The following is a 121896-nucleotide window of genomic DNA, read 5'->3' as shown; positions in this document are numbered from 1 at the left end:
AGAGTCTATATATAGTCTTAATTTTCATCATCTAATAATTATAAATTGTATATAAAAATTGAGAAGTTAATTAAATAATTAAAATTGTGTCTTTCTTAAAAATATCATGAGTTAAAAAAAATTATTTATTTAAAGACCTAATTCCACTTGAGAAATTTTATTTTATTTGTGATAGTAAAGTTAGCAAACAATCTTAATCGCCACTCCCTACGTCATGTCATACGTATAAAAAGAGTTCTTGCTCCGGATTTGGTGGTTTAGATTAAAAAGTCAACAAATCTCATTAATTAAGAGACTAATCAAACAGTAAGTACAATGGAACCGGCGAAGTCCAACAAGGAAAATTATAATAATAATAATAATAATAATAATATTTTTTTAATGATGGAACTCCAGGGGCACAACGGTCAATTCGAGAAAGAGAGACGGGGGCATAAGAAAGGAATCGCGGCTTCGTCGGGGTGAGGACTTTGACAGAATGACCAAACTGCCCCTTGGATCCGTGGAATTAAATTAAGTGTTGATAATATTATTTTTAATTTAAAAAAAAAATTTCTCACATGGTCCGCACTGCGCTCCCGGGATCTCGTGTCGGGAGGTTAATATCGCGATAAGATATATTGGAAGAGAGTCGAGTGAGGGTTGTTTTTAAAGTGGATAGAGATAGGGAGAGAACTCTCTGTCGGTCAAAGTCTCCGCGCGAAAGAAAAAGATAAAATATGCGATATCTCGAGTTAGGAGATGTCTCTGTCCGAGTACTTCCATATATATATATATATATATATATACAATCAGTTTGACGAAGATCTCATGGTTAAGATCTTTAAGTATATAATAGGAATAAAAAATATTACTATTTGGTAGGTAATGTATATAATATTGCACATTATTTTTTAATAATTATATTATCTTAATATTTTATTAAATAAAAGACATATATATTATTAACTAAGAGTAATATATATATATATATTAAAATAAGGGTATTTATGTCTTTTATAATTAATTTGATGAAAATTTATTTATATTTTATCTTTTTGTTTATCTTTTATTATTTACATATATCTCCCATTAGTTTAAGATTGATTTAAATTAAATTATAATAGATAGAGATAGAGAATTATATTTAAATTGAAGTTTATTTTCAAATAATCAAATTTAAATTAAGGCATAATTATATTTAAAAGATAAATCTTAACGGAAGAAAAAAAATACACGTAATTAAATCTTCTAAGTTAATATACTATTTTTCTTACGTAACGTAGTTTTGAAATCGTTACCGAGAAACCGTGCTGGGTATGAAAAATAGCTATTATAGCCGTTGGATTAAGATTATAAATTATTAACAACCTCTCAAATCCTTCTCAAGCTATATATTTTTGTCCATAGCTTAGAAATAAATTTAAAAAAAAAGAAGTATTAATATAAAAAATATATTTTTTATTTTTTTTCGTGAAATTATTATTTTTTTATCGTATAAAAATTTTAGACAAAAAAAAAATACTCATACAATATGATATCATTTTGACGGTGACTTTTAGACAAAAAAATAATAAATTATTATTTATAAATAAGATTAAAAAAATTTTAAGTCGCTCGACTAAATGAACCCTAATTAAGGTTTAAATCATTGTTTTCGTGTCACCATTCAATCAGTGCTGCTCTGTTGCTAATTAAACTCATTCATATTTATTTTAATGTTGTTCTCTCTTCTCAGTCTTCTGGCATGGCATTGATGATTGATAGCAGTAGGTGATAAAATTAATTGGGAAAAGCTTCAAAGATAATGTAATTAATTTGCTCTCCTTTTCTTACCCTTTCTCTGTTGTTCTCTCACTTTACCTAAATGAAATATAAATTGGTATGGCCCACTCTAATTAGATTAGTTGTTTAAATATTTTTAAAATAAAATAGTATGTGACTAATTTTAGGTGATCCCAAGATAGTTTTATTCTTAAAAAATTAGTCCTAGGGAAATTTTTTTTGACAAAATTATATTTTATATTAGAAATAAGAGTATTCCAGTCATTTTAGAAATAAAAATATTTTAGTCATTTTATAAATAAAATATCTATACTTAACGAAATATTCTCACGGCTTTAATTTAAACCCAGAGTATTTTCTACACATATTCACTAAATTATATGGTTTGATTTGTAAATAGCAAGGTGTTGTATGCAAAATTTCCTAAAAAAAGTAAGATCGATCATTTGAAGTATTCTCTATCAAAAGCTCTGCCACTCGCGGAGCCACCGATATTTGTCCCCGTTAAAGAGTTCTATAATCTCATATTCCTAATGTTCTCTCTTATTTTGTTAAAAGCTCATTAAGAATTTAATTAGATTATTGAGATTTAATTTAAAAAGTAATTAGATAAGTATTTTTACAAATAAAATATATTTTGAAAGATATACATACGAGTGTCAATTTTACAAGAGCATACAAGTAAATAAAAAAATTTATACACCCAAAGAAAAAACTTTGTTTCTAATTATTATGATAAATGTTTGCTATAGATGTAGAAGACCTCAAACATCTCCTTCAAAGCATCACTATATGTCTCCACTTATCATTGTCATTAGATGGGTCCACTTGATTAATTTTTTAATATATACTAGAAAATCATTTTATGGGTCATTTACATGAAAAACCTAATTGGTTTTCAATTTTATATCATTACTCATTGTTTATATAAATAGCAACATTAATTAAAACAAATAATAGGATGACTATTTTTATATTATTTTATACTCATTAAATTTAGAATTTTTTACAAATCACACACACTATATATTTTACCTATTTTGTGATTCATATCCTATTTTTGAGGATTTTGTAATCCAACTTCTCATTTTTTTTATCATTTAATAACTCGAGTTAACTTAGACTATACTAAAAGAATAATACTTTGTAATAATATACATAATAATTTGTAAATATATAAATTATCCCTATTTTCTTCGTTCTCTGTTTCTCGAAGGGGGGAAGATGAAGAAAGTTGGTAGTGATAACGCCAACGACGATAGCAACGATGACAGTGGAGACGGGTAAGTGGAGAAAATGAGAATAATGATAGTATTTTAATAATTTGATCGACGTTAGTTAGTCAAAATAATATCAAGGGTATTAAATAAGAATTATACGAGAAAATAAGGGGTCGGTCACAAAATTCTCAAAAACGGGCAATAGTTACAAAATAGGTAAAATATACGGTGTGATTTATAAAAAATATTTAAATTTAAGAGAAAAAAATATATGGTAGAATGATAATATCTATATTATAAATAATAATAATAAGCAAAATATATAGTGTTTTTTATTTGAAAGACTTATATAAATTTGACCACAAAAAGTAAATGAGATTGTTAATATATATATATATATTAAAAGAAAAAAAAAGTTAAAAAGAAAGAATATATCAACACGTTTTCTCGCGCCAAATATCGTACCGTGGTTGTGCGGAAAAACTCCTGCTGGAAATTATCGGGAGAAATTTATTAGGGAAAAAACGGGGGAAAGAAGCACGAGTTAATGGTGGTTGATGGAGACCGTTGCTTTGTCTGCACTCTATTTTTAGAGGAGTCTACACAGGCTTTCTTAAATGACTGTTACCAACAAGACAAGAGTGATGGCATCTTTGGGACAATAGCTTGGATTTTTTTTTTTTAATTTAAAAAAATAATATAAGAGCTTTGATTTATAATTTTTTAAATTAAATATATTTTACCTCGTGCACTTATCTCTAAAATCATCTATCGTTCTATACACTTCAAATAGCTCATTTATTTATGACTAAATTACTTTTCTGTTAAATTTAATCGACTACTATGGCTATTTGAGTAATTTAGCTGCATTATTAAAAAATATGTATGTTTTTTTTTATACTTTAAAAAGATTTTAAACCAATACCTATACTTATTACTAAAGTAAGACCGTTAGTTTTCTGTTAAATTTAACTCAGTACTGTGGCTATTTGGATAATTTAGCTGCATTATCTAAAAATTTGTATGTTTTTTATTCTTCTATGCTTTAAAATTATTTTATACTTAAAAAAAATCTCAAACCAATTCATGTATCTATTAGTAAGGTGAGACCGTTAGATAAATTTAAGTGCGTACTATAGCTATTTGGATAATTTGGCTGCAATATCTAAAAATGTGTATGCTTTTTATTCTTCTATACTTTAAAATTATTTTATTATTTTATACTTTTAAAAAAAATTTCAAACTAATCCCTGTACTTAATACTAAAGTGAGATCATTAGTTTTTCTGTTAAAATTAACTAAGTATTGTGACTATTTGGGTAATTTAGCTCTATTATCTGAAAATTTGTATGCTTTTTTTTAACAAACATGATAAGGGTATTTTAGTATTTTAATATTATCTAATTAAATTTAATAAAAAAACTAACGATTTCACTTTATTCATAAAAAATCTTATACATTCTTTGAACACCTAATTATCCACAACATGGGTTAAAATTAATTTTAAAAATTCCCTAAAATATGTTTAAAAATGCTTTAAAATTGGACCTGTGACAGTCACATTATATTTTAATAGAAAAATCTAAGGGATATTTACCAAAAAGAGATTTTCGAGTTTTTATAGTTAAAAAGTCAAATGTTTTATAAAAATAAAAATAAGAAAATGTGTATAAAAATGAGCAATAGTTTAAAGGTTCTAGGTTTAATTACCCTAGGAATAAATTCAAGCAACTTAAATTTTCTTTTTTTATGAATCAAAAGGGCCAGGTAGGGCAAAATTAAGCACATTTAAGCCCAAGTTCAACATAATGATTTGGCCCAAACTAACCCCAAAAATGTTATTCCATCCTCATTTTGTTCAAATTACTATTCCACTCACCTCAATCATTATTTTATCCTAATAATTTTAATCATATTATTAACTTTCATTATCCGCGTCCATTCTGCTATTCCTTGACATACATTTGGCTGGTATATCTGCTATAACTTTTGATCTACTAATTAGATTGACAAGAATCTAGTTGTATTAAAGTCAGGAATAGTGCATCTAAATCTTAAATTATTCCAACGGTTAGATCAATCGTTATTATCTTCAAAAGTTCCATATCAACTTTGTCAAGAATAGCAACTTAGAATCGAAAATTATTTTTCTCGAGGGAGATTGCAACACCTGTCCACAATAATTTCACCGTATTTTGTAACTAATAGTGAGAAAATAGCAATTAGAATATCTTTTTTTATAATTTAAATTGAATTTTATCTAGAAATAATTATATTGAATTAGAGTTTAATGATAATTATGATATTTTTTTAAAAAAATTTAAGGATAATATAACTTAGCCTTCTAAATTATGTATACTATATTAGAGTTTTATATAATAATAATAATATTTTTTAATTCAAGGATTTATATCTCAATATTTTTCTAAGCTCATCGTGAGTAGTACAACTATGTGAAAGTTTCTCGAGAAGACGAGGGTTTTTGAAGAGGAGCTCTCGACAATGGCGGGCGGAGCACCGCCATCCTCCTCCACCTCCTCCTCTGGCCTTCCTCCACCTCCACCGCCACCCAAGATACTCCTCGCCAAGCCCTCGCCGGCCGGCGCCGGCGGACATCGTCTAGGCCGAGAGGATGACCCCTCCGTCGTCCTCGTCCGTCCCCGCAACGCGACCCAGCCGGGTTCCCTCAACCTCCTATCCGAATCGTGGGAAATCCAATCCGATCGCGTCCTCCCGGTTCGCTCTCTCACTCAAACGGTTAAACCCTAGTGGAAAGCAAAGAGATTTCAGCCATTTGATTCTGTTTTACTAGTTTTTACAAAATCTTACAGAATGAGAATGGAAACCGTCCAAGATAGATCTCAGTTGATTTCATTTGAGAAGAGTGTAGTTGACTTCACTCATATTGAATATATTCCATTTGAGGGAGAAGAGAGGTAAAAAAAAAAAAAATCACGTCATTTGTTGCATTTTAGCACATAGTCAAACATAGTCATGTACTCGGCTTCAATAACATAATGAATTTGTCCTCTTTGGGCTGAACAATAAAACTTGATCTCATGGTTCAGTTCACTAGGAGGACCATCCACACCTAAGATAATCGATTAGTTACATTTAAAGTTGTGATCATCGGAAGTAGGAATAACCTTTTTCTTCTTTTGATTGTGCGTAGCACTTTGAGAAAGCCACTGTAATATGAAAGAACCAATCTTTTCCTGCATGATTTGCTTCTCATCAGTGCAATGCTATAATGGCCCTCTTTAGGTCATATGGAATTCTGAGATCGTAAGGCAGTGCAAAGTGAATGATTTGTTTTATCCTTATTTTTTGCTGTTTTATATTTTGTGCAGTTTCTGACTGAGAACAGTGATTTCGTTGTGGTTGGAATAATTGGTCCTCCTGGTGTCGGCAAGTCGACAATCATGAATGAGCTCTATGGCTTTGATGGAAGCTCGCCTGGTACGTTTGCATTTCTGCTCTTGCCTAGGTTTACATTGCCATTTTGAAAATTAGATGGATAATAGTACTTTTCTTTCATTGAATGTTCATAATTTTGAAAACCAATCTTTCCCGAAAGGTCCAATCAAGTAGACTATACGCTTAGAATTGAGGTTTAAACATTAATCAAATCTTCTCTATTAACTTATGGTGTCACTTTTATTCTTAAGGTCGTCTTGCCTCACAGTTTGAGTGAAATAGTTGAAACTAGACTTAAGGTGAAAAGGGTCTGAAAATTTGATCCTTGGTTGTATGCCATTTAAACATTTAACCACGGCATCTCATGGTACTTAGCAGGACAAGGTGCTATGCCGTGTGCATTCAGCACTAGAGAGAACTTAAACCATAGTAGCAATTTCCATTATCAATTATCATGTTTTATTGACTTTCATTTATTCACTTTTGGTAATTAACACGATACCCTTCAAATCGTCATATATTCGCTAATCAACAGGAATGAGTTCTGCAACTAACAACATCATAGTTTTTCTATTGGCATCACTATATTTTTGTTGATTCTTTGATGCGGTAAGCCTATGAGAGCTAATCTAAGCCAAACCAACTTGCAGGAATGCTGCCGCCCTTTGCGACTCAATCTGATGAAACCAAAGCAATGGCAAAGCACTGTACTGTAGGTGTTGAATTGAGGGTTTCTTCTGAGCGACTTATACTCCTCGATACACAGGTTAGCCAATGTAGTTGTTCAATATTGTAGGGTAATTAGATTACTGTGCAAATTGTTGTGTTCAGCTTGTTCCCCAGCTATCTACTTCTTTACTAGGACGAATTTGTTTGGAGGATTCTTTAATTTAAATGCAAAAAAGCTATTCCTTTTTCAACATGATTAGAATTTAGACATCATGTATACATGTATGTTCCCTTTTTTTATCCTTCAATTTATTTTAGGCATATTCAAATATCAGACCTATTTATATATTATTCATGATAGACACTATTTTATAAAAGTATGCCATCTACCTTTGGAGTTACGGTTTTTCACCATCTTGACATTCTTTCTTGCTCAGGATGTTATCATGTTTAAAATGTCATTCTGATCTTTTGGTGTAGCATTCATACTTCTTTCTACTCTTTCCTTATCTGCATTAATACAAAAACTCAGCATCATTTTTGGTGCATGATTTCTGTTTTGATGGACAATTAATGCTCAATTGCATGCCTTTTTTTTTCCTCAATTTTGACAGTGGTTTGTAACTTTGTATTATACCTGCAGCCTGTCTTCAGCCCCTCTGTTTTAATTGATATGATGCGACCCGATGGTTCATCGACAATTCCTGTTTTGAATGGGGAGAACTTGTCAGCAGATTTGGCTCATGAGCTAATGGGAATTCAGGTGATTAGTGAGGAATATATTAATTTTCTTCCTTTGACATTTCCTATGTTCTTGATAGGTTTAGTACTTGCTGATACCTGATCCAGCATTATGTTCTTCTGTTCTGCTGCAAGGAACCATTCTAGCTAGGTGTTTTTCTGGCATCCATCTGTAATATCTTGTTGGTCGTGTCAGAGGGTATTCATGATTTTACTGTGTGGCAGCTGATGCTTACGGTACGTTATCTTCTATATTTTTGTGATTCATGCAATTTTGTATTTTTCATTTAGTTTTCAAAAACTATTACATGGCTATGAGCAAGCCACCTATAAATTAACATGGAAAAAAGAACTTGTCTATTAGATTGAGGATATGAATTCCTTATTTGGCATGTCTGCAGGTTGACTTACTGAAACACAACATACCAGACCCATCTCTATTGACCTCTCATCCCCAGGGTTCTAGCACTGTATCAGATAAGGAAAATAGAGGCAACATCCATGCCTGTAATGAAGAGTATTTGGCTGACCTTGTTTTCATTCATACCAAGTGAGGATTAACTTTCCTTAATCTACTTTGATACTATCTGCACTGATGAGTAAATATCATGCTTTATACCATAACTGAGAAGTTACTTTGAATATGGTTATTTCGATAGTCATTTTCTACCTGCATCTTTTTTGCGTTGACAGGTTCATCTAATAAACTTGAAGAGTATCTACCCATTTCAGCATCTTTTCATTAATTCTAATTCATACAGATTGCGGGAGCAAGACTTATCTCCTTCAAATGTGGCACTGCTAAGGAAGGATTTTTTGCAATTTTTCAAGTGCTCCTCTTTCAGTGTAACTAAATGTGAGCCCATATCACAAGTTGAATCTTCTAGTTCTCCAAATACACAGGTCCAGGATTCAGAGTCTATTCAACCAGACTTGTTTTTCCTGCCCCTACGAGTACAAGACAACTCAATGGCCTTCGAGGTTGAGAGTTATTCATCCATGTTAGGGAAGCTTCGTGATCAGGTACCTTTCTTTCTTCTTCTATCTTTGGTGTATATATTCTCGAGTTAATTGATAGTTGATATGTAGGATGATTTAGATCAGACAACCACTATGGCAACACGTAGAAAATATACGAGCTTGCTTCTCTTTCTTTTTCTCAGATTTCTGGATAACTAAACTACTTGCTGGTTATTTTTCTTCGTTCAGATACTATCCATGAATCCCCGGCCCTTTTCAAGGAATATTTCAGAGCGTGATTGGTTGCGAAGCTCAGCTAAGATTTGGGAATCAGTGAAGAAATCTCCAGTTATTGCCGATTATTGTAGGACACTTAGAAGTTCAGGATTGTTTAGGAAGTAACTAGTTGATGACCTTTTAGCAACTAAAATGGCTATCTATACAGATGGTATTTCTTTCAATTTGTTGTTGAGATATTACTTGGATAACATTGAATGATCATGCAGCAATTTTGAGTTGAATTCTTTACCAGTTTTTACTAACCTTGAGGCTTTTACATCTTTAATATTAGGAGAATCGATTAAACACTCTGTATTTTTCTTTTATTATTATTTACACCTATCTTATCGATATTTATCATTTTACTCCTACGTTATGAATTTAATTCTTAAATACACTTAAAGAGTTAAATTTAAAAAGTTTAAATATTAAATTACAGTTGTACCCTATTTTTATTCTATATCTCTACAGTTAAATTAACTAATATATAAAAAACTAATATGAGAGTGTTTTTGATGATTAAACCCAAAATGCAAGAATTAAATGATAACTACTCATCAGGCAGGAGTATTTATTTTTTTATCAGCATCCCTCAATCTAAATATCATTCTTTCCCCACAAGAAGCAAAAGAAGCACACGCAGCTCAGTAATTCTTTGCACAGCTGTCCAAGATTTAGCATAAAAATCATATTAATTGATTACCTCACAGAAACCATATTCATCTTTATAACTCCAAAATAAATAAATAAATAAATCATTTCACATGACCAGGAGATTCCTCACCATCAGAATGCCAGATGTGCTTTCCTCTAAAACTAATAGAAGCATCAAGATAGTAATTTAATGTATGAACTATAAAAGATAGAACCAGTTTTTTGAGCTACAGAAAAGAAAGATAAGGGGTAGGCAGATAGGTCACTCATGATCAGAAGAAGATTCAGATCATACATGATTAAGGGAAGTATTCAATCCCTCAGCACCAAAATTTGGTAATATATGTCTTGTCACAAAGATGAGCAAATGGTTTTCTTTCTTGTTACAGATACAAATGAATCCACTTACTCTGACCTAGAACTAGTGTAGATCTACTCGCACTTGATTGAACGGTATATGTGCCGCACAAACAGTAAAGAGGCACGGAAACCAACGGTGCCCAACATGAGGAAGAACCCATAGCAGATGCAAGTCATGTAACCGAAGAAGAATGATGTTTGCATGAAGCCCGACATGTCCGATCTCGCATGATAGTAGTAGATGCAGTAGAAGAAGACGAATATGCCAGTGGAACCTCCACAAAGAACAGATCTGCATAAAGTACAATTTATTTATTTTCCTTAATTTTGAAGGCGGGAAAAAGAAAAGACTTCGAAGAAAATCAAAACAGTATTGAAAGAAAAAAATCTACAGCACTCCTGCATTACTATCTCCAGATAATAAATTATTTTGATGATTCAGATAACTGGAAAAGAATGATGCCAAAGATGCACTTCTAGACAGTCGATCATTTAATGTCATCAAATAAGGAAAAACAAAAATTTCAGTGACAGCTAATCATGCATAATAGAGAAGAACAAGCTGACAAAATTCTTCTCCTTGAGCAAAGAGGCTAGCACAATTTTATAATCTGCTACTCGTAGTACAATAACTCCCGAACCACCTTTTTCTTTGAAAGTTTCAGATCTTTGGCATGCCTAAACAAGAACTATTAATCCTGATTTAGCTAGTTTAGGACTATTCGAGTTTGTTCTGCCAAACTAACAAGTTCACCTATGGACTGATATTCTGTAGATCTATGTAAGCCTTTACAACATTTCAAAGAGTGAAATGTTAGGGAAAGCATTAACCCTAATCTCTTCTATTATATGGAGAACATCTGATGAGAAAAGTAGCTAAATGTAATGAACTCTATACCCTTAATATTAAAGAACATCTCTACATCAATTTGCAACCATTTCCAATCAAACTTTCATCAATGCATTGGTTTGCAATGATAATATTTTTGATGCAGCATCAGAAGTTACTGTCAACAAGAAAAGATAGTGCATAATGACCCTATTATATTGGATATTTAAACTCTGGACTACAAAAGTATCTAATCAACTGTATATGTGGAGAACTACACAGACACTAGAATCAACATAAAATACTCACACGATACATATGTGGCGATTCACATAAAGGAATGCTGTGTAGTAAAAGTGGGGGTAGGACACCTTATCAGATGACACGGGCAATAACACAAGCTAATCTATTCTGGGCATTCATTTCTCTGGTGTTTCCTTCTCAAATGCATAGGTAAATGAGTGACATGAGGAATGCATGTGTATCACTTTGTTCTCAAATATATTCCTACATTTCAAAGTTTTTGTTCAATGGATTGTGTTGTTAACATGTTCTGGTTTTACACTTCACTGAGCTTGAGGCAGATGAGGCTCGTGGCAACAAAGTAAAATGGAAAGGACGAGAGCATCTAAAGTTGAAAGCACAAGGATTATAAGAATTCGCTAACAATGATATGATTAACCAGAATAGCAGGAAGATTTACCTCCACCACCACTCATGATCCTCAACAGCGAGCTGGAAGTATGTCAATGCCACAGTGATGAATGCCGTGACAATAATGAGGATGATGAAGACGATAAAGAGGATACTGTAGATTGTGTATATTTTGTGACCCCAGACACTGGCGAATATGTAGTACAGCTCAATGTAGATGGCACTGAAGGGAAGAAAACCTGCCATTGCCATTTGAGGAATAGTGCTTCGGTACCATGGCAATTGAGGGATCTCTCTTGGATACTTTGTTGTGCGGCATGGGGCTTGGAATTCTATCTTGCTATTTTTACCCGCTATCCCACCCAATACAAGTAGAGGAGAAGTCACAAGTGCCCATATGAGGATAATCACAAGGATAGTACCAAATGGTAAGGCAGCAGTAGCACTGTATACTATTGCGACAGTGTTAAGGAAGCTGAATGTCAAGAACAGGGGTCCGCAAAATAATGACCCAGTTAACAACAAATTCTTCACCTGCCACTCAAAAGAAAAAAAACATTAACACATGGAGAAGTCCTAATAGCAAAAAAGAATGAAATTTAGACAAGAAATACTATACCCAATTTGTCCCCTCTAGCTGCAGATAGAAGGAGGTTGCTGTATAGCCAGCAATACCAGATGTAAGAGCATAGATAACAACAAGAGCAGTGAAAAGTGCCCCCCTATTGTACGGATAGAACACCCCAACCAGTGCTAGAAGGAAGATGAAGATCGCACTAGTAGACAAACAAGCTGATATTAGAGTGGCAAAAGTAATCAATATTCAAGGCAAAATTCAGACGACTTACAGAGCTAGGAGCTGAGTTCCTGATCCAATAATAGCTGCAAACAAAGATTTGTGGTTAGGGAATCAGAAGACATCACCATGAATATACTTCCACCCAGTCTCTTCTTGGTCTTCAAGAGCCTCTTCATCGTGAGAGTATCTTTTAAGGAAATGAGTAATCACAAACTCAGTAATAATAACAAGGAACCATGAGACCAAAAAGGAAAAATCCAATATGTAATGCTTACTTGATAAAGTCATTCTTGAGAACACGCATCAGAATCGTGGCAAGAAAACCAGTTAAAAGAAGTACGGTGACACATGAGTTTATTATAGAGAACCAGTGAATCTCTAAATGCTGGGGCATAGAAGAGGACTTGGAGTATTTCTCCATTCTCTTCTCAAAAGGAATTTCAGTCTTTTTCCATGCAACTGAGTATGAGAATTCCACATCTACTTTCTTATCCTCAGTGATATCCATAGACAGATTCGGATCAGTTTGTACGTTAATTTCTATCACGCGGTCCTCATTGTATAGAATGTCGAAGTGAATGTGCTTAAATATCAAATACTTGGACTCACTTTGATCAAGCTTGTCCCTCTCAACTTTGCCCAAGAACCCCCAAAACGGTAAGTCATCGTAGTACATTTGGAAGTAATAGTCTTTCGAGACTGCATCCCTGAGCTTTGAAACTTCCTCCTTTGACAAGGTTTTCTTACAGAGAGATCTAGACTGTTTTTCTTCCTTGAAATTCAACTCATATGGCGCATCAACCAAGCGATCACCGTTTAGAACTTCTCCTAAAGCTTCCCTTTTCTCAGTTACATGCTCTGTTATCATTTCAACGATTACATAAGAACTTAACAACAAATAAACCAGAGGAGTATCTTTTAAACGAAGAGATAGAAAGAAAGCCGCAAGGTATTGGCTTCTATAGAATGCAAGGGTGGGATAGTGAACCTGGGGAGCAGAATGGCAGATCATAGTAACGATATGTCTCACTGCATATGCCGAAAAGAACTTGTTAAAATTGATGATCTTGGAGAGTAAAAGGAAATGGCACCTACAATTCTAAGATATAAATTTACAGAGGAAATTATCTTTTTTAATCTCAACTTGCACAGAAAAAAAAAATCAGAACGCTGAAGAATTCTAGCAGCCCACTTTAGAGTCATTGGATAACTACCATCAAAGTCAAAAAGTGCCGCACTGCCCTCATTTGGCACTTAGTAGACAGGTAGGCAGGCTTTTACAGAAAAGAAATATTAGAAAAATCATGAGAGCAAATAAAAAATGCCGCAACGAAAGATTACAGTGTTGAACCGAACTCAGATATCATCTGTAAGACCACGATCCAGATCCCTAGCTTAAACCTTCTATCTAAATAAGTAAAGCATTCAATTAGGGTGCGTTTTGAGCCCCAAAGGTCCAACATTAAAAAAGACGGAAGACAATGGAATTCCAAAGATGCCTGAAAGATGAATGCCCAAATCTCATTTCTGAGAAATACTAAATGCTACATTGAGGAATGAACTTATTTCTGAAAGACGAACACCCAAAACCTCATAAATTACCTTGGATTGTGAAAAGGTCCCACTTTGTTAGCATACAGAGGGACACGGTCTCCCTCCTTGTACCTGTGATTAGATCCATCACCTTCAACGCTCAATCCACAAGCCAGAAACAGAAACAGGACAACAGCTATCTTTATCTTCACCATGATCACACGCAAGGTCCTCCCAACAAAAAAGAAGACCCAGATCTCGCCTGCTTCCAAGGAGATCTCCGAGAAGCGAAAACGTTATCAAGCTAAGGCCTTTACCACAACGAACGCATCCTGTTCCTGCAATGTGATAGCCTAACAGTTTCTGGATCGAAAGGGGAAATGGGTCTCAGGATCTACGGCGAAAGGTGGGATCTTTACGACGAAAAGATGGAGTTTTGACTGAGGAAAACGTGGGATTCGGGGGAAATGATCTCGAGATCTGAGAGGTGCAGGTGGGGGATGAAACTAGCTCTGGTTCCGTAACCCAGAGCTCGAGAGAGCAAAAGAAGGGGAGGTCGGTTGGTTCGTGGGCTCCTCCTTTCTCGGTGAGATGAGATGGGACAAGCAAGTGGTTGGAAAAAACCAAGATCGATTCATGTCGTTCACTTAGCACCCAAATTTACCCAGCAATGGTGTCCACTGAGGGTAATTTGCAATTGCCTTAATTACGCTCTGCTCGTGTAAATCTCAGACGAAAAATCTATGAAAATTGATCCAGATACACTCTGCCAATTACTTTTATTATCATTTAATATTTATACCCTATCTTAATCGGTATGTATCATATTCATTCGACCACTGTATTATGGATTTAACCATCAAAAATATCCTGAGTTAGAATTAACCTCAGCCGATGAAATAAAGAGTATTGCGCTAACTTCAAAAATTATAAAAAACCTAAATTACCCCTCGTTTAGTCCTCTCCTCTTTGCCTTAACCTAGCGTGCCAAGAGGGGAAGATGTAGACTAAGGCGGTGGGGTGGTCTAGATGAGCGCGCGCATGGACACCATGGCTGGCTTCGTGTCCAAGAGGAGTCTGCATAGAAGGATTGTGAGCTTGTACCGCCGCCAACAACGAAGGTATTTTCTACGCGTATTCGTTAAATTATAGTGCTTGATTTGTAAATAGTAAAAATATTGAGCGTAAACTATAATTTGGTTAAAAGCCAGGTATCATATGCAAAAATTTCTATTTTCTATTTATATTTACTCTTAAACTTTACAATCTATACTTCCTAGGTTGTGTGCTCAACACCTTTTTGGTGAAACATTCACATATTTAGGAAACAACGATATTAATATCGGGGAGTAGTTTTTTTTTTTTACTTTTTTTAGTTGTTTTATTTTTTGAACTAGTTGGATTGTAGCCCGTATGTAGGCGTTGCACTTTAGTGACTACTTATGGACTAGTATCTTCCATGTCACACCCAATGATACTATATATTTCGTTTGGATTATTTATAGTATTTAGACTTTTTCTTTGGATATATTATGAAAAAGTATTAACTAACAGATAACGTGAGAAACATACGATGGGATCAGCATACCACTCACTCATCAATATATTTGAAACCCGATCCATTTGATTATCCATTATTTGTATCTATATTTAAGACAATATATTCAATTCATTTCCAATTTAACTATCCTCTGTGTAGCAAATTCTTGTACCCATAGTTGCAGATGATTCTCCATCAAGATCGAAATTCTAATAATTCTTCGATCCCGGTTTCCTCAACTTCGATTTACCAACCAACTCTAATAGAGTTGGTAGGTACTTTTTCCTATGACTAAGGTGGTCACGGGATCGACTATTATTTATAATCTAAAATAATTATTGTAGAAAAAATTTATTTGGTAGTTTAATAAGTTAGTCACTTAGCTTAACGACTCAACTCGATAGATAACTTGACGGTGCGATTGGCTTGAATGATAAGAGAACAAGTCTTTGTGTTTTAATTTAGAGTAATAGTTTGGCTACACATACTATTCGAAGCTTAGACTATGCACCTTATTATATTGGCTAACGCAGTGTACATCTTGTATCTAAGAAGACTTGACTCATTGTAGAGCTCATATTTACCCTTCGAGCTCTTGAATAATAAATTTTTTTTTCGTAACATTGGTTTTATTTTCTATTTCTTCTATTTAGGAAATTTAGAAGAACTCCAATTCATTGTGTTTATTATCCGCTCTATTTGTTACACTCAGGAATCCTCTTTTTTGTTTTTATTAGCTAATAACCTCTTGAACTATCCTTTTGTCAAATTAACAAGAAATTTTTACACAATTACCACCTAAAAATTTCAAAATATTATGACTGCTGCTAAAACCATTTAAAACCTTTCAAAAATCCTATCTTGTTAAATCTAATTAATCAAAGTTAAAATTAAGTTTAGATTGATAAAGACTTTTATGGCCTTATATAAATTATTTGGAATTGTTCTATATATAATGTTATTAGATATCATAGTCGAAGAAGAATAAAACCTTATTTATTTTATAAAAAAATATTAATAAATATTTTACACTCTAAATAATAAGTATGTATTTAATAAATATATTTTACTCCCACTATTTATGCCCAAATTTAATTTAACCCCATGTACTTTAAAAATTCTCAAACCACTCTCTATATTTACGACTAAAGTGAGACCGTTATTTTTTCTGTCTAAATTAATGGAAAACACACAAAAAATTTCTAAAATTGGATGACACGCTGAATTTCCTCTATTTTAAAAATTTTATGGATAAAATTATCCTTCTCAATTCTCATATTATATAAGCATTTATTTCTCTTTAATAGGGTTGTCAAAATAATTGAGTTCGCTCGAACTCTACTTGATAAAGCTGAAATATATATATATATATATATATATATATATATATATATATATATATATAGCTTGTAGTTTTCTCACAATTATCTTTATTACTTGTAATTTATATTTTAGTTGCTTATAATTTTCTAACACAATTATCTTTGTTTATAATATTTTAATAATATTTATATCTTTATAGTATAATTATATTTTATTTTAAGCTTGATTCAAGCCTAAATCAATTCAAGCTTGCTTAGGCTAAAAAATGGCTTAAATAGATAAGATTTAAAATTACTAATTGAGCAGCTCACTTAAGCTCGAACTTCGCTAGAGTTAAAAATAAGCTTGAAATTTGCTCGAATTCAAAATAAGCTTGAAATTGGCTTGGAATTATTTTAATTTAAGCTTGATCAGAGAGTCATGCTTGAAATTAATTTCAATCCGAGCTTGATCAGAGCCTACTCTTAAGAGAATACCCACATATTTTCGTCTCTTATTTTATAGATTGTGTCAAATATTATTAAATATGGATTTATATAAAATTTAATAGTTAGATCATATCTATTTTGCCTAATAAACACGATAAGGTATTTTGGTCATTTAGACGTGCTCTATTAACTTTAACAGAAAAAAAAACTGATGATATATTTTAGTCGCGGTAAGTATATAAACCGAACAACTTTTAAAGTATAGATTGTAAAATAATTTTGGGGTAAGTACATGCATATAAAATGCATTTAATCCACAAACACACACACACACATATATATTTGTTTACTTTGACAACTATATGTTAATATTTTATAATATCTCAGTAGTGTTTACACAAATAAAACTAATAAAAGAAAGAAAAGATGAAGATCTCTAGAAAATGTGGTGAAACCTAATGGGTGTGTTTGTGTTTGAGTTTTGTTTTTTTAAATCCCTTATCATGCCTCAATATGTTATCATTATTTTTCCTTCTGTGAATCATAAAGTCTAAGAGTAATAATTCGATACTAACCAATTAATTATTAAAAATAATTTTTATCCGTCGATAAATTAAAGGGTATATAAGATATTTAATTAATCGATAAAAAATTAAAATTTAAGTATTTTCTTATTGTTTATCCTTGAAATCAGTTTCTTAATAATAGGAGCTTTAACTTCTATTAATTTATTATTATTATTTTTTATCTTTTATAAAAAAAATAGATAGCTAAATGAGAGAAATAAAATAGGACTAATTTATCTTTATAATTTAGAAAAGTGACGAGTATTTTCTGTTCATATGACCAATATTTTTAATTAATTTTATTTAATATTATTTAATCATAACCGTTCCATTAGTACAGAGGAATTAATAGTTCTTATTGAATCATTTGCTAAAGTCTAATATATATTTTACTTCCTTTTTTTTTCTTTTTGAATGCAACATAAAAGATAAGTAGTCGAGTGAGTGAAATCTTGTTAACAGTTGAAGTAAAACTTGGATGAGAAAAGGAGACCAAAATTATATTCCCAGAAAAGGGCGACGAGCATCCAGCTGACTAAATCGTTGATTAACTCAATGATTTATATAATAATTTTTTTATTATATTTAGTAATATTTTTTTAGCAAAATTTAAAAATTTATATAAAAATTTAGAAATCGCTATTTTAAGTCAGCAGAGTTTTTTTTAATTGACACCTAATATCGCATTTAAATATTAAGGTAAATTAAACACGCGATAAAAGAACCTTTGGGTCACGTGAATTTCACGTGGTTTCACACTTTAAAATCCCACCCTTTTCGTGTCCACTTCTCTTCGCTTCGCGTTTCCCTCTCTCTCTCCGGTGAGGCTAGCCGCCAATACCCGATGAGCTTCGAGGGCATCGACGAATGGGACGAGAACTTCCTGGACGAGGCCATTCGCATCGAGCTCGACGCCATCTCATCCCGAAATCCCCTCGCCTCCACCAATCCACCATCCTCTTCTCTAGCCGAGCCGTCAGAAGCCGTCCCTCCGAGGAACCCCTCATGGTTTACCCCCATTCCACCTTCTGGGCTCGAACCCGGCTTCTTCGAGGACGCCGGTTTTGGCTTTTCCCCTCCCCGGGAGCTCTCCCAGAGGTTTTCGGAGAAAGCCAGTTTGGTTGCTGATCGCGAGATCGCAGGATCTTGGGTCTCGAAGAACGGTGGGTTGGGTGGCGCACTGAGCGGTGATGGAGGCGGGAGGAAAGATAAGGAAGTCGAAAGATTGAAGGTGAGGTTCCCAAACTGGGTAAAAATCGGATCTTTTCTTTTTCTTTTGCGTGTTCGGTAATCCTTGATGGTCGTCGATTTTGGTATCTTAATTTTGGAACTTTCTCGGATAAGTATCGAAAGAGATTTTCTATGAGGTATCTGCTACTCCGAGATTCTTGGTGGCATTTAGTGTTGCACGCTCTCTGGATTATGTTATGCTGCAGTGGGAATTTTGAAGTGCAAGCGCCATTGCAGTACTGCTTCGAATTGTTTTTATTGCATTAATGGAAGAGGGAGCAGGAGTGTTTTGTCGTGGAAGTGTTCAATTTGTTATTCCAGTGCTTAACTAGGATTTCCATGCCGGATAGCACAGGTGTGCCGCCAACACTAAAGATGCTCCATGTCGGCATCTATGCTGATTGATTGTTGGTGTGGCACATGTTTTGATCTGCGATGTGCCCGATGGCTAAGTGGCACACTATGCTACAGACATGAGAATTCTTGCTGCATTTCATATTAAAAGAGAGAGACCTTCGAAGAGTTCTTCAATGTTACTTAAGTTACAAATATTAGTAATATAGTCACGATACTGACTATTTACTGCAGTAAGAAAGTTAATATGATATGAAAAACAAGAAAAAGAAAAGAAAGTTAATATGAAGGCCAAAAGGATAAAGAATAACTAGTAATAGTATACAGACTCACGGACATACAAACACATAGGTTGATGAGACTACTTGAGCGATCACTTGATCATGCTCATCTTGGATTCAATTTTGAGTCTATCATTTTAGATCAAGCTCATGTTAACATAGTTGAGACTGTTGAACTTAATATCGAGCCAATCTCACATGGCACTGAAGATCAACCTACCTATGAAAATTTGGGAAAAACAGCACTGAAGATCCAACTTGTTTTCAGGACAAGTTTGGTTAGAGTTTTATCCCATTTTTCTGCTAAACAACTTACTTTTGTTGGGTGTAACCTCCTTATATATGCGAATCATGATTTATAGATTTCAAAATTTTCATTGCTTTGGAACTCTTAATTATTATTCCACTTTATATATAAGAAGTCGCTAATTCTATCTATGTATGCTGCAGAGGGAGCTGGGCCGTGTCTCTAAGCAACTTAGTCACTTGGTATGCAATTGCAATCCTTTTGCAATATCATTGGTTAAGTTATTTTTAGAATGTCATAGCTTGTGCTTTTTTAAACAAAAAACTATATGTTAATCAGTAATTGAACTAAAATCAGATCATCTTCCTTGGAATTTGTTTTAACATTCTTACTTCATTCTCCTCCCTTTTTTATTCTTTGTGGAAGGATACTGGTTTTATGTGCTGTAAAATATTGTATGGTCAAATGCTGATGAAACATATAGAGTGCGAAAAGTTTTATTGTCTCATGCATTAGTTAGATGTTACTTCATATGAAGCTTGACAAATATTATTAAATATATGTTTAGTTTTTGTGAATTTGGAGTACAATATACACATGAAAACATCACTAAGAAGTGAATTAGACCAGTGAAATTATGTTGGAGATATCATTTAACCAAATTTCATTAGTCATCATGCTTTTGCATGAACTTACAGCTTTGCTCAATTCATCTTTTTGCATGCATTAGATGCTTATCTGCTACCTTAATTCTTAAATAGCTATCTTATTCTTTGATGCCACCATCTTCTATCCTAAACCTAAACCTAACCCTAGCTGATCCTTCTTAAAACCATGTTTGATTATATCTGATAACAGAACTTCTACGGTGGCAAACTTTTATTGCCCTAAACTGTTGAATTTTATTCCCTACTGCAGGCAGTCTGCAGCTAGGGCAGTAACAATCCAGTCTAGCCCCAAAAGCTGACCTTTTTGCCTCCAACTTAAAACTTAAATTCTGATCTTAGATTCTCCATTGCATGACACATTTGAATTTAGAACCAACATTCTTAAGGTCTTAATATCTATGTTTTAATTGCGTTTTCCGTCTCTGTATGCTGTATTAAACCTTTCTTTTTTTGATTTGATCCCTTCCGTACAACTATTCTACATTAGTTGGTATTAGAACCCTATTTCCCGACACTCCTACATCAACTCAGAAATATTTAGCCACTTAACTGGCTGGTTCCAGAGTATGTTTTAGACACATTGATAGGTTGCCATTCAAATGAATCTCCATTCCTAGCAAATATCATTCACTTACTATGAATCTGGTAAAAATAATAATTATCTTCGCTAATAATGTTGTTCGAGAGTTGAAGCGTACTTAGCATTTATTGTTAGTTCATTTATGTGGGCCAATTAGTTGAAACTTTGATGTCCAGGAACACGAATGTGTGGAACTAAAAAAGGAGAGGACAAAGAAAGACGAGCAACTCAAATGTGCATTTATGCAGATTGAAGTTAAAGATGAGGAAATCAGAAATTTGAGAAAGGCAAAGTGAGTAGTTTCCATTCTTGTGAGCCTCTCTCTTTCTCGTAATTCTTTGTTTAGATGGAGTTGTCGAACTAAAACAGCTACTTGTCTAATTAAATTGTACATCCTGACCTCTAGTGCATCAGACATATGTTCAAAAAGACAAAATTTACATGCATGCGGCATGCCTTGCCTTCATCTATGCAAATAAGTCATCAATAAGGCTTATATGGATGTGTTCTTTGCTGGATATTGATAATGCCAAAATTATATTGGGAAGTGAGTGTAGGTTGTTTGGTAATTCTCGCCTCTGCTTATCTTTGTGCTTCCTAATTCCTGATTTACTTTAGGAGGCATTACATGTTCTGTCAGATTGAAAGCTCATCTACACTGTCTGTTTGTCTTCCCTCTTGCCTTTTCATGCTTTCTTCTTATTGCTTGCACCCATGCTTGAGATGGAGTGACTAACAATTGATTTATCTCTTGCAGGGAACCTTTTAAGCCAGATCAGCATGACATTGGATTTGACCAGGTTGTTAATCGGTGTGTTAATGGACAAAATTGTACTGGTTCTTTAGGTCAAGCATCTGTGAGGACATCAAAAAAGTGTTGTGAAAAATCTAATGAAGCTAATGATCCTTATGCTTTAAAGAAAAAGGATGGCCAAGCTGCTGAACTATCTTCAGTATCTGAATTGAAGCGTCGAGTCATTATTGATAATAGTAAGAGACATGTGTTCCTTTGCCAAACTAAAGCTTTCTTCTTTTGGCCTAAATATTTTTAATAATTATATCTCCATGATTATATTTTTCAGGTTTGAGTAACTCTAGTGGAGGCACTGTAAAGGTAATTAAATTGCTATCACACACATACAAACTTACCTGTTCTACTTTTTCTTTTTCTGCTCAGTTACCAAGGAGTGCTAGATTTTTGTTGTGATGTTTATGTAGGAAACCTACTCTTTCAAGAATAACAATGACCGATCAAAGTATGGGAAGGCTGTTGGCATTCAAACAGATTTTTCTTGGGACTGTTGCAATACTCCATTAAGAAATTCATCTTTAGCACACATTTCAAACAAGCTTCTTTCCATCTGGGATTCCCAGAACAACGGAAGTACGAGAATTTCAATCTCAAAGTTCCTAGTGTCTTGCTCAGAAGATGTTTTTGCGCTCTTTAGATGCATGAGACAACCTGAAACCAGTGTGAACTCTTGCAAAGATGAAAGCTGTTTTGACACATCTCTGTATGATGCCCTATCTCGATTCAGTGCAATACTAGTGAAGGTAAGTACATATTGAAGCACAAACTCTTTCACTATAATACAAAATTTTAGTTACGCTACTTTAGAATGATCATTTTTTAATGTGCTTTATTCTTTTTATTTTATTTTATTTCTGTTCAACATGGAATAAGGTTGTAAATGTTATTTTTTATATAGGAGGCAAGAAAAGTTTATTAATCTCCCAAGAGTACTGATTTGTTAGCTGAAAATTTGAGAATGGATAAAGTAGTAACATGAGCAGAAAAAGAACCGAAGAACTCTTAAATCTTAATTATGGGCTTCCAGCAAGCAGTTACTAAGATAAATTAGAGATTGGGTGGAGGGTTGATGTGGTGCTGTTGAAGTATTTTGGTGGCAAAGAAGCTGCTTTAGTGATTTAGGGATAGGTTCTTGCTTAGAGGTGCTGTTGGATGATGCTGGAGGCACTGAAGTCCTTGGTGCTTCAGTGATCGGTCTCTTTGTGCATTTGGATAAAGATGAAAGATTAGCACCTAGTAGAAATTATTTTATGGATTGAATTTTTTTTAATATATATTAAAGAGCTCAAATTCAGCTATCTATTACTACACGGGCACAACCGTTGCCCAATCTACCCAACATAAGAAGGGAGTTTAACTCTAAAGGTATAGAAGAAGCATTGCTCGAGTTTTTACTATTTTAAGTCTGCCCCTAATTTTGTGTATACGTCTAATTCATGTTAAAACTTATATATAAAACTAGGCGCATTTTGAAATTGATGTCCCAGTTAGTTTTCCAAATGTAAAATTGACTTATTTGACTTATATGAAAATTTTAAAACCACTCAGAATATTGGAAGTCCGAGGAATTTTTTTTCATATAAATTGCTTTCCAATTTGCCTAGGAAGTGAGTGCAAGTTATTTGGCGTTCGAATGCCTGTCCCATTTGCTTGATAAAATTTCCGATGCGTTCGAACGGGCTAAGACGGACAATTCTTTAGTTAAATTAATATATTTCAGAGCTGGAATAAGTTTTGTCTTGTTTCTTTTATGGACCCAATCTTGGAGATAGATCTAAGTTCGTTGCAAAAATCCCAATCTATGCAGTGCTGGAAGAATATTTATGAAATATTCTTTCGTTGCTGAAAAATTACGAAACTAATATATTGACTTTGTAGCTTCTCGATCTGCATTTTTAGTATTTTGACCCTTTTCAAATTCATACTCTATTTGATGTCTAATCGGGATCTAAATTGGGATTGTTATGGGAGTATAGGATGGAGGCCATGGTGGTGATGGTAGGAGGTGTCGTTTGGGGCTGTGGATGGTGCTATTGTGTTGGTAGCAAAGGGTGGACGTGATTAGGGGTTGTATTTGAGATTTAAGATAGTAAAGGAGTGGTCGAAATGTGTAGAGCAACGGTGGTAGTGGTGAGATGGTTGTTGCGTGGAGAAGAAAATGCAGGCGTGGCTGAGTGGAACAGCAGTTTGTTGGTGGAGGGAGAGGTGCTGGTGGGGCGTGGTAGAGGAGGTAGCTGGTCGGAACAGAGAGAGAAGGTGGAAAAGATGGTCGACCCTAAAATAGGAGAGAAATCGACGAATGAGGGGGGAAGAGCTAGCTAGCTAGCGGCTAGAGTTTGAGAAAGAGGGGAGGAGGCACAAGCGAGGAGAGAGAGATAGAGAGACTAAATCAATCAATTCATGCATACCCTAATTTGGCTGCACTCCACATATTTAAAGGAGGCTAATCGACTTGACCTAACTAGTTAATTAAACAAGACCGAACGAATTAATTAAACAACTTAGGTCATAACAAGCTGAATAGAAATTGACTCCATTGAAATAAAAATTTAACTGAACTCGCTAACCGACTCAACCTAGTGAGTCCAATGTTCCGCGAGGTGACCCGACTTGATTCGATCACATTATTTTCCTTTCCTTAAGTGACTAGTCCGATTGGCATACTATTTATAAGCTGTTTTACTTGATTTTGTTGGGCAAGAAAGTACTCTTTTCTCTGAAGTCTAGTGATGGGGCTAGGGTTTGTGATTTTTTTTTCACCATTATTCTGCTGTGGTATTGCTTGATAAGGTTCCATTGGTCAGCACCTATCACTATAGATTAAGGTAGGCATAAGCAAATGTGCTCCTATGAAAACACACCCTACATGCCATGTTGTATCATTATCTGAACTTAGGTTGGAACAGATTTTATTTGTGAATAGAAGAATTCATGCCAGATAACACCTAGGGAGTCCTAGGCAACATTTCCCTAGGCCGTGAATATAAAGTGATCATCCTGATGGGCCTCTCGTGCAGCAAGTATGACAACCCTGGGACAAGAAAAATAGGCTGCCATATAATTTTCTTTTAAACTTCTATTTTACTTCTCTGATGTGCTTTTGCATTTGCAATATTGCTAATAGATAATTCCCCTATATATATTAGTTTATAATCAATGTACTATGTTCATATGCGCATAGATGTCTGTCCAGGTAAGCAGTCACATATATCTATATACATTTATGAAACTTGATTTGCTGGCGTCTGCGCCAGTATAGAAAAAGTGAATTCTTTCCTTTTTCAGTTTTTCTCTTTAATTCTTATTGTCAAATTGCCAAAGCCTCTTCCAGCTGAAGTATGCTCTGAAATCCTCAAAACCTTGTGCGATTCAAATTAGTTCACTTTAGAACATTACTAACTTTTATACCCTCTGTAAACTGTAGATGCATAATGGGACTGCGGAGCTGCATGCATTGCTCGAAGCACTACTCAGTCTCTGCAGTGTTGAAAATGTGAGAAATGCTTTTTTTTTGTTAAAATTTTTGATGTTCATAATGAAGATCAACAAAGCAATTCTAACTTATGGTGCAGCACTGCCGCATGTGTAACATTACACTATGTTTTGTCAAGACTTTGGTCATATCACATTATCACTGTCTATTGCACACAGTGTGCATGTTTCTAGAATAGCAATATAAAATTAACTGTATGTTTCATCTATCACTAATGCATTTCATATAAACATAAGCATGATAAAAAATCTTATGTTAAGATTTATACTCAGTTCTCAACGGAAATAGGTCGAAAACATTGTTTTTAGATAAACACTCAGATATCTCATTTCATGGTACTTACATTTTAAGCACTCTGCTCCACCATCTGTTGTCAGTTTTATCAACTAGGGAGAACGGTAGTATAGGTGCCTTGTTTTTTGTGGCACATATGTGGGTTGAGAGGTGGTTGTCAGTTTGGCAAGGGTCTCAGAGGATGTCTTAGAAAGAAGTCGCAGTTTGTCTTCTCAGGGGAGAGAGAGGGAGGCGTGGTAAAGAGAATTTACCAGTCCTTTTTAGCTCTCCGATCTCTACAATTGTCAGGGTTTTATTCATATATCGCATAACCTGTATGCCTCTCGTCACATCTCTGGCAGGATATTATAAGGATATTTTGGGGTTCCATATGGTTTGTTTATGCATGAATTTTTAAGATATACATGTCCAATCTGCATATGTTGCTGATTCATCTATTTAGACACTAGCCACCATATTTGTTTAGTTGGCTGCTAGGCTGCACCTAGTATGTGGCTGGAAGCATATATTTGGCTACGTTATCTGTCAAAGACGTGACAAGAGGCTACATTATCTGTCAAAGATGTGACAAGAGGCTACATTATCTGTCAAGGACGTGACATAGCCCCTATAGCAACTACATATGGCTCATGTTTTAAAAATGCCCAGTTGTATGAAAATCCGCAAAGTTAATAATACCACCAATACAACATTGCCTTATGATATCTAGAATGCCGTTGGAACTAATGGCTAAAATGGTAATTCTTGCTTTCGTTCTCAGTAGGGAAATTGCTATTAGTGAAAGAACTTGGCATTGATCTGTTGGCCTAACAGGTGAATAATTTTTTGCTTGTTCTGGGATAACTTATTTAATTATATATATACTATGGTTGGTTGTTTCTTAATCTTTTTCATAATTTTTGCTTTCTTGCTTTTCTTGAAGAAAGAATAAGATGAAGTAGAATTAAGTTGATAGTCTTTGCTATTAGAATAGGAGTTAGTGAATTAAGTGGATAGAATATGGTTAAAGATGTCCATATTGTAGCTGCTCCATTATGGCCTGCTCATGATTTTCATTGGAATTGAGCGGGTCATATTTCTTTCTGTTATTATGGAGAATTCCTCCATAGTATTACTTGTTTGTATGCATATCATTTCTTATATGTATTTTGTGATCTTGCGAAACAACATTTTCCAGCAGAAATTCACCACATATCAAGCCAATATATGTGTATGATGCTAAGTTTATATTTCAGTTGTAAGCATATAAATGCAGCAACAGAAATTTACTTTTGACATGTGAGATCCAGTATTAGGATTTTTCATTTTGATTGACTTGTTATTTGTGGTCTCAGTTGGATGAGTTGTACAAGTTTGATTGAAAAATGATGTGCTTTCTGATTCTGATCTTAAATGGTTATCTAACTATGCTTTAAGGACCTGGATGGATCCATGTAGATCTATTGGAGCACTCAACATTACTCATGTCATGCAGAGAGCCTAAATTTGACTTCTTTCTGTCAACCTTAGTCCCAAATGCTACAGTATCTTGAACAAACCAAGCTAATCTAGCCAGGAAAACCTTGAAGGCTATTGGGACTATTTGTTAGGCATTTTCTTGGAAGTTTTCTGAATTATATATTGTTAATTTTTAACTATGGTTAGTTAGTTTAAACTTGACAGGATGACGATTTTGAAAGTCCTGTGATTTCAATGACAATTATTTTATCTTGAAGTACCTAATCGTAGCTGTGATGTTTGAATAGTTCTCAGTGGCAATTATGTAAAAAAAACCCTGGAATATTTATGTATGCACCCACTTATGAATCATTTTGTTGTGTTTCAATGAATCTAGGACTTGATTTCTTCTTTTATGCACTGCATATCAATTATCAAGTTCTCCATTAAAATTTGCTTGTGATTGTTAACCATGATGCTTAATCTTAATCTTATTTAATGTCGACAAAACACAAGTTTAACCTTATATTGAGAATGTTCCGACAAACTTTCTTTTCGAAATAATGGAGCATTGATTTTAGGGATTAGCTTATTTTATTTATGTTTAACCATGTCTTTTCAGGTGTTAGTTGTTGATAAATCTTTGCGGATATTGCACAACATCTTGCACCACCTGCTAAGTTGCAAAATTATATCTAATACAAGGTATGACCTTTTCTTTTTAAAAGCTTTAGTTGATCATTTAACATATTTAAGCTTCTAGTGACACTTCATAACTATTCATATATGACTTTGTGGTACATCGGAAAAGCTTATGACTTGATTCCCACACAAGCCTTAAGTCCCAACTATTTGGATTTGACTGTATCAATCCAATTATGGCACCTGTCTCTTTCTTGCTCAAGGTTTATGTCCTTTTCACTGTTTTCTTTGTCATTTTTAGTCTTTTTATACTTTTTCTTTGAGAGGGACTTCGATCATAAACTTCATGTTAAAATGCAAAAGTTTGGAAGAAATTTTGACTCCTTTGTAGCTATTGAGTATTCCTGGAAAGTTCATCGCAAGGCCATTAAGATTCCATCTCCCACATCTGTAAAAGAAGGGGAGGGGAGAGAAATTAAAATCCCATCAAATAAAGAGGGAGGGAGAGAAGTCAGAGAGTGGCAGTTTTCAATGATGACATAGTAGATTCCGGTGACAACGAGGAGCAATGGTGGTAGCACGTTGGTGTCGAAATCCTAGTTGCATCAGAGAAGATGGAAGAAGAAGGGAGTAAAATAGGAGAGAAATAGAAAAGTAAGTAGAAAAGGAAAAATTAAATTAAATTAAAAAAAGAGCTTTCCTCGGGCACTGTAGCAAACTTCTACATGTAGCAGTACTTATTAAATTACCAAAGAAAAATAAAATTCAGAGAAAAAGAAGAAAAAAGAAGGAAGAGAGAAGAAATACTAAGAGAGTAAGAGGAATAGTGGAATACAAACCTATTGCTACAGTAGAGAAAGTTTGGGTCTACGAATAGAAGTGAAGAAAAGAAAAGAAGGAAAGAAAGAATTATTATGAAGCACATATATAGATATATGATATGGATATGTTAGGATAGGAATATAGGGATACGACAAATCCATAGAAAACAAGATATTGATACGGCAAGGATATATCAATAAATTAATTAATAAAAAAAAATATTTGCAATCTATTTCAACCGACATAATATATGGTAAAAAATGTGTATCATTCCATCCACAATAAGCAATTCATAGCACCAAAAGTTTATTGAAAAACCCTTTGACCATGGTCCATCATTAGATAGTACAGATAATAAATGAGGGTTAAGGACTTTCTAATTCAATTCTATGTAACCACTAATTGGTAGTTCCATGGATTTATAGGTGGAGATTCATTTTAAGCTTCATATTCGATCTCTGCTTGACTCAAAATTAACTTAAAAATGCATCCTAACTAAATCCCGGCACATTGGTGCCGTATTGAGACATATTGTAGCCATATCGAAAAATTAAATTAATTAATTTTAGTACCTCCTTTAGTCGTATCTGATACATATCGGATACGTGTGCGACACCCCCAACTGAAGTATCCGAATTTCATAGGGAAGAAACAATAAAAGAAAGAGGAGACAAAAAAAGGAAAAGAAGAAAAAAGAGGAAAATAAGAGAAAAGGAAAGAAGGGAAATAGTGAAATGGGAGAATAGTGGAAAGTCGAATGCCCTCCCTCTGGGCGCTTCCTCTCGTATTTCTAATTGCAAGTCTGTATACTTCCTTTTTTTCCTTTCTCTCTCACTTCTTTCTTTCTTTTTATTATAGTCTTGTATCGGTTAAAAAATATCACATGATGGGGGGGGGGGGGGAGGTGGTCATTTGACGTTTTTCGTTAACATGGTCATAAGGGTGAGAAATATTAGATAGTTGAGCGGTTGATAGGTCAAAATAAGTAAGGGTGTCAATGTGAAAATGAACTATTTAACCCTTGATTTTTTTTCAATAAAACTTGCCATATATCTAAATGCAGACTCACCCCTTCAAATATTCCATTTTTCTAATGTTCACTCTTTTCTAAGCTTGATCTGCAAGACAAATGTTTATTATAGGTGTCAACTATTGTCCGGAGAATACAGATCCATTTTTGTTGTGCTTTTTTTAAATTCCTGCATAGTGGTTTTGAGTAAGGTTTGCAGAATTAGAATGAATTGATGTGGCATATGATGACAACAAGACAAGGTTAGCACCACTTTTTATGTTTTCCTATAAATTCAAAGAAAAACTGGGATGCTGGTTTTTATGCTAAAAGGCTATGAATATTGATGTCATATAAACTCTGATCTATTATGATATTCTGTTGTAAAGCATTATCATTTATCATGAATTATTTGTTACGGGTGGTATCCGTTATTTCTTTCTCATAGCAAACTTCAATATGATTTTTCTCAGTGTGCCCTCAGGAACAATGTCCTGGTAGAGCAGTCTCTAACCAATGATGTCCGTGAAGAGAACATTAGAGAAAAGAATCACTCAGTAGAGATCCTTAATTTTGAGGAGGCATCCAATGAAGGTGAAATTTCAGACTTGATGAATATAAGATTTTTTCATCCAGAGAGCGCATCCAATGACCAAGATGGATGGCACAATGACACTATGCCTTTCAAAAGTTGGATGTCGATCTTTCAGTTAATGCGGCAAGTTGCTTTAAAAAAGTTGAAGGAAAGTATATGTGCTGAAGCATTATCTATAATGATTCTCATTTTGTTGAGAAGCAATCCCAATTCAGAACGAGAAAAGTAAGTTACATTATCTAGAAATGATGTTTTTTTCCTTTTCTTTTCTCTATAGTTGTCAGCCACTGAATTCTGATGAGATCACACTTCTCGCAGATTTGGGTTGATGTCAGTACTAGAATGCGTACATCAGTTTCTGCAGAAGGAAGTTGGCTTGGTTTTACAAAAGCAAGCTATCCATCTACTTTTCCTTCTCTTGAATTGTAGGTCCTAATGCTTCACTATTTTGGTGCTGCATATTTGGGTCGTTGTGTATTTTTGACTATTTCCACCTTATTTCTACATAACTGCTCTACCAGATTGATGACATATACTTCATATGACTTCCAATTTGTTTATGTAAATTTTCCTGTAAGGTCTCTTTAGTTCAATTTACATCCATTTTGGATTCTTTTGCATGTAAAGAATCCTTAAGAAGGAAGACTATCTCTGTTCACCTATTTCCCAGTTTCTGCATCATTCTCTATGTCTATTTTTTTGCTACCTAACACTTTGATATACTGATTTGTCAAGATTATAGTAAACTATGTTACTAATGCATGACAAGAATCAATCTTTCCATGCTTAGTGGTGCTTATTGGTATTGGTAGTGGTTTAATTTCATAGCCATATTAGGAAACAGTCTTTTAGTTTATTTGCTTAGTAAAAAATACAATGAGATATAATTGAAAAGAAAATAAAAAATTTCAGATTAAAATTTTGTACAGTGTAAATTCTATACTATGTTTATCCAAACCTTATTTAACTGCTATTGAAGGAATACAGGCATGAGATAATTATGAAGTCATGATACCAAGCTCCATTACAGTAAACTATTCATCTAGCCGCCTGCAAATTCTTAAGTTGTTTATTGCAACCAAATCTCCTTGATGCTTTTCTGGGTAGAAAATAACTCCAATTGGCTGGGTTATAAATGTTTAGAATGTCTTGGATGTTGTACAGTGACATGGGTGCCCTGGTGGAGGTATGCATTGAGTTGCCTCCTGGAAAAGTCTATTAAATCTTTTGAAAGACTGATCATGCACTTGAGTTTATCGTTGGCACAACCATTAACTATAATATAACCATTAATTGTAATATATTTTCGTAAACAAAAAATTATCTGCTACCAGGAAACAACTCAAACAATATTTGTAGTCAATGATGTCTTGAACATCATAACTCACATGAATAAATCTCATAGTTCTGTTTTTGGTGAATGATGTTCTGATTCCTAACTAAGATATAAATGCAGGTTATATCATCCCCATGTTGCATATGATCTGAGTAATTTTGTCTGTGCATTCTTTTACTCAATACTGATCTTTCCTCTTGCCTTTTGAGCTTGGTCAAGAAAGAAGCCCATTAGTTTGTGCTTCTGTTTGCCAAGCATGTTTTACGAAATGTAATGCTTATTGATTTTGACTGTAGGCCCGAAGATGCTGACAATGTTCTGCAGTGGAGGTAAAGATAGCACTGACCATACAGGCACAGGTGGGGATCAAAATGATGGATTACAAGGAGCAATTGGCTCAGTTCTTGAGGATTTATCAGAATGTTTAGCTCGTGGGGGAACTGGTATTCTGGTATGTCTTATACTTTTTGAATTTTTTCCAGTATGTTGATCAATATAGGATATTATGATGTTTTAAATATTTGGGTCATACTTTTAACTGTAGGTTTAGTGCTTAAATCTTTTTTGACACACCAGCTTAGCAACCCAAACTTAATTGGGTAGATTAGAGTTGTGCTTAATCGGCCAATTTACTGTTCACAATTAGTCAATTTGGCCAATAAGAAGGATTGGGTTCACTGTTCACGGTTTGCATAATTACACAATTCAGCCAATCAAGGAAGATTCAAATTGAGCGATTTAAAAAATTATCTTTAATTCGGCCATTTAAGAAAAGTGGTTTCAATTGGCCAATTTTAAACTTTCTCTCCAAGTCAGCTTTCTCAAATCAGGTTGATTAAAGAACTTAACTAAGCCAAGTTCTATTTTGATTAGCTTTTGAACTTTAATTTTGGCTCTTTTGGAAGTGCTCCAATTTAGAATAATTAAGGAAAGATGGCAGCATTCTAAAAGAATTTGAAATCATGAGAACGGGGTCTTTATAGAGGTATGCACAAGGTGAGGTGGCAAGATACAAAATTACAAATTGTCATCCAATTGACAGCACAAGTATAGCTTAGGTGGAAAATTGACAGCTTAATTGTACCACGACCAGGATAAAAAAATAATACATATCAACCAACGGTTTTATACCTTAATTAATGATTAAGGTAATTTAATGATGCTTAATAAAATATGTAATTAAAACTATATGTTGGATTAAATATTTATCAAGTACGGTTAGCTATATTTTAGCATACACCCATAAAACACAGTAGGAAAAATTGGAGATTATTAGTGACATGGCAAGTTACCCATGTCCTTAACATACCCATAGCTCTTGCACCAATATTTTAGCCAAAGCGGATGGCAAGATCACCCATGTGAGGATTATACATGCAAAAACGAATGAATTTTTTCCTTCAAAAATGAACAATTAAAAGTCAGATTAAAATGACCTATATTTTGAGACACTTCTAAACCATGTATAAGACCAACAATTAGTCATCCTGACATGTCAAGCTGCTAAAGAAACCAAGTTCCCTAAATTCACCAAGGACATTAGATATAAAGAAATAAATATGAAAAAGGTTGTTCAACCAGTCCCATTTTAGACCTAAATCATATTATTGTGCTCTGTATACACAATATAATCTCATATAATTGTAGATGAAAAAGAAAGATTCAAAATAAATTAGTCCAAATATTAAATAGTAAAATAAAATTAGCTCAAATAAATTGGATATATAATTGGAGATACCAAGCCTAAGTACATCCGTACCCAGACATCACATGCGAGGGCTAGTATTCATATGGTCGTATCCAAATTAGGCGGATATCCAAATAGTAGACCTATGGGGAGTTTGTACCAATATTTGGATTTAGTCTGAGAGACTCGGACTAATATTGAAAAATTATGTTTGGGAAAAAACCCAATCTTGTGAATCTACATAAAAAATAATTTTGAAAAAGTACAGCCATCATGTGTCTATTGTTCTTAATAGTCTTGTGAAAGTTGTCTAGCATGGCTCTTAAGTGAATTTCAGTGTATGCACATTTAGGCCTTGTTCACTTTAGGAATAAGGGTAATTCTAAAATATGTATTCTTATTTGTTACTCCCAAAATGAGACTTTTATTCTAAAAATAATTATTGCTATGTTCACTAGTATTTTTAGAATAAGGGTGCAATAATTACCTTTAACATGATATGAAATGCATTAATAGATAAAAAAAATATTGTCTTTTACAAAATTACGATAAATACTATTTGATTTGGTATAAAGTAGATTGATGTAATATATCAATTAAGGGTAAATTGATAATTTGATTAATGTGTGGTATAAGATGTAATTTTGATGAAAGTGTTTGTATTATAAAATATGACTGTTATGATATTTAGTTGTTCATAAATAAAAGATTGTATTTTAGAATAAAAAAAAAGTTATTCCTGAAGTAAACGAGGGCTTAGGATTTGGGTTGTAGTATCCTAGAGGCAGTATTTGCTTCAACCTTTGCACGTAGGGGACAAATAATTGTTTTAGAGAGCATGTTGGTTTGCCACACACTGTAAGAAAGATTGTAACTAGGATAGTTTAAATATTGTATATTATTATATATTTTTGGACTAATAAGTTTTGTGCAAGCTAGTTGAATCAACAGAACTTGTTAGCATCACATTCTACGTACACCGCCAGCTTTAGACTATAACTATCTAACGGACCTAAACACTAATAAGATGTGATATTAAATACAAAATACTTGTTTACGTGAAATTTTTATTCTTTGGCAAGTTAGACTAAATCGCCATTTCATTTAGTCTTGCATTTTGCAAGTAATAATGGGGATCCCCTTACATAAGCCCATACCAACCCGATGACCAAACAATAACTATAAGAAATTTCTAAATGAGTTGGCATTTTATTCACGGTAAACCACTATCCATGTCAGCAATTTTCTTTGAATATCATTCATTGTCTTGGTAAGTGACTTTTGGGTAACCTACCATCTGGATGTCTTGTGTCAAAAAAACTTACCCAGACGGATATTTTGTTTGGGACTCAAAATGGAATAGCATCTTAACTGCTAATTGGATATTATGTTTTGGTGGGAAGCTTGGTTTGGTTCAAAAAGTCGGAGTTCATGGGTAATATAAATTTGATGAAACACACAAGGAAGAGAAAATTTATTACTTGCACCTATCTCAAACTGTTGCTAGTACTACTAAATCAGGTGCAATTTGGACACAAGATTATTGTCAGATTTGCATGTTGTTTTCTGGTAATGGTATCTCAGATTATGGTCCTGTTATTACTGTTGTCATAATATTGTTGCACTTTTGTCTGGTTTAATAACAGAACATTTTTTTTTTCAGGATCTCAAGCTTCGTAGGCGAGTAATCTTATTATTGGCATATATAGCATCTTATGGCAGGTCTTGTTTTGAAGTTCTTTTAGACCCAGTGAGGCCTCATGGAGTCAATTTCTTGGAGTTGATAATGCAAGTACTTGCATCAGAGATGGATGCACAAATAACCAACTATGCCGAAGCTCAGGTGCTCTGCAAAGAAAGGTAGCCTGAAACTCACTATCTCTCATTTCTAGGCTTTTATATATTAATTGCAGCCTGCAGTTGAGCATGGGCTGCATCTATTGGTCCAACGTCATTTAGCTTGCCTATAGTTTGTCATGATATAAAATATTGCTTTTATGGATATTAGTTGAGAAGCACCTATTAAGTGCACAGTTATTTCTTTCAACTTCCTCTTATGGACTATCAAGAATAGTTCAATACCTGTGAGGATTTCTCCATAAAATAAGAAAAAACAAAATAAGTTTTAACTATTTTCTGAAAACAGGCAATGTATTTCTTTGAGATTCCGCCGATTTAAATTTCATTGCAAGTACCTTAGATATATTTTGCTTCCACCTTTTTTCCAAAACTAGTAATACTAATGCTTTTCTTGTAGGAACTTGCTCATAAGAGAAGCATTGATTCTCTTTAACCGATTAGCATCCCATCCTGCGTACTCAAAGACGGCTTTGGATGTGCTAACAAGCAGTAAATCTTGTGGAAGCTTGACTATTGATGTTGCAAACAGGCTACCTCAGAAAAGAAGAGAGCAACGGATTCACACTGGCACAAATAACATGCAACTGGAAGCTGAGATCGTTGACTTAGCTCGGTTATTTAGAGCAAGAGTATTTGCCTTCCTAGGGGAGCGCAATCCAAGTGGTTGACTGTTCCAAAAGCACGACTAATTTGTACATGAAATTTCTTCATCCTGCAAGTGGTTATCATAAGAGTTTATATAGATAGCAGATAGCTGACAATTGAGCCTTGGGGCCAAATTTTGATGTCGGCAACCAGAGCCATTGCTAGTGCAGGAGATTTTGAGAGGCCTGGTCTTTTGGGTGCACTAGAGTTCGAGTAGGAAGTGTGCATATAATTGGCGATCAGCTAAACAAATCCAGACTGTTCACCAAATTTACTTTCATTGTAAATCTCGAAACACCCTGTTAATTCTTTTTTTTTCTTGGTTTATGTCTAATCAGTATATCTGCATTCTCTTTTTGTTGCACCCCTTTATGCTAATAGAAGTATAATTCTTTTTCAGAAGAAATGTTCTGTATGAATTTCTCGAAAAAAAGAGAGTCCATATTAGGGATTATGTCTTTCTTTTTCCAGGGAAATTATGATTACCTCTACTTATGAGTTATTCTATATAAATAGAGTTACAGGAGAGGATATAGGGTAGGAAAAATCTTTCTGCGGAATAATCTGACAAGAGTAAGTTGCTTTGTTGTGATCTCTTGTTGGTATGAGTACTCTCAGATTCCAATCCCAGCAGTACTTAAATGGTACATGATTGCCACGTAAACTCACTTCTCCACAGAACATTGGGTTTAGTGAAAAGTACCTTGCCGAACAACTAACTTCTACTAAATTGTGGTGCAAAGCAGTAGTGATCAACTCAATTGTATCAGTCGAGTAGAATTCGCCTTGCTCAATGGGTTACTATTGCATGGTAAAAATAAAGCAATAATGATCATTTTACATATATATCAGTTAAGTAGGATTATAAGAATGCACCCAGAAATTGTACTCTTGACAGAAAGAAATGAAGCCCATCTTGCTCCTATTACAGAAAAGCAGAAGAAAGACATCAAATTGGTATGCTAAAGGGAACAAGACCTCAATTAACAGTTGATTTTCACACTGCAAGGTTTTTAAAATTATTCATCATACCCAAAACATGTATATCTGCGCAAGGGCGGTCTTTTCATTTATGGCAGAAACATCAACATAATAAGGTTGAGCATCTGAGACTCAACAGGACTACCGAAGAAGCATCATGGGACACTTGCATAAAGGAGATCTGATACAAGAAAGTGGTGCTACTTGCAAGAAATTCAGGTCTTCAAAAGTAAACAACGTCTAATATATTATATTCTCAGTGATGATGATGATCCTGAACATAACGAAGGCCACAGTATTTACAGACAGCAGGTTCAGGCAGGTCAAGGCATATGAACTCAATTGGATGGCCAAGGGCAGGGTCATTATCTGCAATCAAATTATAGATTGGATTAGTGTCACTTAGTGAGCACAATAACGGGAGAAAAAGAGAACTATTTCCTAGATTTCCCTCAGTTGGGCATTACCTCCTTCACAAGCAATGATTCGTCCTTCAGCCTTGATTGGAGGTACTTCATTGATCAATTCCATTGGAGATTTCTTGCTTGTGTCCTACAACATGAAATAAAAGGTGAAGCACTGAACATTGAAAGTAGTTATTCTGTGCCAACTCAGCGTGGAACTATAGAATCATCAGCAAATTTAGTTGCTTCATTGCTGAGCATTGGGGCTGACAGATTAAACGAGCAGATCGGGCTCGATTCAGCTCACAGTTATGGCTTGGCTTGACTTGAGATGAGCTGATCCAAACCAAGAACATGGCTCGTTTATGTAAACAAGCCAAGTCTGACCATAGCCGGCTTGCTTAGACTTAGCTCAATAGAGTCAAAAAAATTATATATATATATATATATATTCATAACCATTAATTCTTTGATCTAATGGCTCGTTCTACGTTGAAATTTTTATGCTTAAATGCTAAATTTCAAGATTTAATGAAACTTTATTTGCTTCCAGCTTAATTCAATTTGTTCAAGGCTTTTGGGCTCATTTCGAAAATAGGCTCAATTAAGGTTCGAGCTCGGTGCAGTTCGGCTTGCTTTGAGCTAAGTCGAGCCTAACAAAAAGGGGCTCGTTTACACCCCTATCGTTGCATGTTCAAAGTCATTATACAATGGATTACTAGACAATAGGCAAGCGTTCCAACCATAATGTTGTAAGAAATAAAATATCAGCAGATATGGAATATGGATCTTAATAATAAATAATAATCCATCTTCCAATCTTGTAAAATTGATTGGCATTAGACTTCCAACACCACTACTATTTCCCAAGTCCACTATGATTATATTCCAACTCCCATTCATACCAGCCATCAAAGCCAAGACAACCCTCATATTGCACCTGTGGATTGATGACTTTTTCCAAGTCTAAGAAACACAAAACTGTTGGTGGGGGGTGTGGATATTGGTCAACTCATATTCAGATCTATATTTTTGTTTTGGATATGGATTCAAATACGATTATTAGAAGGATTAAAAAAATGTAAAGCCATATTCGGATAAAATGGAGACATTTATCATATATATGCACAAACTAGATCTTAAACAGATATAGATACAAACCAGATGTTAAAACGGGTTTGAATATAAATTAAATCTTAAATGGATTTGAATACCAAATGAGACCATAAAAAAAAAAAAAAAAACGAGGATTAAGATAAAGGAATTTCAAATATATTAGAAATTTGAGGATTGTAAGAGCTAGAAAGTTTGAGGATATGCAAGATACTAAAAAATTTATTTATTAAAAATTTACTAGCGAATAAAATTTGAATAATCCATATTTATTAGTAGAATGTGGATTATGGAAGATAAAAAAGCAAATTAAATTATAACTAGATCTAGTTAGGAGAGGTAGAAAGTTTGAAAATTTATTAAATATTAGTGAATTCAAGTTATATATTTATGGATAAACAGATATCCAAAGCTGAATCGAACCCATATATGAATCTATATCCGAATTCATTCCGAATAAAATTCATTCTGCTGAGTTCAAATTTTTTTAGAATTTCTATTTGCATCTGAATCCGAATCAAGGTCAAATAGAAAATTTTCAACACATATCCTGCATTTTCGGATACGGAACTAGGTCGTATTAGATTTGTCCTACTCGTTTTCACCCATACCTCTTTGTGATCACCAACAAGAAATGAAAATATACAATTTCTAAAAAGATAACATACATAAAATTAACCTGCTAGAAGATGTTTTAGAGAATACAATAGAGAATAAGCCCAAACGAATTTATGGGAAACAATTGTCATTGTATTGAATAATTTCTGCTAGTAACTGTGTAAGAAAACATGTCGAAAGGAGTCATATATGTACAGACTAGGTGGCTTTTAATTGTGGAATAACTTTCAAACTAGTTTAGCTATGCTCATTTTTAAAAATTGCATAAGAAAGCTTATATCGGTTTAAGCATATGATGTTTAATTGTAAACCAGTATAGTGGTGTAATAATTATATTTTATGTGACATAAAAAGTAGTAAATTTATGAGATATTTTGGCAAATTATCAAAATACCGTTTATAGTGGATGAATGAGAAAGAGAGAGAGGATAGGAAGGAGAGAATAATTGAAATGATAGCTTGTTGATTGAAGTGATGTCTTTTCAAGGGCAAAACAATAATTAAATTTTGTTAGTAAATATAAAATATTAGATGGTGAAACGATTCGGACTTCACCGATGTCGTCTCGAGCGTGGATATATTGTTATGAGTGTCTTTTATTCTTGTTTTAATGTTCATTTCAAGGAAAAATAAATTTTCTGTATGTCGCGTTCGAACACGAGTGGGGTGCGTTCGAACGCGCTTGCGAACGTTTGCATCAGGTTCACAAAAAACAGAGAACGCAAAATGTGCATTCGAACGCTTGCATCAGGTTCGCATCGATAGAGAACGTTTTTTGTGTGTTCGAACGCGGTCGACGAAAATCCACTGTTTCTAAGATTAATAATTGTCATTTTTGAATTGTTTAGTTAGCCTTTAAAGGTGTGGATGGCAACCAAGGAGTCATTATTGAATGAATTGAGTTTTTGCCTTAATCTTCTTCTTCTCCTCATTCTCTCTCGTTCCCTCGTTCCCCGGGTCTGCCGCTTTTAGTCTCTCTCGACCGGCTACTCACCCTAGTCCCTTAGGGGCGATCCACTCCTCTCCCTTCTTCCAATCTCTTTACCCTTGCCCTAACCCTTTCATCATCCATAACCCCTCCATCACAACCTTACCTACCGGTGCCACCCCATTACCGCCGGCCTACCACCTCCATAATCCACCTACGATCTCGTGCCTCCACCCACGGATCCATAGACGAACTCCCTGACGTTTGTCTACTTATTTGACGATATCTCGAGATCCCACCGACCGATTTTTCTGAAATTAAATTTGATTGAAAAGCTCTTTTCCAGGGCTACAACATATCAAAATTCACGTTGATCCGACGGCTACAACTTCCGGAATCCTTTTCCAAAGTTTTGTGCTAGATTCTGCCTAGATCTGAAAGCGAGCTAGATCAAACCTTAGCCCAAGGGAAGATCGTATCAGATGGAAGAGAAGAGAGAGAAGCAAGTATTAGTAAACTAGTGTTGATATAAACTGCTATTTGAATACTAAACTAGAATGGACCTCATTATACTACAGTAAATTTATGCTTCTTCCATAACCAAACAGAGCCTAATTGTTTCTTTCAAAGCAAAGGAGGAAAGCTAAGGTGTAAATTGAATTGGTTGTGTTGCAAACTACTCAAAGTAATAGAGTAACGGAGATGGTATAGTTATATAAGCCCACTTTCTCTTCAAGATTATATTTTTCCCTATTCTAGATTAGGGAACACAATTCTAGTAAACATCAAATTATCCTTATTCTAGATTAGAAACATTGTTTCAATTATTCCACAAATAAACCCAAGTACAATTTTACCCTTGATTTGACTAAAGTTATTTAAAAAAAAATCTCTCATCTCTTCCGACATCCACCTATCTCATTCTACAAATCAAAAGATCCACCTCAATTTTCCCATCTATCGCGTCTCTCCTACGATCCCTACATCTCATTGCATACTTACAAGTATGCATTGCATACCTACAACAAACAAGAACACTTTAATTTAAATTTATATGTCAAATCAAGGGCATTTTAATCAATTTTCACTTATTCATTATACAAAGACAGAGAGTTAGAAAAAAGAGAATCTTAGCACCTGCACAGTAGAGGGGAAGTAGCTTTCCCTTTCTGCGTGGATGGATATGACTGAGAAAGTGAATTTGAATCATCATTCTCAAGCAAATTCTGCTTTCGTGCTAAACATATTTGTAGCTTACAAGTAACCATTAGAATATCCTACTATAGATTAGAGGTGCAATTTTAGGAACAAGAATCTAGAGTAGCTATTTTCCCTAAATCTCAAAGTGAACGAGGCAAGTATTTTAAGACAGTTTTGCAAGAGATGAGGGCATCATCTGTGTACCAAACTAAGGTTTTTGCAAGATGCTACTCCCAAAACTTCTAAATTAAGCTCAGCAATAGTAAGAATCCTATTTCAGATGTTAGCAACAATAGTGAAGTATGAAGTAAAGGATCCCCTTAACATGATTAGTCTGCACCTGATCCATTGTAGCCGATGATCTTCGGACACAAAGGACATTGTCAAGGGTCAAGTGTACCTTGCAGAAGGTTGATTGGTTCGACTTAATTAATTTTGTAATATGAGGTTGGATGCTCAGAACAGATTTGGGGATTATCTTCAGCATGTCATGAATGTATATATAAATTTTCTGGAGTGAAGGCAGCAAATGCTTGGTTGAGAGTGTCTAGGTCAAGAATGTTAGCCGAGTGGGTATAATTCTATTATATAGCTTCAAAAGTTTCAGTAGAAGACCGAAACGAACTCACTAGCTGGCTTCAGCCTTCTCTCCATTAGGGCTAAGCAATGTTGTCTTATATTCCTCCCTTCATACATACCCAGAAGAAAGGCGAAACCAGGAGAAAATAAAATGTCCAGTCCAAAAATGATCTCATTCTTCTTCACCAGTAAACCTTGACTATAGTTAAACGATCGACACCCTAGGAAATGGGTCCTACAATGGCCAATAACAAATAAAAATTAGCAAGTTAGTGGTCGACCTCCCTGTTCAAATTCAACCTTCTAGCCTGACCACCAAGCAACTGAATCTAACCGGAAATAGAGAGGAATATTCATCGATCAGGATGTAATTGCAATGAAAAATAATTTCTTCCGGCACAGGACGATTCAAGTCAAGGATCCAGCCATTAAACATACAGCTACAACTAGCCACATGTGAGAATAAAAGAGAGACCCCAGCACTCAATAAAACAAACAAAAGAAGCTACCCCGAGCCCTATATCGCCTTACAACTCATAAAATCATCGAAAAGATCCAATCTTTGCATAGACAATCTAAAATTTGAACAGAGTCAGAATAGAATCTACTTGAACCAGTTGAAGAATAGATCAAGAAAACAAGCGTGGAACGCGATTCGAGCAAGAGACGAAAGGGAAGGAGAGTGGGAGGAGAGGGAATCGTGTCACCTGCATCCATTTGGCCGTGTGCTCGCTGACGAGAGCGCTGACGGATCTCTCCGTCGAGAGGTAGCGGAAGGGGCCTAGGGTTAGGGTTCTCGCGAGGTCGGGAAGCCTCCTTGCCGCCATGATCTAGAGATAAAGGGAGGAGGAGAGCTTTCGAGGCCTCTTTGATATAAAAATAGAAGAGAGCGACGGAAAGCGAGAAATAAGCGGATGGCAGAGGTTGTAAATATCTGTCGTGAAAGTCGCCACTCTCTCTTATTCAACAGCCGACTTTATAGAGCTCTCGTAGTCGGCGACGTGAGATAGATTCCTCCGTCTTCGCCTATTTCTGCAATGTTTTTATATGAGCATCTCTCTCTCTCTCTCTTTGTTTTTTGTTTTTATTTTTTATTTTTTATTTTTCATTCAAGCTCAGAATTACACAAGGCTTCTAATAGTGGGCCAGACCAGGCTTTATAGATCAATTACGAAGAGTCTATTTGGCAAGATTATGGGCAGCTATATTATTTTGTCTACTCATAAAACAAATTTGAATGAGAGGTAAAGAATTAATCACAATAGTCTAGTTAGAAGAGTCACCAAAGCTATTAATCATTTTTAACCACTAAGAGTGAGCCACTAATCTAGGAGTTGGCTATACCTATCTTCAATAAGAACCGAGCCTATTTTTATTTGAATTAGACACAATGACCATTATTTTCATAAGTCTTTTTAAAATCCAGTTCAACATAATTCCCTTGGTTTTTTACTTTTTAACTGTAAAATTTATATCATGAGCATTAATCATGCCGTCAAGAATGTATGACTTTAAATGAAGACACTCTGATAGTCTGTAATTAACTCATTAATCACTTGACAAAGTCTGATAGTTAAAATTTTAGTAATCATCTTATAGCTGACCGCATATTTAGACTTTTCATTATTTATGATGGGTTCTTATACCAAAAGGTCGACTACGGAACAATTCCTTAAGATCTAAATTTATTATAGAAAGCAGTCCGCGCAATCATGTAAAAATATTTGTTAAATATTCTCTTGTAGTTAGAAAATTACTAAACCAAGTGGATTAGATTTGTAACTTCCTGAACTACAACTTTTGTAATATTTTTCACAGATTCGAACTGAAATTAGGGCGAAAACATGAAATAACGTGGATGATGGTGGTGGTGACGGGTGGAGTAGATGTTAGGGTTATGGATGGGTATGCAGATGAATGCGGATAGTGGATGAGATTAAGGGATATAGACGAAGGGAATGAAGTGGTCGAGATCCTAAAGAAGATGGGTGACTTGAAAGTCGAAGGAGATTAGGAGTTAGGAGAAACCTTGCCAACGGTGGAGGTGGAAGGATGGTGAAGAGGGAGGAGGGAGATCATGGTAGATAGATGATAGAGAGGCAAGAAATCAATATTCCAATAGCATTATAAATTTGGCTACCATCCACATATATATAGAGGCTAGCCAGCAAATCATAAAATAATAAGTAACCCTAATTCTATAAGATTCTCGCCGATCACGTTCGAACGCGCCCGATCACGTTCGAACGCACAAAAGACGTTTTCTGTATATGCGAACGCGATGCAGGAGTTCGAACAAGCCCGATCGCGTTCGAACACGCATTACACGTTCTTTGTATTTGCAAACCTGATGCAGGCGTTCGCAAGGGCGTTCGACCGTGACCCCTCCTACGTTCGAATGCGACCTATAGGAATTTTATTTTAATAAAAATAAACAACTAATGTAGTAAGAAAGAATCCTAACTAAATGTACCACCGGGGAGGGGCCCCTCGCCGCCGCTGCCCGTTTCCACCACCACCTCTCTCTATCTATCTTTCCCTCTCCTTCTCTCTTTCTCTCTCCATTCTTCTCTCTTAAGCTATTTATATCTCGGTATGCCGACGCCGGCCACTTCGAACCACCGTTGTCGCTTCCACCGCCGTGCTACCGACGCTGGTGAGCCTTCTCCTCCTCCTCCTTCTTCCTCTTCTTCTCTCTCTCTCTTTATCTCTCTCTCACTCTCCTCTCTCTCTCAAACTCTCCTTCTTTCTCTCTCTCACTGTTACCGCTGCTGCTGCCGCCGTCGCCATGGTGGCCAAGGTGAACTTCTTTTCTTCTCTCTCTCTCTCTTTCTCTCTCTCTCTCTCTCTCCTACTCTCGAGTCCACCGGAATTGAGCTGCCGGCGAGAGGCCGGCCGCTGGCTGGCCAGTAGCGACCGAGCCCCTCCCCGTCAGCCCGGTCCCCTCCTCTCTTTCCCCTCTTCTTCTCCTCCTCTTCTTCTTCTTCTTCTTCTTCTTCTTCTTCTTCTTCTTCTTCTTCTTCTTCTTCTTCCTTTCTTCTTCTTCTTCCTTGGCTTCTTCTCCATCTCTTTCTATGTAACAGGCAATGCTGGGCCCAGCACTAGTGGCACTATTTTATTTATTTATTTATTTTATTCTATTTTATTTTATTTATGTTATTTATTTAGGTATTTTCTTCTTAATTAATGCAAATAGATTATTTAGATATTAATTATTTTAATAATAATATATATTCTTCAATATGATTATTATTAATTATAATTTGTATAATTGATGTTTAATTAGGTATAAATATAAGTAATACTTTTATTTATTTATTTATATCTCTATTAGATTAATATATAGATTTGTAAAATATAATTATCAAAATTTATATACTAATATTCTTATGAGATACATTTTAAGTAATTCTAATAATTTATTATACATTATTATTTTGTAACAAATAAAATACTAGGCTTATTTATTTATTATAAAATAATGACTACATAGTCCCTAATTAATCAAGATAGAGTGAGAACCGCAATTTAATTATAATTAGATTTTTATCTATATTTATATTTTTATTTATAATTAAAAATCTAGCTAGTTATAAAGATAAGTAGAAATTCTAAAATCTAATAAATAATCATATGTTACATGAACGAATTTTAATTAGATGAACGGCTAACTTCGTGCTACTTAAATATTTTCAGATCCCGAACCCCTTATGTGAGGCTTCGTGGACCTTGTTAGGACGAGTTGTCGCTCGGTTGCTGGATGTGATTGATACGTGAGTTGTGTCTTCTAATTAGAAGTGAGTAGTCTTATCTCCTAGACGCTTTTCTTAATTTAGGTTATATTATATATTATGTACATGCATGTTTTGACTTTAAGCATGATTATATGATTTTATCTAGAGATGATTAAAATCGGGCATATTTTATCATGCATGTAATTAGGTTGATCTTGGGTATGAGTATAATAATGATAAATATAAATGATTAGATATGACTATACTATTATAATTTTATGTCCAATTGATTTGTAGCATGAGTATGCATGTGAAAGATTAGCATGAGTATGCATGTGTTAACTATATGGTTGGATACTATATTGTATTATTTTTCTCTTAATTTTTGTTCTACCTAAATTTTTATTATGCATTGACTTGTTATCGTACTTGATATATAATCTGTCATTTAGAAGGAAAGTATGAAATCTAATTGATAGGATAGTTAATAGAAAGCGTGAGGATACCTGAGTGGGCACGAGGGTTAGGGCGTGCTTGGAGATAATTGATCGCTCGACATAATCATGATCCTATTGGCCTTATATTCGAGGTCGTTAGTCTATGTGCGAATCAGACATTTAGACACATGCCATTCGCAAGGGCATATGTGGCGAGTTATCCTCACAAGGTTTCTATCAGCTAGGAGGGTGCCCGGTCTGGATGGATGTTGATACCCTGGCGGGTGACGGGGTATGGTTATATTTGAGATACTCTTTGCGGGTGGTAGAGTATGCTCTAAGCCTTTGGACATGATGTTGAGACCGGTACCGGGTGTTGACTGTGCACAGTGATCTAGTATGATGATGATTTTTCAGTGATGACATTGATGACTGAGATGTTGAGAAATGCATATAATTTTATTATCGTCTGATATACCTAATTATCGAGTGGTCATTATGCATCATATGTGGTTGCATTTGATATCATAGCATAGTTATGATCGGCATGCATCATATGTGTTATATAAAGAGAGTTATGATGATAGTATGACATAGAGATTTGTCGAGAATTATATACTTTGATTAGTTATGATATGATATCTACTATACATTTATATATTATTGAGAATACATTCATATACTCATTTATGACATGATATTCCTATGTGATCCATATTATCTAATACATGATTTACTCTCTGTTTGGCATCACTAATTCGGGATAATGCCTATTCACTAAGCCTTTCGCTCATGACTCTCTTTATTTTTTTTCTAACCCATTTAGATATGTGGTACGTGATATCGACTTGAGATATCTTGAAAAGATATTTTAGAGCGATGATGGGGTGAGCTATAAATGCGAGACGATATAGATGATAATTTAGATAGAAATTGAGTTGTACTAGTATTTGATATTTGTACTCTTTTGTATTAGACGATGATTTATATAATACAAGTCGAATCATAGTGTACTATTGTATTAGTTATTTTAGTTGTATCTTGATGGTTTGTCATGGCTTGTATGGGTCCTTCCAGATTATGTAGCGGTCTAATGTATATTATTGTGGACTTGAATATTCATATGTTAAGATGTTTATTTGATTAATAGTATAATTTATTTGGTGATGAATTATGTGATCATGAATATATTAGCATATTTTATTTGATGATACCATGATTATATGTGCACAAGAGTGTATCTGTGCGTGACGGGCACTGCCTGCCCTGTCGCGTGCACTGCGCATACCGTGTGGGCGCCTGGGCGTTACAGTAATCCATTATCTCCTTATCCTTTTGTGTTGATTGCGGATGGTTTAAACATAACCTTGAATAAGGTTAAGCAATATGAGTCGATTAATGGTTTAGGGACTAATGTTTGTGAAAAGGGTATCATTAACTTTCAGCATGCTGAAGATACTTTGTTATTTTTGATGGTTGACAGCAGAGATGTAATGGTTTTGAAGTTCATGCTCTATGATTTTGAGCTATACCTAGTTTAAAAGATAAACTTTGAAAAGAATTCATTAATTTATTTGGGAAATAACAAAGAAAAAGGATATGAACAACAGCTTTGTTATATCGCAAAGTTTAGGAGTTACCGATAAAGTATTTAAGACTCTCTTTTCATTATTGTCGTTGGGTAGTCGTATCATGCTTATCAACTCAGTTTTAAGTGCATACTATTTCTTTATCTTTTTTTACTATGCATGCTTGGGTGTGCAAGAGAATCTATATTCTGTAGTATGACTCTGCTGAGGCTAAGAAAAGATATGCTTTGGTTAATTGGGACAAACTGTGCAAGAGAAAAGATTATAGTGGTATCTTGATTGTTAACCTGCATGATTTAAATACCTAATCATTGGCTAAATGATGGTGAAGATTGTTAAATTCTGATAATTAGATGTGGGCTTCTATTGTTATGCAAAGATAATACATAAAAGTTAAAGTTCACTCTTTTAAATTGACTAATTCTGGCAGAGTTTCTCCTTTCTAGAGGGAGGTTCTTCAAACGGGAATAGCTTTTAAGGCTGTAATTAATTGAGAAGCTCACGATGACAAGGGGATTAAATTATGGAAAGCTACCTGGATTGGAGAATGCTACCTGGCTATCAAATTCCCTTACCTTTTTAATAGAGTTTGGGATGAATATTGTGGAGGATGTGTGGCCTAATATGAGGAGTTGGAATCTATAATAGTAGAGCATATGCTAATGGAGGAATGATAGAGTTGTTTGGAGGTTTGAGAAAAGTGGGATCTTTACAATGAAATGCTTATATCGATTCTTTGGTTAAAAGAAATTGAGAAAAGAGGAAGGATAACAAAGGATTTGATTAAATTCTGACAGAATAACATATGCTAATGGAGGAATAATAGGAGTTGTTTGGAGGTTTGAGAAAAGTGAGATCTTTACAGTGAAATGCTTATATCAATTCTTTGGTTAAAAAAAAAATTAGAAAAGAGGAAGAATTACAAAGGATTTGGTTAAAATCTGACATATCAAAATACCTATAAAAGTTATAGCTTTCTTATGATTAACATGCAATGACAGAGTGTTAACTAGAGATAATTTAATGAAACGAGAGTGGATTGGTTACCCAATTTATGTCTTCTGCTCTCAAGATGAGTCAGTGGATCAACTTTTTAAGTTATAAGTTTGAGAGCTAGTTCGTGAGGTAAATGAAAAGAAACTAGGGTACAAAGAAGTTTATTAAACATATGAAAGATTGGGTTATTACATACGATCTCCCTTCGAAATATCTTGTATGTCAGTATATTTTAGTCAAACTTTATATAAAATAAGACACATTATTACCGGTGATATACAAAATCTTATCACAAGTGGGAGGGTGCCATTAAGATATACATATTTCTAAATAAGATTTTTCTTAGTAAGAAATACTAAAATACCCTCCTCTATAGTTAACCCTTTCCACCTCTTTCTTCTAGCAATGTGCAAAAATTTTATCCTAATTTTTATTAGCATAAAATAATCAAAATACCATCATATGGAGCTAAAGAGATAAAGAGCTAAAGTAATTGTGATATATTAAAAGTGACAAGTAATAAATATTTATCTTTTCCCCGTTTAGCTTCACACTATCTATTACGAGGTCATTATAGTTTTTAACATCTTAAAGGGCTTTATTAATCATATTTATTTATAGTTTAGTAACCAAACATAGATTCTTGCATAATTTTTTTCAAAATAATTATTACAGATTTATTTATATTTTACAATCAAATAATAAAATATGAGTAAAATTATATAGACATATAATTAGCATTTAAAATGTGCACATAAAATTAGTTTTGAAATTTGTTATGAATAAACCAAACGAAATAATTGGTTAGCTATTCACCCTATACTAATGTCTTCTTTTCTATGTGATGGCTTTATGTATGCCTGAGTTTACATCCATTTTGTGTCTTGATGCTGCTGACCTTACATCGACAATGTAGCATGGTGTAATTATTTTAGGGCGCCTTGCCTTTTTTTTATTAATACAATTCTAATTATCTAAGGCTTTGTTCACATCTAGAATAGGGAGGAATAGGAATAACAAATTAAGAGTAAATTGATAATTAGGTTAGTGTGTGGTATAAAATATAATTTTAATAAATAATATTTTATATTCTGATTATGGTGTTCACTCATCAAAATAACTTCACTTTTCTCACTTTCTTACAACCAAATAAGCCCTTATTAGGAAGTGAAATAATTCATGGATTTATTATTTAGGAAAAATCTTTTCACTTATTAATATTTCGTGCTTTGTTTGTGGCTAGGGCTGTCAAGCTCGACGCGCGGCTTGGGCTCGGCTCAAGTTCGGCTCGGCTCGATTAGAGTTGAGCCGAGCCTGAGTCGCTAAAACTGGCTCGAAATTAATATTGAGCCGAGCCTGAGCCGGAGCCGGCTCGCTCAAGCTCGGCTCGATAAGCTCGGTAAGGGTGCCTCCTGCTCCTCTTTCTTCTTTTGCAGCAACGGTGCCGCGATTAGCGCCTCCTTCTCCTTTGGCAGTAACAAGTCGCCGTGGTTGCCGCCTCCTCCTCCTTTGACAGTGGCAAGTCGCTACAGTGCCGCTTCCTCCTTCTTCGACAACAAACAAGCCACCGTGGTGCCCCGCCACCTCCTCCTCCTCCTTTAGCAGTGGCAAACTGTGACTTCCTCATTCGGCGGCGGCAAGCCACCATGGTGCCTCGCCTCCTCATCTTTCACCTTTTCCTTCTTTTTCTTCTTCTGCAGCAGCGGTGTCACGACTGCCACCACCACCTCCTCCTCCTCCTCCTCTCAAGCTCGACTTGAGCTCGGTCTAGCCTGACTCGAGCTCACGGCTCAGTTGAGCTGAGCCGAGCTTGAGCCGAATTCTAAGGTTCGAAATTAATTTGACAGCGAGCCTCAGCCTTACACCCCTATTTGTGGCGTGGTGAATCAACTAAAGTCGGCAACGTAAGGTGCATCGTCACCGATTGCCGACTCGTTTACAAACACGAGTGTTCGTCATAGCTTGTCCTCTTCCTCCTCCGCAGGTTAACCCGGCTCCTCTCTCTCTCTCACCACCCCCATTCCCCCCACCAAAAAAGAGCAATAGAGGACAGCAAGTGAATCTAGGGTTTCGGAGGGAGAATTGAGATCGGAGGAAGGGGCGACAGGAGACTAAGATGCAGGAGGGAACAACGGGCGAGGTGCTCTACGAGATCCGTCGCCACGCGAGGAGATCTCTCTCGATCGACCCGTCTTGTCCGGACCAGGTTCCCATCTTCCTCCAAATTTTCGATATTTTGACTCCGATAAGTTCCCTAGTTCCCCTTCCTAATTCCGCATTGGAACGATTCAGACGGGCGAAGCATCGAATGAACGCGGCTTGCTATCCTATCTCTCGCTCCAAGGTTGTACAAGATCTCGGATTGATTCCTATAGTGGTGTTTTGACTTGTTAAAATGAGGTCAAGGTTTGATTCCTTTTTTTTTTTAAATAAACTTTTTTTTGTTGTGTTCTGCGGAAGGTGTGAGCCGTCTTAAGGAGAGATGGAACGAGTATAATAGGCAGCGGCCATTTAAGAGAAGGATGTCTCTTTTCGTTTCACCAAATGGAGAGCATTTAGCTGTAGCCGCTGGGAACCAGATTGTTATCTTGCACAGGGGTGATGACTACATGGAGCCATGTGGCGTCTTTACCAGTAAGTTTGTTTACATGATTGGTCTATGGATTAAAAAGATAATGTATTTGGCAATAATTGTGATCAAAGCCTCTTCCTTGTATCAGATTAGGCAGTTGTATGTGTTGCTTTATGTGTTCCAGTTCCTTTTGTTAATATGTACTGCTCTTGATTATCTAATTGGCAGAACACTTTCACAATGCTGTCAAATTATTTAGTAATTGCTTAACACTTTACAAGTCAACAAAGGAAGTAATGAAAAATGACATTCTTTTTATATGTTACTCCTTTTTCCCTCTCGAAAAGGATAATGTACATCTGAGGTTTTGCTAGAAACTAATTTATTGCAACTGTAGAGTGTAGACATGCATATGCCTTCTTGAATGTGCCTCTGTGGCTTGAATACCAAAATATCTCTCTCTTAAAAAACAAAAAAATCTTTGTAGCACCTTTTATTTCATTTCCATATGTGCACCTAAAAATACATAACAGAAAAACGACCAGTTGTTAAGATTGCAAGAATCTATCTCAGGGAGGATGTCTAGGTTCTTCTTTGAAACCACAACCAACTTCATTAAGGCAGAGGTACCATCCCTTTGGTTTTCTTGACGAGATTCTCACAATTTTACATTGTCCCAAAATTAACCAGAATTGCTTTCTCACTGAGTAGTCCTTGGTTATTTTTATCAGTAAATTAAAGTTAGCCAATTTACTACCATGGGATTGAGTTGTAACCAGTGGCTTTTATTTTCCTGCCATCCTAAGTTATAATCCAGATGAAGATTTTAGTTTTACACGGAGAAATCAATATTTTGAGCCAGTAATGTTGTGTTCTGAAATAGATTCAATGTGCATTTTACTTCAGGTTGTAAGCATAGATGACTTATTTTGATTATATATATGTTTTTTTGGTCATACAATTTGCAAATATAAATTAATAGCTTAATATTGACTTGGTTGTCATTTGATTTTGAATCAGATAATGATCGACTGCCAATTTTTACAAATGGAGCTTGGTTGGAACCTCAGGGTATCCTTGGTGTTGTTGATGACATGAGTACCATTTACTTTATTAAAGCAAACGGGGAAGAAATAACAAGGAGAACTAGGAAGCAGTTAAAGTTGTCCGCTCCAATCATTGGCATGATTGTGCAGGACAACAACAGTGACACAGATAAATTATCTTTGTAAGTCTTAAAACCTTACAAATTGAACATTGCTTTCGTTCTTATTGCTTTTATGGAGAAATCTCGTTCTATAGTAATAGCTCTTGCACAAATTAGTTTGCTTGATTTTATGTGATGAAACAAGTTAAGATTTTGACAGGTCTGGCTTCTGCATTTTTACCACAGATGGTTCAGCTCATCAAATTGATGCCGCTCAAGAGCTTGATCAATGTATCCATCCAATTCCCACTTCAAGTAACCACATAACAAAGAATGGACAATTCCCTCGTACTGTGTCATGTGTGGACTTCCATCCAGATCTTTCTTTGGTTGTTCTTGTTGGTGATTCTAATGTCTCATTGAGCTCTAAAGACTATTCTGGTAAGTTCCTGCACTGAAACTTTTTCTACTATCCAACCCTTTTGGCAGCATTATTTCACCATATTTTTTACCACATGTGCATACATGCTGTAAGCATGCAGGTCTATATACACAAACTTTTGTAAGCTTCTGATTCTTTTTCGCAGGAGCCTCTTTCGTATATTTGTTTCATATAACCCCAAATTCGGAACTCAATCTTATGTTCTGTGGTCCTGAGCTTAAAGGTTTATTTTTGTCTCCCAAAGGTCACAGAGGTCCCTTTGCATCTCCTAAAGTCACAATCTCACCACAGGGCAAGCATTTAGCTGTGCTGGATTTGATTGGGAATATTGATATTCTTAAGCTTGATGGTGAGCTGTATTCTCTTTCTTTTTATTCTTTTCCTGACAAGCAGTTTGCACACATGCCCAACAATTCGATACTTGAGAAGAAGAATTTGCTGGCTGATAATGTTGACGTCAGTTGGTGGACAGATTGTATTCTTGTGTTGGCAAAGAAGAGTGGTAGTGTAATTATGTACAATATCATAAATGGAACAAGCATTTCGGTGAGTGATACCATTTTTTCTATGCCAATTATAAAAAGAGCTAAGCATCGTCAAGGATTTATTTTTGTCTTGGAGGCTACGACATCAGAAGAAATGGAGAATGTAGGGAATAATATAGAACACATCCAGCCTGTCAGTTTTGGTAACTATATTCCCCCAATTCCTGGTAGATACAGCTGGAATTTAATTTCTTTTACTGAGACATCTATTTCAGGAATGTACACAATTTTGATCAATAATAAAAAGTACCAGGATGCACTGGGATTTGCCTCCCGTTATGATCTGAACACTGATGAAGTCTTCAAAGCTCAATGGTTGCATTCAGATCAGTGCATTGCTGAAATAGATCTGTACCTATCAAAAGTTAAGGATCAGATATTTGTCTTGTCAGAATGTGTAAACCGAGTAGCACCTACCGAAGATGTTTTGAAGGCTTTAATTTCGTACGGGCTTCGTATCACTGACCAGTATAAATTTTCAGACTCAGATGACAAAATACAGAGCTCAATCTGGGAGTTTCGAATGTTAAGGCTTCAGTTATTGCAGTACAGAGATTGGTTGGAGACATTTCTGGGCATAAACATGGGAAGGTGCTTAATTTGTCTTCTAGCTTCTTTAGGATGTATACTAGTATGCTGTTAGATAAGACATTTTTAGTACATTGTAAGGAATTGTTCTGTTTAGCTCTTATATGTGGCAAGCCCAAAATTGATGTCCAATCCAACCAGCAGTTTTACATAATACTCTTTATCTGCAGTCTTTGAAAACTTAAGCTTTCTGTTAATATACTATGTAGATGTTTTGGAAATTATGTGGTTAGTTTCTCGCTTGCCTGTATCTGCGAACCAATTTTCTTGGACATTCCTCTCAAATGAAGCTGAGGATCAACTCACATCTACTTATTGCTAGTTCTATGCTAGGTGTATATCCAAAATAATTGGTAAAGATGCTACTTCAGAAGTTCAAATAAGTTAATTTGTTTCTGGAAATAGTTTTGGAATTATGGCACTATGTCAACATTATCATTCATGAACAAAGCTGGCATTATAATGAAATATGGCTCTGTTGCTTTTGTACCCATCTTGTTGAATTTGCTTCCAAATTTGATAATTCTAACAAATGCTCCTGATTGTAGAATTTACCAAGAGAACGTAATATAATTTACCAGACGATTTGCTAAAGCTTATTATTTTAATCATTCTGCTACATGCCCTTGGAGCCAAAGTGAGATTTTTTGCATTTCTGTGCACCTTAAACAGGAAAAGTTTCTCTTTAATATTTTTGCTATTGAATGGTTTTCACTTCTCTCATTTTCTTTAAAGATGTATGTTTAAAGAATTTGGCATCTTCACTGATTTACTTTAAAGATGTGCCTGATTCTTTATAATTTAAAGATGTATCTTTGTACCTTCCCTATTCATCTCACTTGTGAAATCAAGGGGACTTTTTCGAAGGTTGTTCCGTAACAGTTCATTTTCATGTGAACTAAGCATTTAAATGAATCTGCATGAAACATTTGTTGAATTCCTGCAAACAAGCTATGCTCCAGTTGTTTTGACACCACATTTGATGGAGTTTCTCTTTGGCTTATTGCTTAGAAAATATCTTATGCCCACTACTATTTTGCCTTTTATAGGTTCAATTGAGTTTCTCTTTGGCTTATTGATAGATATTTCTTATGCCCACTAGTCTTTTGCCTATTATAGGTTTTCGCCACAAGAGTATACCAAGTTCCGATCTACACCTCTCACTGAAACTGCTCTTGTTCTTGCTGAAAGTGGAAAAATTGGGGCCCTTAATCTGCTTTTCAAGCGCCATCCATATACTGTTTCTCCAAGTGTTTTAAATATTTTATCGTCTATCCCTGAGACAGTTCCTGTTCAATCTTACTCCCAGCTGCTACCGGGGAAGTCTCCTCCTGGTACCGTTGTTTTTAGAGATGGAGACTGGGTAGAATGTGAAAAGATGGTTTCTTTTATAAACAAATTGCCAAACATATCTGAGAAAATTTATCAAATTAAGACAGAAAATATATTGAAGTACTCTGTGGGCTTTGTTTGGCCATCAGTTACTGAACTTTCTAATTGGTACATGGGTAGAGCTAGGGAAATTGATAACTTAAGTGGGCAGCTGGACAATTGTCTTTCTTTGGTGGAATTTGCATATCAGAAAGGTATCATGCAGCTGAGGCAGTTTCGTGATGACATCTCATACTTACATCAGCTCATATATTCTGATGAATCAGTTGATGATTTCACAATGAATCTTGTCACATGGGAACAGTTACCTGACTACGAAAAGTTCAAAATTCTGCTCAAGGGATTCAAAGAAGATATGATAGTCCAAAGATTAAGGGAAAATGCTATTCCTTTTATGCAAAAGAGGTATTCTGGATCTTTAGATTTTGGAGATGGACATAATGAAACATTTGTTGTCAGATGGTTGAAGGAGATTGCTTCGCAAAATCAATTAGCCATGTGTTTTGCAGTTATTGAAAATGGATGTGGAGATTCACCAGTTGATGGTCTCTTCAAGGATGAGGTGGAAATAATAGAAACTGCACTTCAATGCATATATTTATGCTCTGCTACAGATCAGTGGAATATGATGGCATCCATTTTGTCAAAGCTTCCACGGATCACCCTAACAGAGAAATTTTTTGATGCTAACGAAGATTCCGGTCCCAAGTATGCAACACAGGGTTTTGGAACTCCCAAATTTTTAAATGTCAACATTCAACATGAGAAATCAGAAATGCTGGCAAGTCCCATCAACTCCCATAATGGAAATTTTGTTCTAGATGATTCTGGAGAGTCTGCGAACCAGCTTGATATTGGTGTAACAATCGATCAGTTGACGAAGAGGATTAGAGTTGCGGAAGGCCATGTAGATGTTGGAAGGCTGTTGGCATACTATCAGGTCTGTGAAATCTTTCTGTGATGTAGCAAAAAGTTTTGTTTGCCTTCCAAGGCTGTTGGCATATACAATTCTTTCTTTAGCTTTAGATATATGTTTGATATCTTTTTTATGTACACTACAATTATCCATACAAGAGCTACTCAACAAGCGAAGTATAATCAAAAGCATGACTACCATACTCCTTGTGGTTCTTTCTATTCTGTTGATTGGAGCGATTAATCTTTTTAATGCAAGCATGTTGCTGAAAAAAATCATGCTCATACTACAATCTTAATTATTGTTCGAAGTGTTACCATGCTGATATGCGTCAACCAGCACATATTGACTAGTACTTTGTTAATAATGTATGACAAAATGCAGAGGAGAAAATTACCACACCTACTGTGTTGACTCATTGCAAGTTGCATTGATCTGCTGTAACCACTGTGGTAAAACACCATTTGACAAAGGGTACATTTTATTGTGAAATTAGCTTCAGTGTCTTTGCCTGGCATGGTATAATCTGATAGTGATTCTTTCAATAGTTTACTGGCTCATTCTTGTAGTTTCTTGTGGCATTCAGTTCTCTGAAAAGGTTACTTGGTGGTTCATTGTCACACTCATGATAAACTTTCAAAACCTTGTGGTCATTCAGTTATATAATATTATTAACTATTAAGTGCATAGTAGCCTATAATCTGTCCTGTCTAATTGTGCAGGTCCCGAAACCATTAAGTTTCTTCCTGGGTGCTCAATCAGATGAGAAGAATGTGAAGCAGCTTCTTCGACTTGTTCTGTCAAAATTTGGCCGGCGGCAGCCTAGATCAGATAATGATTGGGCTAACATGTGGCGTGATATGCAATGTTTTCAGGAGAAGGCGTTTCCATTTCTTGATTCTGAGTATATGCTAACTGAATTTATTAGAGGGCTTCTAAAAGCTGGTAAAATTTCACTTGCAAGGAACTATCTTAGGGGAACAAGCTCAATTACTTTAGGTACAGAAAAGGCTGAAAATCTTGTGATTCAAGCAGCAAGGGAATATTTCTTCTCAGCTTCCAGTCTATCTTGCAATGAAGTGAGTATTCTGCAAAATCTTCTTTTTGCATATGTTGATTACTCAGTAGTATTTTCATTCTATTTTCATGTTTCTGTATGCTGTTGCTTTCTTTTATACGTGCCTATAATTTGAGGATGTCTTCCATTATGTAGCATCATATTCTAGACAAATTCTATATCTACTTTGTTCAATCATGACTATCTAATTGAAAAAAAAGGGTCATGAAGGGTCATGTGCAACTTCTGGAAGGGTGTGGACATGCAGTGCATAATACTTTCAGCTTGCAGGGTCCTTCCAGTTTTGTTCATCTTATATTCTTCTGTTTAGAGCTGATGCTTCATTGTGCCTTTTCCATTGGATGCTTATACATGTGTTTGACACGACATAATGCTTTCTTGGAAATGTCTAAAATAAGAATTCTGATGACTGCGTTCCGTATGAAGAATAAGATATGTTTCCTAGTGAGAGGTTAGCATGATCTATTTGGCATATTCTAGGGTATAAAAGATAGCGACATTATAAGCCTAATAGATCACCTTCACTCTTAGGATTAACTTTAACTTCCGTGGCTCCGCCTAAATAGCCACACTCCAGTGCAAGTACAACACTCTCTGAATGCATATGTTGTCTAATGGATTGACATATTATTTAGTTTAACCCTTAGGTGTGGACTGAACTACTCATCCAGTCACCCTATTTCCTTTCCATCTATAAAAAGTGAAAACAAGTTCATATTTGACATGCTGAGATTCTCGGTTCATTCACATTACTTTATAAACATGGACCGATATATTTTTTCTAAAGTACATAAATGCTAATATTTATTTTTTAAAACTAATTTATGAATGAAGAATAATAAATGTTAGTAACTTGGTATCTCTAATCTCCCTTGATTGCTTTCTAATACGTCTTCTGTGCTTTATAGCTGTAATAACCTTTTGATGTACACATTTCATTGTTTACCCTATATAAACATCCGTCTATAACAGGTTCACCAACAATAATGATGCTGAGCTTCATGATAAATCTAAAATGAGATGTATCATTTTGTTTAGATAGCTATATCTTGCAGCTATTGCATGTATAATGGGAGTATACTGACAAGCTCGATGTTCTTGTTCACTGAATTGCCTTTGCTTATAATGTAGTCCCGTTTAGAATGGCAATTTTGTATTAGATACCTGTCTAACCAGGATTTCCTGGGAAAGTATGTCAAAAAAAAGAAAATATTATAGGCAAAGTTGTAAGATAATGAGGATTTTTGGTTTGTCGTGAGGATCTTGATCAGAATTTAAGGGTAAACCTGTATCAAACAGCACCAATATGTTATCTTGAGATCCGTATCGAGCTGATGCAATAGCACTTACCTAGCATAGGAGGCACAAAGCTACAAATAATACAATTACCTTTACTATCCTGACAAGCTGCTGAATTTTGTGACTATTCATTGAGCATCACAAGTGCCTACACTTGGGTGTTTTCTTCATTGATGGTGTAAATCTTTCTTTATTGATAATCTAATGCTCCTAAAAGTATTATTAGCAGATTTGTCAAAAATATCTATCTATTTTATGATCTATTATTTTTGTTACGATCCAAAATAGGAATCATGACCGGCCATGTATCCTAATAGGCTTGAGATACACGAAGTCTTAACTAATTATCCGTAATATAGTGAAACTCAATTTATTTAATAACTCCAACTCAAAAACCTTCAAAGACATAAACTATCCAAATTATACAATTTTTTTTTTCAAATATTACTAAATCATTATTTAACTTTTTAATTCGAAACTAAAAATCACTACTATAACTGAAGATCTAAAGGCCTAAAATAGTAAGTGGAGGTAGAGTCCCGGTGCCTTTGTTAATTTGCCACGCTGACCAACATTTGAAATATAAAAAAAGTATAATGAGCTAACAACTTCAGCTCAGTGAGTAAATCCACTCAGAAGCTAGTAAATTATTGTTCATCTAATATGAGCCAGCAACCTCATACGAATAATAAGCATAAGCCACAAAGAGGCAATTAAAAAGCAAATATCATGCTTCATTTCATTATTCAAATTTTCTCAATCTCAATAATGTCAAACCTGTCCAGGAGATCTAGGATCCCTGATATTGATTTTATTAAAACAGAATCCAATCCTTTTATTAAATGGACCGGGTCTAGGAGATCTAGGATACTCCAAATCCAGTTACACCCCTAGATCGAAGAAGCAGATGATTGGTTATGCTACATGCAGTTTGCACAGAGGAGAACATAAGAGAGATTTCAGGATAGACTGGTTCCGATAGGCCGTGGTCAACGAGAACTAAATATAGTCAAACGTATATTACTAAGCTTCATCAATTGAAATACATGGCAAAAGTAATGTTCTAAGGTGCTTCTTCACACTTATTACTTATAGTGGAATGACCTTTTTTGTTATTGTAACACCATCTTATAATTTAACAATGACTATCTGAATAGCAGTTTTGCAATTATGATTATCTTAGGATTTTCAATCTCTTAACTTGCTTGAAGTGATTCATAAGATTTTAATACTTTATATTTTATATTTAGTAAGAAATGCTTGCAAATATGTTGGAGAAAGGATACATGGTTATTAGTTGCAACTTTGTTAGTAAGTCTCGCTTAAGAATAACATGAGTAACTTCGATAAGGTAAGTAATATTTTCTTGTCTGCGGGATGCAGAAGTGCAAATGATTTTTTTAAATAACTTGTGGAAAATGTGAGGGAAAGAATTGTATCACTTCTATGTTTACAAGAGTATCTGGCTATAAGTGATAATTTATGGAGGAGTAACTAGCAAGAAAAAGAAACTCTATATTTGGGAATCCCTAATTTTCTATAATCAGTTTCCTAAACTTAAGGGAAAAGATATTTACACAATCCCTTATTTTTAGACGACCACCAATCAAGAGATTCAATCTTAATTTTCCCCTCAAGCTGGTAAATAGATATCCTTCATTCCCAGCTTGGAAATTAAATATGAGAATGTAACATTGTTGAGTCCTTTTGTAAGGACATCTGCCAATTGACCTCCCGTGAGAATATAAGATGTGCAAATTGATCTGCTTTCTAACTTTTCCTTGATGAAATGTCTGTCTATCTTAATGTCCTTAGTCTAGTCATGCTGCACTGGATTGTGTGCAATGTTGATTGCAGATTTATTGTCACTGTAGAGTCTCATTGGTCCACTTCATTTAATCTTTCTGTCTTCCAAAATGATCTTCATCCACAGCAGCTCACATATACCCTGTGTTATTGCTCTAAACTCTGCTTCTGCACTAGATTGTGTTACAACATTTTGCCTTCTGCTTTGCCATGTTACTAGATTTCCTCCAAGGAATGTACAATAACCCGAAGTCGACCATCTATTTACTAGAGTTCCTGCATAATCAGCATCTGTATAGGCTTCAAGGACTAGTTTGGAGTTTCTCTTGAACATTATCATCTTCCCAGGATTAGCTTTCAAGTAGTGAAGTACACGATAGACATCCCGAAGGTGAATCTTTTTAGGATTGTGCATAAGTTGACTAATGACACTTACAAAATATGCTATATTTGGCCGAGTGTGAGAAAGATAGATGAGTTTCCCAACTAGTCTTTGATACATCTCCTTATCTACTGCTCGTTCTTCGTCTGATTCTCCAAATCTGTGATTTGGCTCTATAGGTGTTGCAACTGGCTTGCTTGCAAGCATTCCTGTTTCCTTGAGAAGGTCAGTAACATATTTCGATCCCCAGTAAATCTTTCAATTTCCCCAAATCTTTAATCTTGAACTCGATAAAACATTGCTTCAAGGTTTGCTTCTCTTCTTCATCTCCTGTAACAATTATGTCATCCACATAAACTATCAAAGCCATTACTCCCTCTGCAGCCGAGTGTTTAATAAAAAGAGTGTGATCCCCTTGACTCTGCTTATATCTAGTAGCTGTCAGCACTTTGGTAAATCTCCCAAACCAAGCATGAGGTGACTGTTTCAGCCCATACAAAGCCTTTCTTAACTTGCGCAGCTTGTTTCCTTGTACTCCAAATCCTGGTGGAATACTCATATAAATTCCTTCTTCCAGGTCCCCATGTAGAAAGACATTCTTCACATCATACTGTTGTAGTTCCCAATTATAGTTATCCGCCAAGAATAGCAGTATCCTCACAGTATTCACTTTCGAAACTGGAGCGAAAGTTTCATAGTAATCAACTCCATATGTCTGTGTGTACCCTTTGCAACTAACTTTGCCTTGTAAAGCTCCAACAATCCATCAGCCTTGTATTTAGATAGAACAACCACTTACACTCACTACCTTTTTCCCTTTTGGTAGATCAACTAACTCCCATGTTCTATTCTTTTCCAATGCGTTTGTCTCAACTCTCACGGCTTTCCTTTTTTTTTCTTCTTCTTTGTTTCCATCAGACAAAGCCTTAGATAAGTTGTTTGGAATAAAAATTTCATTTAGACTCATAAGGAAGCTTTTATGGGCCGGTGAGAATTTTTTGAAAGACACAAAATGGGTGAGAGGATATAAAGGTCATTAGGTACATTCTTGGGTTCCTTTCCTAATGACTATGGGCAAATCCTGGTCAATTGCTTCAAGTTCAAGGAGCCAGTGTTCTATAAATGGAACTGGAGTAAGGTCAGATACCATTACCTCATTCTCAAAGGATGGATTGGAGACTTGGAGTTGCATTGGATCAAAAGCTGACCTTACCTTCTTGAGTACATCTTCCTTCTTGAACCATGTATGGCTAAAAGTTCTATTACCTTGTGCAGGAGTCATAATAGGAGACACAACAGGAGATACATGTTCACTTTGGTTGGACTCGGGTACATAGGAGTAAGAGATTTTGAATGAGACACAGGAGACGAGTGAAGGAAGATCGAGAAGGAAAAAAATCCTTATCTTCCATGATAGATGGCTCCCCTTGAAGATAAGTTTTGGTGAAATAAGGTTTCCCTTCTATAGAAGTGACAACAGCTGATAGAGTTTCCTGGTGGGTGGATGAAAATACATGTAACCTTTTTGCGTGGATGAGTATCCTACAAAGACATACTTGATAGCTCTAGGGTCTAATTTTCTCCAGTTGTTGCTATGGATATGAACAAATAAAGTGCATCCAAATATTCTCAAGTTAAGATTGGTTGTAGCACGAATGTTGGGGTAGAATGTGGAGAGAACCTCCATTGGACTCTTAGACCCCAGACCCCATGAAGGAAGTCTATTTATGATGTATGCAGACATAAGAATTGCTCCCCGACCCAAGTAGTGTTTTGGAACATTTTGGTGAAACAACAGTGCTTGAGTAGTGTTTAGGAGATGACCATTTTCTCTTTTAGCGACCCCATTTTGTTGGGGAGTATCAACACAGGATGACTCATGAATGATTCCCTCCGTTTGGAAGAAGGGAGACAAGACTTGATGAAATAGTCTCTTGCATTGTTAGACCTAAACTTTTTTATTTTACTACCAAACTGATTTAGACAAGACTTGATGAAATAGTCTCTTGCATTGTTAGACCTAAACTTTTTTATTTTACTACCAAACTGATTTTAAATCATCACATGGAAATTGGGAAACTATGTTTGTAAGTTATCTAAACTCCAAAATTAGCTGGGAACTACAATGTTTTATGATATTTCATCAATTTTCTTCTCCATCTACACTGGAACTCCAAGTTTCAAAAACTTTTTGCTGTTGTTATTCTTAACTATTGTGGAAAGAGTTCATCTTTCTTGTCATTTAAAGTATTTAAGTCTGTGATAAAAAAAAAAGTCCAAGACATCCAACTTTATGATATTAGTTTGATGTTTCTGTTGAATGTGAGGGCCCTCTCAACAACATAGATGAGCATGCATTAAAAGCCTTACCTCTGACTTACCTACTGTTGGTTTCTATTTTCTAAATAGGTTCTGATAATGTTTAGTTATATTTGCCTTTAAATATTTAATATTCCATTTTTCACTGATTTTATTAATTTGCAGATTTGGAAGGCTAAGGAATGCTTAAGTCTCTTTCCAAATAGCAGTGCTGTCCAGGCAGAGTCTGATATTATTGATGCTCTCACCATAAGACTTCCTGCCTTCGGGGTGACTATCCTTCCTATGCAGTTTAAACAGATAAGGAATCCCATGGAAATTATTAACATGGTTATTACCAGCCAAAGTGGTGCCTATCTTATTATAGAGGAGCTCATTGAAATTGCCAAACTTCTTGGATTGAAATCTGAGGATGATATAGCTGCTGTGCAGGAAGCTGTTGCTAGAGAAGCTGCAGTCGCTGGTGATCTGCAATTAGCTTTTGATCTTTGTCTAGTTTTGGTGAAGAAAGACCATGGAGCTATTTGGGATTTATGTGCGGCAATTGCTAGGGGTCCCCATCTTGACAATATGGAGACAAGTGCTCGTAAGCAGCTTATAGGTTTCGCTTTAAGCCACTGCGATGAGGAGTCCATTGGCGAGTTATTAAATGCATGGAAGGAGGTTGATATACGTGATCATTTTGAGAAGTTAATGACTTCAACAGGAACAAGTCCTCCAAATTTCTCTGTTCAAGGCTCCTCAATTATATCACTCCCTACTCATAGTGTTCAAGATATATTTGACCTAAGAGATAGCTCTGAACTTCTGAGACATGGCTCATATAATAAGAGTGGGAAAAATGTTCAAAATCACTTTAGTATCGTGAAGGAACTGCTTTCCAAAATTGCCACGGGCTTGCCAACTGAAAATGAGAACATTTGGGAATCCTTTTTGAGAGAAAATAAGAAAATCCTGTCATTTGCTGCATTAGAACTCCCTTGGCTTCTGGAATTATGTGAAAACAGAGAGTATGGTAAAAAAAATATTGCTACTGAAAAAATTCCTTCTAGGAGACATTGCATTTCAGAGAGGTTGCAAGCCACAGTTGGTATCCTATATTGGTTGGCTGTAAATGGCATTGCTCCAAAGGATGATCTGATCATCTCTCTTGCTAAGTCCATAATGGAGTCACCTGTCACTGAAGAGGATGATGTTCTTGGATGCTCTTTTTTGCTAAATCTAATGGATCCTTTCCATGGGGTGGAAATAATAGAGGAAGAACTTAAAAGAAGAGAAGTTTATCAAGAGATATACAGTATTATGAATGTAGGGATGGGATATAGTTCACTGAACAATGCTCAAAAAGGATGCTCTACTCCTGATCAGAGGAGGAACCTATTGCTGCACAAATTTCATGAAAAACTTGCATCATATAGTTCAGGTAATTTCCTATGATAATTTGTGATAGTCACCATTCATTACACTCCACTTCCATTGCGTGTGCCTGCTTTGTTGTGATAAGATGACACTAGTGGACAGCTGTCCTGGTAAAGGTATATATCTATACATTTATGTACACACACACACAAATATATATATATCTATAGATGTAGATATGTGTTTAAGTAGAATAAAGGGTGTCACTTAAATTGTTGGCTTGCTTCCTTTGATCCAAGTTTTTATGAGTTCTTAATCATGGAAACATCCTCTCCAGTCATAGGATTTCAACTGTGTACATCTAGCTTAAAGGACCATGTACACCAAGCTTTGAAGTCTCAGTTTCAGTTTCAGTCTCTCAAATATCTAAAAATTAAAAATAAAAAAAATAAAGAAGGAAATGTTTTGGAGTTTTAGCAGCTCAAGTTCTAGTCTCATTTGTTTTCTCTTTTGGCACCCTCATCTAAGAAAAACAATAGGAATGCTGAAAGTTTGTATTAAGCAGTTAACAGAATGACATACCCCTCAAAGCAATTAGAATTTCTTGTGTATCAAGCAAATAATAGAGGCAGATGCGACTGGTGTTTTCTGCATTGGAGGCAACTAGACTAATCAAGATCTTGATATAGTCACAAAAGAGAAAACCAAATTATAGATACCACGAAAGAAAATTATTTACACTTAGGGTTGCAAGTGCTTTTTTGTTACTCAGTTATTAGTTATTACGGATTTCTAGCCAACTTCCAGCCATCTTAAAGATTCTCCACTGTATCAGCTTGCAGCATCGATACAATAGAGAGCTGAGAGACTAATAGTTAGCATTTATTGTTTAACTTTCAGGTTGATTTGGGTGGGAAGCAATCCCCAAAATTCAACCTAAGAAGCTAGAACCAGTTTATGGATTATAGATTTAGTCATTATTGCCATTTTTGGCATAGTTCAACCCCTGAAATGTGCACTATATATATATATATTCCATTTTCAAAATATATGCCCTTTAGGTATTTTAATCATTCAGATCTATGGTAAATTTCCTTGTTTGTGCTTCTGAGATCTTGTGTTAAAACAATATCATATAATTTTTAGTTTACAAACTTCCTTGATAGTATAATGCATGAAGATTTGGTTGTGGAATGGCTCGATATTAGGAAAACAATGACTATGAAGCTACTTAATGTCACTAAGGCAGTTTATTATCCTGCATTTTTTTAATAGAACAAAGGTGTTGCTGACCTTTCAAGAATAAATACTCAGGTTTTTATCAGTTAAAAGATAAATCAGAAATTCTCCACTGACAAATTTTGATGATTTTGCTTTTCTTCTCTTCTAATTAGATGAAGTGGACCATATGAACCAAGTGCAAAACACTTTCTGGAAGGAGTGGAAAACAAAATTAGAGCTGCAGAAACAGCTTGCGGACCAAGCAAGAGCATTGGAGCAAGTTATGCCTGGAACAGAAACTGCTCGATTTTTATCTGGGGACATCGATTATATTAGAAGTTCTGTTTTCTCCTTTATTGATTCAGTCAAGCTGGAAAAAAAACACATTCTTAAAGAAGCAGTAAAGTTGGCAGACACCTATGGCTTTCAACGCACTGAGGTCCCTCCCTCTCTCTTTCTCTTTCTAGTGTGTGTGTGGTGTGTGTGTGTGTGTAGACACAAGCACAGACAAATGTATACTCATGCATATCCTCACACAGACATTGCACAAGCACAGAGGAACACAGAATCAGCAACATTATGTAGATAAATACTTAGGCTCTTTCTTCTTTTGTATATTGGCTCTCATCTGTTTGCTCTTTTCTAGGTACTCTTGCGATTTTTCAGCTGTGCCCTTGTTTCTGAACACTGGGAAAATCATGAAATTCTGGCTGAGATTTCAGAATTCAGAGATGACATAGTCAAATCTGCTAAAGGGGTCATCAATATGATTTTTTTATCTGTCTTCCCGGAAATTGATGGGCATAACAAGCAAAGGCTTTCCTACATCTACAGCATTCTTTCAGCCTGCTTCTTGCGTTTGGGAAGGATGGAAGATCCAGAATTTTTGACATACCTGGATCGAGGACATACATATAGCGTTGAGACATTCCAATTTTACAAAGTTCTTGAGCAAGAATGCCAAAGAACAACCTTCATTGATGGGCTAAATTTCAAAAATATTGCTGGATTAGATGATTTAAACTTTGAGCATTTCAATGAAGAAATCTGTAAGAACATCTATGAATCTACTGTGGAAGCTCTAGCTGATATGGTACAAGCCCTCGTAGGTCTCTATTATGATTCACAATCCAAGGGTCTCATATCGCGGGGGGGAGTCTACAAGCATCATGTTCTAAGCCTATTAGCATCTTTAGAAGGTCGAAATGAAGCAAGGTCAAATAGTATTACTCCTGATGAATTGCATGCGCTCATAGGGGCAATTGAGCTAAACTATAATGGCTGCAAGAAATATGTTGGAGTCTTATCAGAAACAGATATATCATATATCATTGGGAGGTATTGCACTTTATGTTTTCCTTCTAATTTTTCACGTACCTTACCACATGAACCTGCATGGAGAGATTGTCTGAATGTGCTCATAACATTTTGGATGAAGCTTCTTGAAGATATTCCAGCGGAATCAAGTACTAACCAGCCTTTTGAAAAAACAGTCCTTTTTGATACAAATGGTCTGTTAAGTTGTCTGAAAGTTTTCAAAATTTTGGTGATGGATGAAAAGATCTCCATAAATCAAGGCTGGAAAGTTGTCTCCAATTATGTTAAATGTGGACTAGTGAATGGTTTGTCCACAGATGTTTCATCTTTTTGTAGAGCCATGATTTTTTCCGGTTGTGCTTTTGAATTAATTGTTGAAGCATATAATGGAGCTGTACATCCTGAAATTTCAAGTGCAGAGACTGCTAAACCTGTGGATCTTTTGGAGCTGTATAGTGATATGACAGACACATATCTATCTGACATCATTGAGGAATCCAAAGAGCACCAGTGTTTTCATAATCTGTTGTCATCTTTGAGCAAGTTGGCATATAACTATTTGGAAGATCTTAAGAAGATTAGAACTGAAATTTGGGAAAAGTTGAATAATTTCTCTGAGAACATGCAATTAGAGAGTCAAGTACGCGTCTATGCTTTGCAGCTAATGCAGTCCATCACAGGAAGAAACCTCAAAAGTCTTCCGCCTGAGCTTGTTACAGAGGTTGAACCCTGGGAATCATGGGATGAGCCTTCCTGTGAAGGCACTACTATTTCTGCTGAAGGAGCTGCTGTATCTAGCAACGTTACAAGTTCTCTAGTTGCCCTTAAATCATCTCAATTGGTTGCACACATTTCGCCTTCTATAAAGATCACTGGGGAGCACCTGATGAATCTTAATTCAGCAGTATCTTGCTTTTTGCACTTATCAGAAAGTGTTTCTTCTATAGAGAATCTTAATGTTCTGAAAGCTGTTTTGGAAGAATGGGAACAGCTATTCTTTAACAAAATAAACCAAGATCAGAGCCAGGAATTATCAAAAGAGTCGAACAACTGGAGCAGTGATGAGTGGGATGAAGGATGGGAAACTTTTCCAGAAGACATACTGACTACTTCTACTGGTCCAAAGCAAGATGAGTCTATTTCAGTTCATCCCCTCCACAGTTGTTGGATGGAGATCATCAGGAAGCTCATTGAGCTTTCCAACCTTCGAACTGTGATGGAATTGCTAGACCAATCATTAGCGAAGTCATGCATATTACTGGATGAGGACGAAGCACAGTACTTGTTTCAGCTTGTGACTGGGATGGATTCCTTGATGGTTTTGAAATTGTTCCTGCTGCTACCATACGAACGTCCACGTTCTGAGATCCTACATGTAGTTGAAAATAAATTGATAGAGGGAAGCATTTCTGGCACATCTAATCCAGATGATTATGAGCTTCTGGCACTCATATTATCATCTGGAATCCTACATGATATTGCTTCTGACCAGTCCTACTGTAAGGTTTCCTCTTATATGTGCTATTTAGTAGGGCATCTTGCTAGGATTTCCCAGCAAGATATTCTTAGACACTGGAAGGGTGAAGGAAGGCGGAAAAAAAGGGCATTACTCTTTGGCAGGGTTCTTCTGCCGTGTTTTATATCGGAGCTGGTCCTTGATGGCAATTATCTGTTGGCTGGGTTTATCATTTCTCAGTGGATGCACACTCATCCATCCCTTGGTCTGATCGATATTGTGGAGGCCATTCTAAGAAGGTTTTTGCAGGGACAACTCCTCCAACTACAACATCCAGAATGTGGTGTGGATTCTATAGAGGTAGATCCTTGCAGTTCCATATGTTGTACAATTTCAACTTTAAAGGGTAAGTTGATTATCCTGTTGCAATCTGCTTTATCAACCCTTCCAGATGATAGTCCAAAGTAGGAAAAAAATTTGTACAGTGGTATTGAAATCGATAGTTGCATGATAAGAAATGATATGAAATATATATGGGTGCAGTAACATTGTTCATTATATCAGAATGCCTCAATTATCGTTAACCAGGAGAATTATTAGCTCCAAAATACAAGCTACAGGAAACTACAAATTTTGCATTTGTAAAGGACTATTAGTTGGATAAGTTCCAAAAATGAGAAGGAAAGAAAGAAACCAAAGATTTTTTAGATACCTTAAAAATCTTTGTAAAACTACTGCCGAAAATGGCTGTTTAATTATTCATCAGTGTAATTCTGCTAATTTATTGTCTAAAATTTCGTATAAGATATATTTATTTATCACCTTTTTCATCTTTCTTTAATTATATCGGAATCATGGATATAGGTGGGGCAATAATTTTTTTATCCGGTTTATGATGAATTGAGAGTAAATATTTATAGCTTTTGTGTCTTATCTTCTATTAATCGTTGATGAATATTCTAAGGTGAATCAAGTATGATTATTATCCTTATTTTCTACGAAAAGCTAATCCAGGGTAGAAACCTGCTATTACCAAACCAATTATTTGCAGCTTAGCATATATTTTATTGTTGCAAGTTGAGAGTGATCAACAGTATTGAGCTTGAAGAGTATTTATCCCATGGTATTGGTCTAATCCAAAATTAGAGTGTATATTACAAAGATCAAGAACTTTCGTCCTTCAAAGCTTTAGAACAAAAAGCCAAGAAAGGACATGTAGATTTTCAAATCTACAGTGCAATGATGAGTCTCGGTACAAACATAGTTTTTTCAGAAAGTGAGAAACAAAAAATTTATTCACCTTCGTTAAAAGAAAAACAACTTTCGTACTTATTAAAAATAATTTAATTTTTTTAAACTTTTTTTTTTTGAGTGAAAGAAGAGTCACTCTATCCACTTTTTAAATTGCAAATTGTTAAAAGTACTTCAATTTTTTAATGGGCAGAAATAAGCCTTTTATCAAATTACAATTTTAAGTTTATTTTACTGATTTAGTTTTAATAAATCTTAAAAGATCTTCGTGTTCTAAAAATGTTACACTAATTTATACGTATTTACTATGCAAAATATACGCTCTAATTTTAAAAAAAATATATATCGAGATTAAAAAAAAAGTAACGCATTACTTACGTAATTTATACGTATTGTTTATATAAAATATATACTCTAATTAAAAAAAAAGTGACACGCATCACTTATATAATATATACGTATTGCCTATGCAAAATATATACTGTATCGTTTATGCAAGATGTACGTTCTAATTTTTAACGATATGTGCATTGAAATTAAAAGAACAAATCAGTCTAAATCAGTAAAAAAAGGGGTTAAATTTGTAATTCAATAAATGAGAGGGGGAATGAAATATATATTAAAGTTTAATTTGAGAATTAATTTATTTTGGTCAAAAACTCCATAAAATGGATCCATCGTGATTCTAACCGTTGGCGACGCCTCGTGATTCTGACTGATACGTGCATCGAGGCACTCTGAAACGCCGTGTACAACCGAGTAAATAAAAAGCACCTCTCTGTCACGCGCAGCGCTCGTGCGGAGTACTGGAAACGTCGAGAAACTCGAACCATCCGACCCGGGGGATACTGCAGTGTTCGAAATCTCCCGCCCGAAAGACGCTTCTACCCCTGCTCGGCCCCCGCCCGCTTGGATCTTACCACAGACCCTTTTTGGTCATTTCCCTTCAGACAACAAAGAAAAACTGGGAAAATAGAGAGAAGTTCCAAAAAGAAGGAAGAAAAATAAGACGAGAAAATTAGAATTAGAATTCGAATCCTTGCCCTAGCTTTTCTCTCGGCTCTCACCTTCTTCTCCTCCTCCTCCTCTCCTCCTTCCCGGATCGCTGCATCGGCCGGATTATTCCATCGCCTGCTCTGCCTGCGGTATCCCTCACCGGGTTTCTGATCGCAACGGGAGCTTCGCTGCAATCTATTAGAGGTAGGGAAAGCATCTCCCGCATCGGTTGGATTACGCCGTCACCCACTTGAAATGGTATCGCTTTGTTGCAATTTTGGTTTCTTGCTATACTTTTTCAGAATCTAAAGGTGATCTTTTTTATATTCATTTTCTTGGAATGTTTTGAGATTTTGGGCTATCGTGTGGTGTGGTGGTAGCTCAAAAGGTGTTCTCGATCTTATTCTTGGAGCTTTATGCAGTTTTTACCTCGTGACAATATGTACAGTTGCTGGTCCTGGACAGTACAGTAGAACTTGACATAAAGGATAGATGAGATATTCTTATTGCGTTCCTTTTTCTTGAATTGTTCTGCACAAATTATAGAGTTCTTCATCTGAAACAATGAAACCCTAAACAAAAGCTACCAGAATTGAGGTGTTACTTGTGCTATAAATGCAGTAATTGAGGTGTAATTTATTTGATTACACTAAGGCTATGACAGTTTCTGGGGGATTTTTAAGGGAAGAATCCAAAAAGTTGTAGCATTTCATGTTTGATGTTCATCTTGATTTTCGTTTTCTTTTCCTGGGCACTCAAGAATCAAATCACATCCAATTGGAATATTGTTGTTGTAGTTTTTTTTTTTCCTCAGTTATAGAATGGATGTTTGTTTAATTAGTTCAATTTTATTCCTCCATGACATCTCTGTTGAGAAAGAAACTCAAAAAGGATATTCCAGTTTGTTCCACAATTTATTTCATCTCCATTTCAGGGTTTTATTTTTCTTTCACCATTTTGAGATCTATTTATGATCCTTATTGGGCCTACGAATTCATTTTTTTAATGTATTTGCTAGAGTTCTTTATTTCTTCTCTGCTGCAGCTCTATTGTTACCATTCCTTTGCAGTTATTATCAGCATTTAAGTTTGCTCCTTGAATTCGATATTGTTATTTAATCCAGAAATATTGCAAGTCCAGGATAGCCAACTTCTGTATAGCTCTGACTGAAGGAACAATTGGGTGCACAGCTGATGATAGCGAACTTTTGTATATTTCTGGACAGCCAACTTCAGTTATCTAATGTGCTAAATTGTTCCAATTTATATTGTGATGTGAAGTTGGCATTACAATGAGTAGACCCAATACCCGTAACAAGAATAAAAGACAACGGCCAGAAGATGGTGAAAATCCTTCCTCTGAGATACTGAGGTATTATTTCCCCCCTTTTACAAGCTGATAAATGTAATCATGATCTAGCACTAGTTTCCTTTATCTTTTTTTTTTCCTTGTTTTTAAAGGAAAATTCATTCCACCGGTGAAATCAGAAAAAGTGATATACGTCAGCTTTATTTGGTTTGGAAGCCCATTTGTCAAGGCTGTCGTGGAAACTCCAAAGAGTCCCCCAATTGTTTTTGTGGTCTTATTCCACCACCTAATGGAACCAGGAAAACTGGCTTATGGCAGAAGATGGCAGATATTATTCTTTCAGTTGGTCCAAATCCTTGTATGGATCTCCGTTCTTCAACAGATATGCCTGCCGGGTTGACTAATTTGGGTGCAACTTGTTATGCTAATAGCATACTTCAATGCCTTTACATGAACACCTCATTCCGATCTGGCATATTCTCACTTGAAGTAGATCTTTTGAAGCAACATGCTGTTCTAGATCAGCTTTCACGGTTATTTGCCCAGTTGCACTCTAGCAAAATGGCTTTTATTGATTCAGCTCCATTTATTAAGACCTTGGAGCTGGACAATGGTGTTCAACAGGATAGTCATGAATTCCTCACCTTATTTCTATCTCTACTGGAACGTTCTTTAAGTCATTCTAAGGTCTCCATTGCTAAAAGTGTTGTGCAAGATCTGTTTCGTGGAAGTGTCTTACATGTGACTAGGTAAGAGACAAGTTTTTTAGTTTTTTACAGTTAAATTTATGAATATTATATATAATATATATATCTTATCTTGTTAGTTGAGTTTTGCTAGTTTTGCTAGTTTCATAATAAGAGACAAGATTGTCAGTTGAGTTTTGCTAGTTTCATCTTATCTTGTTAGTGTACTTATGATTTCATGTCTGTTGATTTATGACTTGTTTGAATGTATGATATTCATTTACGCGGTACTGTAAGCATAGTAGCCATAGTTCAAAGTTTCGGTTTCGGTTTTGGTATTGGCTTGATTGAAAAATGGAATGTTTCGGTCAGTTTAGATTAGTTTCATTTCTAACTTCGTTGTATCTATTTCGAACTTCTTTTAATAAATAGTCTTCTTTATTTTATTTTTTCAATGTATCACACATAATTTAATATCATTTAAGCATTGAGGTTGATACTGAGTTAGGTACAAGTTGAATTCAAGTATAATCCTTCTTAGAATAAAGTAAACATACATTAAACAATTGTTATTTGCATTGTTGGTTGGATGCTAGTTTTGGGGGGCAATTTCGGATCAGATAGGACTAAAATGTGGAACTTTTTGGTGAAATGTCTCAGTTTCAGCTGAAACTTCGGCCTGTTTGCTGTCTTGTCGAATTTAAAGCCTACTTGTTTATATGTGTTGCTCTCGCCCTACCTGTCGGTTCTGAGTTGGTCTTTTGTTTTCTGTTAGCTTTGGTACATGTAAATGATGATAATGACTCACTTAGAACTCAGCTCATGCATTGGTTCATTGTAGGATTTCTGTTTTAAGATCTTGTTTTTCAGGTTCCATCCATATAATGTCATGTTTCTTCTGGACATGGTTGGCAGTAATAGGCAACCATGCTTCATTTTGTTCATCTTTTTGAGTGCTATGTAAGAAGACGCTGTATAGGTATATGAGTTTAAGGACATCTTGTTAAATTAGTGAAAACTATATTATCTATTTGTCCTAGTCTGACAAGTAGTTGATGCTGCTTCTGCTCTTATTTTCTCTCCTTTCCTTTGTAACTTGGAGAAGTTAGCACTATAAGTTGCAGCATAGCTGATTTGGATCCCATATATATTTACTCACAAGGTGCTCAGTGTGTGGAAAAGATTCTGAAGCTTCTTCTCAAGTGGAAGATTTTTATGAACTTGAGCTAAATATTAAAGGTTTAAACAATTTAGATGAAAGTTTAGATGATTACCTCAGTGTGGAAGAGCTGCATGGAGAAAATCAGTACTTCTGTGAGTCATGTTGTACAAGAGTTGATGCTACCCGTTGCATAAAATTATGCTCACTTCCAGCTGTGCTTAATTTTCAACTGAAGCGGTACATTTTCCTTCCCAAGGTACTGTATTACAACCTCAAGAAAACTTTATCTTTCTTAATTTTGATTAACTCATTTTCATACCCTAGTTTATGTTTTTAACATGTCACATAACCCTTTTTTCTATCTGCAGACAACAACAAAGAAAAAGATAACCTCAGCATTTAATTTTCCTAAGAGACTGAATATGGGAAAGAGGTTGGGCAACCCCGCTGAATGTGGTTTCATATATGATCTTTCAGCCATACTGATTCACAAAGGTACTTCTGTTAATAGTGGACATTATGTGGCACATATTAAAGATGAAAACAGTGGTCTGTGGTGGGAGTTTGATGATGAGCATGTTTCAAAATTGGGCAGTCACCCTTTTGGAGAGGTCTCTTCCAGTTCATGTAATAAATCTGAGCAGAAGCCACAGAGGGGTTCTACTCTTAATTCTATTTCTAATGGCACCTGTCTAGGTTCTGATCATACATCTACTCCATGTATCCCCAACGAGATATTTTCATCAACTGATGCTTATATGTTGATGTATAATCGCATTAACATTAGCGAGAATGATGCCAATGACAATACATGTGGGCCTAATGCTGTGAAGATTAGTGTAAAGAGCGATTCTCTCCCTCCTCAATTTTCTGGAGAAATTGAACAATTAAATGCATCATATGTCAATGCTTGCGAAGAATACCAACTCCGGAAAGATAGACAAGTGGCTTATATTGCAGAACGGCGCCAAGAAGTAAAATCTGTTCTTTTAGAAGCTCCTGTTCAGCCAGATGACGATTCATATTTTTGGATTTCAACTGACTGGCTTCGGCAGTGGGCAGATAATATTACTCCCTCGTAAGTTCTGTTGTTATTTCTTTGTTCATAGTCCAATTATGGCTTCCTTTTTCATGTGCTTCTGATAGTAAATAAGTAGAATTCTGCACCTATATGCCGTGCAGTTAGAATGTGACACTTTCCGTCAAAAAATGTGATACCTGAGGATGGGACTTGATATATTGTTTCTCAACCAATTTTGGAATCATGTACCTTTTCTATTTGACATGACTTATCTGCTAGAATTTTTTCTTTTTCTTCTTTCTGAATTGGCTGGCATCATAGCTTCATGTTCTCTCTCTTTTTTCTTTTGGATGTCACATGTTGTCATGACTTGTTTTCTTGTGGCGATGTTATTCTGTTTTTGCTATTGTTGAAGACTACATAATCTTTCTCTATGTCTTATTAATGAAATTTCCCTTTAATGCAGTTATACAACTATTCAGATCTGACATGATCCTGTGCTATTACGCGTGAACTGACTTGGCATGGCATGGAGTAGCAAACCCCTTTGCTAGATAGTACCCATCAATTAGTTGCATGCTGACCAACGTTGATTGCCGTAGGTTAATACATCCCATGCCAGATTGTTTATTTTGGTCCACCGCGATTCTTGCCTTGCCAGCAAGAGTAATTATTAAGAACATATCCTTTATGCTGCCAAGAAATTGGCAGAAAATGAGCCAACCTATGGTTGTCCACTTATAAGCAATCCATAAAGTTATGTGTCTACATATATTATCTACCGCACATATATAAAGATATATCAGTACTCATTGATTACAAGTTTCATGGGAAACCTCTTTCTTGATTTTCTTTTGAGTCAGATTTCACACACATGGGAGATTATGGTTTGGGTATCATCAGGATCACTATCTATTTTGCACTTAAGGTTGGCCTAATATAAAATAATGCCTTGTTCCAAATGAGTATAGCACTTGAACCTTGGTAGCTATACTCATTTTTTATCCTTGTTTTAGGTATCTTAAATTAGTTGCAGAAAATTGGGTGTTTGGCTGTAAATTAGCATTATTATTTTTAATGTGACATGAAAAATAAAAATAAAAGTATTGGTTTTGAAGGAAAATTGAGAATATATTATAGAAATGAATCAAATTGCCTATTTGTACGTAAAAGATGTTACTACGAAAATATTATGATGTAATTTAATCTGTAATAAAGTTCAAATTATCTAAAAAATATGCTTTTTTATGTACTTTCGTTTGCAATGGAAGCATCCATGTAGGTAATACATACTTAAATCTGCAATCACTTCAAAGAACTAGTTATAAGTCCATAATATCTAAGTCCGCAATAGTTTACTAAACTTTCGTTTGCGGGCTTAGTAACAATTAAGCTGACAAAACCTAACAGAGTTTGCGGGTTTTAGTGAGTTCTAACTTTGAATAAAATTATTCTATAGGAAAATATGTTATTTTATTCTCATTTTTTTGTAATATTTGATTCTAAGATAACTATACCGACTTATAAGACAGAACATGCTGACTTATAAGACAACAATGTTGCATTAATAAGTTATTCTAAGGCAGGAACAGTTTTGTAAGACAAAATTGCTGCCTTAGTAAGCAATTCTGAGACAACAACAGTCTTATTAGATAGTGATACTCTCTTAGTAAGCAATTTTAAGGCAACCACCAACTTATAAGACAACAATTCTATCTTAGTAAACAATTCTAAAGCAGAAACTGTCTTATTAGACGGCGTTGCTGTTGTAGTAAGCAATTTTAAGATAGCATTGTTGCCTAAGTAAGTAATTCAAATATAGCAACAGTAAGAGGAGTTAAAATATTGTTATTTATTTTCAAGAAAAATTGAGGATATGCCATCAAAATGCCATTGTAGTTGAAGGATGTTAATATCAAAATATTATTATTAAATTTAACATCTAATACAATTAAAATTGTATAGAAAAATGTATCATTTTTTTTTCTTTTATTTGTTGTGCGTCCTTTTAAGGCAGCAATATTCTTATAAGACATCATTACAGTCTTATAAGACCCTTCAAGGTAGCAAATGTGAGAGAGCTGAAATATAGGGGTGTCATAAAAGTGAAAAAGTGAGTACCAAAATAAGGTGTTATTATAACCATTGATATGACAAAAAGTGAAAATGTCTTCCTTTTGAAAGAAAATTGAGAATATATCATTCAAATATACAAAAATATCTTTTGTAATTTAGAATATTTGTACTAAAATATTATTATTAAATTAAACTTCTAATAAAGATCGTTCTTAAAAAAATGTGCCACTTTATGAGCCATAGTGAGAGAGGAGAGAAAGAGGAGAGGATATGGAAAAGACAAGTGCAAATCATTTAGGAGGTAAATTTGTAATGTGAGAATTTATTCGAACTAATTTATATTTTTATTTATTGATATTTTTCTTTCTTCTCTCACTTTTTAAACTTGATTAGGGATAAACTATCATTTGATTAATGTTCCCTAGTCGAAATTAAGAAAATTCTTACACTCAAATCAAATACCACCTTAGATTTGACCATCCATGTTGTATGACTTATTATTTGTTACCAGAAATATGTTTTAGGGAATTATATTTAGAATCCTAGATCAACAACCTCATATAGTCATATCCATATAACTTAAATTTATTTTGGAAAAATAAACAAATATATGTTTATTTTACCCTAATTTGTTTCTCCAATTTATTATCTAAACAAGACATAGATTTGAGTAAAAGCTTTTTACTACTAAACCCATCGGTAACTCAAAATAGTTGCTTGAGTTTATCAAATTTGAACCAAGTGCAAACCAAGTTAGCAATGGAAGTTTAGTTTGCAATTGGAACTTTTAAGTGGTGTTTGGACTGAATGCAAACCAAGTTAACTCAAAATAGTTTGGTTCGAGTGTAAGAATTTTCTCGAACTTGGCTAGGGGACACTAACTAAATTTAGTAATCAAACAGTAGTTTATTTCTAACTAAGTTTGGAAGGTGAGAGATGAGAAATGTGAGAAAAAAAGTCAATGGGTATAAGTTTGAATTAATTTGAATGAGCTCTCCCATTATAAATTTATATTTGAAATGATTTGCACTATCATTTTCATGTCCTCTCTGAAACTATGACTCATAAAATGACACATTTTTTAAGACAATTTCAATTTTATTGGAGGTTTAATTTTAAGTAATAATATTTTGGTACTAACATCCTTGGCTGCGAAAGATGTTTTGGTTTATTTATATGACATAATCTCAAATTTTTTTCTAAATTTTATCACTTTTTATGTTATATCAAAGATAATAATGATGCCCCTATTTCAACTCATTTCTCAAATATCTTTAATTTTCCTCCTAAAGGTAGTACTTTTTTCACTTTTTCATATCACATCAGAAGTAATAATGACAGTCCTATTTCAATTCTTCTCATTGTTGTTGTCTTGGAAGATCTTATAAGGCAATTGTCTAATAAGATCATTGTTGCCTTAGATGCTTATTAAGACAGCATTGTTGTCTTATAAGTCAATATTGCAAAAGAATAAGAATAAAATGGCACATTTTTTTTATATAATTTGAATTTAATAATAATTTTTCAACTTCTCTCTCCCTATTGTTGCCTTGGAATTGCTTAATAACGTAGCAATGCTGTCTTATAAGATGTTGCTGCCTTAAAATTGTTTACTAAGACAGCAAGACTGTCTTATAAGACTGTTGCTATATTAGAATTGCTTATTGAGGCAGCATTGCTGTCTTATAAGTCAGTTGTTGCCTTAGAAATACTTACTAAGGTAGCAACATAGTCTTATAAGACAGTTGTTGTCTTAAAATAATTACTAAGGCAGCATTGCTGTCTTTTAAGTCAGCGTTGTTGCCTTAGAATTGGTTACTAAGATAGCAATGTTGTTTTACAAGTCAGTTGTTTTAGAATCAAATATTGCAAAAGAAAAAGAATAAAAAAACATTTTTTTCTATATAATTTCAACTTTATTGAAGGTTAAACCCACTAAGCCTGCAAACCCTACTAGGCCTTGCGGATTTAAATACTATTAAGCTCACAAATGAAAGCTTAGTAAGTTATTGTGGACTTAAATATTGCCATCCTGGAAGTTTCATATGCAAAAGAATGCTTATAAAAGGGCATATATTGAGATAATTTGAATTTTACTAGAGGTTAAATTTAATAATAATATTTAGGTACTAACATTCTTTAACTATTAAGGGCATTTTAGTCTATTCATATGACATTCTTAATTTTCTCTAAAATAAACATTTTTCAAGTCCCATTAACTGATTAACGGTAATAATGACACTCCTATTTCTATTCTACAACTAAGCACTTAATCTTTTCTTTTAATTAGTTTAATATACTTACAATGAGGGTAAGAAATGAGTGTAGCTACCCACCTTCAAGTGCTACACTCATTCCAAACAAGGCCACATTTTTGGATCAAGTGCAATGGTGCACTTCTTCTTGGTGGCAAGTTTGCTCCAACCTCAGATTGTCCTCTTGCCTCTCTCTAGATCCATCAAGTGAAGCCGAAAATTCATATGCAGTTTTTTCATGATCTATATTTAAAGTTATGGAATATCGTCTGCAGATTTAGTCATTAGACTACCCTATATGGATTATATGATTTGAAATTTGATGTGCACGTATTTCTGGATTTGTACCACAAGTGTTGCTTATTTTCCATCATGATGTTTATTCATATACTTGCTAGAAACAACCAATCTTAGTATATGTGATTCTAGAGTCTAAGATAATGTGAAGATTGGTTGCTCTGTTCAGCAGCTGTGCTCATTACATTATATATTACGTGAAAAGATCCGTCACTTGTTGAGGATTGATCCTCTTTGTATGTTTTAATTATTATACAAATAACTAGTTCTGCAATCAACTAAGAAAACTTCTTGCTACTTTGTCTATAAGATAATTTGTTTTTTTTTTCCTGTAGTTGCCTTGACAATAGCCCAATTCAGTGTGAGCATGGAAAGGTTCCAGCATCGAAGGTCTCCTCCATGAAGAGGTTGTCAAGTAGAGCTTGGCAGATATTGCTGTCTAAAGTAAGAAGCTTATGCTGATTTTGCATATTTCATGCATTATCATGTTAGTGACAATGCTCCACTGGGCTTAATTTTCTTTCATATGATTGCCAGTTGTCTCTTTAATGATAATATGCATGGATAGAGGTTACATCTCACACAAATCTTGGTAAAGGTGGAGGTCCATGACCTTCTCTGTTAGTACAACAAAAAGGAATGCATTAAGTAATTACAAGTATTCAAGAGTTATGGCGTGAGTCCAAATATAGGTTTTCTATGGGAACTTGGCATTTCTACTCCAGTGATTCTGGTAAATGTCAAGAAAATATATTATCAGTCATAATATTGCAGTAAGGTGCTTGTTCATAAATAGTTCTTGCCATGTGTTATCATATTCCATCCTTGAACATGGGCATTCTTGAAGTTGGGTTCTATTTGGATAATACTACCTATCAGGGGTGGCTCATACTTGGTAAACGGAACTTGTGAGAAGGTGTGTCTCTCTTTTGTCCTCTTCTATTAATTTTTACTGTTTGGTGCACCAGGCTTTGGATAGTTCATGGTATGTCCAAAAATCGTTGAAATATGTGTAGGTCCTGTGTATTGCAAATGAACTTGCATGATTGCAAATAAATTTGTGTTTAAGTGTCATACTTAGTTGTGATCTCTCTTTGCGTTCAAGGAGGGGAAGGGCTGTCACCGTTTAAGAAGGAAAAGTCTCTTGATTTCCTATTGCTGCAAGGAAGTGAACTCTTGGAACTTTTACCAATTTATACATATTCATGCTCCTTAGCTTTCTTCCATTCTCATCTAGTTAGGATTTAAGACACCAAAATGGATTTTTGGCAAATTAATTAATGTAGCTCGAGGTATGAGCATTGTGATATGAGAAAAGATGAGGTAATAGGCCAATTTGGATGAGCGAAAACTCCTGGCACTTGCAAGGATTTTTTTTCCATGTCAGTATGGTAAGATGTAAAGGTAAACACACAAACTAAGTGGGAAAGAAGGCAAACCCTTTGGCTTATGGTGGAGGAGGGTAACCAACCTAGCATGTGGGAAAAGGTAGATGATCCACCTGGCTGTGGGTGTGCCTCGGGGGTGGGGGGGGGCAGCTCCTCTACAACAAAGTTCTCTTTAATATAGGAGCTCTACATCAAACAAGGTAATCTTAAGAGATACATCTAAATTTCAGATTAAGAAATTCCAGAAATATAAAAAATATCTGTTTCACCTCATTGACTTTCATTATGACTGAAAATTGACTGTTTCAGTCATGTACCTATCACTGTGGTTAAATCAAGGTTACTAGTGAGAGTGCAGACATAAATGAACCGTTCCTATGGGACTCATAGTTCTACTTTGTCCTGCACATGAGATTATGCAGTAAGTACTTGTAGGCCAGGATATCTGGCAGCCTTTTAAAGCACAAGTTTTTTATTTTCCTAAGCACAGATATACATGCATAGTAAAATGAAAACATTTGCCAAACATTTATACATGCTATAGTTAGAGGGATTTGAAATTCCGAGAAACAATGGATAAGCAATTGACATTGCTAGTTCTGTTATGCGACATTGTTAAATGCTTGACTACGAAGTGATCGCCCTCTAACTGTAATATTGTAAAATATATATTTATCCACTATAAAGGGTTATCTACTCTTCAGAACATTCTCTATGATATGCCATTAATGTCTTTGCCAGTCTTTTGAATGGCTATACTGCCAAACAAATACTTATGGTGTAATACTCATGCACCACTTTTAGTTTGGAATTAGTTTGTCAGGCTACAAAGCTATTTGACCTTCAAAAGTAATGCTCATATAGCTCACATGATATACTACTTCCTGGACTTCTTTTCATAAAGCACTACAAGTTCAATTTATTTACCTCAATTCTGATGAAGATATTTTCCTTAACTGGGTAGCAAATGTCTTACTGGGCCTCCCATGTATCTGCAAGAGATGTAAGAGGTCTTATGGAACCACAAAAGATAAGCAGGTCTTATGAAATCACAAAAGATAAGGTTGCAACGTTTTCTTTTAGAGTCTTGTCGTCAAATAAATTTAGCCCTCAGTATAAACATCTCATTTGCAGGGATATGCAATGCTATCACAGCATGGACATAATCACAATTTAGTGCTGTAGTTTTACCTGGCTCATCAGTGAGATTGACAACACCTAAGTTGTGAGGTGTGATCTTCATTCCAGCAACTGAAAATTGTGATACCATCTTATGATTGTCATAGTGACAGTCCACAATTATGTGCCATGTTGTAGATCTTCTTATCTCATCAAAACTTCAAACTTTCTGAAGTGCAAGTTAATTAAGTTGATGTTAGGAAGATGAAAGAACTTTTGAGAAAAAGTTCATAAAGTTGTTTTTATTGCCACTCATAGATTTAAAGTATTTTCTTTGCAGGCATAGATATTTAGTAAAAAGTAGTGACTGACAGAAAGTCAGTCCTAACTTTGTGATATGCATAATAACTAATGCTGCTGAATGCGTAATTCTTCCTGAGTATAGTTACCCAGGTTTCTTACCTAGTGTGACTGCATTTCAAGCTATCTTGAAGGGCTATGTTCTATCTATCCTTGAATGTGCCATTAAAAAAACTATAGGATGTGTCAAATTGCCCGTACACTGCATTCTGCAACTTATTTATTTCACTATTTTGTATTAGTGTAGGATCGAAGTTTTAATGTTTCAGAAGTATCTGGCACTTTCATGTAGACACTGAGGCACTCTGGTGCAGCATAGATTTAACTACTCTATAAACAAGTAAGCATAGAACTGATTGATAATTTGAGATAACTTATTAACTGCTGAATGATAATCTTTTTGTTAGAGAAAACTCAATGCCTATGCCAACCGGATCCATGAAATATGATACAAGAGGTTGCCATTCTGATCTGTTTTGTTGCATGAGACCATTTATAGCTGTTAAGAAAAGAGTTTGGGAACAAAATAGTTTCATTTATCCAGTTGTGAGCTAAAACATAATCCGAGTCAAACTTATATTGTGTTTTCTTTGGTTAAAGATCATTATATTTTACTTGTTAATTTATTATTCATCTTGACTAGTCATTTAACTCTTTTGATACATGATAAGTTCAATATATATTTTTTTCTCATCTCATATTTGTTGGTTACTTTTCTGTGTTCAAAATCAGTATGGAGGGGGCCCAACATTCAGCAGTGATGATTACTGCATTGACTGTCTTAGGAACAGGGCGAAAAGTGTAGTATGTGCAGATGACTACCGGGGTAGAAAAGCCTCATTGAAGCAACTGGCAGAAGCAGCAGTTGCTGGAAATGTCCCAGATGGTACTTCATATTTTGTTTCTAGGACATGGTATGTTTCTTAAATCAATTTAATATTTTTAATTTTTATAGCATGTTGGTATCAATTTTGGCAATTTAAAATATATTTGCACTACACTAGCCGTAAATGAGTTTGTAACTTGTGTTTTTCTCCTTTGTGAAACAGTTAAGCTAATTCTCTCCTTTGTAGAACAATTAGGCCAGTTTCATAGTGTTGCTTACAGAACAGCTCATCTTGGTATCAGTTTGCAGCTTTTGGATATATATTTAGGCTCTGTTTGGATTGAGTTTTTTTCCCCCTCGCACCATGTGTAGAGTGGCCTTAACCATGTTTTGTAACCAAATACCCTTGCTACCTGGTTCTGTCGAAATAGGGTTAAGTCCTGTCACGTGAGGTCCAGGCCTAACTGTGCTTTATATCTGTTTGGAATGAGATTAGCTAGTAATTTGAAATTACCAATTTGCCCTTGACAAGACCAAACATATCCTTTGGCAGTGTAACTGTCATTTCAAAGCATAGTAAACACATTGCCTACCTAGAAATAGGCATTGTGTATCTATTTAGCTACTGCGTACATATAGGTATGTATCGCGGGCATAGTAATTTTCATTTCTGTTTGTTACCATGCACTGTGCAGAAACTACCATGCCTTGCTGATATAGATAGGCATTGCTTATTTAGTTACCACATTACATAAATGTAAATAGGTATTGCATATATAGAGGCCTGCATTGCACATGTAAAATTAGAAAATGGATACATTTTTCGAAGTAAACTAGCGGAAGGTAATGCACAATTTTGAAATATAAAAAAATGAGAGTAGCTATAAATTATGTTTCTCCTAAACTGCAACCAAACGCTAGCTTAGTGCATTAATCAAGTTAAATTGTCAGACTAATCTCTCTCATATATCACGACTTAATTATATTTATATAATTGTATAATTTTACAGTTTTATCTTCTTGTATGGCCTTTTTTCTGCCTTGTTCTTATGAGTTGGCCTGGTTAGCTGTGAAATTTTATGTGGGTGTTAGAATTTGAAATTCATGTTCTAATGTTTTATGTCCTATCAGAAGCTATTTATGCTCTTGAACTTGCTTGCTTGTCTATATCTTATTAGTAGGCTACTGGGACCAATTAGATATTTGACTTTTTGTAATCATTATAAAATTTACGAGTAAAATCAGTATCCTTGTCTTGTTATGTACTTGTGTTCATATTCTTGTTATTGCATTTTGGTGATATTGTTACTATTTTTAAGTTCTCTACCTTGTTAATTTTCTTTCAGTTTACTTCTTGATTCTTTTGATAGTAGAAAATCCATCCTTTTGAAGTACACTCTTTGAAAGACAAAAAAGGATTACTACTTTGTCCAAACCTGAGTCGTGACACTGTCAACACTTGCAGCAAGGTTGTGAAGTGTTTTATGATACACATTCAACTTTTATGTTTAATGTAATAATCTTCTCATGTGAATCTTATTGTGTTCCCTTTTCCTCCTCAGGTTGGTACAGTGGTTGTCCAGAAAAAATGCTGATATCCCTTGTGAAGCAGATCCTGGACCAACAGCATCTCTCGTATGTTCTCATGGAAACCTTATTCCAGAGCAGGCTCCTGGAGCAAAGCGTGTCTTGGTTCCCGAGAATCTCTGGATATTTCTCTTTGAAACCACCAGGTCAACAAATTCTGATGATATATTGACCTTCCCATCTGACTCTCGACCATGTGAAATTTGCAGTCAAGAATTAACAGAAGTTGCTTGCATGGAGGATGGCCTCAGGTAGCATGAGAAACACATCTAATTTGTAAGTTAGTGAATTGCTTTTTTGCTTCTAAATAAATATATTTTGCATTGTTGCAGAGCAGTCAAACTTAAGCAACGGCAGAATCATGAGAAATTAATTTCAGGGAAAAGTTTTGCACTTTATCCTGGTAAAAAATACTTCTTACTCCCGTCATCCTGGTTAACAAAGTGGAGAGCATATGTCACAGCAACTGGAAAAAATATTTCTTCCTCACCGGAACCTGAAAGTCTAGAAGTTACTTTAGATTCACTGTTTTGTCAGAAGGTGAGGTGATATTGTGCACACGTCTTTCCGTATTTTTTTATTGAGCCATTTCTTCTATTTGTTGAGGTTATAAAATTACAAGACTATTCTTTTGTAGGAGTGAATGAGTGTTATAATTATGAGGAGTAATTACAAGATTAATTTAGCTAGACTAATGGCGCATTATCTATATACAGTGCATTGTATTATCCATGCATTCTGCCAGTTAGATTATCAAGAATGTGATGCCATAATCACTTTGATCCCGTAAAGTCATAGACACTGAATGTCAACTTTTTTTATCTTGTCTGAAAATCTAGAGGTACCCTGTCTTTCGTTGTTTTAAACTTTGCAAAATATGTTCTTTGCTCGCTCGATGCATTATAAAGTACATGCGATGTAATGTATTTGTCTTTTAGAAAGGTTGATATTGGTTAGTCTGATTAGACCTCCAGAGGGTTTCTTATCCATTGTCTGTCCTTGTATTTTAACTGACTCCTATTCTGATGATTTTTGGTGTAACATTGGGTCAATTAGCTATGGAGGAATCTGATTCAAGATATAATATTTTGGCTCATTATTTAGATATAGTACATTTCCTAATTTACTTGGTGTAATTCCTTATTTACCACATCAATGTTTGGTTCTAGGCCGCAAGATTCCTTAGGGTTAACTGGTTTCTTGCATAAGTGAACCGTTGTAATATAGTCTTTCATGGAGATGATATTAACCTTCTAGGTGAAGCCCTTGTTCAGGAGTTCACCATTTTGCATAGGTCGATACTAAGTTGAATTCTGGTTAAAAATTTATGTAAGTCTTTCCAGAGAATTGTCAGCTTTGAGTTGTGCCAGCCAACCCATATTGTTGGAAAAGCTTTAATTTCACCTTTAATATGCCGAGTGCTGTCACTGAGTTGTTTCCAGCTCTAGAAGATACTGGACATCGTATGAGTTTCTGTCAATATAATAATTGGGAAATAGTTGTTAATCATATTGGTCTCAATGTTTAGCGTTTACTGCTTACACAGTGGATCCTTTTGAGGCTTTCTTCTGGTCATATCCCTAATTTCATTGAATTTTTTGGGTTCTGGATGCATTAGTAGGGGCCAAAACTTATCATGTCACTATAATTTATTTCCTTGAACTTATTGATGTTATTGTGTTGCCATGGTGGAAGAAGGTTATTAACTTATTATCCATCACGAGCATAACAGTTTGACTTGTGAGCCTGTTAATTTTCTTGATATAGTTGACTATGAACAGTGACTCTTCTTACAATCCTTTTTTCTTGGTATAGTTGACATTATGAACAATGGCCTTGGTAAATTTTCTTTGTATAACTCTTTTTCGAGGCATTAACTTTTATTTGTGTAAAAATGTTTATCCAAATGCCAGCATTCGCGGTTGTTAGAGAGGCCTTTTGAGCTAGTCTGCAAGCGTGGCGTCATCACCCAAAAAGCATCAACTGTAAGAAGACTTTCTAGCTCTTTTGCTTTATTGTGATTTAGCCATTGATAGGAGAGGAATGTTTTACTAGGTCATAAAATCACTGACTTATCACAAAGAATAGCTGTTGTGCATCTCCTTGTCATTCTTGATGATCCTCTTCATTTTTCATTTTCATTTTATTTCTGGCTTCATATCATGGATTTTGTGTTTCTTATCTTATATTTTGGTATGAGGTAGCAAGTCGCTATAAGCAATTAACTCAGTATTTGTATATCTTTTCAATTCCAAGTATAAATTTTCTATAAAAGGTCGTATGCTCGTAGTCAAATGATCCAAGCTACTTAACTGCCGCAATTTAAATTATTGGAAGAGTTCATGAGGCAGAAACTACTATCCGATAAAAATCTGAAGGGATCAGCAGGTAGGTTCAGGTGCTAATTTTCAATGTTGAAAAAAATAGTAACAGTGGATTTTATGCAGTAAGTGAAGTTGGTGTTATGTGAATCAGATTAATATTACTGGTATGGTACTGCAGGACAATTTAAACAGTAGAGTAGTAGAGCCACTGGAGCAATGGATACTTGGATGGCTTCGTGTTGTTAGGCTGGCTAAATGACAGACATTTCTGACAAACAGTTTAAATCCACTTTTAGTGACAGTATCATGTGTAAAGTTGCACCCATACATTAAAAGAAATCAGTACCCATACACTAAAAAAAATCACTTGTGTATCTAGTTGAAACTTGGAACTTCAGATGACCCATCTATATGATATTTACCAGATATCATGGTATCATGGTCAAAAATTTTATAATGCCTAAACATAATGTTACTCTAATTTTGTTTTTAGAGCTCCAATAATTTTGCATCTTATGTTGGTCCTGTTCCTCGCATTAGAGAGCTCTTTAAAGACATGATTTTATGCTTTCAGGTAGCATGATGCCTTTTTTCATTATATTTGATTCTCCATTTTTTTTTTTTTTTATAAGTGTCAAGGAAATGTAGTTGCTTGTATATGATACAATAATTTAGAATTAATCACCAATAATTGAGGTTCTCATAGCTTGCCATAATCCTGCTAACTATTGAAACTACTATTTTTGTGACAAAATGATGTGGAATGTGGACTTTAACTATAAATTGCATAGGATGTGAAAATGCTATTGGTTTGATGTGATGAAGACTTTGAAAAGATTGTGAATTTACAGCATTGATTACTTGATACTATAAGATTTAAATTCTAGACTCAAATAACTAGGAGTTTTAGCTTTGTATGACAAGTTATTTTTGAAAACTTGAGACTGTATATAATGTAAGTGGATTTGTGCTTGTCAAAGAATTTACTCTATGACTAAAGAATAACTTAAAATATTTAAATGAGAGATGGAGGTTATTGTTTTTCTTCTATTATAGACTATAGAGTTTATTAGTCTATATAATTACTATGAAAAAAAGGTAAAGAAGGAAACTTCTGCGGGTTTTTATCCAGAGCTTTTGTATCTGACAAGACCACATATCATTGATACAGGATTTGAACTGATGACTACTAAACTACCTTCTAACAAATTCAATGTTTTCTTTTCTTACAGTTTATCTTGACTTTCAATATTGGCAATCCAAAATTTCATTTTAGGGAGCAGGATAACTGGAAGAATGGTGTTATGTTGTTTGGAAGTTTTACTTGTGATTTGTTTCTCCAGATATGAAATGTCAGTGTTTCAAACAGATTCTGAGATGAATGTTAGATATCCTAGATAGTAATTCGTGGAATCATGTTTCTTGCAACCAAAATAAGCCCTAAATGGGAATATAAATTGTATGAGGTGAATCCATTTACTACAATTATAAATATAGCTATAATCAGTAGCAACATACTTTGTTCAGGAATCATCAATTTCCTTGATCTATATCAGCTCATGTAACCCTTACACTGATGATGAGATGCTAAATCAGCAACTTTTAGCTGCAGTTTAGGTAAATGGTGCTTCTATCTTTAGGGAGAGAACCTTTGGATTCATTCTGGTTGCAGGAACTTGGAACAATAATCTGGATTAAAATTTCACCTCCTGGCATTTTAAAACTAATTTAAGCTACTTTTCATTATTTTGAGCTAACAATATGTTCTGCTATGGACTGACAGACATTGCCTACTTCTATCCACTTTCAGCTTCTCTGATTGCCAAATATCTTGTTTATTTACAGTCAGGCTATATTCAGGCATGCGCCAGCCATTTCTTTTAACCAACTAGCCTATTGATTTGTGATTTCTTGGGACAATTTTACTACTCAGCCTGGGTCCACCTTTGGTTTTATAGTCTCAGCTTGAGAATATGTAAAATAGATATTTTAGGCCACTGGAACAAATTGAGTTTATCTATCTTGATCAGACTGCTGTTACCAGAGATAAAAAAATAGCATTGCCCGCACTTCCGCATGAACGGAAGATGATTCTGAACTTCATTAATCATTACTTTCAAAGAACCTCCTGTCCCAGTGAACAATTGCTTCAAGCAATAGTATTCGAGATCATCATTGTGCTCTATTTGAAGCAGCTGATTGTAAAACTGCAAAACGTTATGTGCATATCTGTTCTTCTATCAGAGTTCAATTACTTTTTCAATTAAATATTTGTCCAACATCACTAAACCTTGCATTTTTCTTCAACTGTGTTTTATGTCAAAGCTTTACTCTGAGTTGATTTTGTTCTCATGTGATTTTCAGACTGATGGGTTAACACTTATCTCAGAGGCTGACTGGACATTATTCTCTGAGGAATGGAATGCTACAGAGGGAAAAGGAATATCTGCTGAAATTGCTTTTAGTGATAGTTGTAAAAGTGACTTGTCTGGGTGTTGCAAAGAGATACCAATCCTGGATGAAGATTTAAAGCACTCAGTTGAAGAACCAACTGATGATTTAGAGTCTAGAAGGCCTTACATTAGGACATATCCAGAGGTAAATTACTACTAGATTAAATTATTTTTATGGATTATGTTAACAGATTTTACTTCAGTCTTTTTCATAGTTTTTGAAAAAGAAAAATCTATGTTAGGTGACATTGAACATAAGAGACCTTTCCCTGAACAACCTGGAATTGTTTCATGCCTACAAGAATTGTGCTCCATGTTCTACAGTCAAGTCTTTTATATTGCCTCTTATTTCCTATACTTGTAAATAGTTGCAAGCGATAATTCTAAGAAACTTTTCAGTTTGTATGGATTATCTAATTTCACAATTTATTCATTGATATTTTTTAAAGCTTAAGCTGCCAGAGAACATTGACGCTTCTCAATCATAGCTTGAGATATTTTTGAAGGCTGAGAAGTGAACTTGACTTAAATAGATGAACTATTTTTGTCAAATTGACAAGGTAGGCATGGTCAGATATGAATTTAGAACCATGGATGGTTGTGCTGCTTGCCTGCTTGGCACACCTCCGAGCAGCTTTGCCGCTCGCTGCACCTGCTGCTCTTGGTGTCTCGCTCGCTCGCCTGTTCTCGCTATCCACAATTTAAGTTTTTATTCAACCCAACCCGGTCTGACCCATCTCACTCTCAACCTTTCTTCCTCGCAAGAAATAGCAACATAGAGCACTGGCATCCTCGCGAGAAATAGCAACATAGAGCACCAATAGCAACATAGATCTGAAAGATGATTGTTGTAGCTGTAAAGAGCCTATAAGTGCATGAGATCTTAATAATCAATGAACTATGTAGATGTATTTCCATATTCTTCCTACTCCCTTTCTTAGCCATCTGAAGATGTGGCAATTTTTAAAACCAAAGAAGCTGAATTAGGCAGCAGGCCATGTTCAGGCACCAACTGTAGTAGTCTAGGTAGTTGTTCAACTCTATACTAAAAAAATTAGATGCTCCGAGGGTGATGCTCTTGAAATGCTTGGAAGCTGCCTTTGTTGTCCCTACATCCATATCCCAATACCAAGCCATTTTTGAAGGTGATTTAATGACTGTAATATTTTCGCTCTTCCTGTTTGCCGTTCTATATTCTTTTGATGCTCGATTTAGATATTGGCTGGTAAATGATTGCCTGATCTTTTTTAAACCACGCTGATAAATTATTATGGATGCTGATAGTATTGATTGTAGTTCTAGCTATCTTTATCTGTTTCCAAGGTAGTTACTCAAATATATTCTCACTGATGATTAAGTGGTTGTTTCTCGTTTACCATTTTGTTTGAGCTTTCTAAGTTTTTGAATTGTGGGTGCTAGTTATGTGAAGATTGTATTGGAGAAAGAGATAGCTGCAAATTGATGCAGAAGCTCAATTATTGTGATGAGCATATAAAAGTTCACTTTGTCCGTGGAAAAGAAGCACCAAAATCAATCAGAGAGGCTTCTGCTCATATTTCTGACCCAGATCGTCGCACTTCAAAGCGCTCGAGGAAAACATCATTTGGAAACTCGATCAATTTGAAAGTTTCTGGCTCTACTTCAATCTACCAGTTGAAATTGATGATTTGGGAAGCCTTTGGGGTATGCCATGCATTTCTAGTTGCACAAGATACATCCATAGTGAAAGATTCTATCCTTTAGCCACACCAACCCACCAGTTGGTTAGAGCTTTTGTTTCTGGCATAAAGGCAACCCTTCTAGTTCTCGTAGATCAGCATGCTTGCACTGCCGAGTTGTGTCCCTATTTTCTATCTCTTTGTATCTTCTGTCCAAGTCCATGCATTTGTATAGCCTGTTTGTTCAGTAATGATTAATGATATTTGAACTACATTGAGATTTATTTTTTATTCTCAAATCTATAGGTTGTTAAGGAGAACCAGAAGATTCACAAAGGTTCAGTAGAGATTGAAGGTGATTCTGCCACTCTTGCTGATAAGAACATTTTTCCTGGTGATGTTCTTTGGATTGCAGATTCTGAGATCCATGAGAACCGTGATATAGCAGGTAATAAAAAGTATCATGATTAAGCAGTTTTTTTTTTTTTTGGTTATTGGAGTGTTGTAATATTTCTTGTTTTAGTTATTTCCTCTACAATTTGATATCAACAGATGAGCTCTCGGAGCAAAAGATTAATGCACAGAAAGCTGAGGAAGGCTTCCGTGGAACTTTATTGGCATCAGATGTCTCAGCCCAAAATTTTCAGGATCCACCACCTTTTGGTTAATGATCGTATGCATTTCATCTAAATAGGTGCATATTAGCATGTCAACATTTACGATGATTTGAGACGAAAGGAGAAGAGCATCATGGACGTCAAATTGTCTGGTGGTTCTACTCAAGCAGCACAAACCATTGTGGGGGCGCTCAGGCTACTTGCTTTTGTAGTTTAATTTCTATTTTGTGAAAAATGATAAAAGCAAGAAACTTCTGCTAGTTTTGTCAATTCTACCCCCTTTTGACAGCTTAAAAGGACTGCTAAAGCTTACTTGGGTGTCCTGGGCGGAGTTTTAGCAGGCCATCTTTCCAGGTGCTGGTAGCAGTTTTATCCAGATTGCAGGACACGATTCCTGACACATGAGCTCAGATTTCTCCTCTACTTTATTGTTATTATTTTTCCTCAATTTTTTGCCTTCAAACCCTCTTTGAAGTGGGTACTAACGTTGTCCATGCTATATGCCAGAGTGCAGTTGCGCACTCTTTTACGTGTAATGTATATGTTGTTTTGCCCAAAAGTATATTTGCACTGTGGGGCATGATTAAATTGCACTGTGGGGTTAACAACTGATTCCTCTAATAGACTCGACGATGGCAACATTGAGGAAAAGCTGCTGCCAAAGATACCACGGTGGGCTCTCTTGTAAGCTTGAGATAATACATCGGCAAATAACATTGTTGGGGTTTCTGATGCCAGTTGCGTTGTTGAAAGCTTGTCTTTTCCTCCAGAGTATCATCTTTATGTCTCCCACGAAAACAGACAGAAGCCCCCTTGTAAACTGGAAACAAGCAGCAAGCCTTCTGGCATTCATGTTTTTGGTTTCATTCAGCGGACTTATCTTCCTCGAATCTCTGACCTAAGCATGAAGTGCTATATATATATATATACACACACACACACACAGAAACACACAAATGTAAACTTAACAGTGTCTTTAATTATTTGAGCACTATCTCATTTGAACAATGAAATGCAATAAAGGTCCACATTCTGGAAGTTAGCTGATCGACCAGAGCAAAAAATGTGAAACTAATCAAATGTCCCATTTGGCAAGCAGGAAATCTATTATAAAATATCTTACCTTTGGCTTTTATTACTATTAACACCATCATATGGTACTTATCTTCTGACCAACTGACCGTTATTATATGGATGAGTTAAAATAATTATATGCCTATATCTGCATAATGACTACAATACCACTACTTAAGTAAACCCACCTCTAAGATATTATCATTATCCTCCGTAGAAGTATTTTAATTTATTATTTCAAAAATAACAAAATATTCTATATTCAGTGAATCCAACTGATACGAGTTTTTAAGACAATAGAAGTAAAATGCATAAGATCGAATGATAAATACTTATGTGATAAGGTATCAATGATAAATAAAGCAAAAGGCCGTGTGTTCTCTCCATAAAATTTCCAAAGATATTTTTCCCAAACATTACCAATGTTTCGGATATATCTAAAAGATCAAGCAAAAAGTAGTTCGGTAGAATAAGAAATATGAAGGAATGGCATGCAAAATTTGGGTTAAAGCTTACAGTATTATCTGCTATTACTAATCTTGCGGTAAGACAAAATAGAAACAAGATCAGGAAAGATGCTGCGTAACAATAACCGACAAACCTTGACTATGGTCGTTCTTTCTTCAATTAACATAAACATTTCAGCAACAAGAATCTGGATGCATGGTTGCCCTCAAATTCAAACCTTTGATATCAGCCATCACACCGCCCATAAGATTCCACTCTAAGGGGACCAAAAGCAACAGATGTGCAGGGAAGATCTGGAAAAACAAAAAGAAGAGGGGGACACCTATATGGTTAAACTTTACTCCATAAAAGATGCCTCACACTCTTTAAGTCAAAAGATTCAAAACATGATTTTCAAGTTCTGAAAAGCTGACGGTGGTTTTGGGTTGATCAACATGAAATAAATCAGATGACAATAAAGGCAAGCACGTATGCTGATCATAAGTAAATAATAGCGGCTTAAGCAACCTTAGTGCAAGCATAGAAGAAAAGTTCAACCATGCAAAACCTTTAGTTCAAGTTTATGTAAACTTGAACTAAAGTTTATTTATGTAAACTGAATCCTGCATTATTTATGTAAACTGAATCCAAGTAGGCAAGTGGATATAACAGAGATAAATGGGAGACAAGGATCACGATATCTTGCATGGGTTCTTACCTGACCGTGGATTAGCATCAGCCTAAGCCATTGCCAAGCCAACCAGAGAAGTACAGACGTAGGATATGCAGCAGATGAAGCATGTTACATTTATGATGTTGAACAAATTCAACAGATAAGAATTAAATGATTCCCAGTGAGCAGATGCTGTCATTTTCCATCCTGGATATGTATTGGAGTTCCAATCCATTCGCATTTGTCTTCAACAACCTGAAACATCTCCCAGATGTAACCATCATTTGAATATTAGTCCTAGTAAATATAAGAAATCTAACAAAGCCAGGAAAAGAATTTACTTCAACAATATTCCCTTCATCAGCCTAAGCATTTCCCTTGCAGAAGTTCTGAAAAGAGTTCAGGTTCTATGGGACAAATGGAGTAATGAAGAGAGTAACACCCAAAAGAGAAACCCCGACAACCTGCTCCCATGCAGTGCCACTTGCAGCCTTGCAGAAGCAGGGAAATTATCAGCTTCCACATTGCCTCTTTTTCTAGGTCCATAAAAAATATCTCCCGCCATGAGTAACTACTGATAAGGGGCTCAAAAGGTCGACTTCATCCAATTTCCCATTCAGAGGACCATATACCAACACAGTACCTTCCCTGAAATTTCCAGATATGAAACAACAACTTTAACAGGTTTCTCTCTGTAGTACTGGGAAAAAAAATCATGTTCTAGGAAGTCGCAATTTCTCTCATTTCTGTGTTCATTTTTCATCGTAAAAATGAATAAATTTACATTCCTGTATATGTGCAATCCTAAAGCATGACCAAACTTCAGATTTAAGAGGTCAAATTCCTTTGTTGAAACAGAAAATCGAATTTAAATAGCAGCATGTGTCATACCTTAAATCCAGTCTGGTCGATCTTTTGAGGACTCTCAATGTCAAACATTGTTAAGATCATCTGTCTTCTTAAAAATAAGTCAAGCAAGTCTGAAAAGTTATGCATAAACAAGCCATCATGTAATCCATCTCCAATACTTTTTGAAAAAAAATGAAGGGGGAGATAATATCAGATTGACTGGTCAGCCTTGTAAAATTATACCTGTGAAGTTCAGAAAATGTTGTTCAAAGCATTCCAGTACCTGATTTTGAATTCCACACCTTTTTTCTTATAATCAATAGTCTCCAAACAAATAGTGTTAAGACATGATCCAAACTAGAAGCAACATATTGAGCTAGAAGCCAATGCACTCAGGATTGGAGCAAATTTCTTTCAGCAATTGGAAATTTGGAATATAGTAATTTGTTACTATATTAGATCAACATACTGAGGTCATTCAGATGTCAAGGACAAGTAACAAATATAACTAATGATTTCTATCGGAAGATGCTGTTGCAAATACCATTCATGATAATTTAACAATAAAAAGTTTCACAATAGGGTCAATATTCCACCTGGTACGTTCTTATAGAACCTGGGTAAGAGAACAAAGATTGTAATTTCTTATTAAACAAAATGTGCACTCTATTGACATCTTCAATGATACACCAACATTACAGCACTAATAATTACTAGTCATTGACATAGTATACAAGCAGAAAAGCAATTAAGACATACAACTAAGGTAAGACACAAGAAAGACATCCATGAGTTAGCTGACAAAGTGAAATCAGGCTACTCTACATGTCCATGAGATTGAGACTAGGAAGGTCAGTATCAATATTCCAGCTAACGAGTAACTATAGCAAATCTATTGTTCAATTTTTATCAAACTGCGTCTGGCAGTGCGAATAATCTATAGTCAGAATCAGACTTCAGGACATAGCACAAAGCATGCTGGCTGTAGGTTAAGGATCAGTCTATGCTTGTTTTTCTTCTTCAGGATGAGCATCACAATCTGACCGCTTTTCATGATTGTCATCACCAGAATTATGTTTGTTTCTGTCAAGTCTTGGATCATCCGTTTTTCGTTGAATGTCCCCGAGTTTTTCCTGCAAAATTGAAATGACAATAAGTATCTGCCAGGAATGTGCTGCACATGATTATACTAGGAGCTCACAGAATGCTTCATCACCTTAAGAGAGTTGTTCTGAGAAAGTAGTTCTTCATACTCCTTCCTAATCCGGTTCACCTCTGCTCTTAGGGAAGCATTTTCCTCCTTTAAAACCTCAGCTCGTTGAGCAAGCTCCTCACACTCGGCCTGGAAAAATAGTAGATATTAAATAATAAATCACAATTTATTATTAAGTCTGGAAAATAAATAGAAATATCCACAGAGGTTTTCAATAAAAATTTATGCAAGCTATTACCTGCTTGCGCAACCTGGATCTACGTGCAGATTCCCTGTTGGATTGCTTTCTCCTCTGCCTTTTGACTTCTCTTTCATCCTGAATATTGCCAACATGACAGTAAAGATAACTATGCCTCCAATAGTTTTCTGTACTTACAAGGTTACGTAGAAAAGAATATACACTCACTCATTCCACTTAAAAATCAGGCTTAAGGCCTCTGGTACAGCAGTCCAAGAATTAGATCTTTCAACTATTGCAAAGGTAATTTCTTCTCCTTAGAGATACATAACAAAGTAGTGTCATTATCCATGGCTAGGATTCATATGCAAGTACTTAACGTTACATATACAGGACTAGGGAAAGATTTCTTCCAAATCTCTCATGTAGTTCCTGTATTTAACTTTTCTTTCCTCTTCTCCTACTACTTTTCCCTGCATCTTTTCCTCTAGAGATCCATATCAATCTGCTTCAATCTTAGAATTAATCTTCTACTATAGTTCTCCATGTCAAAATAAAAAACAGACTCATCCTATATACTTCATTTTGAAAATCAAAATTAGATTGTTGATACAAACTTCCACCTCCTCAATAATCTTTGGATTGATCAGCACCGGAACTTGAAATTCAGAGTATCAAAGCATAATTTCAATTGTTTACGGAAATGGTGCCAATTTATCATCCTAGTGACTGCATAAATATATAGATCTTTCCCATTCTCAATCAAGGAAAGGAAATATTACAATGGACTAGTATATTGACAATACAAATATTGATCTTTAAAGACAATAGTCTATCAGAATTCCACATTAACATGCATAATGTACCACCCTTAGCGGGCATGCATTATCTGGTCAAACAGCAAAGGCACCCAATTTAATGATGCTGGTATCTCATCAAGGATTTTAATATAGCAAGAAAGGCATCATTACCAGAAAAGTGGATCCATGGCGCTTATAGATAGCAGGACTGATTTTTAAATTGTACAGTGACAATGACTTGCATATATTCCTGCATTGTCTACTCAAGCTCAATTAAGGAAGCGTAAGAATAGCTTAAAATTTACTACTGACTGGTTTCTACTTTATCTAGCCTATGAATGACCACACATCACTTCAAAACAACTCTCGAGTGAGTGTATATTCTTTAAGTGGCAAGTTGCAAAGAGAAATTACAATAAGCAAGACAATATCTTGACCTCACAAGTCACAAGAACAACATCGTTTGTACTAAAACTTTGAATCTGCTATGTGAAGTTAACGAAACTATTATCAAGAACATTAGCTTTATTGAAACACTAGGGCATCTCACACTTCTAAGGTGCACTACAATCACCAAGTAAATTACATTTTTCTGGTTTAGTAAATGTAAGTTTCACTAACTTGTCAGATTAAGTGCTTGAAAGTTGGAAGAAAACAACAATGTTTTTTTAACATATAGCATAGCACCGTTACTTTTTATTATTACCGGATGTAAAGGTTATATTACAGACTGAAACTACAATAGGCACTGTATATATAAACATAAACTTCTTCACCATCATTAGAACAAACGACCAACAAATATTATGCCAACCAGTTGATCAACCATCATACCACATCAGCATAATAAAGGAACTTTGGTAGCACTCCCGATAAAAAAAGTGCAAGCTAAGCAAAAACCTGCATCCAATGCTCAGCCGGAACTACAGCTCCTGTGACTGCAGTAGACGGAACCTTTCCACGTATTGGAGGAATAGGCGATGAGCTTGGAGTGGCCCAATAGTCCATGCCTATATTTAAGTTTGTAGTGGGACCAGCAACCCCTCCAAGTGCACCAGTTGCTGGCATCGGCATCATGGGCATAGTTTGACTCAACATTCCCTGTGATGGTGTACGAGTTACGCCATTCTGAGAACCACGTGTAGTGATGCCACTTTGAGAGGTCTCTGCTGTCATGCATAGATAAGCAAGCAAGTTTATCAAAGATAACATTGGCACCGAACTAGAAATAGATTTATATAGGTGTACCATCAAATGATTCTTGTCCAGCACTTGTCTTTGGCTGTGAATCCTGTGAAAGTTCAACTATAAGAATATGAGAAAGCCCAGAAGACCTCAATGAAACAGCATTAAGAGAAACATTTTGTGCCCAACCACTTTCAAGTCTTGATTCCATCTCAATCAAGAAATAAATTAAATGTGTATCAACACCTACTACATCTTAACAGGAAAAGAAGATAAATATCCAAGAAAAGAGGTGATTATACCTAAAGTTAAAAGAGTGAAAAGAGAAAAACTTCCTTAAATAATTTTTTTCTGAACTAGCAAAATAAGCGTTTAACAAAGTTATGAAACTAGAGAGGCTCCTACAAAATCTTAATCAGTATAATTCATATATCACAGCTGTTGTACCAGTATATGTTCCTAAAAACTCACATCATGACAAAGAAATAGATAACCACATCATGACAAGCACCTTTTCCCAATATGTGCTCATCATCTTGTTATAGGTAACATAATTTTTATTTTTTATTTTTGAATGTATCTTGTAGCTAGATTTGTTTAGATTATATTATTTGATTAAAACTCCTAAACTTAGGAGATTTGATCGTTCGTAAGTTATAGGATAAGATTTTTTTTACGATTTGGTTGATTTTGAATTTGAAAGAGTTCAAGTTTGATTATAGATAAGGTTAGGAAAGATTTGATTAGTTTAGATTGTGATTTGATGTAATCTCCACGTCTCTTTATATAAAACTGAGGGAAATTTCAAAAATGCAAACAAATTATCATGAAAAATTGAATGAAATATTATTCTTGTGGAGATTTCCATGTCTCTTCTACCTTCTTCTTGTCCTTCTCCCTTCTCGAGTAGACACACTTTCTATTGCCCCGACAATCTAGGTGGACTCTCTTTTTCCCTACAACACCAAGTGGGTTTGATCATCTTTTCCCATAGGCTTGGTGGGTTATCTTTCCATAACTTATCTATTTCATGCTAGTAGAGAGAAAGGTACTTAGACACAAAAAAAAGGGATCCACTGATGCTCTTTCCTCTTTTAAGCCGTCAATCTACATATCTCCTTATATCTCCCTATATTGGTATGTGTCCTATTCCACTCCATATCAATTTGGTATTAGAGCCATCAACTTCAAAACATTCCAAAAAATCCTCACAAGTTCTTCTAAAGAAACTCAACTTGAAATTTTCAAAAATTATGCTCCAGTAACTCCGCAAACATCACTAGGATTGGGAGCAATAACATGTGACGATGCACACGCGACAAGGTTTCCCTATACTAGGCTAGAAAGATAGATATATATTTATATCATGATAAACACATGCTGGTAGTATGCATTTATGCTATTCTCATGTCCAACCAATATAACAAAGATCCCTAAATCAAAAGTAATACTTTTATTGGTGCTCACATTCTGAGAATTTGCATCACTTCCTTCACTTGAACTCTCACTTCCACTTTCACCACTGCAAAAAACCACGATTTTCTCAATGATAGTAAAAGTTCACAAACAATGAAAGAAATTCTTATAGGATAATGACCCCATTTAAATTACATACCTTTGAGAGAAGACTCCATTTGCTGAAGCCCCAGATGCTTTACCCAGTTCATTGTTGTTCTTTCCTGTAATCATATTCAAACTACCTAAACTTCCTTTGGATCTTTTGAGAGGACTTCTTTTTTTACCTTCAGATGACTTACCATCCATTTCCGAACTACCAGGTGCAGCTCCCTAGAAGATGAAATTCATAGAGTTGCTTCAATGATGATAAATGCACCAAAAATTAAGTTAAAGCCTTTCCTACATGCAAGAGTTAAAAGATATCCCACTTACAAGAACATCAGCATTTCCATTAGGAGACGGCATAGCATAAGGAGTAAATGGATGTGTGCCCTGATCAATGGTTGTAAGATGAAAAGAAAAAGAAATTAGTTGCTAGCAGCACATGGTGTTCATGAGAGGATGTCAGATTCCAATTACACATATTGGCATATAGTATACCGGAGGCATAGATGGGTGAGCATATAACCCTCCTGGCGGATACATGACATATTGATGTGGTGGGGTTCCATATGGCGGCATAATGGGCTGCAAGAAAGGAGAGAACATAAACAAACATACAGAACCACTAATCACCATATACGTTATTCACTCTTAGAACCAACAATCATGTGTTTGGAACCTCTTTCTAGTTTTTATGTCACAGCTTCAGATCAAATAAATAAAGATACAGCTTAGGGAGGTTTCCATCTCTTAACCACATCAAAAATCTTTGAGACACATGCAATTCCATTTAATCCTTTCATATGTAATCCCAATAACAAAATTGCTCAATAGGGAAGAGCAGAAAATTACAACTGAAACATTCTATAGTCAATTGACTTTCGAGTTTCCTTATGGATTACTGTATTTAAGGGTTCAATGCAACAATTGTTATGGATTAACCAAGGTTAAGAAAAAGGTAAAATTTCTTGTCTATCCACAAGTAAAAGAAAGATGAAAATCCGTCTCATCACAAGGTTTTGCAAAGAAGCTATTTCACCTACCTGACTTTATCTTTTACAGAACTTTCTGGCAGTGTCCAGCATATGAGTCAGCTAACTGCTGACTACATCACTTATGATAGTGCAACTACACCTAAGCAATAATATGTCTAAAAAACCTGTCCCAAATATAATGTTATCCATAACTGATTATCATGATTCATGACATCTCTATCAATAACAATTATCCCATGTCTAACCATGATTGCCTATGATGTTCAAAACAAGATTCCCTTAGAGTTCCCTAATCCACTTTCTGTATATTACACATCTCTCTTGCCTATGATGCCCAGACATCATTTCACTGCAAAAATAATAATCAAGACAACCATAGAAAAGTTAAATAGCACCTGAGCTCCCCACATATAAGGATGAGCTTGGGGACTCGATGCCACAGGCGAGTGAAAGAACCCATGCGGCGGAATCGGCGAGTACGCCTATTGGAAGTGGAATTTGCAAGCTCATAAGATACCTAAAACAAGTAAATTTTAATTCTCAACAACAAAGCTAAAAAGTATCGCCCACCTGAAAGCTAGGCCACTCAGGGTAGACCGGGGCGGCTGGGCTGGAGGAAGTGGTTGGTGGCTGTTCCTGAACAAGATAACCCAGCACAGTAAAGTAAAACTAAAAAAGAACGCCTTTCCTTCTCTTCCACGAAAACTGTACAGAAATCGTTCCATAGATATTTTTTTTAAAAAAAAAAGATTGGATTTAGTACCTGCGCTGACGATGTTTTCGGAGTTTTCGCTTCTGCCTCGCTGCTTCCCATGATTCTTTAATACCCCTTTTCAAATCCTCACAATCTAACTCACTTAGTCCACCACTCAATCCATCTTTATGCTAAAACGGAGAAGAGCGACGAATACATCCACCTAAGCTCACCTTCTGATCTTGCCCCCAAAACCCTAATTTTTCGGAAACCCCCAGAAATCAACACAAATACTGACACTTCGAAGTGGAAAAAGAGGGCAAAAGTGTGGAAATCGAGATCAAAAGGGGATCTTCAAGCAGCAAGGAGACGAATCGAGATCGATGCGTACCGTTGGAGATCGAATCCAGCGAGATGAATACGGGAACGGGATCGCACGGCTCGAGTGCTCGTCGAATTCCACGAAGACGGCAGGAAGATTGATTGGAAGAGAGAGAAGGTGAGGAGCAAAATAGGAATTATCGGGTAGCAGGAGAGAATTGAAGGGAATCGGTGAGAGAAACGCAGAAAACTTGGGGAAACGGAACCACCCGTGGGCTTTTCTAACAAAAATAAAAAATAAAAATCTTTCGGGAAACGGGTTTCCCTTTCCGATGACTCGAGGAGTATTCCGCTAAATAAATCTCAAGATTTGCGACTTGGAGATGCGATATCCACCACCGAGGGGTGTAAGCATTTTTATCATTTAACACCCTATCTTATATATTTATTCTAATTCACACCCATATCTTTCTATTATTTTTTTAATTTGATCTTTGTCTTCCCACTAAATCACAGAAAGCCACCCTACTTGGGGTATTTTTTTATTTTTTTGGGAAAGGTACATTTTACTCCTTATATTTTAAATAAATATCACTTTATTTAGTTGGATGTCTATTTCTTTTCAAAAGAAAACAAAGGCATATGTATACTTCGCTCATGGATTAATTATCGTGTGATAATTAATTCATATAATCACTCCTGCTATTAGTAAAGAAAATTATAAATAACATCTTATAATTTGACTATATAAGCCTTCTGTTTTCATTATCTCTTTCTATTTGCTAACAAATACAAATCCACACCTTATCGTTTGATAGTTAACTATAATATTAATCCAATCATCTTGATAACTTAATTATCTCACCAACTTAAATTTTCAAAACAGTTTGCAAGCACACCAAAACACTGTTTTCCAACAACACATTATCCCAAACTACTGATGTTTAGTCTCTGTAACCATATTGGAGGAGTAAGTGATAAAAATAACTTAGAAACTTTACATTCAATCATGTGCTCATTTGAAAAGGAGAAGACTTTCTGTATACTAGCAAAGAACAATATAGATTACATTCTTTGAGAAACTTTTTATTCAAATAAATGAAGTAATAATTGCAGCAGCATCTAATACTGAAAAGAACAATTACTGATGCCTGCTGGAGCAAAGCCATGTCAGAATAACTCTTTTTATTCATCATCCATAAAAGAACTTCAAGGTTCCAACCACGTCGACTTGAACCGAGAATCATTTATCAAGAGAGTTAGACACTAGAAATTTCCCCGCTGTTCTTCCAGGCATCAGCTATGACCTTCTTGGCTTTGGAGTCATCAACATAATGTTGGTAGATGTAAGAAATGAATCCCCATATAGCAATAAGCATGGCCATAATCTTCACTCCATCCATCTTATCATGAAAGAAGATCACAGCAAAGATAGGAACCACTGGCAGAGCCAGTGTGCTAATTACATTGGAGAAGAGCGACGACACCACAAAGATCAAACCAACCACTCCTACAGAAGCTACCTGCCAAGATATAGCAGTCCATACCAGAGTGAGCACATAGGACACCCTCCCTGTTCCATATCCCTCCATTTCTCCCTTCAAGCTCTTCCACTCCCCACTCGCAAAGAGCCCAACAACCGATGCACAAGTCGCAACACTAGCTGTGTATATCTGCATCTCCAATACAACCGAGAAGGTTTCCCTCTTAATAACCTTTTCGAAAGTTAGTTGCATTAGGGAGAGGATGAGCGAGTAGGTTGCTGATGCTCCCAGTGTCAACATAAATCCAAGTGCATACTTTCCCTTGGAGACATCCGTGGAGCTATCAGAGTCTTCGCTGACCCCAAGGAGGGAGGCAGAGAAGGTGAGGAGGATGACGGAGTTGAATATCAACGGAGTGAACTTTTGAGCATTGAGAAAATAGGAGAAGACTGCATTGAAGGCAAGCTGACTCGCACATATGAGGGAGTAAGTCGAGACGGGAAGATACAAGAGACCGTAGGAGTACATCAAGTTGTCAGCGGCCACGAAGAGGCCCAGCACAAGATAGATAAGAGCAATCTTTGCAAGAGGAGGACTAGGGGAAGGGGCAGTTGTAGAATCAGACTTGCGATAATGGTAAAAAATCAACGGAAGGAAAAGGAATGGAAAGGCAGCAGTTTGGACGAAGGTGGCCATCCACTTGCTATTTCCACCTTGGTTGTAGTAGAACCTCCCAAGGAGCATGGCAGCTGTCTGTCCTGCTAAAAGGAAGAATATATTGAGGGCAACCATGAACCACCATTGCCAGTATCTGAATATGGACTGTTGTGGTGGAGATCTGTAAGTAGGTCTTGAATCATTTGATGGTCCTGGATCTGAGAATTAGATTAATTACCACAACCAAAAAGCACAGGATTAGTCTGGATGTATAATAAATAATGTGCTCACACCATGAACATTCAAGACTAGAATTTTGTAATCAAGTAATCACATACTAGTCAATAATGGTCCGACCGAAGATTTACTTCTTAGCAGCAAGTGTTGACTCACACTTCTTTCAGTTCGGTTTTCGCAAAAGCAAAAAAATTTCTTCATTTTTTGTAGGACTGCATTTTCCTCCATATAGTTAACGTAAAAATTTGACAAACAGCAAACGTGAAAGTTGTGGAATGCACATTGATGGCAGGTTGACGCACATTACTCGATTGGATCCCAATCAAGATAGAATCTAATTGCCTTCATGAAGTCCAAACTCAGCCGAACTAATATCCAATCCAATCTAGAAATAAATTGAGGTCCTTTACCTTTGATTATCTGATACAGAACAGCAATGGCTTTGACAAAATCAGATCGTAAACTTCAGTTCAATATTGTTGTGAAGCAAGAAAGTAAGAAAAATAATGAGGTTTCCGACAGTTGGATTTTTTTTTTTTATGAATCAGAACTTTAGGCACTAAACTAAAATATTTCTAGGCACATATGACTCTCAATTTAAACCAAACGGATTGAATTCAATGCCATTTTCTTTTCTCCAAACGCCTAGTTCTAGAAACACGAGTTCCAATTCCATCAAAGCATCGTCTTTTTGAACTAAAAGTGCAAGAGCAGTGAGAAGGGAGACTTTCTAATGGTGGGCCCATCGTTGACCCATCACTTTGGGCCTCCGTTTCGACTCAGTCCGTTGGCCGAACAACTCCAATGCACCCACCTCTCTCCCCCTCTCACTCCGAGATAGAAGAGAGAGATCGAGGAAACTTAATTCCCACAAACATGCCGGAGAAAAGAGGATTTCGTCGATTGGCACCGACTATTTTGCACAAAAAGATGAATAAACTAGATCTTCCTCTAGGATAAATCAATTAAAGGAGTAAAACCTAGCCCTAAATCATCGCAATAGACGAATTAATTAGAAAGGGAAAAAGGCGGAAAACAGAGATGAAGAGGAGAAGGGAATCGAGAAAATTTGCTGACCTCCCGTATGGAGCTGGATGTTTGGATCACCCATGCCTCCCTTCTATGGACGTCGTTGGGTTGGAAGGAAGGAAGGGAGGAGGAGACCGAGAAGAGGAATTAAGAGAAAGAGGAGGGGGGTTTTCGTGAATTTTTGACGAAGAAAGGGACGACGACGATGCTTCTTTTGAGATAGATACTCTTTTTGCGCCGCTCTTTTCCGTTAAAAGCTTTCTTTCTCGTGCTCTCACTCCAACTAATTTGCAACCCTTCTTTTTCTTATTCTTGGTCATTTTTGCAGGGAACCCCACTACTAACTTCGGATTTATGCTAGGCTGGTAATTAACATGTGGAGGATTGTCAATAAACCCCTCGTCGAATTAACTATTTACTAGGGGATCCTTTACTTTAGAAATAAAGGCAATTATATATTAAATATTTTTTTTTCTTTCTTTTTGCTATTCTCAAATTTACAAATTTATATTCATCTATATTCTAGAATAAGCTGTAATAATTACTTTTGAATTTTAATTTTTAATGTGATATAAAATGAATAAAAAGATGAGAAAATTATGTTTTATTTTTTATAAAAGCATCGTAGCATAAATTAGTAATTTGATTAATATATGATATAAAATATGATTTCAATAAATAGTATTTATAACTGTATAATATAGTTAGTTATTATGATATTTAATAAGGTGTATTTTAAAATAAGAAAAAACTTATTTATGAAGTCAAGTTTTAAAATCTTTTAGTTATGCTTACAATGTTATTTATTTGTGAAAAAAGAAAAATAGTTTGAGCTTTGCCTTGCAGATTGTATATGCTCTCGATTTATTTAAAGATTTCTTTAAAATTTGAGAGATTGAAATTACTAAGGAGCTTTGCCTTGGAAATATTTTCAGGGGCGACTATGTAAAAATCCCTTTTCTCTCCAAAAGAAAAAAAAAACTATGTAAATTTTCATTGCACATATATTCCTCAAAAACTTCTCTTTTCCCCCATGATTTAAGTAGCCATTGATCCAGATCCTAACCATGTAACAGTAAAAGACAAAGATGCCCTTATCCTTGCAGACATTTCATGTAGGACATATTGGCCCTTTCTGGAATTTCCACATGCAAATCTTTATTTTGTAAAGGGTGCTTTCAAATAGATTTTGGCTATTGAGCCAACTTTATATATGAATATTCACCCTTGTAAAGCACTACCTGAAATTAAACATTTAAGGCCACATAAATAATCTACTCTGGAGGTATAGACAAAAGGAATTATTAGCAAATCCATGAGAACCAAGGAACTCAGGAGACATACCAGAGAAAATTGCATCCTAAATAGACAAATGTTATAAAGTACAAGAGAATTGTTCAAGCAAGTTGGCCAATTTTTGAAAGTGTTTTGATTCAAATTTATTAGACAGAATGCAAAGTACATATACATAGCTTATAATAAATTTGTTGGAACTATCAAGCCCCAAGTACAACCAAGAACTGAGTTCAAATTACATTCTAGGGAAAGAAGTAGCTAACTATATCTCCTTGGTGGAACATTAAAACTGTTGGTTAAGTTTCATCTACTAACTATATGGTACACTAGTTTCTTAATCAGCTTTTCGTACACTTGCTATGGTTGACAGGCCCTAAACTACAAGTACTAGGTCCTGAGAACGGAAAAAGAATATTTGATTTCCTGACATGCATCAAGCAGACAGTGTAATTTACTGACCTGCTTGGGAAAAACAGCACCGACGATGGTGTGATTTCACCATGCTGCATCATCAGCACAGAGTAATTGTAACTGGTTTCTATGTCAACTAAATTATTCAGTCTCCAAATCATCTATGAATTTATCAGCAGTCACATTCTTATCTGGCTTTCAGAGGCCCAAAATTCATCAGGGTGTAACTTGTAACCTTCATCCTCATGAATTCCATATATTGAAGGAAATGCACCCTACCAACCATGCTCAGAAGCATTTCTTTCTGTCAAATATTAGCAAAACCAGAGCAGCCAACTGATGAGCTATTGAAGGTTGCTCAAAGGTATTCCACACCAATGTATTGATCATGCCTTTGAGGATGAAGATCAAACTGAAATCACAGGGTAAAACTGTAACTCATGATGTTGGACTTCCCCTATTCTACCAGTAGTCTCCACACGAACAAAGACCATTCTTAAAATGGTGGAATCTTTGCATGTCCCTCACGATAATTTCCCGCCCTGTCACCAGAGATATGAACTTGGTGGCATTGTGACAATCATTGCAAACACGGAGGTTCTTCCGTATCTGAATCGTGGTGCCTGGGGTGGTATTTATAAGCCCAAATGTGATGGCTAGCTTCTCACTATGGCTGTTGAGGAGCTGTTCTTTCACATCTTCTTCCACGTCATGTATCAAATCCATGTCAGGCACATAGCCCGCAGCTTTGATCTCATCTATTAAACGAGCTAACCTTGTGTAGATCCTCTCAGCTTGTGGGTGATTTGTAGTCCCAGAATAGAATGTGTGGAGCTGGTTTTTCAAATCAATGAAGCTGCATCCTGGAGTCTTCTGTAGCCCCTTCTTCTCCATCATAGTTCTCACTCGAGCCACGTCCTCCCACATCGAAGCATTCGCGTAGATATTTGCCAAGAGAACATGATAACCACCCTCTTCTGGCTCTAGCTTGAAGAGCCGCTTTGCAGCCTCCTCCCCCAAACGGACATTTTTGTGTTTCTTGCAGGCACCCAACATGGCACCATAGACACTAATACCTGGTTCCATTGGCATCTTCTGGATGAAGTCCCAAGCTTCATCAAGCTTTCCAGCACGGCCAAGAAGATCCACCATGGAGCCATAGTGGTCCATCCGAGGTTCGAAACCGTAGTCCTCCTCCATGCTGGCAAAGTATCTCCTTCCCTTGTCCACCAAACCACAATGGCTGCAAGCAGACAGAACGCTTAGGAATGTGACATCGTTTGGCTTCACAGGGCTGTCCTTCATCGCTTCAAACAGCTTAATTGCAGCCTCAACAAAACCATGGGATCCATAACCATCTATCATTGCATTCCATGTCGTCACATGTCTCTCACTAGTTGAATCAAAGAGCCTCCGTGCAATATTTACACCCCCACATTTTGCATACAAGTCTATAAGAGCTGTCGCCACATAGATATTCCTGTTTAAATACAGTCTAACAGCATAACCATGAATCCATTTTGCCTGCCTTAAGATCGATAAGTCGGCAAGGGCAGGAATCACACTAACCAAAGTGAAAGAATCAGGCCTTACATGCTCGTGCTGCATCTTGGAGAAAAGTCCTACAGCCTCATTGGAGCACCCATTCTGTGCATAACCTAAGATCATTGCATTCCAAGATACCAGAGTCTTCACTTGCAAATTCTCAAAAACCATCGTTGCAAGATCTACCCTCTTACACTTTGAATACATGGTGATCAGTGCATTCATAACTGAAGGATCAGATCCCAAGCCAATCCTTACCAGTAATTCATGAACACGCCTCCCCTCATCAAGATCCTCCAGATCACCGCAAGCATGTAGGGCCCCCATAACAGTTACATCTGTGGGCTCTATCCCTTCCTCTAACATCTTCTTAAACAGCCCGAGCGCTTCTTCCGCATTCCCACTCTGTCCATACCCATCAATCATTGTGTTCCATGACACGACATTCTTAACCCTCATCCTATCAAACACCAACCTTGCTCTCTCAATATCTCTGCACTTTGCATACATATCCACAAGCGCAGTCGAAATATTCACCAAAGATTCAAACCCCGCTCTAATCGCAAACCCATGAACAGATCTTCCAATCCTCAAACACCCGACATTCGCACACGCAGGCAAAGCAGAAACTAAAGTGATCGAATCCGGCGTCCCCCCATCTTCCTGCATCCTAATAACCATCTCCAGCGCAGCCTCCGCCAGACCATTCTGTGCATAGCCAGCAATAATCGCATTCCAGGCCACCGAGTCCCTTTCAGGCATTCTGTCGAACACGTTCCTGGCATCATCAATCCGCCGACATTTTGCATACATATTGGCGACGGCGGTCAGAGCAAAGACATTTGAGGAGAAGCCATTAGCAATAAGCTGCGAATGCACCTCCCTGCCGCGTCGCAGGTCGGAATTCTCGCCGCAGGACTTCAAGAGGTAGGTGAAGTTGTGGACGACAGGGCGGACGCCAGCAAGCTTCATGGAGGAGAAGAAGGCGAGGGATTCGTGCAAAGGCGCGAGCTTGGCGTAGGACTGGAGCATGGAGTGGTACAGCTCGTCGGGTTTGTCGCCGCCATCGATGGAGTCGAAGACGAGGGACGCCTCGCTGAGGCTGCCGAAGCGGGAGAAGAGAGAAACGAGCTTGGTCTGGAGGAAGGGGTCGCGGTGGAGGCCGCGCTTCATGAGATGGGGTAGGATTCGGCGGAGGTCGGCGGGGGAGGAGGAGAGGTCGAGGAGGAGGTGAGGAGAGGTGGGAAGAGATGGGGTTTGGGGTTTGGAGGAGGAGGGAGGAGGAGGGAAGGGGAAGGGATGAAGGGTGGAGATCATTTTAGCTTGTGGAGTGAGCTTTTTTGGTGTTCCATGGAGAAGAGGGTGAGGTTGGAAAAATGTACAAAGGGGAATATACAAATAACCCCTTGATATATTCCTATATTGTGTTAGACCATCTCCCCTTACATAACTAATACTAAGTGGCCTTTGGTTTCTACACTAAGTGAATAAGTACAAAAAATAAACTAACACCATATTTTTTTTAAATATAAATATTTTATTTTAAAATAATTAAAATATTTTTTTAAATAGTTAACTTAGCCTAGAAGTTTGATTAAGTTTAACTAATCATATAACATCGGGATGTTTTCTGTGTGTATATATATATATATATATGTTAAATTATAAGGCTCGATTTATAAATAGTAAAATATATATAGTGTAAATTATAATTATGTTAAAAGATAGGGTGTTATATATAATTTTTTTTTAAAAATAATTAACTAAAAATTAATGTGAAGGGTATAACTGTAAATATAAACTTTAGAACAATATATACAAATAAGATAGTTTTGAATAAGTGGTGTATGCATAAATAAGATATTTTTAGATGAATTCTTTTTTTTTAATTGGAATTATAATTTAGAAATAAGTAATAACCAATTAATATTTTTAGTATTTTTATTATACTCTTAGTTAGCAAAAGTGCTTATTAAGCTTGAATCTCAAGTTTAAATTAAGCTTGATTAGGCTCATGCTTAATTATACTTTGCTTGATCATTACCAAAGCTAGCTATCATACATGAATATTCTAAGGGATATTATTATAAACACTTACATTTTTGGTTTTATCGTTATTCACACCGTACTATATAGGTATTTAACATCGAACCCTGTATTTTACTTTTAATATCTTAAAAAAAATAACACAAATATTAATTAGTTCCTGTGAACGAACACTTACCATATAGATGAGTTAAATTAACTATAGATCAGAATGACTTTTATATCCTGAGTAAGTTTCTAAGACTAAGATATAGTAGAGAAAAGAACTTAAACTAGTCTTTAAGATCAAATGAGGAGTATTTTTAGCATTTTATTATTATTTTTTATTTTTGAGAGTAATGGGAATATTAGTTTCTATGCATAAGAGTTAACTCAAGGTATTTATGAGCAATTAAAAGCAAAATGGATAGGTAGAATAATAAATATCTATATGAAAGAGTGATTACTAGTAATTAATGTTTGAAAAGAAAATTTCTTTAGCTCAGGGGGTATTTCCATGAGTTGAAATTTAAAGCTTGGCATGCAAAGTAGAGTCCTAACTCAAGTTAGAAGCTTGAGCTTTTAAGTTGAGACAAAGTTTGTTTGGTGGTATTTTCTAGCTATTTAACTATTCATTCACAAAAGCACTTCCTTGTTAATTAACTTTGGTAAGGCACAAATATATTTCTTTTAGAGATCTCTAAAGTAAACAATGTAACAGAAGTATTACGAGGCTAAGTAGCATTAGTACTAGCTTTCTGTCAATAATTAATTTGAGTTTATCGAGCTGAGCTTGAGTGAGCCAACTTCAGTATTTTCGATAGCCTAGCTCACACTAGCTCTTAGGAGAGCTGAGTCTAACGGCGATTGCTTCAGTATGGAAATGACGATTGCTTCAACACGGAGATGATCCGAAGCGGTGATGTTAACAGTAGCAAGGCAATTCTTTTTCTAATCCACTTCTCTTCTTTTCATCCTTTTGTTTTATTTTTTTTGTTGGTCTCTCTTGCTTTCCTCCTCTTCTCGCCCCTCTAATTAGTGGTCTAATTAACTTGAGCCATTGTCAAGTAGTTACTTGTGTTGAACAATGTGTAGCTCTTTGAACTTTGAAGAATAAATTTAACTCCATCATAGTTCAAGGTAACAATTAAAAGACAAACACACAACCCCCTAGAGATAACAGCATTGAGAGAGAATCCTCTACCTCTTTCTTTTGTTCAAAGAACCTAATCTTTGCACCCTAACACCAAGCAAATGGCTCAGAATCCAAGGGTTAATACTAATTTACCCACATAAGCTGCATATAATAACCCTAATTATGCTTTGTTTAGTCCAACATGTCTAATAATCTCACGTTTTCATGCCATAGAATAGGATTATTTCTTTCTAACTGCACCCCCAAAAAGAAAACTAGTTAGTTGAATCTAGGGCTTGGGGTATGGCAAATTGGAAGGTTGAGTGAAAAGTGGGGCTTGTTTTGGCTTAAAGTGTTTCAAATGGAGAGTAAAATAATTGGGTTTCATGTTTCTCAAAGAAAGCAAAGAAAAAAAAAGGGAGAGTTTTAAGTGCCTATCTATGCCTCCCTTATTTTGAGCAAATCAAGATATATTCAACATTAAAATATGAAATGGTTGACTTTTTCACATCTATAAAGAAATAATGCATATATATATATATATGTTAAATTATATTTCAACACTCCGATATTATGGATTGGAATTCTATAGGGCCAACTCACGTGGAGTCGGGCATTTCAACACATTGATTGTGTATATATGATAATTTTACTTATACTCGCTCAAATCCTAAGAACCCTCTTAATTCTTTTTTAGGTGTGATTGAAGCCGGTTAGATACATGTGAATTGTATTGACGTGCATCTAGTAGCACATTTAGATTTACTCGTACAAATTGATCCACATCAAAGTTACGCTTCTGTATTACTATTAAATACTACAATAAATTTGCATCCTCAAAGAAAAGATTGTTATAGTTTAGATATTTTAATGAATAAATTGTAAGCTTTTATTTTACAAGGATATAGTATAATAAACTAAATCATAGTCCATGGGTGAAAAGTAACAATACTTTAGGTTGATTTTTCTTATAAGATTTTATGTGGGGCTCATGACTCATCTTGATTCAAATCTCTTGTACTTCTCCATCTTTCTCAAGAGTGTAAGATAAGATAAGATAGACCCACCAAAGTTGTTTGCATAGTGGATGATTGGACTGTTCAGTTCTTGGAATGAACAGGAGAAGGGCCCAACCCTAACCCTAACCCTAACCCTAATCCAAGATATGTTTGAACTATTTCCTAAATAAAATGGACTGCCTACCTGAGCACATAAATGAAGTGCAATGTTGTCATGTTCCCTAATGTCAGACACTGCTGTGCTATTCCTTGATGTTGCAATTTAAGAAGATGTAATTAACACTCACCCTCACACACACAAGTCCTCATTATTCACCAATTTCTTTAGGGCAAAGATATTAATTTAGTCAAAAATATAAGAAGGTATAATAATTTTGATACAAAGTATGAGATTGTCACTTGCTCCTAATTCATTGTGAAATATGATAGAATAACACCTCAATTTTACTTATAAGTTGCACAACTCTTAGTGCTCTAGTGAACCATAGATATTATCTATTATAGGCTTAACTAAAATTCGCATTGATGATCTGTTCTCTCCTGATCCCTCTCCGAACTCGACTTGAGCAAGGGTTGGTTTTTTCATTGCCAGCTTCATAGATCACAGTCCTTTCTTTGCCGACACTACTGGATATGCACAACAACTAAACTCTTACCCACCGAGGCGAAAGCCCTGCTGCAATTTGTTCTGCTTAAAAGTTTAGGCTATAAGCTCACTAAACTTACTATTGGATAAATTTCAAGTCTCTCGCTCAAATTATTAATATCCGATCAACCGCTCCCTAGAAATGGAAACACATTTTGAACGACATTTTTTTTTTCTTTTTTCGCTTTAAGCTCTCCATTGTTATATGGAGGCTAATCAACGTGCTAACCGGTTAGCGAACCAGGCTAAAGATCAACCCTATTCTTCTGTCTGAAATTACTCAAGTTTTTTCTGCTCTTCTAGATCATTTGCTTGTATACCTTTCTTTCTTGTTAAAATAAAATAAAATAATAACCACAAAAAAATTGTGGAGATTAGTTGGATTTGAGCAGAATGCTGTGTGGTGATTTGGGCAGACAGCTGAGCCAAACCCCCCAACCACATCAATACTCAACACCATGTCAGATCACCTGCATTGCATGTTTTGGTTTGCAATTTAATTCAAAAAAACAATTGTTTGGGTTTGTCTCATTTGCTGTTGCAATGCATGGCCTTCACTGAACTACCATCTTACTTTATAAATGTAATCTCTCTCTCTCTCTCTCTCTCTCTCTCTTGAAGTCTGTACTCTCTCCAACAAAACAAATGAAAACCAGTCTGATTAATAAATGAAAGTGAAACTTTCTAACTCCCATCTTCCTTCCACCACGAGAGAGAGAGAGAGAGACAGAGAGGAGAGAGTAGAGAGTAGAGAGGGTGCAGAGTAGAGAGTAGAGAGTAGAGAGTAGAGAGTGAGAGGTAGAGTGTACTTCAAACCCTAACAACACACAGAGCTCAAAAACAGAGAGCCAGGAATGCTTGCCAAAATCTCTCTCTGTCTCTCTCTCTCCTTCCTCTGACTTCTTCCCTTCTTCAACACTCCAAAGGCCCACTCAAGCCACCAACCCTATGGAGAGGGTAAGTAGAGAGGGAAGCCAACCAACCTAACTCCCCTCCCCCCCAACCCTACTATATTACTACTACTACTACTTTACTTTGCTCTTCTTCCTCTTTGTAAAGGCCCAATCAGTTTGTGGTGATAGTAGTAGATTGGTGGTGTTCCATTTTTGAGCTCAGGAAACTCCCAAAAGCTTTACAACAAGAACCCTGGAAAGACCCTGAAGAGAGAGAGAGAGAGAGAGAGAGAGAGAGAGAGAGAGACCCACATCAACTTTTCCAAGAAAGGAGCCACCTTTCCAGGACCACTATCTTCCCCTTCAAAAACCCACACCCAAAAACCCTCCGTTTGAGCCAAAACCCTAGAGATTTTGATTTTCCCGGCTGCAGGCAAAGGGGGGAAAGCTCACACCTTTCTCTTGCCGTCCTATGAGAATTCTCCTCTGTCAATGAGTTGGATCGATCTCGATGCTTTCGGGGTGCTCGGTTTCGAGTCTGGCGGCGAAATTCGCCTTCTTCCCGCCCGAACCGCCGACTTACAGCATCAAGAAGGACGAGAACGGCCGGCTCGTCGCCTCCGGGATACCCCGGGACAATTCGCTGGATGTCCTGATGTTGGACACCAGGTGTGGGAATAAGATTGTGGCGTTCTATTTGAAGAATCCCTATGCCCGGCTCACGGTGCTCTACTCCCATGGCAATGCCGCCGATCTGGGCCAGCTCTATGATCTCTTTGTGCAGCTTAAGGTCAATCTCAGGGTTAATTTGATGGGGTTAGTGGAGCTTTGTTTCAATGCGTATTCCTTTCTTGCTCTTATGATCCTTTGTGTTTAGAATTAGTACCTTTAGATTGCCCCCAAAGAGATTGTTATTCCTTCTATTAGAATTATTGTTTCTCTGAAAAATAGCAAACAGTTGATTCAAAAGACCAGGAGCAGTAGTAGGTGAAGTGGCACATTGCTAATAGTTTTAAGGACCCCCACATGAAGAAGAATTAGAGGGATGTAGGGGTTTAGCACCTTCAAGTATTAAGAGGAACATTTTCTTTGTATTGACTACGTTGGCATAGTATTTGAACTATATCACTTTATCTCTTGGTGCCTGCTTACCTCACGGAGGCATGACTGATCAGATATATATAACTCATAATTTGATGTTACTTCCTTAGCCATTTCCTAAATAATTTCTTTTTAATCAAGTAGTGATGTCTAATTGCCTATATCAAATTGGGAAAGTAGTTTTTTTTTGTAGTGTTTATCGACACTTACAGATGAATGTTTTGTTTAACCTTCTTCATTTATGCACACTTGTTGTAAGTACAAAAATTATTTCTTCCTGAGCCAATAGTTGAACCTTTTATCTACTTAATTCATCTTCTGATGAGATTTTTATTTATTTATCTTACAATTTGCAGTTTCGACTATGCTGGATATGGAGCGTCTACGGGTAAGGTTGGTCACTTTCTTCTAGTGGTAAATCCTTATCTTCTTTGAGGAAGTGACACGAAAGTGCAAAGTATATGCATTTCTCAGACAGAGTGTAAAGGTGCATTGGGATGTAAAAACTTTTCTGATAAGCATAGATAGTCTCTCCTGATGAGTATTCTACCTTAATTCATTTTTAATGTGCAAATCATTGAATCACCAAAAAGAAAGAGGGTCATTCAGCATAGGAAATTGGTACAAATAGGATGTATGTACGAATATGTGTAAAAATTCACTAGTATCTGCAAAGTAGGACTGCAGTCGCTAAGAATTTATTTATTTTCCTGAGTTTCTTGTGAAATTAGCATGTCATATTAAGCATGGTATGATTCAAAGACAAATTCTGCCCTCTGCTGGGTTCAAAAATTCCTGATAGTTTACCTGATCACACTACTCTATTACTTGGCCTACTAGGTTTAACTTATCGCTAGCAATAAGTTGATGTAAGTCACTGGCGATACCATTGTGATAAATGCATATCAAGGCAAAGCTACTTGACTGAATATAAATTTGTGAAGGCAAAGTAATGCTTTCTGGGCTTATCAGAAATGCTTGAAAATGCGATTTAACTTAATAACAATGGATGAAGTGAGAATTTGGTCAAATGTTCATACTATTGCAAAACTCTTTCTAGAGAACCCTAAAACTTTTTGCTTGACTCAAGGGCTCTTGTAGGGCTGCTCTATCTACAAAAGGCATCTGCTTTATGTTCATCTCAAGGAAACCAAGATGAATGATTTGCACTCAGACAATTATTGACCATATAATTAATTGCTTTCTACATGTTGGATAAAGCAATATATAATCTTCTGTAGTTCTGTTTCTGTTGCTAGCCAAGTGAACCCAACACATATGCTGATATAGAAGCAGTATACCAGTGTCTGCAAACTGAATATGGAGTTAGTCAGGAAGATCTGATCTTGTATGGGCAGTCTGTTGGTAGTGGCCCAACATTGCACTTGGCAGCTCGCTTGCCAAGATTGCGAGGTGTAGTACTTCACAGTGCTATATTGTCAGGTCTCCGTGTGGTCTGCCATGTGAATTTCACTTTCTGCTTTGACATCTATAAAGTAAGTATCATTAGTTGATTATATTGTTTTTCGGAGACCTGTGCATTTGAGCTAATAACCAGAAATTTGCTCTGCAGAACATTAACAAAATTAAGAAGGTGAAATGCCCGGTTCTTGTAATTCATGTAAGTAATTAATTTAAAATTTATGTCTCTTCTTTCATGTCTAGCTGTTTGCAATCTGTCTCTTGTATTGAATGACATTTGGAATTTCTATCGTCTTTTCTTTATTGCACATGCTTTAAGATTGTTTTTTATACTCATATTCTGATACTGTTGGAATTTTCAATTGATTACACGTATATGTTGCTACATTAAGAATGCTGATCACTAGAAAATTTTAGAGAAGAACTAGTCAGATGGTATCTTTAATCAGGTATATTTAGGTTATTGGGCACCTATGCTTATCTTATCTCTGGATAGTGGGTACATGATAACTAGTTGTATTTCTGCATTTCATTCTGTGATTAATTAATAAATGATTATTGTTCCAAGTTTTTAACCTCTAGATTTGCAATTAGATGACTTTAATATCAGAGAATGCAAATTTTTGGATGCAACTTTTTGGCCAAGAGAGTCATAATCTTAAACGCAATCATTGCCCCTATTAGATGACATGGAAATGCTCTGATCATGGTGAAGTTTCCATGCAAAGTGACTCTTAAGTCAATGCTGTGAGGGATTCCTACTTGGATTTAGGACCAGGCTGATGGTGAGACCCCTTCCACCAGTAAATCAAGTACAGATGGATAATGAGAGAGTATCCTGTCTCTAAATCTGAATAACTGCATGGACATGACGCATGCTACAGCCTGTAGCGGTTAGAGCACATAATGCTACACTCTGGCGCTTTACTTTTTCAGCAATATTGTTTTGGACTTTTCATTTGTCTCTCATGGACTTTCTGAAGTCTCCTAGTGTCAGGCTAGATGATATTTCCTATATTAATTCTAGTGCTTTTAGATAGTAAACCAAGGATTTAGTGATCAAAATATAAATGTATATATTTACATATATGTCCTTTATTATCTTACTGAAATTGTGATCGTGTGCCATTACAGGGAACCGAGGATGATGTTGTGAATTGGTTGCATGGGAATGGGTTATGGAAATTATCAAAGGAACCCTACGAGCCCTTGTGGATCAAAGGAGGAGGCCACTGCAATCTAGAGCTGTATCCAGACTACATCGGCCACCTATGCAAGTTTATCCGAGAAATGGAGAGCGTCACAACTGCAACTCGGCTTAAAAAGATTCGACAAACCCTCCAACTCCCCAAGAAAACTTGTAAGACCAACCCTACTGCCGCCACCACTTATGCCACCACCACCACTTTTACTACTAACTGCTTCTGCCGAATCCGATTCCGCAAACCCAATTGCTCTGGTTGCTTGCAAGTAAAATGCGTAAAGTTGCGGTGTTCCAAGGGCTCAGCATACTTATGCAGCTGTTGTTGTGGTGGAGGAGATAGGCATTGATGGTGATCTCTGTATAGAAATTGTCTTTAGATATCTAACCTTTGTAATGTTGCTCAATTAGGATGAGCCGATTGTATCGCTATTTCCCTTCTTTTTTTCAACTGATCTTGTGATCCCCATGCCACTGATGAGAACATTATTTGATTGGTATCATCTGATGCTTGAGATCTGTATCACTTGTAGGGAAAATAAATTGTCATGTCTTCAATCTTCATGCTGCATGAGCCAAAATCTATGTCATGCTCCATGAATCAGTTCAAGCTTTTCCACTCAGATGCTTGTCAGATGCAATAAACTTCCAAAAGGTTTGGTCAAACTATTTGGTATGAATAATTTGGTTGAGTAGTAGTTGGTTAGTGTGGATGCACATAAGAAACCAGCCTGTAGTAGATCAAATTTGTAACACTCTTCTAGATTGGCTTATGATATAGGCTTAAAAAGTTTGGTGAGACTAAATTTACTGTTCATATCTAATATATATATATATATATATATAGTGACATAAAAAGTCCAAGCTTTGAAACTGTGGTCTAGAACCCATTAGTCCTGACTTTTAGTATAATAAAACTATTGCAAAACTCTCTTTTGGTCTGACTCACTTACTCCTGGGTGCTTCTGTTTAGAGGGATATAAAAATTAGATTATATTAGTTATCACATAGTTCTCACATAATCTCATAATTAGTATGAAAATAATAGACATAAATCTCACATAATCTCATATTTAGTATAAAAATAATATTCGAATTATGAGTCCAAATCAGATGCCATATTCCGAGAAAAGGGTTAGATGATATATCCCGAGCGTAGGAATAAAAGTTTTATTACTATAATTACCCTTTACTTTTTTTTTTAATTTAATATTTAGATATATAAATAACAAACTAACAATATCAATTACTTAAATTTTATTTTTATTTCTTTGACCTTTTTATTAGTATTTTGTACTTTTTGTTTATTTAAAGTATTGTTGTATTAAAAAGCTTTATAAGCATTTTTATATTAACTTTGTTCTATTACTTCTATCACTTTTGCTTTTAATTCTGATTAGTTTAAATTTAACTTAATTATTTTGATTTAATATAATATAATTTAAGCATATTTAATGACGAAATTTAAACTTGAGATAATCAACATCAGTTTAAAATAGTAATTGCGTCGCTATTAATTTTCTTTATCGAGAATAATTATAATAATTTTATTTAATTATTCTATATATAATCTTGTCTAAACTAAATAATTAATCAAACGTACCGTAAAAGGTCTTAAAACTACGATGAGGATTACTAAAATGCATATATCTTCTTATCTTTTTTAATTATCTTCTAAATTTCATATGCAAATATACGCTTCAATATAAACCTTTTGCTAAATTTTAAGAAATATCTCAATAAGTTTACAGATAAAAAAGATAAAAGTACTCTTAATCGAGTTTTTGACTAAACTAGCCCTCTTCCAAAACTTTTTTACCGGAATAGACTACCATCAAACTTATTTACCAAATGGAATCTAATTTATTGTAGCCCTAATAAAAATGTTGAATTGATCAGCGTTTTATTCTTGGGCAAATCTGGTCCTAAAACGCTGATCTTTTCAGCATTTTATGTATATAAATTCATTTAACTTAGTTTTTCAGTAATTTAGGGAAAAAATTATCTAGTGATAAAAACTCTGAACTGATTAGCATTTTTAAAAATGATGATCAGTTCAGCATTTTTATTAGGGCTATAGTGAATTAGATCACATTTGATAAATATACTGTAGCCCTAATAAAAATGTTGAACTGATCAGCGTTTTATTCTTGAGCAAAAACGCTGATTAGTTCAGCATTATATATATATAAATCATTTTAACTTAATCTTTTAGTAATTTAGGGAAAAAGTTGTTTGACGATAAAAACGCTGAACTAATTAGTGTTTTTAAAAACATTGATTAGTTCAGCGTTTTTATTAGGGCCACAGTGAGTTAGACCCTATTTGATAAATAAATTTGAGGGTAATCTATTTTGATAAAAAATTTAAAAAAAATGGGGCTATTTTGGGCAAAAGCTCCACTCGTGGGAATGCGTATAATTCAAAAATAAGAGTCTTTTATTTGAGAAAATGATTTAGATTTAATTTAGTAATTTAGATTTAGTGGGGGTAGTATTTGGTTCGGTGGAGAGAATTAGAGGGTAGAGTTTAACTTTAGGAAAGATATTAACTTCATCAGTTACTCAAAATAGCGTTAGGATATTATATAAAAATTATAAAAAAAAGATCGAATTATAAAATCTTAAAAGATGATATATTAATTAGAAAATAAGTATCTCGTATATTATATTATAATTTCGAGAAATCTCTCAAGAATACTCTACATTTTATTTATTTTTTATTATTTATATCCTATGGTATAAAATATTTTTCATTTGACTCTGACTTTTGCTTTTATTGTCATAGAAAAAAAATACTCTCAGAATTAAACCAAATCATTGTATTTTATGTTTTTATTTTATAATCAAAATTACTAAAATATTTTTTTTTTGTCGATTTTTATTATGTTAAAATAAACTCTACTAAAGTATAACAGGCACCCTAACTTTTTAACAAAATTATAGTTTACATCCTATATTTTCACTATTTACAAATCGAGCTATATGATTTAGCGAATATGCATAGAAAATACCCTAAGTTAGATTTTAAACTCATACCGATGAGAATATTCCATTAAGTAAAAATATTTTATTTCTAAAATAATTAAAATGCCATTATTTCTAAAGGATAATTCATTTTTCACCTCTGAACTATCACCTATTTCCACAATGACCCCCTAAACTTTTTTTTGATATATTATTACCCCTTGAACTATCATAAATATTCAACTTGACCCCTTCCGTTAGGGTTCCGTTACCTATTTCCGTCCATAAGTTGTCATGTGCTGGTTATGTGACAAATAAATGGCCAGAATATCCGTATATGCATGTGACAACTTAAAATAAGCTTTATAGCCAATTAAAACCCTCTTCTTCTTCTCCAATGTTAGTTGAGCCTGATTCCCATCATTTTTTTTTCCAAAGTCTACTGCATCTCATCTTCTTCTCCTATCTTTCCAACTCCTCACCTCCCACCTTTATTAAATTTTTTTTCGTTCTTCAAGCTCAAACCTCCCACCTTCACACCCTATACAATAAAGCTTCTTCTCTCTATCAGTATCATTAATCTCTCACCTTTATGGCACCTTCAAGCTCTCTAACTGGTAGCATTGATAGTTAAAGAAGGCTACACCCTTCAATCAAAGTGGTATGCCACTTTGGAATGATCGCTGCACTTCAAATAAGCTTCATGGAGAATAATTCTGGCAGGAGATTCTTTGGATGTGCCTATTTCAAGATTAAATTTCGATTCTATAGTTTGATTTTTAGGTTAGATTTTCACCTAAATTTTAAATATGTGTATATATTAAGTTGTGAATTTTTGTATTGGATTGATCCCCTATTTGTTGGGGTGCGAGAGAGGTTGGCGTGCAAGAGAGGAGAATGAAAAAAAAAATTGGGGCAAAAGGGTATTAGGGCAGAGGGCAATGAAGGCATTTCAAAAAATAAATTTTATATTTAATTTTAGCTCTACCACGTAATTAACCTGCTATATTGAATGGAGGGGCAACTTGGTCAATTCACCGAAATAGTGTACAAAAAAAAAAGGAATATTTCTAATAGTTCAAGGGGTCATAGTGTACCAAAAAAAGTTTACGGGGGAGGGGGGTCATTGTGGAAATGAGCGGTAGTTCATGGGATGAAAAGAGAATTATTTCTATTTCTAAAATATCTAAAATAATTAAAATACTGTCGGTATAACTTGGTTAAGGCTATTTTTAAATATTTGAATATTTTTTATATATATTTATTATTTTATATGGCTCGATTTATAAATAGTGAAAATATAAAGTTGAT

At 35.4% G+C, this 121896-nt stretch overlaps 10 protein-coding genes across 22 annotated transcripts; 5 read left to right on the top strand and 5 right to left on the bottom strand.

Annotated features, from left to right (window-relative positions):
* The first annotated feature begins 5393 nt into the window (after positions 1-5393).
* On the top strand, positions 5394-9292 carry LOC140800995 (uncharacterized). Its single transcript, XM_073155970.1, has 8 exons — positions 5394-5720; positions 6335-6443; positions 7052-7167; positions 7714-7833; positions 7959-8048; positions 8213-8361; positions 8573-8834; positions 9021-9292. The coding sequence occupies exons 1-8, from the start codon at positions 5487-5489 to the stop codon at positions 9171-9173; spliced, it is 1233 nt and encodes a 410-aa protein (XP_073012071.1). The 5' UTR covers positions 5394-5486; the 3' UTR covers positions 9174-9292.
* Positions 9293-9884: 592 nt separating this feature from the next.
* Positions 9885-14647, bottom strand: LOC140801390 (transmembrane 9 superfamily member 2-like). Its single transcript, XM_073156487.1, has 7 exons — positions 13949-14647; positions 13335-13375; positions 12622-13204; positions 12396-12533; positions 12167-12323; positions 11597-12081; positions 9885-10356 (listed from the first exon to the last, which is right to left on the bottom strand). The coding sequence occupies exons 1-4, from the start codon at positions 14092-14094 to the stop codon at positions 12458-12460; spliced, it is 846 nt and encodes a 281-aa protein (XP_073012588.1). The 5' UTR covers positions 14095-14647; the 3' UTR covers positions 9885-10356; positions 11597-12081; positions 12167-12323; positions 12396-12457.
* A 3842-nt stretch (positions 14648-18489) lies between these two features.
* Positions 18490-36091, top strand: LOC140801430 (protein SENSITIVE TO UV 2). Its single transcript, XM_073156551.1, has 13 exons — positions 18490-18967; positions 20052-20090; positions 21273-21388; positions 21854-22086; positions 22179-22210; positions 22315-22650; positions 25332-25400; positions 27754-27836; positions 30089-30424; positions 30518-30624; positions 31832-31986; positions 34886-35082; positions 35480-36091. The coding sequence occupies exons 1-13, from the start codon at positions 18581-18583 to the stop codon at positions 35748-35750; spliced, it is 2361 nt and encodes a 786-aa protein (XP_073012652.1). The 5' UTR covers positions 18490-18580; the 3' UTR covers positions 35751-36091.
* Positions 36092-36721: 630 nt separating this feature from the next.
* LOC140801360 (NADH dehydrogenase [ubiquinone] iron-sulfur protein 6, mitochondrial) lies at positions 36722-42501 on the bottom strand. Its single transcript, XM_073156437.1, has 3 exons — positions 42258-42501; positions 37176-37260; positions 36722-37077 (listed from the first exon to the last, which is right to left on the bottom strand). Exons 1-3 carry the CDS (start codon positions 42375-42377, stop codon positions 36965-36967), a joined length of 318 nt encoding a protein of 105 aa, XP_073012538.1. The 5' UTR covers positions 42378-42501; the 3' UTR covers positions 36722-36964.
* A 7755-nt stretch (positions 42502-50256) lies between these two features.
* LOC140800937 (MAG2-interacting protein 2) lies at positions 50257-68703 on the top strand. The gene is made up of 11 exons (XM_073155872.1): positions 50257-50512; positions 50599-50650; positions 50767-50940; positions 51899-52106; positions 52246-52466; positions 52613-53603; positions 54720-55932; positions 56631-56987; positions 62958-64215; positions 65546-65811; positions 66019-68703. The coding sequence occupies exons 1-11, from the start codon at positions 50423-50425 to the stop codon at positions 68611-68613; spliced, it is 7425 nt and encodes a 2474-aa protein (XP_073011973.1). The 5' UTR covers positions 50257-50422; the 3' UTR covers positions 68614-68703.
* A 1680-nt stretch (positions 68704-70383) lies between these two features.
* On the top strand, positions 70384-92117 carry LOC140800701 (ubiquitin carboxyl-terminal hydrolase 26). Of its 5 annotated transcripts, none has more exons than XR_012111294.1 (14): positions 70384-70650; positions 71533-71763; positions 71853-72449; positions 73549-73804; positions 73917-74626; positions 79533-79641; positions 82797-82978; positions 84453-84728; positions 84810-85017; positions 86391-86462; positions 89191-89399; positions 90674-90937; positions 91219-91360; positions 91465-92117. XR_012111294.1 is itself a non-coding variant. In XM_073155486.1 (14 exons), the coding sequence occupies exons 2-14, from the start codon at positions 71684-71686 to the stop codon at positions 91578-91580; spliced, it is 3246 nt and encodes a 1081-aa protein (XP_073011587.1). In that variant the 5' UTR covers positions 70384-70596; positions 71533-71683; the 3' UTR covers positions 91581-92117. The 5 variants fall into 5 exon arrangements, 4 of the variants coding, with proteins under 4 accessions (XP_073011587.1, XP_073011586.1, XP_073011588.1 ...); XM_073155486.1 differs by having other exon boundaries at positions 70384-70596; positions 89166-89399; XM_073155485.1 differs by having other exon boundaries at positions 89166-89399.
* A 3076-nt stretch (positions 92118-95193) lies between these two features.
* LOC140800703 (bZIP transcription factor 1-B-like) lies at positions 95194-101767 on the bottom strand. Of its 6 annotated transcripts, none has more exons than XM_073155490.1 (14): positions 101589-101767; positions 101431-101453; positions 101267-101332; positions 101074-101139; positions 100899-100985; positions 100007-100093; positions 99839-99898; positions 99564-99736; positions 99416-99470; positions 98012-98054; positions 97664-97932; positions 96024-96101; positions 95789-95914; positions 95194-95705 (listed from the first exon to the last, which is right to left on the bottom strand). In XM_073155490.1, exons 3-14 carry the CDS (start codon positions 101315-101317, stop codon positions 95574-95576), a joined length of 1227 nt encoding a protein of 408 aa, XP_073011591.1. In that variant the 5' UTR covers positions 101318-101332; positions 101431-101453; positions 101589-101767; the 3' UTR covers positions 95194-95573. The 6 variants fall into 6 exon arrangements, with proteins under 6 accessions (XP_073011591.1, XP_073011593.1, XP_073011595.1 ...); XM_073155492.1 differs by having other exon boundaries at positions 99564-99627; positions 99706-99736; positions 101267-101453; positions 101589-101764; XM_073155494.1 differs by having other exon boundaries at positions 97664-97929; positions 99564-99627; positions 99706-99736; positions 101267-101453; positions 101589-101760.
* Positions 101768-102480: 713 nt separating this feature from the next.
* On the bottom strand, positions 102481-105222 carry LOC140801509 (probable purine permease 11). 2 transcript variants are annotated; one of them, XM_073156685.1, is made up of 3 exons: positions 104974-105209; positions 103998-104316; positions 102481-103877 (listed from the first exon to the last, which is right to left on the bottom strand). In XM_073156685.1, exons 2-3 carry the CDS (start codon positions 104122-104124, stop codon positions 102778-102780), a joined length of 1227 nt encoding a protein of 408 aa, XP_073012786.1. In that variant the 5' UTR covers positions 104125-104316; positions 104974-105209; the 3' UTR covers positions 102481-102777. The 2 variants fall into 2 exon arrangements, with proteins under 2 accessions (XP_073012786.1, XP_073012787.1); XM_073156686.1 differs by lacking the exon at positions 103998-104316 and having other exon boundaries at positions 104974-105222.
* A 1117-nt stretch (positions 105223-106339) lies between these two features.
* Positions 106340-109617, bottom strand: LOC140800667 (pentatricopeptide repeat-containing protein At1g11290, chloroplastic). The gene has a single exon (XM_073155437.1). The coding sequence runs from the start codon at positions 109492-109494 to the stop codon at positions 107095-107097; it is 2400 nt and encodes a 799-aa protein (XP_073011538.1). The 5' UTR covers positions 109495-109617; the 3' UTR covers positions 106340-107094.
* A 4108-nt stretch (positions 109618-113725) lies between these two features.
* On the top strand, positions 113726-118183 carry LOC140801395 (uncharacterized). Of its 3 annotated transcripts, none has more exons than XM_073156497.1 (5): positions 113726-114711; positions 115353-115389; positions 116256-116492; positions 116570-116617; positions 117553-118183. In XM_073156497.1, exons 1-5 carry the CDS (start codon positions 114407-114409, stop codon positions 117967-117969), a joined length of 1044 nt encoding a protein of 347 aa, XP_073012598.1. In that variant the 5' UTR covers positions 113726-114406; the 3' UTR covers positions 117970-118183. The 3 variants fall into 3 exon arrangements, with proteins under 3 accessions (XP_073012598.1, XP_073012597.1, XP_073012599.1); XM_073156496.1 differs by having other exon boundaries at positions 114269-114711; positions 115353-115410; XM_073156498.1 differs by having other exon boundaries at positions 114562-114685; positions 115353-115410.
* The last annotated feature ends 3713 nt before the right edge of the window (positions 118184-121896 follow it).

The sequence above is a fragment of the Typha latifolia genome, chromosome 14, assembly GCF_019914945.1.
Source record: "Typha latifolia isolate L0001 chromosome 14, TyphaL0001v2, whole genome shotgun sequence".
NCBI classification, from domain to species: Eukaryota; Viridiplantae; Streptophyta; class Magnoliopsida; order Poales; family Typhaceae; genus Typha; species Typha latifolia.
The sequence above is the reverse complement of the archived record's forward strand: the minus strand, read 5'-3'. Positions and strand labels throughout refer to the sequence as shown.

Bases quoted from the DNA above. Each gene is read 5' to 3' on its own strand.
- LOC140801430 (XM_073156551.1), top strand. From the start codon at position 18,581: ATGAGCTTCGAGGGCATCGACGAATGGGACGAGAACTTCCTGGACGAG. The intron at 22,651-25,331 runs GTAAGTACATAT...TGTAAACTGTAG, and splicing joins TCAGTGCAATACTAGTGAAG to ATGCATAATGGGACTGCGGA. The intron at 30,625-31,831 runs GTAGGTCCTAAT...TTTTGACTGTAG, and splicing joins ACTTTTCCTTCTCTTGAATT to GCCCGAAGATGCTGACAATG.
- LOC140801395 (XM_073156496.1), top strand. From the start codon at position 114,407: ATGCTTTCGGGGTGCTCGGTTTCGAGTCTGGCGGCGAAATTCGCCTTC. The intron at 114,712-115,352 runs GTTAGTGGAGCT...TACAATTTGCAG, and splicing joins CTCAGGGTTAATTTGATGGG to TTTCGACTATGCTGGATATG. The intron at 116,618-117,552 runs GTAAGTAATTAA...GTGCCATTACAG, and splicing joins GCCCGGTTCTTGTAATTCAT to GGAACCGAGGATGATGTTGT.
- LOC140800667 (XM_073155437.1), bottom strand. From the start codon at position 109,494: ATGATCTCCACCCTTCATCCCTTCCCCTTCCCTCCTCCTCCCTCCTCC.
- LOC140801360 (XM_073156437.1), bottom strand. From the start codon at position 42,377: ATGGCGGCAAGGAGGCTTCCCGACCTCGCGAGAACCCTAACCCTAGGC. The intron at 37,261-42,257 runs GTGACACGATTC...TTCATGTTGTAG, and splicing joins ACACGGCCAAATGGATGCAG to GACACAAGCAAGAAATCTCC. The intron at 37,078-37,175 runs GTAATGCCCAAC...ATTTGATTGCAG, and splicing joins AATCATTGCTTGTGAAGGAG to ATAATGACCCTGCCCTTGGC.
- LOC140801509 (XM_073156685.1), bottom strand. From the start codon at position 104,124: ATGGAGGAAAATGCAGTCCTACAAAAAATGAAGAAATTTTTTTGCTTT. The intron at 103,878-103,997 runs GTATGTGATTAC...TCTAATTCTCAG, and splicing joins GGTCGGACCATTATTGACTA to ATCCAGGACCATCAAATGAT.
- LOC140800703 (XM_073155490.1), bottom strand. From the start codon at position 101,317: ATGGGAAGCAGCGAGGCAGAAGCGAAAACTCCGAAAACATCGTCAGCG. The intron at 101,140-101,266 runs GTACTAAATCCA...TATCTTGTTCAG, and splicing joins CGAAAACATCGTCAGCGCAG to GAACAGCCACCAACCACTTC. The intron at 96,102-97,663 runs GTTTTTGCTTAG...GGCAATATTCAG, and splicing joins CGGCTGAGCATTGGATGCAG to GATGAAAGAGAAGTCAAAAG.
- LOC140800701 (XM_073155486.1), top strand. From the start codon at position 71,684: ATGAGTAGACCCAATACCCGTAACAAGAATAAAAGACAACGGCCAGAA. The intron at 71,764-71,852 runs GTATTATTTCCC...TTGTTTTTAAAG, and splicing joins CCTTCCTCTGAGATACTGAG to GAAAATTCATTCCACCGGTG. The intron at 73,805-73,916 runs GTACTGTATTAC...TTCTATCTGCAG, and splicing joins GGTACATTTTCCTTCCCAAG to ACAACAACAAAGAAAAAGAT.
- LOC140800995 (XM_073155970.1), top strand. From the start codon at position 5,487: ATGGCGGGCGGAGCACCGCCATCCTCCTCCACCTCCTCCTCTGGCCTT. The intron at 7,168-7,713 runs GTTAGCCAATGT...TTATACCTGCAG, and splicing joins TTATACTCCTCGATACACAG to CCTGTCTTCAGCCCCTCTGT. The intron at 8,362-8,572 runs GTGAGGATTAAC...TAATTCATACAG, and splicing joins CTTGTTTTCATTCATACCAA to ATTGCGGGAGCAAGACTTAT.
- LOC140800937 (XM_073155872.1), top strand. From the start codon at position 50,423: ATGCAGGAGGGAACAACGGGCGAGGTGCTCTACGAGATCCGTCGCCAC. The intron at 50,941-51,898 runs GTAAGTTTGTTT...ATTTTGAATCAG, and splicing joins GCCATGTGGCGTCTTTACCA to ATAATGATCGACTGCCAATT. The intron at 52,467-52,612 runs GTAAGTTCCTGC...TCTTTTTCGCAG, and splicing joins GAGCTCTAAAGACTATTCTG to GAGCCTCTTTCGTATATTTG.
- LOC140801390 (XM_073156487.1), bottom strand. From the start codon at position 14,094: ATGGTGAAGATAAAGATAGCTGTTGTCCTGTTTCTGTTTCTGGCTTGT. The intron at 13,376-13,948 runs GTAATTTATGAG...CGGCATATGCAG, and splicing joins GGACCTTTTCACAATCCAAG to TGAGACATATCGTTACTATG. The intron at 12,534-12,621 runs GTAAGCATTACA...TTTCCTTAAAAG, and splicing joins CTCAAGAATGACTTTATCAA to ATACTCTCACGATGAAGAGG.